This window comes from Miscanthus floridulus, chromosome 3, assembly GCF_019320115.1.
Source record: "Miscanthus floridulus cultivar M001 chromosome 3, ASM1932011v1, whole genome shotgun sequence".
Taxonomy (NCBI): Eukaryota; Viridiplantae; Streptophyta; class Magnoliopsida; order Poales; family Poaceae; genus Miscanthus; species Miscanthus floridulus.
This window is the reverse complement of record NC_089582.1, coordinates 57,105,812-57,231,090: the sequence shown is the minus strand read 5'-3', so window position 1 is coordinate 57,231,090 and position 125,279 is coordinate 57,105,812. Positions and strand designations below refer to the sequence as shown.

The 125,279-nt window shown below is 42.3% G+C and overlaps 4 protein-coding genes and 1 pseudogene across 15 annotated transcripts; all 5 read right to left on the bottom strand.

Annotated features, from left to right (window-relative positions):
* Positions 1-16,891: 16,891 nt before the first annotated feature.
* On the bottom strand, positions 16,892-18,007 carry LOC136545795 (membrane protein PM19L-like). The gene is made up of 2 exons (XM_066537769.1): positions 17,796-18,007; positions 16,892-17,703 (listed from the first exon to the last, which is right to left on the bottom strand). Exons 1-2 carry the CDS (start codon positions 17,920-17,922, stop codon positions 17,315-17,317), a joined length of 516 nt encoding a protein of 171 aa, XP_066393866.1. The 5' UTR covers positions 17,923-18,007; the 3' UTR covers positions 16,892-17,314.
* A 5,285-nt stretch (positions 18,008-23,292) lies between these two features.
* On the bottom strand, positions 23,293-40,138 carry LOC136541692 (protein REDUCED CHLOROPLAST COVERAGE 1-like). The gene is made up of 26 exons (XM_066533711.1): positions 39,718-40,138; positions 38,123-38,229; positions 37,962-38,023; positions 37,601-37,693; positions 37,298-37,370; positions 35,726-36,097; positions 35,545-35,612; positions 35,302-35,433; positions 34,415-34,456; positions 33,079-33,603; positions 32,839-32,996; positions 32,167-32,701; positions 31,950-32,012; positions 31,691-31,792; positions 31,282-31,599; positions 31,101-31,193; positions 30,796-30,897; positions 30,607-30,711; positions 30,107-30,240; positions 29,268-29,451; positions 28,894-29,025; positions 27,393-27,505; positions 27,140-27,230; positions 24,740-27,063; positions 24,589-24,654; positions 23,293-23,641 (listed from the first exon to the last, which is right to left on the bottom strand). The coding sequence occupies exons 2-24, from the start codon at positions 38,181-38,183 to the stop codon at positions 24,868-24,870; spliced, it is 5,754 nt and encodes a 1,917-aa protein (XP_066389808.1). The 5' UTR covers positions 38,184-38,229; positions 39,718-40,138; the 3' UTR covers positions 23,293-23,641; positions 24,589-24,654; positions 24,740-24,867.
* A 3,509-nt stretch (positions 40,139-43,647) lies between these two features.
* Positions 43,648-70,235, bottom strand: LOC136543772 (uncharacterized; annotated as a pseudogene).
* On the bottom strand, positions 66,203-75,552 carry LOC136541690 (3-ketoacyl-CoA thiolase 2, peroxisomal-like). 12 transcript variants are annotated; one of them, XM_066533704.1, is made up of 17 exons: positions 75,477-75,548; positions 73,911-74,076; positions 73,680-73,828; positions 73,487-73,517; positions 73,297-73,392; positions 73,066-73,182; positions 72,178-72,298; positions 71,959-72,073; positions 71,359-71,455; positions 71,106-71,229; positions 70,914-71,022; positions 70,626-70,792; positions 70,134-70,316; positions 67,741-67,872; positions 67,191-67,228; positions 66,687-66,803; positions 66,203-66,341 (listed from the first exon to the last, which is right to left on the bottom strand). In XM_066533704.1, the coding sequence occupies exons 7-12, from the start codon at positions 72,208-72,210 to the stop codon at positions 70,719-70,721; spliced, it is 552 nt and encodes a 183-aa protein (XP_066389801.1). In that variant the 5' UTR covers positions 72,211-72,298; positions 73,066-73,182; positions 73,297-73,392; positions 73,487-73,517; positions 73,680-73,828; positions 73,911-74,076; positions 75,477-75,548; the 3' UTR covers positions 66,203-66,341; positions 66,687-66,803; positions 67,191-67,228; positions 67,741-67,872; positions 70,134-70,316; positions 70,626-70,718. The 12 variants fall into 12 exon arrangements, with proteins under 12 accessions (XP_066389801.1, XP_066389797.1, XP_066389795.1 ...); XM_066533700.1 differs by lacking the exon at positions 75,477-75,548 and adding exons at positions 74,957-75,064; positions 75,153-75,446 and having other exon boundaries at positions 73,388-73,517; XM_066533698.1 differs by having other exon boundaries at positions 73,388-73,517.
* Positions 75,553-85,745: 10,193 nt separating this feature from the next.
* On the bottom strand, positions 85,746-103,481 carry LOC136541689 (uncharacterized). Its single transcript, XM_066533697.1, has 23 exons — positions 103,237-103,481; positions 102,854-103,124; positions 101,823-101,891; positions 101,237-101,374; positions 101,025-101,142; positions 100,444-100,526; positions 99,388-99,483; positions 98,967-99,135; positions 98,743-98,885; positions 98,570-98,656; positions 98,276-98,461; positions 97,603-97,770; positions 96,002-96,122; positions 95,699-95,768; positions 95,343-95,430; positions 95,144-95,264; positions 90,397-90,590; positions 90,212-90,320; positions 89,924-90,079; positions 89,558-89,660; positions 89,266-89,439; positions 86,252-86,397; positions 85,746-86,171 (listed from the first exon to the last, which is right to left on the bottom strand). The coding sequence occupies exons 1-23, from the start codon at positions 103,371-103,373 to the stop codon at positions 85,978-85,980; spliced, it is 3,141 nt and encodes a 1,046-aa protein (XP_066389794.1). The 5' UTR covers positions 103,374-103,481; the 3' UTR covers positions 85,746-85,977.
* Between the last annotated feature and the right edge of the window lie 21,798 nt (positions 103,482-125,279).

The following is a 125,279-nucleotide window of genomic DNA, read 5'->3' as shown; positions in this document are numbered from 1 at the left end:
TTCATTCTGTTTTTGCAATGAAAATGCTGAAATCCCACTGTGCTTATGGCAATTTAGTTTTTTCGTAGCCTGACTTAGATTGCGGGTTCTTCAAGTGGCATGATCCCCCATATGGAAAATTTCTGAGGACTTTGATTTTGGATTTACGAAATAAGATTTGGGAGCTGAAGGCGGAGGCCAATGTTACAACAAATGAAGAACATCTGCAGGAGGAGGAAGAGATTATGCCACAGATTAAAGAAATGGCTAGGGTTCCAACGAAGATGATGGAAGATTTCATACCTTTGATAAAGAAATGTGCTTCCTGTTCTTCTTTCACCTATTTTGTACTTACCTTAGTTCTTGACATGTTCATTGGTAAGTTCCTTAGTTAACCATAGTAGATTCAAGTACCAATTTATGATGTATCGGACTGAAATCTGTCACTTTTGTACAACTATTGTTAAACTAAATGCAAGGTGATTATCCAGGTGTTCAATTTATTGAAATGTAAATGCTAGTACATCCAAGTATCAATTGATGTGTCGGACTGAAATCTATCACTATCGTTGTCGACAGAATATGCTCGGCAGTCCACCGAGGGGTATCCCACGATGGTAGATTTGTCGTTGGGGGTGCACGTGATCAGGAACCGGATGGTGACACAAGACGCGTGATCAGGTTCGGGCCATCTGATCGACGTAATACCCTACGTCCTGTGTCTTTATTGTATTGTATTGAGTATGAGATGTATCGATCCATGTATCTTGTCCGCTAGGGGACCCCTGCCTCTCCTTATATAGTCTAGAGGGACAGGGTTACAAGTAAAGTATCATATTTGGTACTATACAATGTATTGCAGTGCACGCCGAGCAGCGCCGTGCACGCCTTGATCTTGTGGGCCGGGCCACGTCTGATGGTGCGGCCCATGTCTTGTCTTGAGGATACCAGGGGCCATACCCCCCACAGCTAGTCCCTGAGCCTAATAGTAGGTGACGTAGTCATGTGGTGCCAGGGTCAGAAAGTAGAAGACCAGCCGAGCAGGTAGCCAGTCCCCGAGTGTAGCCTCGAGATGAGAACAAGCACATTCACCGCAAGGTGAAGTGTGCCCACTTAGTCCTCGAGCCTGCTGGAAGATGAAGAATGAATCTTGTAGTAGGGTCAAAGAAGTCTGAAAGCTTGCCGACGTCGTCTGACATGCGCGTATCAAGACCCTAGATGTGCTGCCCAAGATCAGCACCCTGATCCGAACAGCATGGAGCAGCTTGATAGTACACTGACGAGACGTAGCAAGATCCGACCACCAAGGGAGCACCAAGGAGTCCCTAGCGTCGCGGGCGATGACCGAGCATCGAGGAGCGAGGAGTCCCCGACGTCGTTGGCAATGACCGAGCACCAAGGAGCAAGGAGTCCCCGGCGTCGCTGGCGATGTCCAAGCACCGAGGAGCGAGGAGTCCCTAGCATCGCTAGCGATGACCAAGCACCAAGGAGCGAAGAGTCCCCGGCATCGCTGGCGATGACTGAGCACCGAGGAGCAAGGAGTCCCTAGTGTCGCTGGCGATGTTCGAGCACCGAGGAGCGAGGAGTCCCCGGCGTCGCTGGTGATGACCGAGCACCAAGGAGCAAGGAGTCCTCGGCGTTGCTGGTGATGACCGAGCACCGAGGAGCGAGGAGTCCCCAGCGTCGCTGGCGATGACCGAGCATCGAGGAGCGAGGAGTCCCCAGTGTCGCTGGTGATGTCCGAGCACCGAGGAGCGAGGAGTCGCCAGCGTCGTGGGCGATGACCGAGCACCGAGGAGCGAGGAGTCCACGACGTCGCTAGCGATGTTCAAGCACCGAGGAGCGAGGAGTCCCCGGTGTCACTGGCAATGACCGAGCACCGAGGAGCGAGGAGTCCCCGGCGTCGCTGGCGATGACCGAGCACCGAGGAGCGAGGAGTCCCCGGCGTCGCTGGCGATGTCCGAGCACCGAGGAGCGAGTAGTCCCTGGCATCGCTGGTGATGACCGAGCACCGAGGAGTGAGGCATCCCTGGCGTCGCTGGCGATGACCGAGCACCGAGGAGCGAGGAGTCCCCGGCGTCGCTGGCGATGACCGAGCATCGAGGAGCGAGAAGTCCCTAGCGTCGCTGGCGATGACTGAGCACCGAGGAGGGAGGAGTCCCCGACGTCGCTAGTGATGACCGAGCACCAAGGAGCGAGGAGTCTCCGGCGATGATCGAGCACCGAGGAGCGAGGAGTCCCCAGCGTCGCTGGCGATGACTGAGCACCGAGGAGCGAGGAGTCGCCGGTGTCGCTGGCGATGATCGAGCACTAAGGAGCGAGGAGTCCCCAGCGTCACTGGCGATGACCGAGCATCGAGGAGCGAGGAGTCCTCGGCGTAGGCGGTGATGTCCAAGCACCGAGGAGCGAGGAGTCCCTGGCGTCGCTGGTGATGATCAAGCATCGAGGAGTGAGGAGTCCCCGGTGTAGGCGACGATGTCCGAGCATCGAGGAGCGGGGGGTCCCCACTGAGGAGCGGGGAGTCCCCGGCGTCGCTGGCGATGACCGAGCACCGAGGAGCGAGGAGACCCCGGCGTCGCTGGCGATGACTGAGCACCAAGGAGCGAGGAGTCCTCGACATCGCTGGCGATGACCGAGCACCGAGGAGCGAGGAGTCTCTGGCGATGACCAAGCACCAAGGAGCGAGGAGTCCTCGGTGTCGCTGGCGATGACCGAGCACCGAGGAGCATGGAGTCCCTGGTGTCACTGGCGATGACCGAGCACCGAGGAGCGAGGAGTCCCCGGCATCGCTGGCAATGACCGAGCACCAAGGAGCGAGGAGTCCCCGGCGTTGCTGGCGATGTCCGAGCACCAAGGAGTCCCTGGCATAGGCGACGATGTCCAAGCACTGAGGAGCGAGGAGTCCCCGGCGGCGTTGGTGATGACTGAGCACCGAAGAGCGAGGAGTCCTCAGCATTGTTGGCGATGACCGAGCACCAAGGAGCGAGGAGTCCCCGACGTCGTTGGCGATGTCCGAGCACCAAGCAGTCCTCGGCGTAGGTGACGATGTCCGAGCACCAAGGAGTCCCCGGCGTAGCTGGTGACATCCGTGCGGTGAAGTGTGCCCACTTACTCCATGAGCACGAAGAAACCGAGCGCTGAGGAGTCCTCGACGTAGCTGATGATGAAGCACGAGCGACGAACAGTCTAGTCAACTGGTCGACGGCAAAGTGAGCATTGAGTAGAAGCGACCGGCGAATAGTCCGATCAACTGGTCGGTGACGGAGTCCATGAACCAAGCGGTCAGACCAGTTGATCGGGGGAGAAGCCCGAGCACCAAGTGATCTGATCACCTGGACGACGATCCTGCAATACAAACATATAGAATGGGTAGTACATGATGTAAAAATATATGAACTTTGGAGAAAAAATAGCGTATGTAGCTTGGTGATCAGTTGGAGCAAAAATATATTTATGTTTAATATAAACCGCCCGAACAGTTAGTGTGTAGCTGAGTCTCCAGCCCTAGCTAGCCCATAGTCCATAACATCGAGCGCGGAGCCCGTGCACATGTAGGAGGAACAGGCGTGACCAAGGAGCTGTTGCCGACCACCCATAACGCAGAGGATAGACGCTCATGCACGTGTAGGGAGGAGCTGGAGACAGGGCCATCTCTGAAGGTGTCCGAGCATCAACATGACTGTTCGAGGGTTCGAAAAATCGTTTGGAGAGCAAATATGGAAAAAACAGCTCGGAGAAAACATCATGGCGATATACGGAGACTAGAGAATATTTAGAAGAATATTAAAGCATGACTTAGCTTTGGACGGAGCATCTGGTCGGCGGCGTATGGCGCTATCTGGTTGGCATTGACGGCGAGCACCTAGCGGGCGGTGAGTTGTTGGTGAAGACGACCTCGGAGGTGGTTTTGAGATCGGATCTGCTGTCGCGGGGGCTGGTGTAGCTAGCAATGAATCGTCGTCGTGGACCAGCATGAATCTCCATGAGATTAATGACGAGAACGCGCTGTTGATTTAAGGTCCATCTGGCTCACCATGGATCAAGTGCACACCCCTACCTAGTGCGCCAACTATCGACAGAATATGCTCGGTAGTCCACCGAGGGGTATCCCACGATGGTAGATTTGTCGGTGGGGGTGCGCGTGATCAGGAACCGGATGGTGACACAAGGCGCGGACACAGCGATTTAGACAGGTTCGGTTCGTCTGATCGACGTAATACCCTACGTCATGTGTCTTTATCGTATTATATTGAGTATAAGATGTATCGATCTATGTATCTTGTCCACTAGGGGACCCCTGCCTCTCCTTATATAGTTTGGAGGGACAGGGTTACAAGTAAAGTATCCTATTTGGTACTATACAATGTCTTGCGGTGCACGCCGAATAGCACCGTGCATGCCTTGATCTTGTGGGCTGGGCCACCTCTGATGGTGCGGCTCATGTCTTGTCTTGAGGATACCAGGGGCCATGCCCCCCACAATTGTACAACTATTGTTGAACTAAATGCAAGATGATTAATCAGGTGTTTAATTTATTAAACTGTAAATGATAGTAGATCCAAGTATCAATTGATGTGTTGGAGGTATCATACTTCCCTGGACACTAGGCCCTGGTATAGGGGTAACCAATTTATTGAATTGTATATATACTCCTACGGTCCTACCACACCTTTCTTCCATCCATTCCCCACTCTGCTCCCTTTCTCTGCTTCACCCTGCTAGCGTCGGACGAAAGGCAGCCTCTCGCGTGCTTACTACTCCTTCACCTCCAACCTCACCGACGCACAAATCTTCAGCGCGCCGTCCCTACTTCTCTGCTCCATCTGGATCTAAGGTAACTGCACTGGATCTGCTCCTCCTTCATCGGATTATATATTCCTTTGTATTGCTCTCTCATGCTCTCTTCTCTTTCACCTCTAACCTAGCTACAGTATTTTTGTTGGATCTACAGATGAAAATGCATCTTCTCATTCTGGAGTTTATGGCCTTGTATATCCGTGGAGTGTAGCTTGTGAGCCTTATTGTCCTCAGTATTGGTTCACCGAATCAGTGCTTTGTGAACAAAGTCGATGAGCTAAATAAAAATGTACCAATAGATGTGGACAGGGTTGTAGTGGTCAAGGCTCGGGATGACTTGGAGATTAACAACGATCCCGTGGAGGCCGACAATGATCTACAGGATATTATGGAGATTCACAATGATCCCATGGAGGTCGACTAGGATCTGCATAGAGAATGATTAATTATGCAGCCAATGATGTACATATTAAGGCCTTTTAACTTTTGCATAGTGTCAGCCTAATTAGTATCTGCATTTTAGCTTTCGGCATGCTTGTTAGCTTGGTAGTGTCCACCTACTTATTCGGTATGAATGTATGGAACTCAAGTTGGATTCCTTTCAATCCGAGAGTACTGGCATTGTGCTTTCCTTATGTTTTCTAAGTGCGTGTTTTGGCCTTCGCCTCAATATAAATCTGTGTGCCTTATTATTCACCATCGAACTCAAGTTGGCTTTCTTTCAATCTAAGTACTGGAATTGTGCTTTTCTTAGCTTTCTAAGTGCGGGATTATGTGCCTTAGTGTTCATCACCGTATCATATGGAGGTCTCCGGGTGATAATAGGACCTAGCCACCGGTGATGGTACTGTGCATTCACCGCCACTTAGTTGCCAAATTTCTAATCCTGCGTTTGAACCCTTCCGCGCAGAACTGATGAAAGTTCAATTCCCGCATGTCGTAAAGTTATGCAGAGAGCAAGCAACCTACTCCAACATCCCCCCTAACCCCCACACCCCACCCCACCGCCGCCCTCCCTCCCACCCATAGACATAGCTTTTCTTTTCCTCATTGCTGTTGTTCATCATCGCCGCTCCTGCTCATCAGCACTGCTCAGCCCTTGCTCCGTGCCGGTGCACATCGCCGGATTGCCCACATAGATCCACCAGTGAATCAGCTGCTGCTGTCATCGGCGTTGCCACTCGTGCTCACCGCCGCCAGATCCAAAGGCAAGTGTAATAAGGCCTTACTTGCATTGCCGTCCCTTCTCAAAACTCATCTCCTTACTAATGTTTATTGATGCAATTCCAAGGCAGGGCGGCCTCATCTCTTTGGCTGGTGGTGTCCTTCCTAATGAAGGAGGCCCGCAACATGAGGAATGCAGTGGACAACCTCTCAGACGATGTACTTGCTGACATCTTTAGCTACCTCCCTGCCCGGTCCTTGTGCTGCTGCAAGTGTGTCTGTCGCTCCTGGAGGCGCACCATCTTTGACTCCTATCAACATAAAAGCTTTCATAGACTATCGTCGGCTTCTTCTATGGTAGCTGGTGGAAGGGCAATCGCCACTTCACCAGCATCACCGGTGAACGGCCCTCCTTGTCCTTCTTGCCCTTCCCCTTAAAAAGTCCTAGTCTTAGATTGTTGCAGCGGCCTCGTCCTTTGCTGGTGTGCTAGGCCTAATGGATTACGTCGCTATGTTGTCTGCAATCCGGTGACTCACAAATAGCATATACTATCGCGTAGCATCCGTTCTGTTGGTCAGGCTCGCTTAGGTTTTGACCCAACGTCCTCGCACTTTCATGTGATTGAATTTGTTGAGGTGGAGGATGCGTGCGTAGGTGTGGAGATCTACTTATCTAAAACTACAGCATGGATATTTAAGGAATCTGAATGGGGCGAGGGTAGTATTGTTCTATGTTCAAAATCGAGAAGTGTTTTTCTTAATGGTTTTATGCACATGCTTGAGTACTATGCGATAGTTGTTGTGGATATGGAGGGAAAAATATGGAGGACAATTTGTAAACCAGGTGGTGCTGAAATATACATCCCTCAAGCTCAGGATGACCTGTGTGTGTGTTGTACTGATTTTCGCAATAGGTCTTGGCTTTTAGTGTGGATACTTGAAGCCTATGGTACTGATAACTGGAGTTTGAAGCATGTTATGGACATGGAGGAACTGTTTGGACGTATAAATATTAAAGTTGGTTCTGAGCTTTGTGATGAGGAGTACAGAGTGATTATAGTTCACCCAGAATGAAATTTCATTTTCCTTGTTGGGAAGGATAGAACATTGATTTCATATGACATGGACTGCAGAAAGGTTCATGTCATTCATGCTCGTGTCATCCGCTTTTGTAGATCAAGAGGGTGTTTTCATATGAACATGCCTTACTATCTTCCTTATGTCCCCTTGTTCATGGAGTCATTAGCAGAGCAATAAAGGTATATTTTCTGCATTTCGTCGTTACGACAGTCTTTGTTCAGGTAGGCAGTTGTTTTCATTCTATGTATGTATAGGCCAATTTTAGCTTGTTAACTAAAGGAATGATATGTTCAATATTATTAATTCTGCTGCTTTGTTCAGGTTGTGGATCAGAGATGAATAAGAGGGGTTCCATGGTGTATTGGCTACCTATCCAAAGGATGCACTAATTATATTCATTTTGCCTTGCAAGCAGGAGTGCCACATAGAAGAAGCATAGCTATGTCGTTTCGTTATGTAAGTCTTTATACAACAGTACCTTTAGTATGCTCTATGTACCGCTTGTGTTAGGACATCAGTTGAGAAAGATGTTATGGTAGCATCCATTGTTATTGTAAAAAGTACTCTTGTTTGTGAACATGATTTATGGATGTAATAATTATATATTTGTATGCTTTGTGTTCATGAAGCTACTAAGGGCCCAGCTGAATTAGTAACTATTGTGAAACCGGATAAAATTCTATCACCGTCGTTATATGTATGATGCGGTAGGGATCAAAAGTATATCACCGCCGAATCCTTTAGTAACCCAACACCGTCTAAAAGATCATCAAAGGCGGATCGTGGTGCAAGGCGACAATGAAGCGATGGTGGTGTTAACCTCTACACATGCGTCTCGGTCATCGAACCGACATTGAACCCGCACCGCTGATAGTCGGGTCGAAGTACAAGGCGACGGTGCTAGTGACCACTACACAGGCGGTTGATGAGCCCATATGATGGTTTTGATAGCCTCTACACAGTCGGATCATTTGCCAATGTGGCGATGTTAGTGTACATCTACAGCCAGGTCGTGCTCCAATGCGACTGAAGTAAGGACCTAATCATGGATGGATCATAAGCCAATCAGCGGTGTTAGTGTACACCGCAGTCGGTCCCAGATGCTGACGGTGAAGGCTATGACCATCACTGTCGACAGCTTACTGCCGAGGCCGAAATTGGACTACGATGTGAGTTACGACGCGGCTATGAAAGGTGTGAGTGTAGTACTGTGTGTAAGCCTGGCTAGACACAGGTTTGTTTGGTTGGTTGGCTTTCTTTGCATCCGCTCCGAGGTGACCTACGTGTCCACCAAATGTCGTGTGCCCACCACCACCTGCTCCAACGCTGCGATCACCTCCTTCAGCTCACCACGGCGGCAGTCTAGCTCCGCCTCACGGCGATGCCACCCGGGGAGCACACCACCACGGCCACCTCGCTCCTCCACATGGCTGTCGCGGTGCACCAGTCACCTGCCTCTAACGCCCCTTACTCCCTCGCTCCTCCCCCTAATTTTTCACCACCGCTAGGGGCGGTACCTGCACAAGACCGTATCGGCACCATGCGAGACCGCCGCCGCAAAGGACCTTGCCGCGCAAGCCGATCTCCACACGAGACCGTCGCCGTGAGCCGAGGACACGGACGGGGAGGTGGTGCCAGACAAAGGGACGATAGAGAGGCGGTGGCAGCTGTCAACCGGAAGGTGAGGCGAGTGTGCACGAGGGCCATGGAACCAGTCGCTCAATCCGTTTCTAGCTAGCCTGGCTAAGTGGGTGTCTTCACTTAGCCTGGCTAAGGGGGCGTTCAGGCACCAAACCATTCATAGTTACCTTCCTGGAGCCTGGGCAATGGATAGGCACCAAAACCAAAGAGCCCCATATAGGCTATCGGGGGCCTGGCTACCTCAAGCCACAGCCACCCAGGCTGGGCTGAGAAGGCAACCAAATGCCCCCACATATCTCTGTAAAACTGTCGTACTAGGGATAAACATATCTTTTTCTTACCGTATCAACTTCTCGATACCTCTTCCTTTTCGGTGGTCACCATATAGGCTCCCTTTGGCGGAGCTCCCAAAACTGATTCTCTGTTGAATCCAGCGGGAGCTCTGCCAAATAGTTTTTTAGATTGAACTGATTCTCTGTTGATTCTGTGAAGTGATTCTCTAAAATGAACTAAGAGGCCGAGAGCTGAAAAAATAACTTCTTCTGATTTGTGAAGTGATTCTCCATTATGATTTTGAGAGTTTATACTAAAGAATTTAAGAGAATTACTTTTAACTATGGAATCACTTCTCTTAGATATCAACTTCCATAGAGAATCAAAATCAGATGGAGCCCTACCAAACTGGCTTTTATGCAACATTAGCTTGAGTAATGAGTATGGCATGTCCTCTTTTATGTTTGTTGGATTCATTCAGGCAAACAAAAGCAATGGGCGATGCAGAGAAGGATTATGACGAGCTGAACTTCACGGTCATGGGAGCAAACACTCGAGCTCGGTGCCTTCTTGGGAGAAAAAAACAAAACATATATTCTTGTCTCCTGGATGGTCCTGTTAGGAATTTAGACATTTTTATATTTAATTTAATTCAGAAAAATAGTAGTAAATTCATGACAACAAATATATGCACGTGTGAACTACTAGTGGCAACTATGATGAACATACTAATCATGTTTAAGAGCACAAAAACCTTACTGAACATAGAGATAGTAAGATCAGAAGCATACCCAGCGGAGGGACCCATGCTCAAGGCACCGGTGGCTCCACGCGCACAAGTTGACATAGTGCGTTGCTTGATGTTGCGGACCACAGTCGATCCAGGACGAGGTTCGTAATGCAGTCTCTTGAACGTCCACCGGAAAGTACACGATTCGAGGAAGTAGAAGAACACCAGGAAGAAGCGAGTAGTCGCGGAGACACTCCCCAAAAACCTGATCGCCCGCACACCCGAGCAGGTGTCGCTATGCGAAAGACGGTTTCGGAGGCCTGCTCTCCCAACACTCCGTGCGCGCAGAGGATTGGAATGGGAAAACTCAGGAGCAACTCAACAGGGTGTTGGATGTGCTATGTCTCGTTTTCGCAGCTGAAGACAAGCGCTCCTTTTATAAGCACGGAAGGTAGAAGATGAAGCGTAGAGGATGAACCTAGACGTCATCAAGCGTCATCAAGCGTCTATCAATTACTAGTAACCTCTGGTATAAACATAGGGGTTACTGGTAACTACAACCATAACCATGGGAGTTACTAGTAACCGCAGTCATATCTATGACCGTTACAAGTTCAGCCATCAACTACATTTAGTCCACCATTTTAGTGCACCTAGCATCTAATATGACCTTAGAATTTATTTGATTTAATTATTAAATAAAACATGGGTCATACCCACGTTAAATCTAACATGTCCATATCACATTATTAACTATATATATCAGGCATCAACTTTCTGATGATGTTGCGAATCGGATTTTGATCAGCATTGTTGCTGTGGACATGTCGGTGTGTATGGTATTAGACACATATTTTATATGTTTTGTTTCGTTTTCCATATTTTTTTCGCATTTTTAGCATTGCACGTGCTGATTTCAGCGGTTTTACTTGGAAAACCTTGTCTGATTAGAAACTTCTTTTCGGGTAAATAATGCTGATACATAGTGATTTGTTGCAGTATACTCTCCACGCCTTCAAGTACTTACATATGAGTAGAAACTTTGCCAGCGACTTACAAATGTAAACAGCATATACTAATAATTATATTAGATATATGTCGGTATGTTGTATAGGATCATGAATTTTTATTCATGTCTACGGCGATGGATTTACACAACATAATAAAAACACTAATAAACGATTGGAAGGCGGTCTTCTCATCACCTTGGATTGAATCTCAGTAAAACCTCTTTAGGTTACAATAATTCATGGCCAGATCCTTTTCTGCTCAGCAAAGACCGGGAACGGCATAACCGAACGGGCCCTAATAAGATACGGACGCGTGAGCTCCGAGCAAGCGAGATATTTTTAGAAATCGTATACGGACAATTGACTAAGTAGATGTTAATGAATTCTTCTATAAATTTGATTAAGACTACGTAAAGTTTGATTTAGGACAAAGTCAAAGTATTGGCTAAGTTTGAGTTAGGACCTTGGGTGCCAAGAGAAATAATAGTGAGTTGGGCCAGCAGGTTGAAGTGAAATTGTTGATGCGAGCCACTTGACCTCTTAAGCTTACGACCACAAGTGACAAACCCAATGACCAGAGCCCAACAGAACATATGTTATCGTCGCTAGAATCCTCCGAACGCGGCCAGGCGAGGCAAAGGGCCAACCACGACTCTACGAGCGCCTGTGTCCTACTGCGTGATGTGAATGTGAGTGAGAGGAGTGAGGTAGTGTATGACCAGGCTGGCACCGAGTCGAGCGCCGACCACCCACCCTAACCCCCACCAGTTCTACCCCACCTGGCCTCGGCGCCACCTGACACTTCGGCCGCCCTTCCTTTCTCCTGCTTCCCCCACCATCGTACCTCCGGCGGCTAGTGGCTCCTGCCGCCTTGCCGCGCCGCCCACCAACCGTTCCCCCTGTCGAACCCGCCCTCCACCAATCATTGGGCGACAGTTGACTAATCAAACCGCCCTGCCCCCGCCGCATACCCTGTCCAACCGCCATCTTCCGCCACCCCGCCCCACCCTGCCTCCACCACCGTCTTGATCGTCACCACCATCGTGTCTTGCCCGCCAAACCCTCCTTCTAAGGCCGCCAGGGAAAACCTAACCCCGCCGAAACCATACCGTCAGTGACCTCCTCCGTTGAAGCTCCACGGAAGGGGTTGCGTCGCGCGCGGGCCGCCGTCGCTTGTGGGCCGTGCAGCTGCACTCGTGTGGAATCTCTCAGTCGTGAAGGTCGGCGCGTGACCCCGGTCCGACCGGAAGATTGGTGGGGGGCGAGGGAGATGAACGGACCACAAACGGGCTAGGGTGTGCTGTGGGCCTGCCGCACGATGCGAGCGCGAGGCACCAAGAGGACGAGGGCCGCGAGGTTGGGCCGGGGCACGCTAGCTTGATACAGGTCTGCGGCCGGCTGACGAGGCCATGACCCATGTGGCCGCCCGCTTGTCCCTGCCCTGCGGGCAATGCAACAGCAACAGGCCCGCCGGCGGTCCGGCCGTTCCGGGGGCTGCGGGCAAGCCGGCAAGTGAGCTAGCAATTGTTAAGCTTGGAACGGGTATTTCTATGGTTAACACAATTCCATGCGGCAACTTCAATCATCTGAGTTCAATCTCTACTTATTTTTTTCTATATAAGTATATATGGTAAGTACTACTAGTTTACATTCAACTTGTCGAACGGCTACAGTAGCACAGAAGATACACATGCGGTCCCGTTGTTATGCCACGTCGACTTGTTTCGGATGCCATGCCACGTAAGTGACACGAGCCGAACATGCAGCCAACACATGTGCAGAGAGATGATGTGGCTGAACTAGTGCATTCTTATCCACCCTAACTAGAGAGCCGTATAATCTCTTATTATCAAAGCAGGAGACTTTGGCCATCAATCAGGCTATCCATGTCACCTGAAATCCTTTAGCCGTTCGATTCTGCGATCGACGCTCTAGATTCGCTCGGCCGATCGCTACAGCGCCGAGCCCCCTCCACGGAAACATCGCTGTGTCTCCCCTCCTTGTCCCACATCGCAAAAAAAGAAAGAAGCCTCCCTTCGTCTCCCTCTCTCGGTCTCTCCTGAGGCCGCGGCCCTTCCTCACACGAAACACGCCTCCGCCCCGTCGTCCCTTCCTCTCTCCCTCTCGATCTCGGCGGCGCCCGGCCGATTGGGCCACCAGGTCTCGCCCTCCCCATCCCCTTTCTCCGCTTCGCTTTTCCTCGTTGCCGCGTCTTCGTGCGCTCCATCCGTCCTCGTCGTTCGCCTCGCCGCCGAGCCTCTTCCTTCTCCCATTCAGTTTGCGTGGTAGGCTGCGGTCGTCTTCGCCTTCCTTCCCGTCTATGATTCCTTTTACTGTTGCTGGCCGATCCTTTCTTGGCCGCCGTGGTTTCGTCCTTCTCCATCCGTTGCTTGCTTTCTCGTTTCTATGGTTCCGTTTTGCCCTGCGCCTTCGTCCTCTCTTGAGTTCCCGCCGGTTCTTCGCGGTGCTCCTGCCTCTCCGCATCTATTTTGGCCTCCTAGGGTTCGTCGCTACAGTGCACGCCGCCGCTGCGCCGCCTTCGCCCGCCGTGTTTCCCCTACGTTTTTGCTGGGATTGCCCCTGTCTTGTTCGATGCTTTGTTTGCCTGATTCTTTGCGTTCCCTTTTTTTGCTTACGCATTTTCCCCTTCGTGCTCCACATGCGACGCCATGTTCACTGCTCTGTTGATGTTTGCCTTGATTGACAGGTTCAGTGCTGTCGGTTCAACGGCGCAGAGCGGTTATGTAGGTAATTTCTTGTGGCGCCGACATCATCCCCGAACGTCCCTCGGCATCAGGGTTCAGTTTCTTACTCCCTGTTGATGCCTTTGCTTGCAGCGTTTATGGCCACAGGTGTGCCGTCCACTGCGGTCGTCTGCCTATCACCGGCACGCCTCGTATCTGTTCCGCGTCTGTTGTACGGGTAATCGCAGTTCCCTACTCTTTACAAGAGACACGCTTAGCTATGGGTTTTGGTCTGTTTGTGCATGGCTGCACATGTTGCGTGCGTGCCCTGTGTGCTCACCTATGGTTGCCCTTTGCGCAAGGCCACAGGTGCTTCCCATTTGTTAAGGTGGTATCGTTAATTTGGTGGCCTTTAGCATTGTTTTCGATCCATAGGTTCTGCTTCCGTTCGTCTATATGCTAATGTCGTTCGATGTAGTTGTGTATTTGTTGGCGCCTTAGTGTGTACATCCACACCGTCTGTTCTCATGTGTTTGTTCCCCTTTTGATAACTATTCTCTTTCGTTACCCCTTGTCTGTCATAATATCGGCTTAGTGCTCTTCCTCCCGGTGGTAACGGTGCTGCTACTCATGTGAGGTTCATTTTGTTCATGCATTCTGATGCTCATAGAGTCAAAGAAATGTGTGCTGATGCTGCCATGAATGCACCCGTATCTTGATGTGTGCTTCAGACGTCTGTTCATATCATCTGCCGTCGTGTGTTGATCAGCCTTACTTCGAACCAATGTTTGCGGAATGTTATCAGCTGGTTTCTCTTTACGTTGTGCCACTGCCTTCTGATTTGTGAATTGATTGTATGAGCTGGATGCATACTATATGATTTGCATTTCATGGACCTGATTTTGAGCAACATGTGTAGTAGCTTTATTTAGGTTTCATTGCTTGACTGTAGTAGAGTTACAACTTCAAAATAGAAGATTGACACTATTATACAGTGGAACTGAATTGTAATCTACCTATTTGAAGTCACGGGCATCACATTATTTGGCTGTGCAGCCGGGTACCACCATGGAGAAGGTGTGTCGGGCAAGTCAGTTGCACGCCACCTTTTCTGGGTCTGGGTGGTCCTTCCTGTTGCTTCTTGCAGGGGCACATGCAGGCATCTTCAGCCACCTGTCACGTGGGGAGAGCAGGAGCAGCACATGGCCTGACTTGAGGAAGAAGATCCAAGGAGTATGTCATTCCCTGAATCTAAATCAATTGGTGCTCCTTTCTTGACAATTTCTACACCTTAGTATCCTTTCTGATCGACCTATGATCAAAAACACTATTACACTACCTTATTTTTCTCCTCCACTGAATTGCTATAGTTAATCCTTTAGCTTAACCTGGAGGCATGACGTAAAACAATCTTGATTCGCATAGTTCAGTCGTTGATTTATTATATATAGCAACATACATATTCATAATAGTTGCAGAGCTATTGATTATGCATGTTAATGTGTAACATGCCAATGGGTCATCTCAAATTAAGATGGGGAAAAAGTATGATAACTGCAGTAGGGGGATTTCAGGTGATAAATTTTTGTATAGGCAATCGAGAATGTTGCATCGCTTGTAGTTTTAGTCAGGTATGTTGTTTTCTTTTGAATTCACAGTGATCAGCATGAATCTACACACTCCCTCCATTTATTATAGTACACAATAAGAAATAATCTAATAGTTCTTTGTTGCCGTATAGTTTTGTTTTTTTCAAGGGAATGCCTAAATGACTTTTAAGGGCATATCTTTTATCATATTGTGTTACTATGCGCTTTCTTTTGGCAGAGAAACAATCTGCACTGCTGGGTTCCATTAATTTTCATTCCTGGACTCATATAATTTGGTCAAGGTGTTTACTGTTGTTCTATTTAAACAACTGATTAGTACATGAGGTCAAGTTTGCTGCAGGTCAACGTCATAAAGGACAAATGACAAGAAGTTGGATATCCAAGCACCACATCAACTTTTTGTTTTATTATATATGAGATGGCACAGAAATGAGATGTCGTTCCTGTCAAAGTCTCAGGATCCCTTATGACGATTCTTTCAGTTTTTTATGGCTCGGTATGTTTCCAAAATCCTGTTTTACATCCTGTTTCACCACCATATATGTACGCTCTTTTTTCGATATGTTACCGGTTTCAATTTTCCTCTGCGGAACTTTCAGGTGTACATGTGTACAACTATATCCTTTACTGGGTCTGCCCTTGTATCCATGACAGGATGACGACAAAGATAGTGTACTCCAGGGAGTTTCTCCTATCGTTTGGCGAGTTGGAACATTCCAAGAAGCTACCCCCTGACTTTGATACACCGCTTCTTAGGTCATTTCGCCTTGTTTTCTATTGCTTAGGCCTTTTTCCCAGCGGCTAGTGGGATTTCTATTTGACGATCTTTGTCTTTCAGTTTTTGTGCATGACATATCTACATTAAACTTCTAATATTGCTTTTATACAAAGATTAAACATGTTTTTTACCTGTGCCTTAACCGGCTGATTTACAATGTTTGGACGAATGGATGGATGTATTATATTGGCTCCATCGGTACGGTGGGGTTAACTGAATACTACCTCTCAGTCTGTAAACGGTAGTCGTCACGATTTACGTGTTAATAAATTTAACTCGATTTATAAAAAAATACGTGTAATATTTCTATCTCTAAATAAATTTATTAAAAAACTAGATTTAAATATCTATCCAATAATACTAATTATATATCATAAATATTAATATTTTTAATATATATTTAGTTAAAGTTGTTTTTCAAAAAACGAAAACAAAAACGAAGTACGTTTAGGGACGGAGTACTTGTCTTGTGCAATGCATCAAGTGACGGGCCGGGGATGAAATTCTGTAAAATAACGGTCAGATACATTTGAGCCAAGCCAATGTCAGATACATCTCATCAGAGCAAATATAATAGCAGGCTGTAAGCCGACTAAATGCTGAGGTGGAGGAGAGAAGGGAGGAGAGAGAGGAAAAACGGACTATAAACTTACAGCCGGCTTGGGCACAAGAACCAAGAAAGTCTGTAAGAGAGTGGGCCATGTATTAACTGTAAAGAGCTAACTACTATATGAGTGGGCTAAAAGAAGGCTGCAAGAAACCTTACAACCAACAAGCCGGCTGTATTATTAGCCTTGCTCTCAGTGTCACTGACCGGCTGAAACTGACAGTACATTCAACACGGGATACATGCATTTACAAACCAGAAGCGAGGAGACCTGACTTAGTTCCTCCGTCCCTAAATATTAATCGTCACGATTTACGTATCGATAACTTTGACTTAATTTATAAAAAATACGTACAATATTTCTATCTCTAAATAAATTTATTAAAAAACTAAATTCAAATATCTATCAATAATACTAATTATGTATCATAAATATTAATATTTTTTAATATATATTTAGTTAAAGTTGTTTCTTAAAACGGCAGATATTTAGGGGGTGTTTGGCATGGCTCTGGAGCTGAACTCCAGCAACTCCAGCTAATTTTCCAGCCAAACACCCCAACTCCAAAACTCCATGGAGCTGCCAACTCCATGGAGCTGTAGTGCAAATGGAGGTGGAGTTTTGGAGCACCTCTTTTGCAGCTCCGACTCCACCTAGAGCTGGCTCCACCTAGAGCTACGACTCCACCTAGAGCTGGCTCCACCTGGAGTTCTGGAGTGGAGCAGCTCCACCCAGAGTTGGAGCCATGCCAAACAGGGCCTTAGAAACGGGAGGATGCAGTAAAGATGATTGAGCAGACGGCGGACTAGCTAGGTACACACGTACGTACTGTACGTGGTACGTAAACACACGCACACACTTTATGTGGGTACTACTTATTACGTCATCACACTCTGATCGATGGAACTCTAGCTTCAGGTGATAGAGATAACTGATGATCGATCCATCAGAATCAAATCATCAGACCCTAGGTCCTTTGGGCTCGCCGGCGCCCGCTCCGCCGCCGACGCCGTAGTCGTGGTCCCGGTATCCACCGCTGCCGCCGAAGAGTCCCGCGTGGAGCATGAGCACGTAGAGGAGCTGCGTGAAGGCGAGGATGATGACGAAGGCCTCCAGCACGCGCAGGCGCCACCCGCGGTGGCCCCCGACGTTGATCTCCTTGCAGGCCAGCCCGAAGGCGAGCGCCGTGATGGCCCAGGCGATGAGCGACGACGCCGCGTTGGTGGCCAGGCTGTCGTGGCGCCACGCGCGGACGTGGTGCACCCCGGCCAGCTTCGATGCCGCGCCCACCACGCCCGCCAGGATCGCGAACACCAGGAAGTAGAACGTCGCGCCGTTGCCGGCCACGCCTGCATGTCGTCATGTGCAATGCATCATCAAGCTTACGAAGAACTAATAATAACTAAGCATGAATTAATTAGTACGTATTGGCCATACGTACCTGGGTAGTTGGTCTGCCCGTTGATGTAGTGGTTGAGGTTCCAGCTCGCGAAGCCGATGACGATGAGGTACATGATGAGGTTCAGCACCATCAGCGGCGCCACCATGTTCCTCCCAACCCCGGCCATTCTTCTCTTTCTTGATTCCTCCCACGCACTGCAGGGTGCACACTAGCTGCTACTTCTGTGCTAGCTAAGCTTTGAAGACACAGCAATGGCGAGCAGGCAGCTGCTGCGCAGTGGCACTCGAGCTACTAGCTTCAGTAGTTAGACCAGGAAGGCGAATGGACAGACTTGCATTGACGAAGCAGCAGATCCTGCCGCGTCCTGGTTTTAAAGACGCAGGGGGTATAGGGGACCAATCAATCGGCCAAGCCTGCCACGATGCTTATCTATCCGATCCGTTGCCGACGTGGGGGAGCTAGCTAGCGTGAGGCTGAAGCGGCGCATGCAGGCGCACACAGGGGCGCAGCAGAGAGCAGGTCGCGGCTTCGCCCTTCGGCTTTGCATGCGCGGAGGCGCGTGAGGCGCCGACGCGTGTGCGCGCACCGCCAGCGCAGCCCGCGCGCCCAAGCGTCGTCGTCGGCCGCGCGCACAGGTGGTGGGGTGCAGGTCACGTACGTGGCGTGCCCGGGAGTCCGCGCGCGCGCAGGCGTGCAGCTGCCCACCGCACGAGCTGGCCAATCCGGCACAGGAACTGATGCTTCTAGTTTGGTGGGTGTATAGTTGGGTGAAATTTGAGAATTTGGCTACTGTAGCACTTTTGTTTTTATTTGGCAATTAGTGTTCAATCATGGACTAATTAGGCTCAAAACGTTCGTCTCGCGATTTCCAACAAAACTGTGTAATTAGTTTTTTTTTCGTCTACATTTAATGCTCCATGCACGTATCGCAAGATTCGATGTAATGACTATTGTAGCACTTTTTGAGAAAAATTTTTGGAACTAAGGCCCAGTTTAGTTGCCAAAAATTTTGGCAAAACGACACTGTAGCATTTTCGTTGTTATTTGACAATTAGTGTCCCATCATAGTCTAATTAGACTTAAAAGATTCGTCTCGTGAATTTTGTCTAAACTGTGTAATTAGTTTTATTTTTTATTTATATTTAATGCTTCATGCATGCGTCCAAAGATTCGATGTGACTTGAAAATTTTGATGTTTTGGAGGGACCTAAACAACCCCTAAACATGGGCTTGGGCGCCACCGCCCACCGGATTCTGGGATTTGGAGTATTCTACTCGTGAGCGTGCAGTTCTCGAGGTGTCCGTCCAAGCTCCTGTGATCCCTATCCCCATGCTCACCAACTTGTATATTAGGTTTTCTAAAATTTTGCAAAATTTTGTAAGATTCTTCGTCACATCGAATCTTTGGATGCATGCATGAAGCATTAAATATAAATAAAAAATAAAACTAATTACACAATTTAGACGAAATTCACGAGACGAATCTTTTAAGCCTAATTAGACTATGATTGGACCCTAATTAGACTATGATTGGACACTAATTGTCAAATAACAACGAAAGTGCTACAGTACTATTTCTAAAAAAAAATCGCCAACTTAACGAGGCCTAGGTCAGTCTGACGTGTTAAAATGGGCAACTGGCCGCTTGGTTTATAGTAGATGCAAAGAAAACGGAATGTTCGTTTTGACTACGCTAATGTTAGTGCTGGTTTGATGTGAGAGAAAAATAAAGTTACTTCGCTGAAAAGTGCTGTTGAAGTAGTGTTGAAAAACAAGATGAACATGTGATGCACCAACTATAGTAGGAATTATCCTCCGACAAGTAGTAGATCAGCATTTTGTGCGTAGGGAATTAGAAGGATGGCACAAAAGACATACATTTATAATGGTTTAGGTACGAAATACCTTATGTTCAGTGGAGAATGCTCGTCTTGCTTCATATGCTTAGGTTTAGGGGCGAAGCCAGGAAGTTATTTTTTAATATTACGGGACCAGCAATGTTAAATTTTCAAAATTTATTTGAATTTCAAAAAATTCAGTGGAGATTACATTCATAGGGGGGGGGGGGGGGGGGGCTTGCCTGCCTCCCCTTGTCTCTGCCCATGCTCATGTTTACAGGGGCGTTGATGAGTATGCGCAGGATTCCTAGCTATGAGATATTGATCTATCAAATGGATCGCCACCCCTACCTCCTCTTATTTAGTTGGGGAGGAGGAGGTAGGGTTATCAATGGAATGACGAATGACTTGAATCTATGGTTTACTTAATTTGTTTATAAGGTAATCTCAACGGATCAAGCAGACTAACATGATTTACTTGGCTTCCAAGCAGTGGCGGAGCCAGAATTTCACGGCGGGGTATTCCAAGTATAAATTTTTTTCAATGCATATGCAATAGTAATAAGGGACAAAACCAGTACAAAATTGATCCTGGTGCACGGCTCAAGTAGTATATATATATTTTTCTTAAAATATATGCTAGATAAATTTATTTTTTTACCCTGGTAACAAGGCACCGGGCAAAGTGAACCTGGTGTCACTCCTGATAATAATCAAAGTATAAGTTCTTTCTCTACCTTACAAGAAAAACAATGCAACATTTCTTTCAAAAAAAAGAACACAATGCAACAAAAAAAAAGAAAACGGAACCTTCAATTCTTACTCTAAAGAATCAAGAATGGATCTGGGGTCTTTTGTGTTCGTCGTGCTGTTGCTTCAAGCCGCAGATGAGAGAGGTGCCGAGGGGAAGGGTCGGACACCTGGACGCCGGAGCCGAGGGAGAGCTTGCAAAGACCACTGACCGCCGCCGCCACCGCTGCTAGAGGAGCGCCGGGCGCAAGGCGCTGCCGCATTCCCGACTGCTAGAGGGCCGATGGGCGAGGGGCCGACCGGGCGAGGGCTGAAGGGCCGAGGGGGAGAGCCGACCTACCGTGCCGCCGCCCGTCGGTGCAGCCGCCGCCCTTCCAATCGATGCGAGCGACGGACGGGAGCAAGAGACAGGGACGGAAGTACGGTCGATGGGTTTCTATCTTTCTAAGTTCGTGGGCTGCTGCTACTAGTTGTTCTATTGGGCTTATGGGCTACATATTTGCAACATTCAACAAACTAACATGCTGTATCATTATATATGTATACATATATTTGTGTTTGTCACAAAAATCATGGATATTCCATGGAATACAGGGGCATACCCCCCCTGGCGCCGCCCATGCTTCCAAGGCTATCTAGTCAATATCTTGTCTTTCAAGTAGTAGATATAACTCATCCGACTTAGGCTTCTTCATCAGCAGGCTTGGCCCATCTGGTTCTAGCAAGGGTACCTAGGGTCCAATATACCAACACATTCGAATTCTAAAGCTCTAGGGCCTAAACCTCACAAAGATGAACAAGAGATTGACCCTATGACTTCGATTTGATCAATATGCACATGAGAGACCGGATAGAGTGTACAATGGCTTATATATTCTAGCTTCCAGCAGCATTTGGGCACTCCAATTACCTTAAGAAAGTGAATAGGAACCCATATATTTAGCTTATCCACCATAGCTAACCGTTAGCCAAAGTTTGAAAAAAGTAGCACTAGCCGGATAATCCGGTGAGGTAAAATTTTCCTTGGTCTGATAGTCCTACCCGTACTAGCCATTGAAGTAGTTGATGTAGATCTTGCTGATGTATTAGTTCAACAGTGACTTTGTTCACCTAGCCGGAATGTGCCCGACCTGTTCATTTGAGCAGTGCCACAACACTATGTGCTGGCTGGATAAAGTCCAACTATTCGATGTGTTGTATTTCTCTTTGGCTAAATCACTCGTCGGGCGTGTTTTGAACAGTGACCGTAGATAATTTCCAACGGCCTAGCTTTAGCCAATTGTCCAACATTGCTCGACTCCATCGCTGGATCGTCCGAAGCGTTGTAACGAACGGTACTACTGGTATAGCAAGTGACCAAACCTGAGCAGCCATGTCCCCGAAACGATTTGGTATAGCAAGTGACCAAACGCTTGGCTGAAAAACGCTGTTATGGCTGAATTGAATTGTAGTGAGAGAAAAATATTGTTCCAGCTGAAAAAAAAGTCAAATAAGTTAGATTATAAGGTAAGCCGAACGGGGCTAATAGGGGCGAGGAACGAGGAACATGGTATGACACTGGTATGGTACTTTTAGATGGTTTTGTACCGTGGGAAGAAAACTATTCTCGGAATGACATTTCTAGAATGAAAAATGTGGCTATGTTCCATGTGCATGGCTGCTAAGGGCCAAACCGGCCTAAGTTAAGGATCTTTTCTCATAGCTTACTACTGGCTTGTTTTATCATTCTACTTCACCGGATCTCTGATCAAATAGAATATGTTGCTACCATGATAAACTTCATGTGGGTCTCAAGTCCATCTCACTCGATGCACTATCACATTACGTGACAGTCCCTTAGTGAATTGATCTGCCAGAATTTTAGACGTATGGACATAGTCCAATGCTATCACTCCGAAGTTTCTTAATTTTCTGACAGATTTTAACCGCTTCTTTACATGCCTTGTTGACTTCATGTTATCCTTAGAACTGTTCATCTTGATTATCACAGTGTGATTATCACAGTTCATAAAAATAGTCGGTATACATTTTTCTACTACCGATAAATCCATAAGGAATTCACGAAGCCACTCGGCCTCAACAGTGGCGGTATCTAGTACTGCAAGTTCCCCTTCGTCTTGTCTAATTTCCTTACTTAGTCTTCCTTTGTTGATTTCTCCATTTGTTCTTCGTTTCTTCATGCCACTTGTCTAAGACAATACACATGTTATTCTTAATGTTTGTGTTATCATCCAAATCACCAAAACCATATATGATCACGCATATAGACACGTATAATCCTTAAAAACTGTATTCTTATTCGGTCTCTCTGTTTAAAAAGGCAATGCCTAACTCCATTTAGGGTTGCTGCACCACCTCATCTAGTCTATCTACTAGTGTTTTGTCTAGATTTTCTCCGCATGGAGATGCCTTTTTTTTTTTTTTTGAAAAATCATCATAGAATGCTTTTGATGTATGTATGGAAATGAAACAAATCAGAGATTGAGAAAGGTAAACTCCGGTATTATATATACTCATGAATGCATATAATGCCCATTTTTGTCTGTACAGAGACAGATGCACGTATGAAAATGGACCAAGTAGTGATGGACAAAGATAAATTGCGATTATATTACTTATGAATGCATATAATATCAAATTTTCATGATGTGCTGAATTTCCCTTTTTATTAGCATGGCATTACTCTAACTGTTAGAAACGGTTAGGCACGCTAAGCCTGTCGCTGGCCTGGCGCCAAGAAACACAGTCAGTCTACAAGATACAAAGTTGCCAAATCTAAAAAATGCCAACCAAATGGAAACATGTCGGTGTCGCATTGGATCAGTCTCTAAAATATGTAAGACAATATCTACGGCAGTTAGTCATGCGTTTTGCACTTCACAACAGACCTGACACTAAGCCCTCAAATTCAAAATATATGGATTAATCATATCAAATTGCCTCTTGTTTAGTGGGGGGGAAAATCGCATCCACAAACAAGCAGCTTTACTGAATAGACAGTATTATTGTTATATAAAAAAGAATAATGTTAGTTTCTCGAGAACAAAAAGGCAAGTCAATTATTAGATGCGGCAGCGCAACAAAAAGAAAACAAAATCTAAACGCTAGGTTTCAAAAACCCAAAAGTGAGCTCCAAAAATTGAAGAGGATTCCTTTCTCTTAATCTATCAAAATTTGAAGAAAAATCAGCCTGTCTAGACAGTCTAGTATTACTAGTAATACTTCCATCTCCTATTAGTTCTGGATCTCACAAAACTCTTTCCAAGTCTTCTGGACTCTACACAGGATTGTCGACACCTGTAATGTGGTGTAAATAGAGTGGTTAACAGTGTATAACAAATCACCAAAAAAACTTGGAGCATAATATAGATAATTCAAACTTTCAAAGGAGATTTACTGTATGCTATGTAGGTTCTATATTAGTTTTGTTCTATTAGTTTTTATGCTCCAGAATCAGTGGTCACCCGTGATATGTTTAAATGATCAAGATTGGCTACATAAACTATGTGACTAGATTTGTCTTTTGAAATGCTTTCAAACATGTCAATTTTGTTATAATTTATTAGTACTGAAGTGTAAAAAGTGTGGTCAAAGTTATCTCACGAAAATAGAAAAAAGTCAATAATGTAAAATAAGAAGGAACTGCATATGGTGCCTCCTAAGTCCTAACACTAAATTTAAGGTGAAGGCTGTCTATATATACAAAAATGGGTAAAATCACAGTTCTACAATTGAATCAGAAAATGAGACAATACTCAACAGGTGAAGATCTTGTTACTTTGCGGCATAACAATTTGAAATGATGTTCTTCGACTGTATTTACAAAATAAAATTTTCTCCTGTCCCTCTCGTTTCTACAGAGTTAATTAAGTCATATTATGTCCTCAAGTTTCACATGCTAATTGGAACTACTGTACCAATAATCCTGATGGATCAATGCTGCAAGGGCTTTCTGCTCCAAAGAACTCTATGATATGGTTGATTTTACAGCATAAAACATCGAAAACTAGTACACAAAGATGCTGTCAATGATAAACATCTCTCTTCAGAAGTTCCAAAGGCACTAAAACAATGCTCATATTTATGTATGCTGATTGGAAGAATATTTAACAATGCTCAGATTTATGTAAGCTGATTTGAAGAATATGGAAGTAGTTAGAACTGCAATAAAAACTGATCTAGCAAATAGAGACAGAGGAGTCAAACATGAAATAACCAAAGAAATTGTTGCAAAGATAACATACCGTATTTGAAATAAAAAAAAAACCATTTATCCTTTTTGAATAGTTTCGAGTGATGGGATTTCATATCTGCAAAAATATTGACAACTAGCATATCAATGAATGGAATATTATGGATAAACAGGGAAAGTTTATGAACCAAATTTCTCATTACCTGGAATATGGTATGAGAATAATGCTGCCTTCCAAATAAGTTCTTTTTAGTACATTTCAATTGGAGATCCATGACAATTTGCTCTTGGGTACTAATGCCAATATTAGATGCTTTAGAATTTGCATAGCCTAGTTGCCAGATGAAACAACTTCAGCAAATGACACACTCGAAGGCCTGAAGATGTCATTCTCTCTGACTACTTTGTTATAGACAAGCTTAAATGAGCGTGACCCATATGTCTTGTTAAGCAAACTTATTGGGATTCTCAGAGTTTGTTTCCGACGGCTTTTCCCCTTAACATATATCCTGAAACTACCTTCATCATGCCTGTTGTCTTCTTGCATGTCAGGACTCAGTTCAATTCTAATGGCATCCTTTAATTGTTTATCTTGATCATCATGTTTGTTGCTTATCAAATTGCCACTTACTACCACTGCAGGAGTCTCCATCTCCTCCTTGGCCACTGCAGCATTACTGTCCAGTGAAGGGCCTATACTAACAACAGCTGCATCAGATTGAATATGTTTATCTGCTAAAGATTGAGAAATAGGGTCAACAACATGTGGCGTGGGAATGAAGTCAACTGTATGGCTACTTGACCATGACGACATTGGCACAAATTCTGATGGCGCTGGGCCCATATAAGGTTGCCATCCATAATGGTTAGGCCGAAAAATGTTAGTGTTCATGGGAAATGTGGTGCTTGGAACCACCTGTGGTTGACTATATGGTGGATAAATAAATGGCACAGGATGCATGAGATTAGGAGATCGGGGAGCGGGAGGGTACAAATGATGAGGAGAAGTGCACAAAGGAGGACCACTTGGCACCATAGTTGAATGACCAGGATGCAGGGATACATTCACAGGCCAAGGTCCTACTCCTGGAATGGCACCTGGTGGTGGGAGACCAACATTGCCAGAAAGGGGGCTAAGTACAGATGGTGGAGATGGATTAAATGGTGGTGCAGAAGCAGATAGCTTCTTATTAGGCATCTCTCTCAAATCAATATTACTTAGCACTAAGTTAGGTTTGAACTTCTCACTTCCAACACCTTCAAGACTCCCTGCATTTGTTGTAGATGCTGAAACTGAAATATTTTCTATACTGCGGGGTAGAGCTTCAAAAAATTCCGTATCAGACTTCTCAGTCTGTTCAGTTTTTACAGATCCAGTGGACTCAGAAAACTCAATGGCTGCACCATCATTGTTACTACTTGATAGTTCTTGACTTGTGTTACTTAACACATTGGCATCTTTTGGACTATTTACAGGCTCACTTCCAATTCCAGATTCCTCAGCCTTTGGTATTGGCAAATCTTGTAACCTGTCTTTGCCCAGATTCTCAATCTCCAGTTCTCCTTCAGAGAATTTTGTTTCTTCTAATTTCTGGAGTTTTCCTAGCACATTGGTTTCTTCTTTGGAATTATTGGTATTTGCAGAGACAGGTCCCTGTTCCACTTTGAGTAAATCAACCAAAGAATCTTTCATTTCTTGTGCAATAATCTGACCAAGTGATGGTTGGTTCTGTGGTACATCATCTCTAGGTTTCTGTATTTGAGTCTTGGCAATTGTTCCAGGGCGTGCTAATGCAACATCTTTGTATGATGGAGCATTTCCACTACTAGCAACTAAAGTTCCATGTGACTCACTTTCTTTGTGATCTGTTGAGGTAGGATTGTGTGCTTGTGAGTATGTTACCTGGGATTCTGCTTTACCACTCATCTGCTCTGTACTCTTAAAAGTATCTAGCACCTCTGTGGTTGCAGTCCCTGGCTTAACCCGATAGGTCACAGCCTTGTAAATCTTGCGACCAAACCTGGCACCAGATGTCTGAACTTTCACATGCTGCTGAGGATCTGTGTACGTTGTAGGTACAACTGTTCTCTTCCTTAAGAAATAATACCGGTTATTTGAATAGGAATTCCTTGCCTTGTATTGTGAAGTATATGTTGGATCATGACTATCAGGTTCATACACCTTTCTGGTGGTTGGGCGATAATGCTTCATCTGTTTTCCTGGACCCCCAGCTGATTTAGGTCTTTGAACAGGCTGCCAACCATCTTCAGGTTCTGAATTTTCAACTTCAATAACTTCCTTAGGTGCATTAATGTTCACCTCAGCTATATCTAGTTGTAGCTCAGAAGGTGCTGGATGCTCAAATGATTCAGGAGTCTGTTTAACCTCAGCTTCAGAAATAATTTTAGTACTGTCATCTTTTGATGGCTCTGTAACTTGCTGTTCCTCATCTATAATGAGATTTGAATCTCTTGGAGATATCTCAGGGCTTGCTCCATTTGAACTTTCATTTGAATGAGATAAAATCTGACAGAATGAGTATGGGTGAATAAATTCTTAGACAGAAAACAAATTAAGGCAGAAAGAACTATAGGTAACCAACCTTTATGCTTGAGTATCTCCTTTTTCCAGATTCAGAATCTCTTCCCTTGCTCTCTTGGTCAGGATTTATGTAATCAAGAAGATCAGATACACTGGACCAAAGTAAAAGTCAATACAATATCTGAATATCTATCTAAAATGGGGCATCAAAATAGCAGTGAACAAGTTTTTTGTGTACTAGCCTAGTGCAGAACAGAAGTTTATCCAAGGATTTATTATATGCTTTGGTGAGAAATATCCAGTTAAGGTCTCACCTTAGGTGTCCTTTACTAGCTATTGATGCGTCAGGTTTCCGAGTTCCATTCCGTGCAGCCTCTTGTTGCTCAATTACTTTTGACTCAAAGTATTCAAGCCAAGCAGCAGCATCCTGCATTCAGAAAAGGCTAAAAGGTTATGAATGCCCCCGAGTCCTTGTCTAGGCAAATCTGGGTGCCTATTTCTCCTTAATATAAAGCCACCTAGTTCCTCCTAGGTGGTCAAACTTTTCGTTTTATATATCACAAAGGAGGGAATGTTTTCTTCACAAAATAAAGGAACTGGCACATTCTCGAAAAAAAAAACTACACGTGTCATCTTGGACAATGAAATGCTCTGTAATGTACATTTTGACTAATGACTATAAATCTGTATAGTAATATGCAACTCACCTCAGTTGCCTTTTGGTTAGACATTTGAAGCATCCCCATATATAATTAGTGGTGCAATTTTATTGAGCTTTTCATAATTTTCTTCTGCTTGTGGTTAGCTATAAATGATTCTACCACTCTCATGAACAAAAGCATCATTTCTAGTGGGAAACTTGGAATAATTGAAGGACAACCAAGTTGTCTACCTATATTCCTGTGGAGTATAAAGGACAGTTTAAGGGAGTAATTCCATTAGTGCAGAGTTTTTGGAGGTACTTCTGATGGCTATATAGTGACATTATTCTTATCTGACCAATTTCATTATTAAGTTAATACAAGTAGTGAAGCGTTGTTTCGACTACATGCATTTAAAAATGACCTCTAATTGTAGGCAGTACTTTTTGCACAGGAGGAGGGAGATGTGAGTTTGGAAGGTCAAGTAGTGCCTAAGAAGGACACCTTTCGTTATCTAGGATCGATGTTACAGAGAGATGGAGATATTGATGCTGACGTTAGCCATAGAATCAAAGCAGGGTGGATCAAGTGGCGACAAGCTTCTGGCATTCTTTGTGACAAGAGGGCACCACAAAAGCTAAAAGACAAGTTTTATAGAATGGCGATTAGACCCGCTATGTTGTATGGAGCAGAATGTTGACCTACAAAGATTCGTCATGTTCAACAACTGAGTGTTGCAGAAATGCGTATGTTGCGATGGGTTTGTGGTCACACAAGAATGGATCGAGTTAGGAACGATGATATACGTGACCGCCTAGGGGTAGCACCAATTGAAGAAAAGCTTGTCCAACATCGGTTGAGGTGGTTTGGCCATGTCCAAAAGAGACCTTCAGAGGCACCAGTGCATTGTGGAGCCCTAAGCCAAGCTAATAATGTGAGGAGAGGTAGAGGTAGACCGAAATTGACATGGGAGAGGCAATAAAAAGATATTTGAAAGTTTGGGATATACCTAGAGATCTATGTTTGAATAGGAGTGCTTGGAAAGCAGCTATTGATGTCCCTGAACCATGACTAGGGGCCCTTGGGGGGTTTCAACTCTAGCCTACCCCAACTTGCTTGGGACTGAAAGGCTTTGTTGTTGTTGTTGTAGCAATCATATTTCAAGAAAGCATACCTGAGTTCGTAGGTCATCTGGTCCAAGCTTTGCACGAAGGATTTGCAAGGTTGTTTGCTCATGCTGAACACTCAAGGAATATGCTTCCATCAATGAGAGAGCTATGGCTATAGCATGGTAGCTGGCAGCAGTCTACAGATAACAGAAAATAGATCAACTGAAAATTCTCTCAAAAAAAATAGTGAATCAATCAAAAACTATATGCCAAGTATATTAAGCATGGCCTTGCAAGAAGGAAACATCATATTCTATAATATATATATATATATATATATATATATATATATATATATATATATATATATATATATATATATATATATATATATATATATATATATATATATATATATATATATATATATAATTATTACCTGTATATGATCAGTCCCAAGCAATTTCTGGTTGCATTTTAAAGCTTTGTGCAAGTATCTTAGAGCTACATGCACATTGCCCAATCCTTCTTCCATCATAGCTACATTGATATATGTAGCAGCTGTATTTGGATGAGATGGCCCGCACGTAAGATGCAGCAGATATAGCGCACGCTTGACATACCTAATTTACACCAATTGTTAATATTGCAGATACTGTTGCAGTTAATTTAAACCATCAGAACTGTACATTCAACAAGGACTATCAAACAAACAAGTACAATCCACTTATGTTTTAAAAAATCCTTTCATTTTCAAATATTTGAGCTTTAGCAGAACATAAGATATAACCTGATAGACAAAGATCATAAAGAAAAACCAATGACCTAACTAAACAAAAAAATTGGTAGAATAAAAAAATGACACTTCTCTTTATCCTTTCCAACCTTTCCTAAAAAATGAAAAAAAAACAGATGTTTGTAGATTAACATATTTGTAAAGGAATCATCATCTGCGACATGAGAGAAATAACAAATTTTTTGAACATGTGACAATTTTTTGAACAAAAAATCTAGACTGAGTAACAGAAACAAATCAATGCATGCTTGACAGAAATAACAAATATGTTTCATTTTGTCTCTTGCCAAATATCATTAACACCATATGAATAAACTAGATAGAATATTAACGCCAATCTAGATCTTGAAGATAGTGAGAGATAAGGTATTAACTTAGCTAAGACCTAAAAGGACTATTGTTGTCCTTTAGGCTATTATTATGAAACTATAGATCATATTCATGAAACAGAAAATGAAAGAATGCTATAAATATGCCTTTACTTTAGGGCCAATTCTGTATGTTGCAGACGGTAGTAGAACACAGCAAGGTCTCCATAGCTCTTCATAGTATCAGGGTGGTCAAGTCCAAGTTCCCTCTCGTTGATGTCTAGGGCCTTTTGCTGATAAATAGTAGCCTGCAGTATTTTTTTTAACATGTCAAAAGCTAGAACAGACACTGTCACAAAGCTTATTATCTACAGGAACGTTGGCCTTAAAATCATCAATTGATTAGTCATCACATGCTCTCTGGTACTTTGTTTCACCATACACATGTAAGATGTAACACAATTTCTCCTTAAAAGATATCATATTTATTTTATTTTCCAGAAATGTATCATATGTCTTTTAGTGCTATGATTACTTTAATCCTTTAACATATTGTGTAAGCATATATAATCATTGTTTTGAACCATGTTTAGTTGTAGCCACCTAGAATTGTCTGAAAATGTTTAGCAATTTATCAAATGATCTGATTTATTTTCAGCTGCAACACAATATACCTGATTAAAATCACCAGTATGGTACAAAACAACAGCTAGCAGACTATAAGCTCCAGCTGTCATTCGGTGGTAGGGACCACATACAGTTATGAGCTTGGAAAGAGCCTGTATTATCGTAGAGAAAAATAGAAATCAATGAATATTATATGAAAAAAGATGTGATATCTACACGTGATTTTAGAAAGATACCTTGGTCCCATAATTGACAGCATCTTCAAGTTTACCCTTGTCAAGGGCAGTTTTAGAGGATTCTAGCAGTTGCCTACCATCTGCAGATGAGCATGCAACTTGCTGCATATTATGGAAAAATCAAGTTAGTTGCATTTTTATGTCATTTCCTGTTAAGGCTAACAAAATATTAATAAATATAAAAAGCTGTAAACTACTGGTGATCATGACTGATGTACATTTCATCACAGAAACCATATAACTGATTAGATATGATGAACCAAATTAATTTCAGAAGGATAATAACCCTATCTTGCAAACTTTACCTTATGTACAGGTACCAGGCTAATAATGTCCTGCTTATGGAATGGGAAAGAGCAATCCATAATGAAATCTCGGGGTGCCAACTCAATGCCCACCTAAAAGCAATGATTATCCTCAATTAGAGCACACCACATCAGGATGAAATTTTTATAATAAAAAAGATAAAAAAATATGAACTTTTACCTTATGGCATAGTCCTCTAAGGACAGCATATTTCCTCACATCATGGTAATGTTTCTCCATGAGCTCAAATTCATATCTCCTTTTCAAGAAGGTCACCAGCCATCTCCATACTAGGGGATGTACATTAGGAGAACTTCCAGAGACATCAGATTCAGGAACACCAAGCAGTAAGTTCAACGCTGCAGCTATTGTTAGTGCTAATTGTCGCATGTCTGAAATAGCAGAAATCACAGAGCGGACGATATGCTTGAAAGCACGCACTATCATCTCATGCACACATAAGGACTGAACATGTGAAAGCTTCTCTGAAAGCTTGACCTATACAGATAGTTATCTAGTCAGCATTTACAAAGAAATTGGAAAGAAAGGCATTCATTCTATCAAATGTAAACCAGAATTTGAAACTTACAACTCGTCCTAGAGAGCGCATCCGTAGGCCTCTGGTATGCATGAAATCAGTCAAGGTCCTACCGTCAACAGGTGAAAGTTCCAGAGAACCAAAATCAGCAACCTGAATATTTTCTTTGATTAGTTATTAGGCTTCTGACTCGGAAAAAAAATGCCACATGGAAATCTATCACTCATAATGCCATTAAAAACTTGACCACAGGAGAAGATGCTCCCCTGGGTTTGTCATAAAACTCATAATCTCAGATATCGATACATACCAGCTTAGGAAGTGCAACTTCATCGTAGTACTTCAGAGCCATCTCAATCAACTCAGGTGGTGACTGTACAACAAACAAGGTTACTCTACAGTCTTCATGGAGAATTATAATACAATGAGCATTTGTACAACAAAGACTGTTTTACCATTCATCAGTTAAACACAATACAAATAAAGCTAAGTTGACTTTTCAGTTGTATTGAAAAGAGATGCATCACCTTCTGGTGGAGCCCAGTTTCAGATTCTTTCAACCTTGTAAAAGCAGATTCTGGTAATAAATCCTTCAGCAGGTTTTCATTCTCAGAAGCACTAGACTCTCCTTGAGGCAATTCAACATCTGATGGCTTGTCTTTCTGGCTTTCTGCAGAGCTTTTGGGCCCCAATGAGGAACCCAGGTCAGCAGAATTAACATTTTTCACATTCTTAAGAGCTTTGAGAGGCTTCCCTAGCCCTTCAATCTTTGGTTCTTTAGATTTGTCCACTGTTTTCTTCTTATCCTTCTCACCACCTTGCTTTTTATCCTTATCAGAATTTTTCTGATCCTGCAAATGCTGAACCCAGCAGGCACCAAGTTCCCATCTCATAAATGACTCTTTTACATTTTCCTCTTCCTCAAGCTTTTGAAGACTTCCCTTCAATAATTTCTCAACAAAAGTTTGTGCCGCAATTAGTTCTTCCTGCCTATGATTTTGTAAAAGGTTTGATATCTTCTTCTCCCCAGTAGAAGTGGCTTCATTAAGGAGCATCCTCAAACTAAACAAATGAGCAGTTCATCAACAAAGAGCATCCTCAAACTAAACAAATGAGCAGTTCATCAACAAAAGACAGGATGAAGCACAAATAAAATCTAGAGAATAACATAGAAGCATTGCTGTACTCTTGTTATTAACCTGTTAATGTTCAATGCATGTGCACCCCCTTCAGGTTGATCTGCGATATTCATAGGCTTGATAGAAGAGTTTACTTTGGTTTTGTCGATATTGTCCACCTTTGCTACTGCAACATACCCACAATATCTAAGGTTGATAATGCCCAAACTGTCAACATCCTGCAACATTAGAGAGAAAAATAAGAAATTACTATAGTTTGTGCAGAATATGAACAAGGCAACCTTAATTTAGAACCCTTACATGGGCAGCTGTGTTTTCATCTGCAGTTATTCCTTTCAAAAGGTTCCTTTCCGCAAGATTCTTAGAGTCCATTCCTGTGGCTCTGTTTCCATCTATCTTAGTGTCCAACTTGCAGCTTGCATCTGAAGAATCTCTTGTGACAGTGATGCTAAAATTTCCCACTGCCTCAGAATACAAAACTTCATCTATCTTGGTTGATGCCGATAACTCTGTACTTTCCATTACATGCCTTACTGCTGCAATAGCCCGAAAGATAGCAACATCTACAAAGAGGCTGTGAAGTAGGAATGCTCTCCTGTCACGGAGTTCCCTCTCCTCAGCAGTTTTGCAAGGCATGGATTTGAGAGAGAGAAATTCATCTGCCCATGGCACCATGTCGCTCTTTCCATCCCTCCCCCAACCACCTCCACTGCCTCCCCATGTTTCATCCTCAGCAGGAAGAGGAGGAAATGTTGATGGTGACTGGGCAGCAATTGGAGGAACAAGCCATGTATTTGCACGAAACCCATAAGGAAAATTTCCAAACTGCAATGTAAGAGCGACACCAACTAGGTAAGGACATGACAATCGAATCGGAGAAAGGTTTATATCAAAAAAATGCCAAACTGCAATGTAAGAAAGACACCAACTAGGTTAAGGACATAACAATGGAATAAGAGAAAGATTTATCAAACAAAGATGCAGCATAGCTCAATGTACTCACTCCGGCCCAAATTATTGGTTGTTTTGGCTTTTCTAGAGATAAAGCTATGTCTAGATACATAGTAAAAATTATGTATCTAGAAAAGCCAAAACAACCTATAATTTGGAAAGAAGTACTTGGGTACCAGAAAACTGGACTTATCCATGAAGATTCAACACTTTTGCAATACATGAGTGCTGAATTAAGGTGCTTCAACAAAAGCAGAAAGCACTATATGCAACCAATATTGTTGAAACAGGTTATGAAGGTACATGAGCATATCTATACGAGTAGAAAAGGTATTCCCAGAAGAGAACACAACCAAAATTTTTATTTTCTACTTGAAGTACAAGTACATTAACATTTAACTAGTTCTGATTCAAATCAACCATACTATTATAATGCATGCCTGATCATATAACATAATTCTAATAGAACTAATGTGAATACTTTACAGGGGTGAAGGCCTACAGCAGCTTTGGCCTAGGGCTCTAGCCCTAGGCGTAGAACTAGAATGCTAAACCAAAATACTCTGAGAATCAATGGATTAGAGCGATAAAGGCTAAGACGGCACTACTAGCCCTATGCTTGGGATAATTCTAGCTCCACCCCTGATAATTTCCAACATCGAAAACGAATGAGGTAATAGCAAACCTTGTTTCGTTCCAAAAATGCCTTCATAAGATCTTCATAAGCCTAAAACATATCCAAACAACAAAAAGGATAGACATAAAGTTAGACATAATGAAAGAACTTAGCAACATGGAACATATTGGCAGTAGTATGAAACATCAAGTATGATGGAAAATCTTGCAACTTATAATTGCCGGTGATTAGATGACTCTGTTGCACTTTAGCAATTTGTGATTCCAATATTTCTCATGACACGATCATAAAAGAAACACGGATGTAGAATTTACTTTCTGCAACAGCATGTCCACATTACTATTAAAACAGCATTAGGCATAAACGAATTGCTTTTGATTTGCAATCCCACAAAAGGTTTTATCATGCTAAACCTAAAATTATGCCAGTTGAGTATATTTCGATACTGAGAAAGACACACACTCTTCACAAACAGATATCAGTCATTTTAATCAAAGTGAAGGAGATCCTGAAATCCTCCTTGGATTATGAATCAGTTTTGCTATGGTTCAGAAAATAGTAATAATTACAAGGTGGGCACTAAATAACAAGGTCAAATATCTTCAGCATTCAAGATACTATCTTATGAGAGACCTCAAAGACGAACACAGCCTTTGGTATCTGGCTGGCGCTAAGAAGCTGCAAGGCCTAGGCCTAACTGGTGTAATTTAAACAGCTAGGTCAAGTTTTGGTCATGTGCTTTTCTGTTTCATAGGCTAGTTTTTGTTCTGTTGAACTATCTCTCATATTTGGTCCCCGTATGAGAGAAGGGAGTTGTATGGGACCTTTTTCTCTCTCTAATGCAATGAAGCGCAGCTCTCCTGTGTTTTCTAAAAAAAAAAGATACTATTAACCAATTATGAAAAAAATCCAGAAGTTCAGGGAGATAGACTAACATTATCAAATGGTCTACTCAGATGCCTCAGAAGATCGACTAGGTTATGGCACAAGACTCGCTGCTTTCCTAAACTGAAGAATCCCTTTCGTCGAGCTTCAATAACAATGAATTTCCCACTACAAAGCTTTGCCTGAAAAGCACCAGATGATTCTCTAATTAAGGCCACCAGCCACAGAACAAAAAAACGAGGCATTCTAGCACAAATGAGCCAAAAGAAGATGCAACTTATTAGCCATTTTACCTCAAGAAAGAAGAGATGGTCATCCGAAGGCTGCTCCTCCTGTCGAGGCTGCAACACTCGCCTTGCAACTGAAATTAATCAAGAACTTTACGTAAATGCAACAAATCGTGGGTGCTAGACGTCTTCACTCCAATAACCCATGCGTGCTTCGGATTGCAGATAACGAGAGGCTGCCACTTACACTGGAGTGGCGGAGTGAGGTTGGCGAGTGAGAAGAACTCATAGAAGGCGCCGAGGCGGGGGCACGCGCCGCTCATCTCAGCCTCCAGCTCTGCCGCAGCCGCGGACTCCTTGGCTGCTGCCTCCTTTGCGGCTGACGACTCCTTCGCGGCGGCGGAGGGCGGCGGCGGCGAGGCCGTGCGGCGCCCGCCCGAGGAGGCGGATGCGGCGGCCTTGGTGGTGGCGCTGGAGCTGGAGGGCTCCTTGGCGCCATCGGCGTCCTTGGGGGACGGCGGCGGCGGAGGTGGCGGCGCGGGGCCGAAGGAGGTGGTGCAGGCGACGATGTCCAGCAGACGCCGGACGTGCTCAACCGCGCTCTCCTCGCTGTACTCCTCTGCATTTTTAAAATTATTAATTATTATTAGCACTATTATTTCGAGAATTCCTTTTGATGAAAGGGTATTTTTGAAAAATCGAAACTGGAAAAAGGTACTCCCTCCATTTCAACTTATGGGTTGTTTTGGCATTTCTACATATACAATTTTTATTATGTATCTTGATATATTGTATATTTAAGTGTATAACAAAAATTATATATCTAAAAAAGTCAAAACGATCTATAATTTGAAACAGACGATGGTCAGAGAGATTTTATTCTTTTTTCAGACAATGGTGCTTTTTGGCTATTTTTAAACATTTTATCATGGGAAAAACAAGGAACTACTCAAACTTTCTAAAAAATATCTAAATTAGTTTTAGTGTTTGGCATTTCCAACAGTTAAAACTTTTGACAGCTTCAAACTTTTTCATTTATTTTAATATGAATACTAGTTCAAGAAATCAAAACATAAAAAATGGCAGCATTTAATTCTAGATTTTTTATTTTTCAAACAAAGTGTCTGTGTCTATCAAAGAATGTAATTTTATCACAAAAAATAAGGTTATGTTTATACTTTTTAAAGAATTTTAAATGAGTAGAACCTATATTTTGTCATACATTGGATACTACGTATACATTTGTACATTTGTGATACTAGCGCACATTCAATATGTATTCCTAATATGCAACTCCTTATACATGTACTGCGATACATGAAATGTAGTTTTGTGATATAACTTCTTAAATGTATTTTTTTTTTAAAAAACTTGGACACACGTTTTGTAAAATTTACTTCTTGATATGATCAAATTTAGCCAATTTATAAAAAATAGTATTCACATTTATATCTTTAAAAATTTACTATATGTCCTCTTAGGCTTTGTTTGGATGCGCATGTATTCATTTCAATCCACGTGGGTTGAAGTGGATTGGAATGGAATTAAACAAAGTTTCATTCTAATCCACTCCAACACACGTGGATTGAAGTAGATACTAATGCATCCAAACAAAGCCTTAATGAAAAAGGGATTTTAAAACCTCGTTCGTGAAAAAAATAAGTTTATTATATAATTAATCTAATGGTACCAATTTGACATTATAAATTATATTTTTTAAAACAAATTTGGTCAAACATTAAATCATCAGATTTCTTGATAAATGATAATTGATTTTTAGACTAATGCAGTAGAATGGAGGGCATCTTGGTTTTTATACCTTCCACCAACGTGAGCGTGCACGGTTTCAGTGTAGCAATGTCAGCGGTATCCTTCAAGGCACCATCACGTATCTACAAGGAAGCAAAATAAGATGAATAGTAATCACTGTATATACATTTTGGAAATACCAGAAATACACAAATAACTGAAAGCAAAGATAATGTGACAGTAACACCACGTAGGTTGAAAAAAACAGAGTGTTCTAAATTTCTTGTGAAACTTTCTCATTTTTTCCTCCACCAACCCAAATTGACTTTGGCTGCTGCCAGCTGCCCCAGAACAACTTGTACTTGGCATTTACCTCATGTGTGAGAGAGTAGTTTGTGATGGCACACGTGGCGGTGTTGACGCAGAGCAGCCGCCTCACATCGATGATCCTGTCCGTTGAAATCCCCTGAACAAAGAAGCAGGCAAATATGGAGCAAAGCTATGCTATGAATACGACCAAGCTGGTTTTAGTGTAATGAAACTATAATTTGCAGTTTCAATATGTGATTTGCAATAGAAAACATAATTCGCTGCCTTGTTCGTGGGTGTACTTATGTAATACAATGAATGAGATCGAACTCTATTCTCACTGTGTATTTAAGGGGACAGACGAGGAAACTGCAATGAGGAGATTGAACAACTAGAATGGTGTGACAAGGACTCGGAAACCAAACCTTCAGAATGACATGAGACTGGTCCGGGAGGTTCACACTGATGTCAATGGCGACAGGGAGAACTGTAACAATCACAAGATGAAATAAAAAATGATAAGCTGGAAATTAAACAATGGCTAAGAGGAAACTAAGACTATATAGTGAAGATGAAAAGCACTCACCTTTCTCATCTTTCTTCTTCTTCTCGCCCTTGCCCTTCCCACGCTTGCTCTTGGGCGCCATGCACGCGCCCAACGGCGAGCGAGCAAGCTCAGCTCAAGCAGCCCAACTGCACAACAGCAACAAAACCGAAACATAATTAAAAAATTGCATGCTCTGAACTGAAGGTTTGCCACACAAACAATTAGATATAGAATGGCCGTCAAGCACTTGGATTTAAACAAGAGTAATACTAGTGCATGGGGCATGCAGCAAGATCTGATTCACTTTCACTAGATACACCTTGATTATTTAACACGCTTCTTCCAACCTTTCTATCTTCAATCAAATGCTGAGAAAAATATGGAACGACACACCGCCTTTCTGTCTTAGTATTTCAGAGCGGATTAATAATGCAACCTTTAGTCGCATGCTCATTGCTTAGCAACCATCATGGCCGCCAAACAACCGAAAAGAAAAGGCACTCGCTTTCCTTCCTTGTTATATCCTAGTTATTAGTACCATATGATGGCATCATAGTGATATGATGATGGTATGATTGTTAGCAAAAGGCGGTGCTATTAGAGTATTAGTAATGTATCTGCATGTAACACGCCGTGAGCCCATCACCACAGCACAAGGCACAGCAGGTACATGTTTTCACACGGCTATTCAGAAGGAACATGCGTGTGGCACATGTTCTGTAGGAAGAGAGCGAGCGTCAAGAAATGGTTACAGGGACGGAAAAGCACGGTGAGGACAAATTAGGGAGCTGTCCTTGACATGTGGGCATGGCATTTTCATGGTAAAAGTTAGCCGTGACAGAGAAACACTGGTCGTGTGTACATGTATCTGCCCGGCCCACGCCACGAATACTGACCAGAAAAAATACCGATAAATGGTGTAAGAAAGAAGAGTAAGCAACAGTTTTGGGACTCTACCCCCGGCCCCTACCACCACCGGATGAGAGATGACTGACTTAGCTTGTGCTGCACAAAAGTATAGATGTATGTAAACTGGAGCTGGAAGAAGTAATTCAGAAAGTTAGTTGTGTTAATGCCAATTGCCAACTAGAAAATGAAGGGATAAGGTTTTCATGGAGCAGCGCAGCCTGTGGACCAAGAGAAAACTAGCTCTGTTTGCCTTCGTTTTTCTGGTACCAAATTTCACACCAAGTGATAGCGCCTGCCGAGCAGAAACAGATATTGCGACGAACAGAACAGGGACGGGTTCGGGTTCCGGTTGGGCCTCCTCATGATAATTTTACGCCTACGCTAGGCATCGCTAGCAGAGGTGCTCATAATTCACCGTTCTCACACAAGCAGTAGCTAGCTTAGTATGCAACAACGGTAGTACTGAAACGTTCACTTGCTACCTATTAGAAAACAAGAGTTCTGAATGGCAGGCAGGCATGACAGGACACACCACACAGCATCAGATTGCAACAAGCAATTCGCTGAGAGAGAAGCAGCAGAGCAGTGCTCCATGTTTCAGTGTTTCAGTGCTCACAGTCATCATAGATAGCACAGAAGCAATACAGAGGAGAGCCAAATGCGTGCCGAGCATGAGCATGGATGCATGAGACGGCAAAGAAACAAGAGGAGGTCCAAGAATTTACCAGTGGGCTGGCGCCCAGCTGCTGCTGCTCCTCAGAACCCTGTGTGTGTTATCTGGACGACCTCGCTTAAGGCTGCGCAAAGTGTAGTTGCAGGAGAGAGCACCGACACCGAACAGCGGACGTGTTGTGTTGTGTAGAGCGGGCACAGCTAGACGGTGCTGCTGGAGGTTGCCATTATCGCCTTTGTCGGGATAAGCTAGAGAGAGAGAAGGTAATAGAGGGAACGAAAGAAAGAGAGCGAAAGGATAGAGCTGCAGGGAGCGAGGTGGGGGGGAGCCCTGGGAGGTGAGCAGAGCAGAGGCGGTGGAAAGGAAGAAGGGAAGAAGTGGCAAGGCAGAGGAGCGGAGGGAAGGAGAATGATAGCGAGCGAGGGGGGCCGAGGGCTGAGGCTGATAAGGGTGGATTGGTGGAGATTCAGATAGGGTCCTCATTGGCCGCTTCTGCACCTCATGCTATATCTCTATCGCGCGCCCGCTCGCGCGCGGATTCACTCACGGGCCCCCAAATCCCCCGGCCGGGCCCATGCAAAACCGTGAATGCAAAGCCGCCCCCTCTCTCCTCCGGCACTGCTCCAAGTCCATCCATGGACGACGGATGCGTCCAGCTGCTGCTCTTCTCTTCTTCTTCATCGTCGTCATCGTCATCTCCGCTTTCGCAGGCAGCTCGATCGATCTGTGAGCAGTGCGCTCTAGCATCACCTCGCTTTCCAAGTCTTCACGTTGTCGGCGAGTTCTGGGGCGTCTGATGAGTAACACTGTACATTAAAGTGCATGTGGGGGTTTCCTCTAGCTGGGTCGCTCAATCTAGGGAAGGGTGATGAACTGACGAGGTGGAACTTGTGCCCCTGCTGGCTCGTTTTGCTTCCTCCAAGCCCCACAGGTGTGGCCACAGTAAGTTCAAGATATTAAAGAACGAAAGAAAAAAAATTGAAGTTTGCAAAAACATGCCAATAAATGGGCAGTCATATGCATCTGCCTTTTGAACCCAGACATGCATCCTTTTCTGAACCACTTCCGTACACAACGTAACCCTCCTCGTTCTGGATTCCTGTTGGAATGGAATATATGAGCTTGGCCCAACAAGAGATTCTGAAATTTCGGGGAAAATCTTAAAGCCGTATTCACGTGAGCAAAGAGAGGGAGTGAAAAACCTTTAGTTCCACCTTGCTTGTGGAAGTGTAGGTAGCCATGATTAGTATGGAAGTCATTTCTACTTTCTCAAATCTAGTGTGAGGAGGGCAAAGTAAACCCATAAGAGCTTGCTCGCCTCACTGGAAGAGTGGGGCGAGGCGAAGGGCACGTGCAACACCTGCGTGAATGGTCCACCGAAATGGAATAGCAGGTCTCTGCACCACCATCCATCTAGGTAGCAGGTCTTGAGAACAATCGATGACTTCGTACCACCACCATCCATCTAGGTCAGGCGGCGCTACGTGCCATCGCGTTCGCCGTCAACTTGAAAGTACATCTAGCCCTTTAGTGAGTTTTGGATTTGGACAATTGAATGACAACGTGATTAAAGGTCTAACCTATTTGCTAAGTGTTGGACAGAAAAATTGGTTTATCTCACATGTGCTTGATTTGATTGTATAAAACCAAAATTGTGTGTTGTTGTATAAACAATCTAGTTCAAACACAAGACAACAATGCAAATGTATTTCATGCAAGGCTTACTTATTGTGGGATTTGTATGATTTATTATAAAGCAAGTACGTTGAGCACTAATTAATGAGACATGAGAGATTGCCTATGAAATAGTCTCATGTTTGAAGCTTGCTACAATAAAAGACAACTATACAAATGAAATGATGGATAATTTAACACAAGGTGTGACTTGATGGCTTGAGTTGGTGAAAATAGCAAGGAAAGGCTTCGAAGTACTAAGCAAGGGTGAAGGACAAGCGACGGCTTGGCGACCGAGGAACCTAGATAGGGTAAAGAAGAAAGTACTTGCATTTAGTTGAGGTACCAATCAAACTTTAATGGTCACATTGAAATGGAGGATCAAAATATAGTAAAGAAATTGTTGGAAGTGACTTGATACATTTAAAGTTAATTCTCATCTATTGAATGAAATCAAGTCACATGCTCAAGGAGAAAAATCAAAGTTGACATAATTGACACCCTCACTTGATGAAGATTGAGAGCTATGGCATTTGGTTTGAAGGAAATCAACTTAAGCGATTCGAACTCGTTTTTCATTTAATCTTGAGTTAATAGGTATGCCGTACTATTAAGAGGGATGCATTATGCTGATAGATGATTATTCATAGGTGCTCAAGCCAACCCATGAGAGGTTTGAATGAGAGAGTCACTAGTGCTAACTTAAGTTGTGGGTGAAAATACCAGACGTGTCCAGTATAGGGTTGGCCACAACAAACTTCTTCGGTGCTCTCCCATTGGTTCATCGGAAGTTCCGACACGAGTCAGGAGTTCTGGGAGTCAGAAGTCCCGGCAAGCATCGGGAGTTCCGACGTCTCACGCGCACTTCTAAACTTACTAACTTTGGCGTTGTGCTGGTGATACCGGACGTGTCCGTGGTATTCCAACGGCTAGAAAACAGCTAGTTTTTAAGTAGGGTCTATAAATACCCCCAAGCCTCCACCTTTAGAGGCTGCTGATTCTGCTAATACTCCCACACGTTTTTGAGCCTTGAGAATACTCTCCAACCCTGTCTTAGTGAGTGGTTGATCAAATTTGCAAAATCCATCTTGTGGGTTGAGTGAGATTCAAAATTGAGAGCAAGCCACCCTTGAGCACTTGTGCATATTTGTCTATCTCGCGATTTGCATTTGTTACTCTTGGACTCTTCAGTCCTAGACGGCTAGGCGTCACCACAGAGCACCCAAGAGATTGTTGTGTGCCTCGAAAAGTTTGTAACGGTCAATTCCACCGCCGTAAGGGAAGGAATCATCTAGTGGAAGGAGGAAAAGGAGTTGGAAAATACTCCGGCTAGAGTTGACCTTCGTGGGTCCTCTAGAGCTGACCTTCATTGGGTCGCTCGCAGCCCCCTCAACGGAGAGTAGGACTCGACGGAGTCTGAACTCCGGTAAAACAAATACCGTGCCTCAATTCACATTCCTTTGATATTTGTGATCTATTTGTGTTGCTTGAGCCTGTGATCAGGTTAGTAGTAGGTGCCTGCAACTTGGTGTGAAAGAAGAAATCAAAAGAGAGCAAGTTGGCAGCTGGACCGTAGCACCTGAGAATACCAAACGTGTCCGGTATTACCCTCCTGTGCTGAATTTATTCTTTCTCTGTTCTAACCTTTGTGGTGTAGGGTTTTAGCTCCTAGACATATTCTAGATCATTTATATACTTTGTGGTTAACTCTTGAGGGATTTAATTCTCTGATTTGAAATTTCCGATTCATTGGAAACTTCATACTAATCGTTTCCTCATTTGAAGGTGTTCTTTTTTAGAAACGACTATTCACCTTCCCCTCTAGACGACATCCTCGGTTCTTTCACCACCACTCATTAATAACTTCGTACCACCACAAGCAATGTCGTCTCCCTCTGCAGACGAAAGGCACATGCACCGCGATCCAATTTGTTATTGTCGTATGCCTACTGTTTTGATGATCAAGTTGTTGCTCATCACGCTGTTGTTCATGCTGACCAATCTAACTAGTATGCTAGGGCTTCAAATGCTAGTATATGAGATTGTCATGATCTATGTTCTGGTTTTGATTTCCAAATTGCCTACCTTTTCAACAATCCAAAAACATTATTGTAGGCCTTTTCCTAAATTAATTACGCCGAGGCTGATTTTTTTTTCCGGTGTGCATTTTAAGAGGTGGCTAGTCAAGGCCACCCTCTGATTTCAGGGCATGAAAGTGTTCTGGGTTAGTGCAGACATGCCCGAAGGAAATATCTCTGAAGAAAATTACATGAAGCCAACACTATCTTGTTGGAGCCAAGCCCTAAGGCTAAAGATGAGAATTAACTGGAGAGAAATATTAAGCGTCCAAGGTCGGTTCGTGGTAGGCAGTGAGTACCACAGATTTATTTATGCCCGTCGTGAACAGTATGATGCAGTGATCGCAGAGAAACCATGTTTTAGCAGACCCAACGTCGTCCAATAGGGCGACTGACACGACTCAAAAATACCATGAAAGATGTTTTGGTGCGCGACCGTTACACAAAGACAAACGCGTGCAAGTCTGAACTGAAGCAAGAAGCATCCTCCAAATTGGTATTTTAATTTCTGCTGTCCGGGCAGTGTTTAGCTTGTTTGCCGCACCTCATACTGGTGGCAAATCCTCAACGGCGTCTCGTTAGACACTGGTCTTTCCTCTCACCAGAGCTCCATGTTCACACCACCAGTTCCCCAGTGCACAAAGCATTTGCTGACCTCAGCTCAGCCTGACACACTTGTCCACTAGCATCCATTCACCTGTGAATTTGCCAAAAGTGAGTTAACAGAGATGGGCAAAGGTAAGGGTCTTCAAATTGTGCAGCACAGGGTAACTTACCGTTGGGTCTGAGGTCTCCCTCGAATGTTATTTCTCCTGCCTCCGGGGAGATCTCTTCCTTTGAACCATTGATGGCCGTGAAAGCAACCACTACCACAGTTGGGTGTAGCAGGGTGAATGTAGGATGAACTCGTAAACATACCAACCTTCACAGTAAAAACAGAATTCAGTGTTTCAAAATATATTCTTGAAAGAATCAATTGAACTGTTTGAAAAAAAAACTACTCATGCTTAATGTTCTGGCCCCGTCCGCTTCGCTGAAAAAACAAGCAAAAACACTATTCTGGCTGATTTGTTGTGAGAGAAAAACACTGTTCCGGCTAAAAAAATAAGCTGAAAAAGACGGATTATAAGAGAAGTGAACAAGGCCTCTGTTTGTGGTGTCATCTTTGTTCTGTAATTCCTCAAGTCCATAAACAACAGTAAGGAGCATAGGAAGAGGCAGAGACTGAGAGGAAGAAGCGCCCTCACCTTGAAAACCCACCAGAACCAACTCCTACACTTCTTGCCTGAATGCTAGAGTCGATCTGAACAATCTTTGGGTTGTCCTTCAAAATAGATATCTGGCGTTGGAGAACCAGACCACCACAATGTCTCCTTCCATACAAATAGATTCATCCTCTCCAGACTGTTCAAGATACCTCCTATAGTTTTTTTGAACTTAAAGTTACTTAGTGGACAAAACTGGAACTAGACAAGAAATATGCAATGTAACAGGCAACAAATAGCCACACAAGCAATTAGTCTGAAATGACTATTTCAGTTACCGGATGACTTTGTATTCTTCTGTGCAGCCAGCAGACATAATTTCAGTCCCACTGTATTCTTCATAACCATTTATCTCAATCCTGCTGTGAAGCCAATGGGAATCGGCAAATATCAATGATAAATTGTACCCAAGCTATGCTAGACAATAATTAACAAGTGATACTCAAAACTAATAATAAATTAACATGATCTATTCATAATGCATTTGCATGACGAAACGATGTACAAGTACAAAACCCTCGCAAAGAACATAGATGGATTTTAAAGTATGTCAGGAAAAGTACGTATCAGAAAAATGAACAAGTATGTCTCTATTGCTAAGATAAAAAAAATATTAGAATATATTACAATTTGCACAGGTGATTGTGAAACATACCAGAAGGAAGATGGGTCATCGAGATAATATGGCCTCCAATCCATGGAACAATCTTAAGGGACCAGCCTCTACTCTTCAAATCAACAGGTATTTTTGATAGCTCAGCACCTTCCTGTCCTGATGGCTCATCAATATCAGGTATAGGCTGAATCATCTCTGTACAACCGTCGTAATGTGGCAGTATGAGACAAGCTCAGACAATTAAAGCTGTGGTATCTCTTTTGAAACGTGTTTAAAAACTATGGAAATGACAAATCTTTGCTTCTATGTCTAAAACAGCATAAACATAAACAAGTGGTAGGACAATTACCCATTCGTTCGTTGTGCTCAAGTTTGCTAGTTGCAACTTGTTAGTTGATCTTCACCAATAGGCCCAGGGCCTTTGGATTTGCGCCCTGATCGGGGGCGCCCAACCCTAATATGGTTGGTGGGCCCCTGTCGCACAGCACTATATAAAGAGAGGTGGGGATCAAGGCTCGAACTATGAGATTAACCGGAGCCGCTGTAACCACCCACAGAGAAACCTAATCCGATCTAAAGTATGTGCTGCCAGCGATGGAAAGCCCCACCGACTCCGCCGTCACCTCTGCATCGCCCCTGTAGTGTCACCACCGGGCCACTGGACCTCGCCTTCTCACCACTACGGTGGAGCTGTCACGACACCGGCGTCCATGGACCGAATGGTGACCTAGACCAAGGTACATCAACTGTTTCCCCATCTAAGTAAGAAGCCTACCCATGATCTACGGTTTAGAGGCACGATTGTGTACAACATTGGTATCAGAGACATGTTGCCAGTGTGTAACCCTAACCCTAACCAGGTAAAAGCAAATTGAAAAGAGACCGGAGGTGGCGGACGTCACGGAACTCCCGGTCACCACCGCCACCGCGCAGGGAAAGGTGACGCACCGCCGTCCTCGCCGGCGCACGGCAAGAAAAGAATTGACCCAGTTTGGATCTGAGGAAACGAATAAGAAGAAGGACTCAGCTTCAAGAAGAACCCGAATCAGAGCTCAAACTCACGAAGAACTCGCTGGGAAAGAAGAATAGTGACTCCAGTGAGTCGAACCCTAACCCAAGAACAAATCCCCATTCCGTTCTCGAATCAAAACCGAGAGAAAAACCGAATCGGGTTCAACCGAACCCTAACCCTAACTCGCATGAAGAAGGGGAAAAAGATTGTTTCGGTATAAATAGAAAAGAAAAGAAATCAAATGAAAAGATGAACCGAATCGAACGAATCGAATCGGGAAAAGAAACCCTAACCCTAAATCCCCAAATCGGTTGAATCCGAGAAGAACAAACGAGAATCCAAATCCAAAAGATGGGGAAGGGGAAGAAGAAAGGGAAGGGCAGAGGCCTATCTCGCCGCTGCCGACACCGCCGTCGCGCGGGATGTACAGGCGCCACTGCCGCTAGGGCACGGCCCTCGCGGGCGCGATAGGGCACCGCCGCCAGGCCGCTCGATGACGGCGATCACACCCGTTGGGGAGCACGCGCGCCGGCGAGGGGGCCGGCGATGGCGCCATGGCCGTTTGATCTCTACGCTCGCTCTCTAGGGTGCGGGGGGAGCTGAAGCGAACCGGCAGTGGCACTGCTGCGTGCTCCATCTCTCCTCTGACTGCGCCGCTGAGGAGGAAAGCAAGGGAACGAAGCAAATGAACTAGGGTTTGGGGAGCCGGCTGCGGCTGGGGGTTTTTGTTCGCGCGAAAAAGTAGCTGAGCCATCGATCTTGATCGAGCGGTTGCAGGCGGCCGGGCCGGCTTTCGGCCCAGGCGGGCACGAGCGCTAGGCCACTTTCCCGGCCCAGGCCCAGGTTGCGGCGGCGGCGGAGCGTCGGCACCTAGGCGTGCTGGGCCTGGGCGGCGGCGGAGCTGTGCTGGGCCACGTGCAATGCTGATGATGTGCTGCCGGGCCAAAATAAATAGAAAAGCAATTTTTTGTTTTATTTAATTTCATAAGCTGATTTGAATGAATTTTGATGAATTTCAAAGGTTTAAAATTTCTGGTAAAAGTACACCAATGTGTTATTTTTTCCAGAAAGTAGATATGAACTAGAAAAGCTTCTGAAAAATAGACAATGAATTTTTTCATGTTTCCACTGCTAAAGAAATTGTTTATTCTCCAGTTATTTTGAACCAACGTGATATTTAATTGGAGAAAAAGAGATTTTGACTTGATTATGATATTGTTATTTTCTAACTAATGTTGTTAATAATAATATCATGATTTTAATGATTTATGCATTAATTCTATTTCTGCCCAACGGTGATATAGAATTAGTGTATAAGAACAGATGTAAATTTTAATGATTTATGCATTAATTCTATTTCTGCCCAACGGTGATATAGAATTAGTGTATAAGAACAGATATAAATTTTAATGATTTATGCATTAATTTTATTTCTGTCCAACAGTGATGTAGAATTAATGTATAAGAACAGTTGTATGTTTTGTTTTTGACCAACGTTGGAATCAAGGCATGCAAATGGTGTTATTTTTATGTTAAGAAAATATTTAACCTAGTTTTCATCTTGGCTAAGATGGACTGGGTAGTCACCTCATCGTGTCCCACTGATCCTGTGGCACCGGTGAGGGAGACAACGAGGCTGATGTCACTTAGGCAACTAAAGAGGGGTTTTGAATCCCAAAAGATGTCCTACAACCTTGTGCATAGAAAGTGGGTCACTGCTAACAAGAAATATTTGGCTGTGATAAAGAACACGATTGAGCCTGTAATTATGGGCTCAATACCAGAGTGTGACACGACCACCGAGTACCTCGATAAAATAAAGAGTCAGTTTACTGGCTCTTCAAAGACATATGCTACCCAGCCGATAAAACAGCTGGTGACAGAGAGTCACTCTGAAAATGGTGGCATAAGAGAGCTCACGATACGTCATCGAAATTATGGCACCATCATTTAGGCCATATTTTCGAGGGGGAGAATAGAAAGACTAGTTAATAATAATATTCTTTCTCCATTAGAGCTCTCAGATTTAGAACAATGCAGAGAATGCATAAAGAAAAGTATGTAAAGAAAATTAAGAAAGATGTCAAATGAAGCGCAGGAATTTTATAGATTATTCACACAGACATCTATGGTCAGTTTCCTGTAAAAAGTGTGGATGGTAATGATTCGTTCATAATATTCACAGATGATTACTCCTGTTATGTCTATATTTATCCAATCAAAGAAATAACAGAAGCATTGGATAAATATAGATATTTAAGGCAAAAGTTAAAAACCAACGCAATTTAAAGATTAAGATAGTCAGGTCCGACCATGGGGGGAGTACTACGGTCGACATACCCCATATGGCCAAGTTTCTGGACCTTTTGCAAGGTTCTTACAGGAGAACGGTAAAGTAGCCCAGTATTCTACACCGAGCAAACCTCAGCAGAGTAGAGTTGCTGAAAGACGCAATTGTACCCTGATGGATATGGTGTGCAGTATAATAAGTTACTCCACCTTATAGTTGAGCCTGTGGATGGAGGCGTTAAAATCCACCGTTCATATTCTCAATAGAGTACCAAGTAAGTCGGTGCCCAAAACACCGTATAAGTTGTGGTTAGGAAGAGTACCCTCACTAAACCACTTACGTGTGTGGGGGAGCCCTGCTGAGGCTAAAGTATTTAACCCAAATATTGGAAAGCTAGATCCCAAAATAGTAAGTTGCCATTTCATTGGCTACCCAGAAAAGTCAAAAGGTTTTCATTTCTACTGTCCAGATAGACATACAAAGTTTATAGAAACGAGACACGCAGTCTTCCTAGAGGATGAAATGATGAGGGGGAGCATGGTAGCTTGAAAAATTGATCTTAAAAAGAAGCGGGTGTATGTGCCCACTCTGATGATTCATGAGCCATTTTTCTCACTACTTGCTGTCGCTGCACCAACAGTGCAAGATACTGTGGTGCTAGCACCTGTTGTTATTCCGCCTGTGACAACAATGAATGATGATGAGGAACCTGGTCTTCAGGATCCTATAGAACCTATTGCCACAAATAAGGTGGAGCAACAACAGCCTCAAATAGAAGATGTGCCAAATGTGGAGGCCCCTAGAAGGTCTCAATGAGTTAGAAAATCAGCTATTCCTGCTGACTATGAAGTGTACAACACTAAGAAATTTCAAATGAAGGATGATCCCACCTTATTTGAAAAAGCCATGAGAAGTGATCATTCATCAAAGTGACTCGAGGCCATGGAAGATGAAATAAAATCTATGAATGCCAATAAAGTTTGGGACTTAGAAATAATTCCTAAAGGAGCCAAAAGAGTAGGCTGTAAATGGGTCTACAAAACAAAAGTTGACTCTCAAGGGAATATAGAGAGATATAAAGCGTGACTTGTGATAAAAGGCTTTATGCAAAGAGAAGGGATTGATTACAATGAGACCTTTTCTCCCGTCTCATTTAAGGATTCCTTCAGAATCATAATAGCATTAGTGGCACATTACAATTTAGAATTACATCAGATGGATGTAAAGATGTTATTTTTCAATAGCGACTTGGAGGAAAGTGTTTACATGGCACAACCGAAAGGTTTTGTCATAGAAGGAAAAGAACGAATGGGATACCGCCTAAAGAAATCCATTTATGGATTAAAACAAGCTTCAAGACAGTGGTACTTGAAGTTTGATCAGACAATAAGGAATTTTGGGTTTTAAAGAGAATGTAGAGGATAATTGTGTCTATGCAAAGTTTAAGAATGGGAAGTTTATCTTCCTTATCCTGTATGTGGATGATATCTTACTTGCTAGTAGTGATGTCAGTCTACTACTAGAGACAAAGAAGTTTTGTCCTCAAAATTTGATATGAAAGATCTTGGTGAAGCTTTGTTCGTTCTAGGGATCGAGATTCACCGAGATAGAAGTAAAGGGGTATAAGGACTGTCACAAAAGGCATACATAGAAAAGATCTTAAAGAAATTCTGTATGCACAAATATAGTCCCTCGCTTGCTCCTATAGTCAAGGACGATAGATATGGGGATTTTAAATGCCCTAGGAACCAATATGAGATCGATCAAATGAAAGTGGTTTCATATGCTTCAGCTATCGGAAGCTTGCAATATGCTCAAGCATGTATGCGCCTTGACTTGGCATTTGTTACCGGGTTACTTGGCAGATTCCAGAGCAATCTTGGAATAGAACACTGGAAATTAGAAAAGAAAGTCTTACGTTATTTGCAAGGAACGAAAGGCCTCATGATGACGTATAGAAGATCTGATTCACACCGTATAGTGGGATATTCAAATTCTGATTATGCGGGAGATGATAGAAAATCCACGTCTGGATATATATTCACTCTTGCAAGGGGAGCTATTTTATGAAAAAGCTCAAAATAAACCATCACTACATCGTCCACAATGTATGATGATTTGTAGCATGTTATGAGGCAACGGGGCAGGTGAACTGGCTAAAGAAGTTCATACCCGGTTTGAAGGTGGTTGACGACATCTATAGACCACTTAAGTAATACTACGATGATAATTCGGTAGTACAGTATGCTCACAACAATAAGTCAAGTGGTGCTGCCAAACACATTAACATAAAGTATTATGTTGTGAAAGATAAAATCTGGGATCATGTCATAAGTCTTGAGCATATAAGTATAGAAAAGATGCTCGTGGATCCACTTACAAAAGCTTGCCACCCAACGTGTTCAGAGAACATGTAGCTAGCATGGGTTTAAGGGAAAGCCTATAATTCCTAGACAAAAGAAGGTCCAAAGATAAGTATCTATTTCAAAACAGAGTGGTGTGTTGTAGCTGTTAAATCTATCGACAATGGACCATGACGATGAGACATGTTGTATGCGCTAATCTATAATGGAATGAATAAAAGTAAATGATATGAAAGTAAAAGATGGAAAGAGATCAAGGGGGAGAATGTTAGTTGATCTCCATCAATAGGTCCAATGGCCTATTGGGCCCTTGGATCTGCGCCCTGATCGGGGGCGCCCAACCCTAATATGGTTGGTGGGCCCCTGTTGCACAGCACTATATAAAGAGAGGTGGGGATCAAGGCTCGGACTATGAGATTAACCGGAGCCGCTGTAACCACCCATAGAGAAACCTAATCCGATCTAAAGTGTGTGCTGCCAGTGACGGGAAGCCCCATCGACTCACCTCTGCATCGCCCCTACAGTGTCACCACCGGGCCACTGGACCTCGCCTTCTCACCACTATGGTGGAGCTATCATGACACCGGCGTCCATGGACCGAATGGTGACCTAGACCAAGGTACATCAACTGTTTCCCCATCTAAGTAAGAAGCCTACCCATGATCTACGGTTTAGAGGCACGATTGTGTACAACACAACTAAGCTGGACACTTCAGATTCAGAAGGCATTGTAAGGTGTATTTCTTCACCATCAACACCATCTGTGCTTATCTGGATGAAAAAATTGTGTTACAGATAAGTTTGGTTCTTGAGTGAAAAAAAGAATGAAAGGAAATAGACATATACCATAGCACCTTCACCAAGCAATATATTTAATTTTAAATTTTGTTTTGGTCTCTTCCATGACCCTTCAGATTTGAAGACTTTGACAGTAACCACCGATGAGTGCAATTCAGCAATATAATATGTCAAAAGATAGTCTCCCTGTGTGAATCCATATCCATCTCCAGCATCTTCAAAGAGGACACCTCCAGCTTTACCTGTAAAACAAGCCAAAACATTGGCAGATATTATGCACACAGTTTTGAGACAACATAAAAAATCAATATCCTAAAAACACAAATAAAGGCTTAACTAAATAAAACATAAAAACAATATAACATGGAAACATAAATTAATGTGCTGATCGAATTTTGTTATCGTATCCATTCAATGACATATGACGTATTTGTAGGAGGAATATTGTGTGGAATTGTCGATTATATTGTTAAGGCTGGTGGCCGGATATATAGGAGTGCATTGTTTAGGGGACAAGAAACCTTCCTTAGACATAAGGGTTAGGCGATCCTAATCTACCTTCTATCATATCTAGAGATATCCCAATATACTCTGACATTCCTGCAGTCACAACGGGAGCGGCACAGATGGTTAGACTGGAGAAGAAGCTGAATGTTGTAAGCCATCTAGCTGACCTCCCCATGTAGTCATAATGCTCAATGCATAGTGGACGTTGTGGCTGGAGTGGAAGCTGATGAGATTTACTCAAGCTAGGCAGTAGCTCGTTGTGCCCTAGATAGCCAAGCATGAGGGCGGAGTAGCCGTGGTCGAGGATGTCATACTAGAGATAATCATAGTTAACATAGCAGTTGAGGTAGCTAATGTCGAGGAAGTAGCACATGGAGCTATGGACACAAAAGAGGCATCATGGTGATGATGGAGACACGTCCAGGCAGTCATCATGGAAGGGGACAATGCCGACTGTCAATGTTGTCGAGGACGTAGACAAAGATGGCGAAGCAATGGAGACAAATGGGATGGGAGGGTGAATGTTGAAGTCGATACAGTAATGGCACCAAGGCTAAGGCATGTGTCAAGTTTGCTAGACTCAGCTACGTGTCAGGGACGAAGGTATGCACCAATGTTTCTAATACCAAACATACTAGGGAGAGGGCCCTAACAAGGTACGCGTCGGGTTTGCTAGAGACAGCAACATTAGGGACAAGGTTGTGCTGGATGTAGAAGAAGCAGTGCATGCTCAAGCGAGCAACCTGGGTGGATGATCTTGCTCGGAGGTGAGCAGTCCTGACGCAAGGTAGGCAACGATAGTAGTGATCAATGTTAGTAACAAAGAACTCAAACAGCTTAATGAAAACCTAGTGAAGACAGGTGATGAGCAAGGGTCATAGAATGGTCGTCCATGCACAAGGGACAACGATGTAGATGCAGGCAGTGATAACGAACCACAAAGAAGATGTGTGAATAGGATGACTGAGAAGCAATGTAGGAAGGAGTTCCCTCGATGAGCGAGGGTACTGGCCCCTTTGGGTAGGTGAACTCTAGGATGCTGCCATTAGAGGCAGTTCCAAGAGTGTGTCCGTTGCGGGCTACATGTCCCAAATCTCTATGGCAGAGGTTTGGGTCGTAGCCACGGGCGGTCACGGGTGCTGGCCCTTTGATACTGGTGAACTCGTAGTTTCTGCGGTGGATGTGGCCATCATGGGCCATTCCACCAGCGAGTTCACCGGCAATGCGAGGAGCCATCGCTTCCTTCTCAATAGACAAGAGTGCGCGACTGTCCCCTACCTGGTGCATCAACTGTCAGTTTGTTGTAAACTGGACTAGTAAATTTATATGATTGTTGCGCTGCTCTAGGAAGACGATGGTAGCATCCAATAAACACGAGGATTTATACTGGTTCAGGCCAGAGCCCTATGTCTAGTCTCAGAGATGATCGAGTGCGTGTTCCTCACTTGAATGCTCTAAAGTTTTTACAATAGGGGTGCAAGAAAGGTGGAAGAGATGGAAGGACCTATGCAAGATGGAGGGCTTCCCAAAGAGAAGCTCTAGGAGCCCCTACTACAATGGTGAAGGAATAGAATGGTAGAGGATGCGAATCATCCCCAAGATGGGTGTAGTTGCCCTTATATAGAGTCTGGGGCTAGGGCTTATACAAAGAAGAGGTTCTCCCAACGGAAGGGTCAAGAGCCTGAGGGAGGGCCTAACTAACAAGGCTTGCAAGCTACACCATCTCCTAGTGCACATTCGGTCGTGGCTATCGTCATCGTCTTCTGGCCTCGTTGCGGTAGGATGTGACATGGCGCTATTGTGCCGGCCGTGGCGGCACTGTAGCCTCGATGGCGGTTCGTTAGCTGTCCTGTGCAATGCGGTGTCCGTCGTGGCCTTTGTCATCATCTACTAGTTCCTAGGGGTGTCGTATCCAAAGTAGGTAACCACCCTAGGTCATCGTTCGCCTAGTGGCTTTACTGGACATAGAGCCACGACCCCGATCGTCGGGGTTAGGGCACTCTACCGGTCTAGATGGCCTTTTCATCGAGTCCCTTGTCACGAATCCCATCTTGTAGTGGGTGGGATCGTAAAAGCGTGTACTCAGTCTGTATTTGGATGGTCGGTATCATACCCATTACCACCTCCGTGTGGTGTTGTCTCGTCGGTGCGACGTGGCATAGGGATGGTGTCTGACAGGGCCGAGGTGACTGCTGTCCCCTCGGTCCTTGCGGGGTCAGTGTGGCATGCTTGCTCTTGTTAGAGCGGGCGTGTTTGGTTAGGCTCGACCTCTCCTCGTCCCTCCCAGGGGTCGGTACGGTGGAAAGGTCGTGCGCCCATCGAGTGACGTGTGACTAAGGCAAAAGGGAGGGGTCGTGGTCGACCCCGACCTTGACTTCTAGCCTAGTTTGCTTGGCCTAGCTAGGCCTCAGTCGTTTGGGCCTTCACTAGCTAATGTCTTGCAGGCCGCTTGGCTTGCTCACTAATCGGTGCCTTGAGACACCCCGGGGTTACAATCCCGACAGTGGCCGACCTATAAATCAGTGATACAATACTAAACTACGGGTGCACAACTCCTCCTTGGTGTTGCAATACGGAAGCGTAGATGTTGTGGCTCAAGAACACAACACCATCTCTATACCATGTAAGAATATGAAATGATCTATATTGAGTCATGTATATTGTTTATATAGAGTACATGGTGGCTTGGATCTCAAGCAATCTTTTATATAGTAGAGATGGAAGCTAATCCTATCTTGCCATAACAACCGAATACTTTGGGATCCATGCCATATACTCTAATAATATTGACACTTGGTGTTTGGATATAACTTGGGTTTGATATAGGGAAATGTGGCGGGGCATGCTGCAGGATTGGGTTAAGGATATGAGGACTTATCCTTTTTCCAATGTTTGGTATGAACTGGTTTAGGATAGAGATACAACTTTTTATGACCAAAATACCCCCTCATTGGAACAAAGCTAAAATAATGTCTATTTTGCTAGATAAACTGATATAACCATAAATCTTTTTGCATGCTAAGAATCTCTCTATCTCCATCCATGCTCTCTAGTCAAGCAAGATAGCACAACAATGTGTAGAAAAGAAACAAATGAGGAAGCAACAACAACAACCAAAGATCTAGCCAAATAAAGATTAGCTGACCAGGTCATTATGGCTTCCTTGGGTGGATTCAGAAGACAGCGATGGCCCAAGCGCCGCCTCATGAGCATCTGTGAGCTACTCACAATTGACTGAACAAAGAGGGCTCAAGAAGATTGGTTGATGGCTAGACAGGGGCAAAGGGCCACTCTGATGGGGGGTGGGACAGGGCAAATCATATCCGGTCCCCATTTCACAATCGGCCCATCTCCCTTACTTGGTTTTGTTGAGTGGGATAAGACCCCTTTGCAACCCATTCTCAAACCCTTCTATTTTCCCTTTCCATAAAAGCAAACATGGTCTCAAATATTTCCCAACCCACATATCCTCATCGCACCCCTCATTTCCCTTTATCCAAATGTTGCCTTAAAGGAAATCACCAACATTGATAATTCAGAGAATGAGAAGTTGCATACCATTTTCATCCAATGCAATAATTAGTGACAGATCATCCTCCAAGCTTGTCTCCCCAACATGCTGAATAGGAAGACCTACAGGGAGAATCGCTCCACCTTGTAAATACAGCACTAGCAAATCCTGCACAATTGCCCATTCGTAAATAAGTATTGGAATAGAATTGATGTCCATGGACCAGGAGTTTAAAAACCAACTTACAGGGTGTGAATCCACAAAATCAAAAGGCAGCCATATGCCCTTTGGTGGTTTATGTGCACATTCATGAGCTCCTTTATTAGGTACAGTGCTGCAAATTAAAGACCAGAAAGATTAAAGATACCAAAGCATAGAGAAAGATTCAAAAGAATAACACTGGATTTTTGGCATCTTTTCATCTATATATTTGATGAAAGATAATTGAGCAATTTCCAATTGATGGTGCAAAATCATTTCTAACACAAAAACATCAGCTGAAGAACTGGCACATATATAGCTACATTAAAGCGAATGAACACCAATACAAAGAAGATCATGGGTTTCAAGAAGAAAGGTTAAGAAAAAACTTTGTCGAGTCATTGATGTGAAGATTTTACCTTGCACAGACTAAGAGTGGCCCGAGAAGAAAGGAAGTCTCAACTTTCCTTACATCAATGTCTTGTGGGTCTACAAAAAAAAGGAATGCGGCATAATATTTGTAGTAAACTGCATCTGGGAAGAACATATGTTATTTAACCCATCAAACGCAGTCTCCAGCTAAGAAGGATGTAAATATATTTTATAAAGGTCAGATAGCAAAAGAAATGAGGCAACAGCTTGCCACACACCTTCATTCTTCCTTCAAACTACAAGCATTGAAACCAACTTAAAATTGGACGATATAAAGTGACAGAAATAATTACCAGCAAAGAAAACTAGAGTAGCAACGGGAATACCCTTTGTATGTGAATGGTAAAAGAGAGTGTAGATATGTGGTAGTAGCCGGTACCGTCTTAGTAGCGCAAGGCGACAAACTTCCTCACACTGCAATACATACAAAGTTTTTCAATTAGCCAATGCTATCTTGATAAAAGAAAAAGATGAATACTAGATAGCCTTCTTTGTATAACATTATTCCACCCCTTCAAGTCCTCGAGTTTTGGTGTAGGCTGTGTATCAACAACACTAGCGTTTAAAATAGCTACAAGCAGCAAGGAACGGTTTAGCAACTGAACATGTTCCATCATGATTTGGCTCTGATACTAAATGATATGAATTTGATTGGTAGCGGGTTAGCCACTCTCCTCTAGAGGCACTCACTACTTTTAGAGTTCTTGCCTGATGTAACTAATATACACAGTTATCTCTTTTTATAGAGATGATTTACTTGACCCCTACTGCCATAAAAAAATATCATTCGTTAGGAATAAAAATACGAAAAATAGTTTCTATCATGTTGAGAACATATATACTACTTTAGGATATAATGAAGAGGAATGGAAATACAATAATAGCTTGGTTAATGCAGGCAAAAGAGGGTATATATGCTATATTAAGTTATATTGAAAATGTATTAATATATTCCCACTTTCTAGTGGAAGACATTGAATTGCACATAACATTATTCTCTTCATTTTTGTTTCATGAGAAGTCCATTTAGTCACTTGAATTATTTTGTTTGTCCACCAACACCATTTATCGCCCCCAACCCACCCTACCCCTCAAACACACAAAAAAGTGTTAATACAAAGTAATGCTTCACACTTAATTCCCTAGTTAATACAAAGTAATGCTTCACACTTAATTCGCCTGGGTGTTTTGCCTACGAAGATGTAGTCATGACCTGCATTTATTGGCATGGTTAATTGTGATTTGCATTATTTATTGAGATGGTTTTGACTAAGTAGTCTTAGCGAATCTGCCCATTAAAAACAAGGGTATGGTTCTAAGAGTCTTGATTCTAGTTTGAGGGCTAAGTGTGAAAAACATATAGGGGTTACAACTAAATGATTGATGGAATAGTTTGAGTGTGATAAAATAGTTGTTTGTGTTAGTGTTTATGTGCATGCTTGTGCTGTTGTGTGAGTGGCACCATAGGGAGCATAAAGCTATACCTCTTTGCCGAAGGACCATGGCTCATGGTCATTACTTCCGGTTATCGTATGGCCACGCGAAAATGGAAACAATGCACCCGTACCCATCCATCTTCCAAAAAGTTTTGGAGTGGCATTTCTAGCGAAACCACCAATATTAGGACCTGAGAACGGTTGACCGCTGAGATCCTGAATGGCTAACCATGTTGTTAGGTTCTTACAAGCTTGATCAGTTCTCATATCACACCCATTAATAACAATGATTTTATCACTGCAATATGATTCAACTTTATATGTAAAATATACAATGAAGGGTATGCATAAAACTTCAAAGAATGAAAATTGAGAACAATATAATTGTACTGGAGAAAATTAATGGAGGAACCAAATTTTGTGAACAGTACAGAAGGGAATATAATGGTTCTTAGTACTATAACAAACTATGTGTCACTTTCATGTCACAGCTTTTTTCATAATTTTAGGATACTTGTGATAAGTATATGTTTTACTTTAACAGGTGTAAGTGCATCTAGCCTCTAAGTTGGTTTTGGTGGATTGAATGACAACATGATTAGGGGACTAATATGTTTCTTGAGACTTGCAGGCTTTCACAGGTATTTAGTCCCAAGTGTGTTGTATTGAATTTAGGCTCAAATATAAGCACATGACACACAAATGAGAAATGAGTCCGAGGCATATTATCAAAATGATTTGACAAGCTTGCCATGTATCTATTATATATGAGACATAGAGGCTTGTATATGGAATGGTCTCACTCTTGGAGCTTGATCGATCTATATGATGAATAGATTAATACAAAAGAATATATTATGAGCGTAATGGTTGATTCAAAACAAGATGTGACTTGATGGCTTAAGATAGTGAAGATAGCAAGGAAAGGTTTCGAGGTACTAAGCAAAGGTGAAGGGCAAGTGATGGCTTAGCGACCGAAGAACCTAGCTAAGGTGAAGAAGAAAGTACTTGCATTCAGTCGAAGTACTAATCAAGCTTTAAAGATCATGTTGATATGAAGGATCAAATAATTGGGAAGAGTGACTTTGGTTGATATACGGATTTCTAATCAAATGGTTTGATCAACACAAAGTCACAGCTCAAGGAAACTCAACTCAAAACATGCATGGTGTTGGAAACCCTCAAATGACCGAGTTGATAAATTAGCATTATTTGAAGAATGACAAGCTCAAGTGGAATTAATTGTGAATTTATATTTCTTGAGTTTAGGCTTGTCGTACTATCAAGAGGGACGCAACACATTATACTAGTGTGACCTAAAAGTGCTTAAAACCAACCCCAAGTGAGAAATCCATAAGAAAGCACTTGAGAGAAGTTTTTGGAGTTGTGCTGGCTAGCCCAGCCGGCTGAGCTGACTTGGTCTGCATCTCCAACGGTGAAAGCTCTAGTTTGGTTTTGGTGAATTGATGAAACCCTAAGTGCTAACCTAGTTTATCAAAGTGATTATGAGATAGCTAGCACTACTCCAAGTGGCGAAGCAAATGAAGATCGTGACATGATGATGGTGATGCCATGGTGATGATCAAGTGCTTGAACTTGGAAAAGAAGAATGAGAAAAACAAAAAGCTCAAGGCAAAGGTGAAATTGATAGGAGCTTTTTGGTTTAAGTGATCGAGACACTTAGCGAGCGTGATCACATTTAAGATCGATAGTCGTACCATTAAGATGAGTGAAACTCATATCAAAATGCGGTTATCAAAGTGCCACTAGATGCTCTAACCCGCCACTAGATGCTCTAACCCATTGCATATGCATTTAGGATCTAGTGGAGTGCTAACACCCTTGAAAACATTTGTGAAAATATGCTAACACATGTGCACAAGGTGATACTCTTGGTGGTTGGCACATTTGAGCAATGGTAAAGAAGATAGAGTTAAAAAGGAGTTAGTCGCACTGGTCACGGGGTGACCGGACGCGTCCGGTACTATCTCAGCGACAATGTTCCAAACGTGACCGGACGTGTCCGATATCGATACCAGATGCGTCTGGTATTCTGGCCAGGTGTGGGCAGAGTTGCCGAGGTGATCGGACTCCGGCTCAGTGGAGTGACCAAACGCTGACGAGTTACTGTTCAGCGTCAGGTCAAAGTGATATATCCTGAAGCAGGATTGCAGACAGCGATCGGACGCATTCGGTCGCCACACCGGACACGTCTGGTGTGAACCTACAAGTCTCGGGGTTTCAGCACAATAATTGATCGGACTCTGGGAGCGTTCGGTCTAGTGTGACCGGACACGTCCGGTTAGGCCAGAGCAGCTCTGGGAGCTCTCTAGACTCGACCAGACGCTGCATCTCCTGCGTCCGGTCTGGTGTGACCGGATGCATCCGATCGGCCCAGAGCGGCTCTAGGAGCTCTCTAGACTCGACTAGACGTTGCGTCTCCCGCGTCCAGTCGTTTTCTAACAGCGCGTCTGATCATGTAGTATTAGCTGTTGGGCATGAATGATTAAACAATTTGAAAGGGACATGTGGTGGTCAGGCTGCAACCGGACACGTCCGGTGCACACGACCGACATGTTCGGTCGTCCCGCAGTCAGCCCAATAATTGAGCCAACGGCTCTATTATTTGGGGGTGTCTATAAATATCGTTTGCTAGCTCTAGCTCACTCTCTTGGCCATTTGCATTGATATAGCAATCTCGTGAGCTTAGCCAAAGCCCTCCCACTCATCTCCATTATTGATTCATCATCTTTGTGAGATTGGGAGTGAAACCAAGTGCATTGCTTGAGTGTTTGCATCTAGGGGCACTTGGTGTTCGTGTTTCGCTACGAGATTCGCTTGTTACTCTTGGTGGTTGCCGCCACCTAGATGGCTTGGAGTAGCGAGAATCGTCGAGCGGAGGTTGGTTATTGTCTCAGACTCCGATCGTGGTGATTGTGAGGGGTTCTTGACCTTTCCCCGATGGAGAGCCAAAAGGTACTATAGTAAATTGCTCGTGGCTTGTGTGATCCTCATCTTGTGTTGGTTGTGCAGCACCCTATTGAGGGTTTGGCGTGTGATGCCAATTAGCGCGTGGACCTCCAAGTGAGTGAATCGCCACAACGAGGACTAGCTTGCCGGCAAGCAAGTGAACCTTGGTAAACAATCATTATGTCATCATTTGATTTCGAGGTGATTGGTCTTCATTGGTATTCATTCTTGTGATTGATTGGTTCATTCCTCGACTCGACGGTATAACCATCTTGCTCTCTCTCTCTTTACATTACCGCAAACTAGTTGTCAAGCTCTTTAGTGTAGCTAGTCGTGAGAGCTTATTAGTTTGGTTAGTGTGGCTCTTTAGTTAGCCTTTGAGAGTACACTAACTCAGTGTAGTGACATAGCCATTGTGTGAATAGAGACTATAGAAACTAGAATTATGGTAGGTGGCTTGCATTTTTAGTAGGCTAGCGCAACACTTGCTTCGCCTCATATTTGTCTAACCGGTTTGCTAAGTGTTGTTGTAGAAATTTTAATAGGTTATTCACCCCCCCTTTAGCCATTAGGACCTTTCAAATGGTCACCTGCCACCCAGTCGCTTAAGCCGACTGGTCAAGTCGACTACGACTCTGGCTGGCCTAGGAGCCCAATAGCTACTTTTTGAACCTATTCTATTTATACCTCCTCCCACAGCCTTGCTCGGTTCCTAAAGCTTTTCTACGCTCATATATACCAGCAAAGCCTAAAGAGAGCTCCCAATTCACTCTTTGTGGGATTGGTGTCCATCTAGCCATATCCTTTGAATTGGAGAGCAAATTTAAGCTTGTGTGAGATTGTGTGTGAGCAAAATCTGAATTGAACCACCCTTGAGCACTTTGTGGTGACATTAAGTTCATGTGAAGCATTTGTTACTCTTGGAGCTTTCCTCCTAGATGGCCTTAGTGGTCATCGGTGAGTCACCGCAGTGTGGTGCACGACTGGAAGTTTGTAAGGGCTAGTCTTCTTGCTGAAAAAGGAAACAAGACCCCTTAGTGGAAAAGTCGGAAAGAGGCCGCTTTGGGCCTAGCCACGAGTTGACCTTTGTTGGGTCCTCCTCAGCTTCCACAACGGAGACGTACGGCTCACCTTGGTGAGGCCCGAACTTCGGTCAAACACATCGCTGCGTCTTCTCTGTTCGGTTTGGCTCACATTTACTTTTCATTTCATTACTTTCATGTTTGTGAGCCTCCAATTGTGTCTACTCGGGTATATGTGTTTGTGGGTGTAGGAGCATCTTGAGCAAGATACATTTGCACTATATACATCCCATATCACCTTGGATCGATGAGGGAAAGAGAGAAGATCAAAACAAGCATTTGGGGACCCTGCACCTGACCTGGCCGAAGGAGTCGGCTAAGCCAAGTAGTGGGATCGGCTAAGCCGACCCATATACTATGCAATAGAGAGCCTATCGGCTAAGCCGACGAGGCAAGTCGGCTAATTAAACCGACAGACCTGTTCAATGCTATTTGATCTTCGTTTTTGCAGGTTTAAATTTATAAAACGCCTATTCACCCCCCTCTAGGCATCGTTTAGGTCCTTTCATTAGGGTATGGAGAATCTCCCTAAGATGAATTGGCTAGTGGGGGTGGAGGATGTCACACAGCCAACCAGGGTTTGATTCTCACCTTCTACCTATTAGTAAAATGCTAGGGTGGATGTCTCTCCCCTTAGTCGAGGTACTTTATCAGGGTATGCATTATTGAAGTGAGTTAAAGCTTGTTGTCAAAAACAAGAATGCTTAGGCCCTCAGAATGTTTTAAGGTGGAACTTTTGGATACATGGAACAAATATTTCACTTACCAATTGAAGAATCATTGACAGACTCATGTGTAAATGCTCCCAAGTTGACATGTTATTACCCGTCCATGTTGCGGCATACCGCTGGCTTCCTATAAAACCAGCTCGTGTAAGAACAAATGGTCGTTTAGAAGCATTAGCCAACACCATTCCTTCATAAGTAGATCTTGCCATTAGCATTCCATAGACCTAAAGATTAAAAATCACGAAAGCATTAAATTTATATGAAATAGAAAATTATGTGAAAATATTTCATTATTGACAATGGCAGCTAATCCTCGGCAGGGGAACAACATATACATTGTGATAGTATGGATGGTTCTGGGTGCCACCGATATCAGCATCTTCACTATGGATATTGCTTTCAGGCATTGTCTTGGTAGTAGTCTGCATATTAAATTCATACGATCACTTTCAGTTGCTAAGGAAACAAACCAAACAAGACATAAGATAAACGTACAGATAATGAAAATCATTTACATCGGCAACAGCAGGCTCGTTCATGTCATTCCATATTCCGTCAACACCATTGGAGATGAAGTCCCTTACCAAACTAGCCCACCAGGCACGTGCTTTTTTCGAGGTAAAATCAGGGAAAACACAATCACCAGGCCATACTTTCCCTGAGTTTAGAACATGCATAAAGAGTACATGAAGATATCCTACTAAGTTTAAGAAAAAAAAATGAAGGGAAAACATTTAAGGTTTGCAAACATACCAATAAATGGGCTGCCATCTGCCTTTTGAACCCAAACATCCATTTCTGAACCACTTTCGCACACAAAGTAACCCTCCTCATTCTTGATTCCTGGGTCAAGCATCCAGATTGCTTTGCATCCCATGGAATGGAGATCATCAACCATTGATTTTGGACTGTAGAAGCGGTTCTGCAGTATATATATCAGATAGCATTAGCAAAATGCTCAAACAGGACCTAACGGGACCAATGACAATCCAACTACACTTTTGTACATAATGATAGGAGAAAAACAATTACATGAACTATTCAAAATTTTGAAGAAATATAATTTTGTAAACATGTACTCCATCTCTTCCAAAAAAAGTGTCGCTATGGGGTTCGTGTTGGTCCAACTTTCTTAAGTTTGACTAAATTATAGAAAATATTAGCGATATTTATATCTCCAAATAAGTTTAGATTCATCTAATGATACTAATTATGCACCATAAATATTAATAATTATATATATTTGATCAAAGTAGAAAGTGTTTGACTTCTCGGGAAGCGAGAAATGACACTCTTTGTGGGACGAAGGGAGTAGAGGATAAACGAAGCGTAGATGTTCAAACAAAGAATCTTTGATAGAACAAGTACTTACGCTATCAAACGTGAAGCACCTAAAACCATCCATATAGTCAACATCCATCCAGATAACGTCACAGGGAATGCCTTTCTCTCTAAATGTTATAACAACCTGTTAAACAATCATTATTAAGATGTATTCATGCCTTAAAATAAAGAAGAGAGAGCAGAGGTGTCAGGTTACAAAGGAAATTTATCAATAATTGAAACAGTATGACCCACAAACAATTACATGAACAGAGGTGGTGTGTGCGTGCGCGTGCATGGGTGTGTGCATGTGTGTGTGCGTGTGTGTTGTGTAAGGGCTCTTACCCCTTTTTCTTCTTAATAAAATGATACATAACTCTCCTGTGTGTTTGAGAAAAAAAAGATCCACAAAAAAAAGATTGGAGCTATAGAAATAGAAGGTTTGCATGCTGCAATAGGCCCATGAAGAAGACTAAAGTTTTTTTTTCTAATAATGGAATCACTTTGAAGCTTACAACACCAAGAACAAAAATTTTAACAATAATAAAAATTCTTTACTACATACAGCTTAGGGAAATTATCACCATGTATCGATCACAAGTACATAGTATTTTTCATATACTCCTATTGTAACTAAATATAAGTTTGCATATTTATTTCTTAAGTCTAAGATGCCACACTTCATTGGATCATACTTGTGGTAACAGTAAACATATAAAATAATAAATGTATATATGACACCATTTTGACCTAGCTCTAGCAAGAAAATACCTTCAGCACTTTCTCAGAAGACATGTAGCTATAACGACATTGATGATAGTCAAGTGACCACTTCGGAGGCATGGACACAGTTCCTACATTGGAAAATTCTCCCATCTTAATTGACAAGGTAGCAAATAGCAAGTGATGTAACATAAAACAATTAATTTTGAATGTGTGTGTTCAACTGTGGCCTTTCACATAGTGAAAAGCGCAGTGATGCATCTTAGGTAGTCCCTCTTTTCCAAAATGTAGGCCGCACATTTTCAAAATGAGTCTATCTACTCAACAACCACGTGTTTCAACAAAATGTAGCACATGATTGTTTGCTAGCTGCAAAACACATAATTTTTAACAGAGGAAAAACCATGTGTTTTAGCATAAGCTAGCACATGGTTGTTGGTTGTTTGCATAACACATGATTTCCAAGAGAGAAGAAACCATGTGTTTTAGCACAAGGTAGCACACGTTTTTAAAGAGCTACAAGGTTCATTCGCTGCTCCCTCTGTGCTTGACGCTTCAGTCGCACCTCTAGTCTGGCCCTCTTGAGCATCCACAGGCCGATCAGAGGTTTCAGGCTCATGGGATGCACTATCCTCTTCTGTACACAAAATTTTCTCACTAATCATGGTAGCATCACTGTCGTTAGCAACTTCTGCTAGTTCCTTGGCCTCCTCAACAGGACCATTTCCAAGGGATGCACTTTCCAGCAGTGACTCGGTGCCAGTGGTTTTACCGGTTAGCACTTCATCAGTTTCCTCCGCGTTCAAGGAAATCTCTTCAGAATTGGGGGATGATGAAGGAACAGAGGCAGCTAGGCGATCATTGATTCCTCTATCACCATCAAATGTAAACCAGTTTGAATTGGTGAAGAGGGAACTGCTGCAGAATGCGCACACTATAAGCCATCTTACTTCTTGTAAGATTTAGGTCACTGAAAAATATTAATTACCTGTCCTGATCATCCCCTAAACGCAATGAAGATATTACTACTTCAGCTGACTCATCATCAAAGTAGACATCCTGAAATACATGGGCAGGAATAAGCTCATAGATAATCCATGTTTGTTATAGCATGATACAATATGTTTTTAATTATCAAATCAAAAGTATTGACCATTTACCAATCTTACATTGACTGTATTGAAGTAAAACAATAGAAATATTTACATAAGTAGTACCGTAAGCATACCTCATCATCTCGTTCGTGGGATCCTTGTGCCTGCAATAATCAAACATGAAATACGTTATAATGTTAGCAATGAAGGTAATATTAGTATATTACAGTTATCTGGGAGAATCCCAAGGTTTTAGTTTTACATGGTTGAAATGTTTAGTTGTAAAATAGCAACAGTGAAGATATTATAACAGATTCAGAAATTGAACACAACTTTTTTTCTAAATACCACTCTACAAAATTATAGCATGCTACAAAAGAACATGATGTTCAAAACTCAAGAAAATCTTGCTAAAAACTGATGAAAATCACCTCTTCAATGTCATCATTGCTGTATATCCCATATTGAAATGCCTGACTTAGATTATTAGCAAGTGCTGCCACATCATAGTCTCTGTCTCGGAAGTCGTCATCATCGCTATCCCTCCCACGATATTGTAGAGAAGTTGGACGGCTGCAGCATAAAACATTAGCCAACGGTCAGGAAGAAATATACAAGTTACAGTGCACTTTAGGATAGTCCTGTTTGATCAAGGAAACATAGATATATAAGCCCTTTACTAGAAATATATCCAAAAAACATATGAATTCTACTGAGACAACAAACCAACCTCCATAACCACTGCAAGTACAACATAATAATGACATTTTTTCACGAAAACCATTATTATTAAGAAGAAAATACAGGACAAGAACCCAAACACCCACACACTCTACACACAAAAGCTTAATAATGACATGGTTTAGTGCCAACAAATGTCGTATAGCACTATGTTACTGAGTGATCAAGTGTACTTACTGATGAGCTAAATTTATCCACAATCATTTCCAGTACATCTGTGTTCTCTAACCAATGCAATGTATCCACGAAATTCGAGTATATGGTTTCATCAGCGCCAATCAATCTCATCAACACCTGTTTTACAATCAATTTGATGACCAACACCAACCAAAGGCACTCACCAAACTAGACGGGGAATGAGTTCAAAAACAAATGACACCATCTTTCCAGCATAGCATCCAAAGAACATGAAAAAATGATTAAGTGTAATGCATTATATTGATGAAATTACTATGAAACAAAATATTTACTCACACATAATGAGATGTTCTCGGTGAAAAAAATGCACAATGATTATGATCTTCAAAAATTACAAAACAAGAACATGAAAATTGCATGTTTCAAATAGTGCAAATACTACATGTTGTTAATGCAATTATACTATATATGTATATGAATACAGAACTGCATGATGAACTAGCAGAACTAGCAAACCACCACATTATTGCAGTTGTTCCTCACCTTTTACTAGTCCTAGCAGAACTGCCTCAAGACGCTGCCTGCATGATAAATTCACTACGGCATCAGGAACAAATCACAATAAACAGAAATGAAATATGTTGGCACAAATCACAAATAACAATTTTTTCTATGGAAGGACAAGGACAAAAAATATTGTTCGCGCTAGCACAAATCACAAATCATAATAAACAGAAATGAAAGTGTTGGCACAAATCACAAATAATAATTTTTTTCTATGGAAAGACAAGGACAATGTCTGTGCTGGCACAAATCACAAACCACAATAAACAGAAATAAAATGTGTTGGCACAAATCACAGATAACAATTAAAAGAGTTAGACAGATAACCTGGAGACACCATGAAAAAGTATGGGAAAACTTAGCTACCGCAACATTAAAAGAGTTAGACATAGCAATTTTCCATTTATCTTAAGAGAGTACTGACTTCCTGATTCATGCATATCAAGAATTTCTACTACAATGTGAAACTATCAACAATCAGTGGAGAAACTGACAAAACAAGAGAAAAACTAAAAGCAACTTAACTCACCTCCTGCGTGTGTCTGCTGTTAGTAACTGGTTTGTTTTCATTATACTCAAGAATGATGTGCTTCAACAAGCTATTAGGAATGTCCTTCATAATGTGCCACTTGATAGGAAACCAACCAGTCCACTTGTCCTGCTGCAAGTATTCAACTGTCTTGTTAAAATAAACTCGACCCACCATCTCAGTCAGACCAATAAACTATCCGCTGGTGTTAACCTAAAAAATCAAGGAAGACAAATAGATACCTTTCGCTTACTATCAGTTTTCTAAAGCAAATAGGGTTCACAGGAAAGATGCAGTGTGGTCCTAAGAACCTAGTGAGGCAGTGAAACCAAAGCTACATTCATCATCAGCACCTACTGCTACTAGGAAATGAAGCAGACATGCACAACACTGGTAAAGCCAGCAAAGATGACTTGTTTATCAGTATTAACAAAGATAGATGACAAACTAGGACGCAACCACAAAATCATGATAAATATAAAATGCAATTTAGTAACAAATATAAAATTTAGTAGCTTTTGCAATTAGAGCACCCAACTATTTCAGATCCTGTTAGCTTTTGCAGAATCTTAGATGCAAATTAAGTGTAATGCATTATATTGCTGAAATTACAAAACACAAATATGAAAATTGCACATTCCAAATAGTGCAAATAGTATGTGTTCTTAATGCAATTAAACTGTAAATGTATATCAATACATATACAGTATGGTGGAGCTCATGAATGTGTAAATAGAGAGAATGACAAACTGTTCAACAGCCACACAAGCAATCTTTCCTCCTTGTTGAACAGCACAAACTAAAGCGGCATTCCCATAATCTCATTTGGGATTAGATCGAATAAATGGAAACAACATGGGTAAATTATAAAAAATCAAAGCTTGATTCACAAAATAATACAAACAGAATTCAATCAACCCCTAGACCAAGCTGTTTTACTGAACAACTGCCAAAACAGAAGAAGAGAAGAAGAACGGTATTGATCAGACAAGAAAATGAGGGACAAAAGTTAGTTTACTAAACCTGCAGCTTACTAAATTACAGAAATGCAGTCATGACAGCACAAAAGACAGATGTGTGCTCACAAAAATCACAATAATATATGGTTTGTGCTAGCACAAATCACAAGAAAGTAAAGGGCTGATACTTGCAATTTACATTATAGCAGATAGGATATCAGCTAGCAGAAAAAACACAAAAAAACAAGGGAAACGGTTCAACAACAGCATATTGCATATTCTCAGAACCACAATTGCAGTGCTAGACACTTGCAATTTACATTATAGCAGACTGCAATTATGTAACTGAATCTTTAAGTTGTTTGGTTTACATATGCTCAGAAATAGTTCTTTGGTACCACTAAAGTGTTAGGGAAAAGAACAAAAAACAGATGGAATGAATGTGAGATTCAAAAGTCATACCTCATTTATCAAAAAATAAGTGGGCACTAACAAAAGGGGCAAGGCCAACACAAGCTTATAGCTCTTAAAGAATACACGAAAGTGGATAAAACACTACCAAATTTGAATCTACCAAAATTACAAGGTATCAGTAGGATCCACGCAGCTCAATTTTGCTCCATATTAAGTTATTAACATATTCACAAATCACAATTTTGTAAAATTCATAATATGTCATCAAGCAGGTCCTAGCAATTAACTCTTTCCAAGTTCTAGAATAGACATCAGTTTGGAGTTCTGGCAAACTCTTTCAGCTTATAAGAGTTAAGCATATTTAGTGTGGCTTGTGAACTATTCACAGAGACACAACTACAAATTAACATTTAAAAATTACATTACTAGTTAAAATTTAGTGTCTACCTGAAATATAGTGTAAAAACATCATACTCTGATCAAAGACTAAATCCGAGTGTTTCATCTCCTTTGACAACTAAAACTTCGGGACCAGGCAAAAACCTTTTGAAGTATATGTTATGTACAGGCACGGTTCAGAGCAGCAACAGCATTACAAGCGATGACTAGTCCAATAAACATATGAACGAATTGACGGACAAGATACAGAAGAGGTAAAATTTGCATGGGTCTGTGCCGACAATACAGAAAATACCCAGCCAGCAACATTACTATTATCTTTTTCCCCTATAGTATAAGCGGATTTAATGAACAAACGGCATCTATATCTATCTGCAATTGTTGTATCTATCAAGCTACCATACTCAGGAAGCAGAAGTATTAAAAAACCCACTTCTGGTGGCGACGCTTTGAGCACCATGAAAGCACTATTTCCTATATATAAAAAACAGCACTGTGTAGCAAAAAAGAACTGGGTCTGCATCAGGACCCTGCCACACCATTTCTGTTTTCAGCAGATGGGGCGTTTGAAGTAGCATCATCCATTGTCAAATTCGATATGCTGTCAGACAGCGAGTTCACCTCTTCCGACTCAGATGGTGCTGTTGTTGAAGCACCATCCTCCGAGGCAATGTCAGAGGCTGCATCTGAAATCATGCTAGATGGTTCTGATTGTTCTGGCATTTCAGATTGTGACTGAGGCTATTTCTATAGGCTCCAATACATAACGCTAGCAGTAAGTGTTAGGATCATCTTCTGATTCACCTGTTGAACCAGTAAGAACGTAAGAATGTGAAGCCACATAATGTAATGGCATGGCTAAGTAACAATTCACAAGTAAGAACCAGAATCATTGTTTACTAAGTAATGCTACATATTGGGAATTTATGTTTGATGGCAGCACTACAAGGAATTTGATATTTACTAGCAATAGCTATTTTACCTCCAGAACAAGATGGTGGCAGCAGAAAAGAAAAAGAAGAAAACAAATGACACAAAAAATGAAAATAAAAAAACAAAATTCACAAGATTCAGAGGTCTCATTGCTGCAAAAGGTGTGTAATCAGTGCAAACCTTGTTCAGTGCTTCAAGCAATTGAGTCTTGGCATCCTCAAAGCTTCCTAAGTGCATACAGCAGACTGCCTTCCTATTTCAGAACTATCCCTATCATTGGGTACTTTTCAGTGAAGTCTTCGAATATGAGTTAAGCTTCACGGATCTTAGAGCCACACACCGGGAACCTGAACCATACAACGAATCACCAATTTAGACGACTTTGCTTAGAAAGATGTGGCAATAGGTACCAACAGCAATGGTAGAGCAGTTCCCTGATAATATCACATTAAAGTAGATGTCCATTACCTGTTGCAACCAGAGGGTGTCCAAGGGCAATCGTGTCTCCATTTACATTTACTTTGGAACGGTCTAGCCCCAACTTGTTGCAGCAATAAACAAACTGAGAGGCAAAGGCCTACGCATGGATGATTCAGTAATTAGATATTACATATATAAAGGTGAGACAAGAGGGTGTAGATCAAGGCAATTAACACATACCACATTCAGTTCAAACATATCAATGTCTCCAATCTCAAGACCAGCAGACTTCACTGCAGCAGGAATGGCCACAGCAGGACCGACGCCCATAACAGCTGGACCTACTCCAACAGCGATAAAGCTCCTAATAGATGGTGTCAAGCAACAGTTGAATGCAACAATGAATTGAGCAAAATATGTCTAAAAACAAAGACAAACACAACATGACCTAATCAAAATTTTGCGTGCATATATGGGAAGGTAGATTAAGCACCTAAAAACACTAAGAATAGGAAGCCCTTTCTTCTGAGCCACAGAACTTTTCATGACAAGAACAGCTCCAGCAGCATCACTCACTTGACTAGAATTGCCTACAATGTTTGATTGATTTATCAGATAATACTTCAGTAGTGAGCGAAGTAAATCTAGCTGCAAAGTTATTATTCAGACACCCCTGCCAAAGGGCGCCTAGCTCAAACGGTTAGGTGACCCAGCGGCACTCCTCAGGTCCTGGGTTCGACTCCCCGTGGGAGCGGATTTCAGGCTAAGGTTAAAAAAATCCCCTCGCCCGTCCCCAGGTGCCAAAGCGTAGTAGAAGGTCATGGCCCGGTTCTCACAGGGTAACGGTACCTCCTGCGTCAGGATGGGGGCGGGGGTTCGGGGGTTTTCTTGATCTGTGTGAGAAGATCTTCTTCTTAAAGGGAAACCCAGGGGTCGTCATAACCCCCCGCAGGTCAAGTTTTTTTTTATTCAGACACCCCTAAGCAGAAAACAATTTCAAGATTAAGAATATTTAGATGAAGAGAAAAGAACACAAAATTACATTCCTAGCAGAAAACAAATTCAAGATCTTGAAGCTGCTACTCATCCTCACCACCATCATCTTCTGCTCGTGTACCTAGAGCATATTTTCCAAGCACAATGAACAGGCAAGCTCTGTTATCGACAAGCTCTGCCCATAGGCCACCAGCTCCTCCATGGTTGATCTCCTACAGTGGGTCATGTAGCATATTTGGATTATTCTTTCTGATTATATGTGGCAAAACATAAGAAGCCGACAGAACTAGCATCTACCAATGAACTACTTCCACACCTCAAAAAATATCACAAATAGTGTTTCACGCATCTTCCGGGCATCTGCAGCCCACGCAGAATAGAAGCAGCAGGCAGAAGATTATAGCAGAGAAGGCTTGGTTGAGATCCATAGGCTTCCACTATGGACAAAAACATGGACAAGAACATGGACACATCATGTCTAAAAAAGAAAAAAAAAGTACAAAGGGAGATGGGAGGAGAAGAAGCAAACCAAAAACCAACAACAATGACTATAAGGCACGAGAAGCTGAGTTTATGGGGTCAGTCTTGACACAAATCACAATAAGAGGAAAGGACAAGGACAAATAAGAGGTGTGGGCAGGTACAAATCATAATTAACAAAGTTCAAGATATGTTAGCACAAATCACAAGAGACAATTTTTTCTATGAAAGGACAAGGACAAAAAAGAGGTGTGTGTTGGCACAAATCACAACTTACAACGTTCAAGATGTGTTAGCAGAAAACACAAGAGACAATTTTTTATTCTATGAAAGGACAAGGATAAAAACTTGTTGTGGGCAGCCACAAATCAAAACAAGTGATGACCTCTGAAGCATACTCAAAGCTTTAGTGTATCTTTGTAAAGGCAGAAGACTACATAACTGGTAAACACCCAGGGTATATAACAGACCAAAATTGAGTGAAAGTCCACTCTGGGTTGCACGAAAACTAGAATGAAACCCTCTATAGCCCACTACACCACCACACAGGCCAACAAAGTTGGAAGGATTATTGTGGAAGAATGATTGCTTTACTAATAGGCAACCCCTGCATGCAAAAAGGGACACAATTAAAGACAGAGAATGGCTACACTACAAGAACCATCAATAATAACAACAATATTTGTAATATATGCCCTCTGAATTGCATTAATCAATTACTTACTGCTTAGCTGAGTGCTTAGACGATCTTTTGCTTCTGATCAGTCAATCAAATAACTAAAATCTATAAATCACATGCTCCCGTTGACTTGTTCAAAACAATAGTGAAGATCCAAACAACCTACAAGGCCACAAGAAGAGTACAATATAAAGTCTAACATGATAGTGGACAGGTGGAAAAAAAGCATAGGACTGCAAGCTTGAAGAAGGGTGGCATTAAGCAATGAGGATGTACATGAATCATTCCATGATTCTTCATGTATGCAAGATGATAGCTACAAAACTAATGCCCAGTAAGCATCAACTGCATACATGAGAGGAGGTACCTAAACTGATTTCACATAAAGTAAAACAGGAGAGGTCATCTGACAGAAAAGAAATTAACAATGGGGCTTCTTCAACAACTACATGATTATCCTTTGTACCTCCATTTCCAGTATGATCCAGCACACTTGCCTAAAATTCACAAATACATTATTCAGGAAAATAATTTTAAACTAAAATCACTATTCAAAACACAGTAACATAATCAACAAAAGAAAATTTTGAATGCACATGATCCATCAATTTAAAAAATACAAAACTGAAGGAAAATGAATAAGATGTAGGAACATTGACCTCAACATCATCATCTTTTCTGCAACTGAGAGGGGATTTGCCAAGACGTTGAGATAGTCCACGTCGAGTCCTAGAAGCTACACTATTAGGATTGGAAGTTTGTGATGCATTGTTTTTCCTCTTCCTCTCCCTTCTACCTGAATCTGCACCTGAAAAATATTCATAAGAGTATGAACAAGAGATACAAAGTTAAATCAATGTTGAAACAATGTTACAGAACACTTCATGTACCTTGAGCTGATGAGTTATTGGAAGAAATAATTACAGTTGCCTAAAAAACGCCACAATTCTCACTACCATATGCCCTTTTTCACTCGTGGTTCACAAAGCCCTTAAGCATTCATCCAGCAGGCTTCATATCCTCAGCAACTAAACTAAGCGTCCTAAATAAACAAACCTGTAATCACATTTTTCCTTTAAATGTTGTTGCCAAATAGCTGATCCCATATAGCACATATAGAAAACTAAATAGAGAAAATAGAGTGCTCATGGGGAACAAACACAACAGCATCATCATGTGGAATTTGTCCCAGGCTCCAATATAGGCTTACAGCTGCAAAACTTGTCTACACTATTGACCTTGCTGGCAATAAGTGTCATCGAAATACATTTTTGAGAAAGATAGTAACCGGATGCTCGTTCAATAACTTGACAATTTAAAAATCGATGGACACAAATAATATCTGGCTCGATCATAAACAGCTTGAAGTTGGTACAGGGCTTCAAAGAAATAAATAATCATAGCATACAACTAAATAGCAAGAATGACATCTCTGCCTTTATCAAATTCAAAAAGAAATAGATCAGAGATACAATAGAGTTATCGACTTGTGCAGAACAATACAGTTACCGTTACAGAGCAGCATGCATGAGACTAAGCCGAGCTAAAAAAAATGAACTCATCGCCAAACAAAACGCACGGACAACAAATGCTGAAACTGAAAGTAGCAGCCATTCTAGATCACTGTTTGCTCAGCTCAGCTCTTGCTAACAAGTACTAATACCAGTCTACCAAGCAGACACCACCGCTGACACATTCACACAAACATACTACTTAGCACTACTATTTCCTACAACGTCAATGCTCCATCAGTAGCTAAGCTACATCAGTACGCCCAGAACCTGAATTAGACGTTCAGGGACCTTCCACTTCAAGCTACGCTCGTGCAATGCGCCCAGAGTATATCCATCAGAAAGCAGCTGGGCAAGCACCAATGCCTGATGCACCCACTTCAGACATTGAACAAAGATCAACCAAGTGCCCCCAGCCACCATACCTGCCATCCGAGCAAGGAACCATGGCCGCGGACGATCATCTGCCTACTGCGAACAAAGCCCATGCGCCCCCGCACCCCCAGCCGCAACCAAATCAACAGCCACAACCCCTGCGACGACCATATCACAACTAAACAAGGGGCCATTGGCACCGGATCCATGGATGACTTCACGTATGACTTCGAATCACAAAGGTACCTAGAGCACCAGATGCGGATCCATCGGCGTCGGATTTACCAACTACAGAAGCCAGGGCAGGGGCGGGGCGGTGGTACAGGAAACAGCGCGGGGGGTGGCGGCGTGACGTGGGAGGCGAAGGCGGAGGCGAGCCGTGGGGACTTGAACGGGCGGGCCGGCTGCAGCACCTCGCCACGGTGGTCGTCGTCGCTGGCGACGCAACAGACACGGGAGGACGACTCGGCGGCAGCGAAATCGACGGTGGCCCAGCGGAATGCGAATCCAGCAAACCCAAACAACGAAGATTCCATGGAATCGAAGGAAAAAAAAGCAGAAGCAACGAACCTGGGAAGAATCGCCTCTCCGACCATGGACAACGTTGCAGGGAGGATGACGATGGGGAAATGAGGCAGCCAGACTGACGTGACTCCCAATTTAAAACAGTACCGAAGGTGGGCCATCAGAGAAAGAAACGGACAGACGCAAGGACACACACGATACCCATCGAACGGCAAAAAAAAAAAAAAAAAAAAAACGTGTGCCAACAAACAACAAAACACATGTGTGCCATATAGCATTCCTGTTTCTATTAGGCCGTGCCCAACGCGACACGGTGGCTCGATCTGGATGCTCTAGCTTCCACGTCCGCATAGAGCATCCACGTAGTACTAGATCGAGGTTCTGCATGGTGTCACAGAAGCCTGCAGAGGAGACGGCTGCTTCAACTGACAAAAGGCGTAGGCTACCATGCAATCGTGCGTTGGGGAAAGAAAGTAAAGCCACTTTTGACACGGCTCATTCAAAACGACTTTACCGGTGAAGTCAAAGCCGGTGAAGCCAGAAAAACTGACTTTTCTCGGCTTCTAGTTCATTTTAACCATGACTTACAAAACGGCTTCACGCTACAGTGCCTTGATTTATACAAAATAGATGAAGCCGAAGTCGACATAAGCCATGCCAAAGAGGCCCTAAGGCTCCGTCACAGGCTTTTTCAATTTTTCCGGGACCATGGTCAGAAATAAACTGAGAAAAAATGACGTGGGCGTTGGGGAGAGCAGTGGCTTCCAACCGTATTTTCGACATGTATGTTAACTTTTTCCTGAGGCTAACAATCTTGTATGCCTGCGTTGGCCTTGCTCTTGGTTTGTAGCTTCTTCACCAAGATCAGTGATGCACATAGTTAAACATAAAACTTGAGTACTTGACCTCAGGTCCTTAGAGCATCATCAACCTAGCCCTCATCTGGCCCCCTATCCATCTTTTGAGGGTCCAAATTGTAAAACAGCTCTCCGATTGATCCCTCATCCAACTCACACCAAATGAGAGACCCTCATCCATCGCCTCCCACCCCCTCATCACAGGTAGGGGCTCGCATGGAATCCCTCATCCACATAGGGGAGCAACCTCTGGCGAGCCCGTGTGTGCTCAAACATTCTCCACTCGAGTCTACTCCTGCATCAAAATATATATATATATATATATATATATATATATATATATATATATATATATATAGGTATAACAAACCTTTTAAAACTCTTTATGATAATACTTTCACCGATATGAATATATTGATCCATAAAATCTATCGGTACTCCATAACTTATCATCATGAATGCCACAATAACTTTCTGCAAACATGATAACCCAAGTCATCACATCTATCTCCTTTTTGCACAAAATAATTGTCATGTTATTCTATAGGTTGTACTATGCGAAGAAACAGAGGACAAGCCATTCTAAAACTGAGCAAAGAAATGAGAATAAGGAAACATATTATGCATAGAAAGAGAATGGAAAAAGAGGACAAACTAATTGACCGAGCTATTTGCAAACCTGTGTCGAAATATAAATTCCCCATAGGTTGGATGTATTGAGAAATAGTCATTGTACAATCTAAAATGACCACTTTCTCTTTCTCGATGAATATATTGCCAGCCAAGTATAGAACATTCCCAACATGGACTATTCAGACATATATTGAGTGTGGGCTTGGTGTAATGCGGTAAGGATGAGCTTGGGCTCATCATCATCCGAAGATGAGGATGAATCTAAGAGAGAGACGACTCATTTTCGGTGGAGAATGAACAACAAAGTAGAGAGGGAGCAACAAAACAAATGAGATGGTGTATGAACCAGGTGAGTGTGCAAGTGGAAGCATATATAAAGCTAACCTCAGGAGCCGTTGGAATATAGACGTTTGAAATAGATCCATTTGAATATAGTAGGAGCAACAAAGTCGTTGGAATATGGCCTTTTGAAAGAGCTGTTGCAAAAATAGTTGTTGAAAAAAACCATTGGAATATAGACATTGAAAATATAACCGTTAAAAATATAGCCGTTGCAAACGGTTGATTTGTTAGTTAGAAGATATGAATAAAATAGAGGTGAGTGAAAGTAGGGAGACAAATATAAGGGACCAGTTGGAGTTCACAGATAAGTAGAAGTTGGAATCCGAACGAGGGAGCCCTACTTTGAGAGATAGGGGGTCAAATTTTGAGGGTTCCATTGGAGATGCTCTTATATAGCTATATATATGACACCTCTTGTAGCAATCCACGATTGATGAGGGAGATATAATAATGGAAAATTGTATATTGAGTGATGAGCTTTACTAGTATTACCTATCTTGTGTGCATTAATAATTGTGTGAAGGTTAAGGTAGATTTTCTTAGTATATCTCTAGTTAGTAGTTTTCTCACATGTTTAGTGTAATGGGCTAATGGCCCTAAAGACTTTTTAGTGTGCTTTTATAGAATCTCTAGGGCTAGTTCTTACTTAAGGGAGGAATAGTTTTAATAGGCTAAAGTTATTGCTTTAATTTTTAAACCCCCTTTCTTGAGGCTATTCAATCCTTACGTACAAGCACACAGGGGCAGCCGTGATGTAACTAGCTATAAGCGAGACGATATAGGGGCAGCCGTGATGCAAAAAAAGAAGACAAAACACTGTAGCGACTGATTGTGTGAGAGAGAAATACTGTAGCGGCTGAAAAAGATGTACTGTAGTATGTGAGGAGAAGCAGCCGGACCAGCCGGCTGGTCTGAAATTTTCAGACCAGCCGAACGCGCGATGATTGTTTTGATAGATCAGTCAAAGTATAAGAGCGTCACAAATTGACAGTTGGTGAGATGAACTGAGGAATAGCATGGAGTTGACGAAGACAAGGAAGAAGAAGGGTGGTGGTGAATCTCGCATGGGTGAAACGCTTGAGCGTACTATTTCATAAGGCAAGGCTTGGTAGGCGGTAAGGCTCTACCCAGCGCCTAAGTGAGCCTACGCTTGACTAGGGATTTGTATTTTTAGTGACATGTTAAACAGTGAGAATTGGCATATTGAAAATAACGAATTTGAGATTATCATTTGTACTCCCTCTATTTTAAATTATAAGACATTTTGGCTTTTCTAAATACATTGTTTTTGCTATGCACTTTTTTTAATAGTTTTGCTTTGCATTTAGATACACTATATCTAGATACATAGTAAAAATAATATATCTAGAAAAGTCAAAGCGGCTTGTAATTTGAAAAGAGAAAGTACTATTCTGGTAAATACGTTATGAGGGAGTTTAGTTACCACCAAAACACGTAACTACTCAGGTCAAACTTTCTCAACTTTAACTAGGTTTGTAGAAAATGCATATAAAATTTATATCTCCAAATAAGTTTATTATGAAAGTATATTCAACTACTAATTATGTATTATAAACATTAATATTCTTTTATATATAATTGGTTAAAGTTAAAAAAAGTTAACTTCTTAGAAAATAAGTCTTCTATTTTGGAACCGAGGGAGTAAATGATAATTGAACGTCATGAATCAACATATGACCACGCCACGCTTCGTCGTCCACTTGAATTCTTTTTGGAAAAAGTCTACTTAACCCCCCCACATTTCATACTTGGTCTACTTCACCCCAACTATGAAACCGTCTGTTTTACCCCCTAAACTTTCTAAAACCGTCTATTTTACCCCCTGGGCGGTTTTTCAGTGGCGGATTGATACACTAACCGCGGGTTTGCTACAGTAACGGTGGTTGCTACAGTAATGGTGGTTCGGATTTTCTTTTTTTTATTTGTTTTCGGTGAATTTTTGAAAAATCATAGTAAATCATAGAAAAATCATAAAATAAAAAATCTAATTTTATTAGACTCCACATGAGTAGATCTACACAGTGAATATATAATACGGTATGCTTTAGTACAATTTTTTTATACCTTTATATTAATTGGAAAATCCAATTTTGTCTGTAATTAATTAGAATTTATCTATAACTAAGTTATACATAGTCCAATGAGTACGAAATTTTTACTATAGTTTAAGCATACAATAATTAGCGTACCATAAAAATTTTACCACAATTGGACCATAGAAGCTGCAGCTATGAATTATTCCAATTAATTACAGACAAAATTAGATTTTTCAATTAATCTAAGGCTACAGTAAAAAAATTTGTACTAAAGCATACCGTATTATATATTCACTATGTAGATCTACTCATGTGGAGTCCAACAAAATTAGATTTTTTATTTTATGATTTTTCTATGATTTACTGTGATTTTTCAAAGATTCACCGAAAATTAAAAAAAGGAAATTCAAACCCACCATGACTGTATACTGTAGCAGGCCTGCTTTTACTGTAGCAACCCGCCGCTGAAAACCGCCCGGGGGATAAAATAGACGGTTTTAGAAAGTTCAGGGGGTAAAACAGACGGTTTCATAGTTAGGGGTGATGTAGACCAAGTATGAAAGGTGGGGGGTTTAAGTAGACTTTTTCCAATTCTTTTTTATAGCTAGTAGCTAGTCTTATTAATTCCGATGTGGATCGACTCGCGCCTGGTCATGCGAGTCACCGTTTTTTTACCCCCCACAACTTTAGCTTTTCTATACATTTCTAGCTTCCGCGAGTCCGCACCCGATCAGTGGTGGACGTAGTTAAACATGAAAATTTTTGACCTTAGCTATATATAAGTGCCTCCCTGGGCTTCGTGCCTGGCCGACGACCCAGGCACGGCTCTCTAGGCCGCTTTTCATGCCGTGCCGGCCTAAGAAGCACGGGTAAAGCTAGCAGGCCGGGCCGGCCCATGGCCCGTTTCAGCAGGGGAAGGGGAACAGAGGACGTCGTCGGGAGCGCGACCGCGTGGAGGAGGTGGCGACCACCACTCGAAGCCGGCTGCGTGCTCGACGGGAGGTTGGGAGGAGGCCGTCGCCGCACGAGATCGGGAGGAGCCCTCGGAGCCGAGGAAGGAGGCACGGAGAGATGGGCGTCGGGTCGCTGGGGCGCAGTTGCCGGCTCGCCGCTGATCCGCCCAAGCAAGCCGCCGCCGCAGACGTCGCCAAGGCAGGAGGGGAGCCGCGCGCCGAGCCTGCTCCCACACGAGGCAGAAGCTGTGCTGGGGTAGGAGGGGAGCGCCGCAGACATCGCCGAGGCAGGCGCAGTGCTAGGGGCGTGCGACGCGAGCGAGCAGGAGGAGGCGAGGAGCCAAGTGCGACGGCGTCGAGTGAGAGGGGCCAGGAAGTTAGGGTTAAGGGAGGAGACGCGGTGGGCTTTTGTGGGAGCAGGCCGCGATGCGTGCTGGACTGCTGGGCTGTTAGCCTACTGCAGCTGGGGCTTTCTCACCGGGCCGGGTCATGCCACCCGGCGCGTTTGGGAAGCGGCTCAGGCACGGCCTGCTCCCTCGGGCTGTGTCAGCTCGGGTCCGCTGGCCACCTGGCCAGGCCATGCTTGGGCCGGACCAAAAAAACGGGCTTTGTGCCGGGCTCGGGCTGCATGCCCACACGCGCGCGCGCCCACACACACATATATATATATATATATATATATATATATATATATATATATATATATATATATATATATATATATATATAAAACCCCTCTCATAGCAATCCACGATTGCCGAGGGAAATATAATAATCAAGAATTATATTCAGCGATGAGCTTTACTGTCGTGCTTATCTTGTTTACATTAATCATTGTGTGAAGCCTCGCCAAACGTGCACATGTGAAACAGCTTGTGAAGTCAAAACCAAGCTAAAAACAGTAAAGCCAAAGCCATTTTCACCTGGAAGTCAAAGTGTCACACCCCAGAATTTCTGATTTTAGGTTGTGCATAGAAAACACAAAATAAAATGAATTATTTTAATATTTGGATAAAATTTACCAAGTTTAGTTTGAGCTAGCGCAAATTTAGTTATAGGAAAAATAAGAATTTTCAAAGTTTTCTATTTTGACGGGCGTTTGGATGATGTGATGTTTGCTTGTTGCTTGACTTGGTGCTATGAGTGGGTACAATTTTTAAAATGCGTTTAGTAAGTCGTTTATCTGTCTTTGGCTCATCTCTGTCTTTTCCTATAATAATCAAATTCTTGCTTTCTCGACCTTAATCTTTTCGTTTGGAGTTTCCCAAGATCATTTTCTTCCGCAGGAAATCACTCATTTGTGTTCAGCGTCCATCAACATATCTCTACAAACTTCTCGTGAATTTTTCTGACTTTTTCTGGGGTTTTTTATACAAGAAATTATTGCGGAAATAATTAATTCTAATCCTAAACTATCTAATCTCAAAATCCTTTGGCTCTTTCTCAAATCGGTCTCCTGCTGATACTGGAGTCCTCGCACCTTTTGCTTTGACGTGGTGGCACAATCTGAAGATGCAAGCAACTAGGCCATATCCTTTATTCTTATAGCAGATAGACGTCAGCCTGATGCTAGCTTTGGTTCTGTTGCTACCAAAGAGGAACCGAACTATATTTCCTCCTAAACTATACACCGCACGCGCAAAGGACTCCTGGACTCAATATCCAATAAATAGCAGACTCAACCTATCGTATCCTTTTCCAAACCTATGGAAGCAAACCAATCCATCACAATGCACGACCGCCGCCGCCGACTCCGCGCCGCCCACGCCTCCTCTCTTGACTTGCGCTTCTGGCCATAAATATCGGGTGCCCGCAGCCGTGCCTTCCCATCCCAAGCTTCGAAGCAGCCCCGCAAGCACGCCGAGCCGAGCGCCGTCGAAGCCGATCCTGGAGGCCTAGATCATCGTCGGACGTGGAAATTATGGCTTGTTTAGCTAGGTGAAGTTTGAGATTTTGGCTACTGTGGCACTTTCGTTTTTATTTGGCAATTAGTATTCAATCATGGACTAATTAGGCTCAAAACGTTCGTCTCGCGATTTCCAACAAAACTGTGCAATTAGTTTTTTTCGTCTACATTTAATGCTCTATGCACGTATCGCAAGATTCGATGTGATGGCTACTGTAGCACTTTCTGGGAAAAAGTTTTTGAAACTAAGCCCTTATTTAGTTCTTCAAAAGTGTACTATACAAAAAGAAGATTCCCCGTCACATCAAACTTGCGGTACGTGTATGGAGTACTAAATGTAGACGAAATAAAAAACTAATTGCACAGTTTGCTTTAACTTTGCGAGACGAATCTTTTAAGCCTAATTAGTCAATGTTTGGACAATAATTCATAAATACAAATGAAATGCTACAGTGTGGATTCGTGCACTATACAAAGTTTGTCGAACACAAAGTTTGCCGAACTGAACGCGCCCTAAACAAGGCCTTAAATGAACCAAAGCACCTGGAGCCGCTCTGCTCTTCTCCGTCAGACCGTCACCGGTGAGATCCTCTGCATGCTCCCCTCTCCTGAACGCTTTTACATGCTGTCATTGAAGCATCGTCGGTATCGGTAGCTTTTTATTTGCCAACTGCCCCGTCGTCTTCCCGTGCCTGCACTAACACGCGGCTTCGATCTCTTGCTGGGCATGCTTTTGCTACTGTGTCCAGATTTCCAAGCCATCTATCACCCGCGTGCAAGCGAAGATAGAACCATCATCGTGTATGCTTGTGCAGCATGTGCAAACGCACTAGTGTAGTCTTGCCGAGCGAGCAGAGCAGTTATGCGTGCTCAGTTCTGCTCTTGCTAGCTTGATGACGTCACCATCACGTCACCCACACATTATGGCCGTTTTCTTATAGAAAAATAAATTCAACAATACTATAGAAATACACCGCTTACATTCAACAATGGATCCCCACCGTTTCTTCATTCTAACTCCGATTTGATCTGTTCAACTTGCGTTAGGTTCGTAATTTCATAACCTACATGTTCATACTACTGTTAAATATGTTTTCAACTTTTAAAATTCGTGATTAGATTTAATTTATTATTTTATTAAAGAAAATCATGTTTAATTCATATCTTCTACGTTTTAACTCTGTTTTGATCCATTCAAGTTACGTTAAATTTATAGCGACAAGATCTACGCGTTAGCAACAGTGGTTACCATGTCACTATTTATGGAATTTCATGGTTTAAACTATAATTTGAATAATAATTATACAACTGGGTTTTATAAAATAAAATATGATTTGTTTTACTTTGGTATTCTATTTCAAACTTAAATTTAACTTAATTTATATTACCTATAAAATATCTTATATATGTTTTTATATAATTAAAACACATGAAGCTAATAGTTTTATGAGTAGATCTCTCAGTAGTTGTATCTTTTTAACCGTAGCTCTGACTAATGTGCTTTTTCGCGTCTGTGTGTTCGTAGCGATGCGTAGAATCGTGTTTCAAATCTTTTCACTTATTCTTCTATGATTGGTGTATTGTTCTAATTTAGATCTATTGTTTGCTTCGTGTATGATTGTATGGATGCTTGTGTGGTGTTTTATGATTTCATCCGATCGGTGAGATATACATGTTGATCAAGAAGAAGAAGAAGAACGTTGAAGATTAAAGCTTACCGAAGGATCGGTGTTTAAGGCAAGTATAGCATGGGATCTTTCTTGTTGTCATATACACATTTAATCATTTAATTCATACTGCATGTGTCTACCTTGACTGCCACTAAGGATTTCCTAGTACCTTGTTACCCTGTACCTTGATACCTATGTGGTACTGCATTGGGTAGTATGATACTAGCGCTCAATTAAAGACCATGATCTTGTAACTTGACTAATGTAATATGCAATAAACACTAAAAGATATTTTTTAGCAATATGGAATAAGGGGCTAGAGCATTGGGCTATTTTATGGTGCTCTAGATTTCTCTCCCTAAGGACTTATCTGTAAGTGATCATCCGGGACTTACAGTACAGCTGTGAGGGCTACATGGCTTTGGCTTTAGCTCAGTATGAGGACCTTTTCTAGCTTGTTAGTGGTTACCTTTATTGGCGTAAGAATGACTTGACGAATCGGGTATAGTGCGACATCTGTTCCCTTATGTATAGGCTACGTGTCATTGTGCCATCGGGAAGGGGGGCTCTACATCTGTTTACCGAGTGAATCTAATGGCCCTAACTTGTTAGACGAACCTTTGAAATGTTTCATAGTGAACCCTACCGACCTTCATTGGTAGTGGGTCAAGAGGCTCACCTCGGGCGAAAGGGTAAATCACGACTCACAGTAAAAGTGTACAACCTCTGCAGAGTGTAAACCTGGTATATCAGCCGTGCTCACGGTCACGAGTGGCCGAACCCTTACGGAATAGATGATCACTAATGGTTAATGATGATGAATACAGATGATACTGATGATGAACATGCTCATTAATGATTACTGTTTATGCTATTCATTATTCATGCTTACCTGATCATGTGTTTATGGGCTTGTGATAAACTTGTTGCTACTCAATTGCTAAAAGATGACTCATTAAAAGCTAATCGCAGTAAACCAATGTCAGCTTTTTGAGCCTCATGAACCCCATGTTATATTTATTGAGTACGACATGTACTTACGCTTGCTTTATTTTTAATTATTTGGATAAAAATCCTGGATGGGTATCAGATTGCTAGAGTCTGAAGGAATTAGGCTTGTGATCAACCAGTCAGTTGTCGCTATGAAATTGGAGTCTTCACCTGAGAATCGGAGTTGTCTTTCCGCCGTTTATACTCTAAAGGTTATAATCTTTATACTAGTATGCTAGGTATTTTAAGCATTGTCTTTTGATATTACCCTTATTTATAGTTATATGTGAGATTTGACTTTATGGACTCACATATGGCATGTATCTGATTTTGTTCTTAAAACCGGGTGCTACACGAAGCAACAGAAATATGGCTTTTTTCTATCAAGAGGGCCTTAGTATATTTCTGTAATTAAGATGTGTTTTGAATCCCATAGGCTAACCGGTACTAGGTAACGTTATCTGAAACCTAGACGAGCCATTGAGGTTTAATGTTGTCGAAATCTCAGATTTTAAATCACATAGACGGTTTCTAGTCTAGGAAAAAACGCAGTCATAAGACCTCAACACAAACATAACTTTACTGATTAGAATCATAAAACCAGGTCCCTTAATTAATTAAGACTGTATAAAGACCTAATTATAATATGGTGGAGACAAAAAATCATACGACAAAATCATGATTTTGACAACAGTTATAATAAACCGCAAAGGGGTCAATCGCCATAGCTGCCACCACGCAAATTTGCATCATAATAGCGCTCCAAATTGCTACCGAAACTGGAGCGCATGTACGTCTGGTGTCGGAGCACAAACTCTGGTCATTATCGTATAAACCAAGCAATTGCTGTTAAACATCCTGGGAATCGTGATTTTCAATCAGAAATTTACTAACTGGAACAAATAATGGAGATTGCAACAGTCACAGCTTTATTAATGCCAGTCGTGAACAGTAGCAGAGATAGCAGAGCAACCATGTTTTTAGCAGACCCAACGTCCTCCAATAGGGTAATGACTAACGACCCGACTCCAAAATACCATGGAAGACAACCGTCAATACAAAGACCGTAAAACAAGTGCAAGGCTGAACTGAGGCATCCTCCAAATTGGTATTTTTATTTCTGCTGTCCGGGTAGTGTTTAGCTTGTTTGCCGCACCTCATACTGGTGGCAAATCCTCAATGGCGTCTCGCTGGACACTGGTCTTTCCTCTGACCAGAGCTCCATATTCACATCACCAGTTCCCCAGTGCACAAAGCATTTGCTAACCTCCCTGGGATTAAACCGATTCACCAAGCTCAGCCCGACACACTTGTCCACTAGCATCCATTCCCCTGAGAATTTGCCAAAAGTAAATGAGCTAACAGAGACGGGCGGCGGTGGAAGGGTCTTCAAATTGTACAGAGTAAGTTACCGTTGGGTCTGAGGTCTCCCTCGAATGTTATTTCTCCTGCCTCCGGGGAGATCTCTTGCTTTGAACCATTGATGGCCGTGAAAGCAACCACTACCTCAGTTGGGTGCAGCAGGGTGAATGTAGGATGAACTCGTAAACAGACCAACCTTCACAGTGAAAACATAATTCAATGTTTCAAAATATATTCTTGAAAGAATCAATTGGACGGTTAAGAAACATTACAAATAACCTCACGCAACAAATCCATGCAATACAAAAGAGTGTCATTTTGAGTTGCATAGATCGCCTCCTGTTCAACTCCTCCACCACGGTCACCATAGGCAATGGACACAAAGCCCAGTTCTGGCACCACGCCTGGCTAGAAGGTGAAGCACCCAGGTATCTAGCGCGACCTTTTCAAGCTGGTGCGCAGAAAAAATAGGACGGTACACCAGGAACTACTCAGTGGGAACTGGATTAGATCATTGCGGGCACGATTACTTAATGTGCAGCTGCAGGATGATGTGCAAGACTCAATCATTTGGAAGTGGACGGCTGATGGTATTTACTCCACTCGCTCGGTATATAGAATACAATTCCGAGGCTCACATCAAACATTTCAGCATGATCTCATCTGGAAGGCACAGGCAGAAAATAAATGCAAGGTACACGCCTGGATCCTCATGCATGGCAAAATTCTAACAGCTGACAATTTACAGAAGAGAGGGTGGCCGCATCAGGAACACTGCGTCTTGTGTAATGGGCCGCTGGAGACAGGAGTTCATCTATCTTTGCTCTGTCCTTTCGCAAGAGCTGTTTGGGACCAGGTTCTGTCCTGGGAGAATTTCAGGGTGCATCTCCCACAACAGGACCCAACAGGCATGGCTAAATGGTGGGAGGAGGCAAGCAAGGTGCCCAAACAGGAACGCAAGTGGTTCAATGGAATACTCATTTACATTGTGTGGAACCTATGGAAAGAGAGGAATAGGAGGATCTTCGAAAACACCCACATGACGGCGCAGCAGGTGGCCTCGTTAGCAAAAGAGGATATAATGCAAAGACGTAGGGCGATGACATTTGCTGGGTGAATCCTTTTAGTAGGAGGATTTGATCTCTCCTACTTGGGTCCTAGGACCATTGTGTATTGCGCCAGGGGCGCCATTTGTGGATAAAACTCTAAACTCTTTCTCTTACTTAATTGAGTGGCAGAGCTCCTGCCTTTTATTTCAAAAAAGAAGAAGAAGAGTTGCATACACTCCACACATTAAAACTTTGACAACCAATTCCTGTTGAATACTTTTGTTGGAAGTTTTGAAATGGATTAACTAGATTTGTGTTGAAATCTACTTCCAAAATATTCAAATTTGCTATATTTTGCATACATTTCACAATGGTAATATGCGATCAAAGTAGAGCACTAGTGATTGTATAGATGTACAAAATGACACTTTTTTAATGAGTGAAATAGCTAATTTTTTTCTATAAATAATTGAGCCAAGCATATTAGATGCAAGCTCCAAAGCAAAGAAACATAGACATGATCAAGGATAAGGTCAGCTGATGCCTGGAACCAAACGAGCATAATGTTCTGTTTCTGGTGTCATCTTTGTTCTGTAATGTGTCTAGTCCATAAACAGCAGTAAGTAGCACCTATATTTCAGCAACATAGGAGAGGAAAGAGTCCAGGAGGGCAGTGCTAACGTGGGCATAATCATAACGTCATGCAGTCAGTTGTCATAGAATAGCTTCACAGCAGTTTAGGCATGGGCTACGAACATGCAGGCTAACCATTGCCCCTCTTTCTTTCTTTCTTTGTTTTTTTGCTTGCTCAATTGCTCTTAAAAAATCATTTCTTCTAGACTAAGCTATAAATTGTATAAAATATTTTTTCTGCTCAAGCTCTTACTTTGAATTCCAGCAAGATCTACTAGAAAAATTATGAAGGGGTTGACCTTCAATCCTTCATTTTGTCACACTTGAGTTCAAATCATAAGCAGAGAGAGAGAAATCAAGAACGTATAATGACGGCAGAAGGGCACCTATGTTCCTGGGTTTTTATCTTTTCTTCGTTTGGTTGTTCAGGTCAATCAATATGGTTTCCCTGGTCTTCTTCAAGCAACAGAGACTATCAGTGATGTCATGGAATTGTTTGCTAGTGGTGGGCAAAGGAAAGATGGAACGGTGGCAAGCAGTGGCCACCAGTGATTCAGGCCCAGACATGCCAGTAGCCCAGTACCAGAGTTCGAGGTAGGGTTAGTGGGAGAACAAAAGGAATATATTTTCCCCTTTTTCCCATTCACTGGCCTATAGGGCTCACAATGTGGCCGATGGCATGCCAGCGAGGTTACAATGTGGTGGATTATTTTTGCAAAACATAATCCAATTTATGGACCACCTAGAATATGTTTTGCACTAATTTGAACTATTGAAGGACCTGAAGTACACTGCTGGAGTTGAGAACAGAATCTCCACAAAATTGCTTTCCGTGCATAAGGTGTTGTACGCAATCATTTTGGAGACTTTATATCTGCTTCTTGCCAAAAGAGGCACGTTCTTGCTGATCCTGAGTTAGCAGAAGCAATAGCAGTCCGCCTTGCTGTGGTTTATGCGAAGAATTTGAACCTTCAGCATGCTATAATTGCTTCGGATTGCTTGAGTGTTGTCAACAAGATTAAATCTCCCATACTTGACAGATCCATTGTAGGTCCCGTTGTCCAGGATATTAAAAACTTAGTTAAGGGGACTCCTTTCACTTTCATCCATATTCCTAGAGGATGTAATGAGGCAGCTCATGTAATTGCTAGGTTAGCTAATCAGTGTGCCGGATCAACTTGGTGTAATGTGGCTCCGGAATCTATCCGGGCTATCCTTTGTAACGATCAGTTAAATTAATATAAAGCTGCCTTTCAGTTTCAAAAAAATAAAGAGCATTCTGGTGGTGTGCTTTGTGGTTGAAATTATGTTGGTTGCAGAGTTGCACAGAAACTCATCAAGGATTTATCAGAGTAATTTCATGGGAGAAGAAGGGCCCTCACCTTGAAAACCCACCAGAACCAGCTCCTACACTTCTTGCCTGAATGCTGGAGTCGACCTGAACAATCTTTGGGTTGTCCTTCAAAATAGATATCTGGCGCTGGAGAACCAGACCACCACCAATGTCTCCTTCCATACAAATAGATTCCTCCTCTCCAGATTGTTCAAGATACCTCCTACAGTTTTTTTGAACTTAAAGTTATTTAGTGGACAAAACTGGAACTAGACAAGAAATATGTAACAGGAAACAAATAGCCACATGGACACTTAGTCTGAAATGATTACTTCAGTTACCTGATGACTTTGTACTCTTCTGTGCAACCAGCAGACCTATATTCAGTCCCACTGTATTCTTCATAACCATTTATCTCAATCCTGCTGTGAAGCCATTGGGAATCTGCAAATATCAATTATAAATTATACTCAAGCTATGCTGGATAATAATTAACAAGTGATACTCAAAGCTAATGATAAATTAACATGATCTATTCATAATGCATTTGCATGACGAAAGGATATACAAGTATAAAACCTTCACAAAGAACATAGATGGATTTTGAAGTATGTCAGGAAAAGTACGCATCAGAAAATAAACAAGGATATCTCTATTACTAAGATAAAAAATCATTAACACATTGCACATGTGATTGTGAAGCATACCAGAAGGAAGATGGGCCATTGAGATAATACGGCCTCCAATCCATGGAACAATCTTAAGGAACCAGTCTCCACTTTTCAAATCAACAGGTATTTTTGATAGCTCAGCACCTTCCTGCCCCGATGGCTCCTCTATATCAGGTATAGGCTGAATCATCTCTGTACAACCATTGCAATGTGCCAGTATAAGACAAGCGGAGACAATTACATGTGTTAAAATTTATGGAAATGACAAATCTTTCCTTCCAGATCTTAAACAGTATAACCATAAATAAGTGGTACGAAAAATACCCATTCGTTTCTTGTGCTCAAATTCGCTAGTTGCGACTAAGCTTGACACTTCAGATTCAGGAGGCATTGTAAGGTGTATTTCTTCACCATCAACACCATCTGTACTTATCTGGATGAAAAAATGTTGTGTTAAAGATAAGTTCGTTTCTTGAGTGAAAAAAAATAATGAAAGGCAATAGGCATACCATAGCACCTCCACCAAGCAATATATTTATTTTTAGATTTCGTTTTGGTCTCTTCCATGACCCTTCAGATTTTAAGACTTTGACAGTAACCACCGATGAGTGGAGTTCAGCAATATAATATGTCAAAAGATAGTCTCCTTGTGTGAATGCATATCCATCTCCAGCATCTTCAAAGAGGACACCTTCAGCTTTACCTGTAAAACAAGCCAAGCCATTGGCAGATATTATGCACACAGCTTTGAGACAACATTTTAAATCAATATCTTGAACACAAATAAAAGCTAACTAAAGCAAAAAAAAAAAAAATAGTTTACATTCTTTTTGAACCATAAATACAGCAGGGGAAGCCCCCATTGTAGAGCAGCAACAACAACAACAACAACAAAGCCTTTAAGTCCCAAACAAGTTGGGGTAGGCTAGAGTTGAAACCCAGCAGAAGCAATCAAGGTTCAGGCACGTGAATAGCTGTCTTCCAAGCACTCCTATCTAAGGCTAAGTCTTTGGGTATATTCCATCCTTTCAAGTCTCCTTTTATTGCCTCTACCCAAGTCAACTTCGGTCTTCCTCTGCCTCTCTTCACGTTACTATCCTGGCCTAGGATTCCACTACGCACCGGTGCCTCAGGAGGTCTCCATTGGACATGTCCAAACCATCTCAATCGGTGTTGGACAAGCTTCTCTTCAATTGGTGCTACCCCTAATCTATCATGTATATCATCGTTCCGAACTCGATCCCTTCTTGTATGACCGCAAATCCAACGCAACCTACGCATTTTCGCGACACTTATCTGTTGAACATGTCGTCTCTTCGTAGGCCAACATTCTGCACCATACAACATAGCAGGTCTAATCGCCGTCCTATAAAACTTGCCTTTTAGCTTCTGTGGTACCCTTTTGTCGCATAGGACACCAGATGCTTGCCGCCACTTCATCCACCCTACTTTGATTCTATGGCTAACATTTTCATCAATATCCTCGTCTCTCTGTAGCATTGATCCTAAATATCGAAATGTATCCTTCCTAAGCACTACTTCTTCCAAACTATTATCTTCCTCCTCCTGAGTAGTAGTGCCGAAGTCACATCTTATATACTCAGTTTTAGTTCTACTGAGTCTAAAACCTTTGGACTCCAAAGTCTCCCGCCATAACTCCAGTTTCTGATTCACTCCTATTCGGCTTTCATCAACTAGCACTACATCGTTCGCGAAAAGCATACACCAAGGGATGTTCCCTTGTATGTCCCTTGTGACCTCATCCATTACTAAGGCAAACAAATAAGGGCTCAAAGCTGACCCTTGATGTAGTCCTATCCTAATCGGGAAGTCATCCGTGTCTCCATCACTTGTTCAAACTCTAGTCACAACATTGTTGTATATGTCCTTAATGAGCCCGACGTATTTCGTTGGGACTTTATGTTTGTCCAAAGCCCACCACATAACATTCCTTGGTATTTTATCATAAGCCTTCTCCAAGTCAATAAAAACTATGTGTAGGTCCTTCTTCTCCCTATATTGCTCCATAACTTGTCTTATTAAGAAAATGGCTTCCATGGTTGACCTTCCGAGCATGAAACCAAATTGGTTCATAGAGACCCGCGTTATTGCTCTCAAGCGATGCTCGATAACTCTCTCCCATAGCTTCATAGTACGACTCATCAACTTAATTCCCCGGTAATTAGTACAACTTTGAATATCCCCTTTATTCTTGTAGATCGGTACCAATATACTTCTTCACTCATCAGGCATCTTGTTCGATCGAAAAATATGGTTGAATAGCTTGGTTAGCCATACTATAGCTATATCCCCGAGACATCTCCACACCTCGATTGGGATACCATCCGGTCCCATTGCCTTACCTCCTTTCATCCTTTTCAATGCCTCTCTGACCTCAGATTCTTGGATTCTTCGCACAAAGCGCCTATTGGTGTCATCAAAAGAGTCATCCAACTGAAAGGTTGTGTCCGTATTCTCACCATTGAACAATTTGTCAAAATACTCTTGCCTTCGATGTCGGATCTTATCCTCCTTCACCAAGAGATGCTCCCTTTCATCCTTAATGTACTTAACTTGGTTGAAGTCCCTTGTCTTTCTCTCACGAACTCTAGCCATCCTATAAATGTCCTTCCATCCTTCCTTCGTACTCAAACGTTGGTAAAGATCCTCGTACGCTCTACCCTTTGCCACACTTACAGCTCGCTTTGCAGTCTTCTTTGCCACCTTGTACTTCTCTATGTTGTCCACACTCCTGTCATGGTACAAGTGTCTATAACACTCTTTCTTCTCCTTAATAGCCCTTTGGACTTCCTCGTTCCACCACCAAGTATCTTTAGCCTCGCCTCCACTTCCTTTGGTTACTCCACACACCTCTGAGGCCATCTTTCGAATGTTGGTTGCCATCTTCTCCCACATGTTTATGTCTTCTTCTTCCTTCCAAGAGCCCTCTTTGATAACCATTTCCCTGAATACCTCTGACGTCTTCCCTTTCAGTTTCCAACATTTTGTTCTTTCAAGCTTAGCTTGTTTATCCTTACGGGCACGCACCTGAAAACGAAAGTCTGCCACCAAAAGCTTATGTTGAGAAACAACACACTCTCCTGGTATCACCTTGCAATCCAAGCATGCTCGTTTGTCATTTCTTCTTGTGAGGACAAAGTCAATCTAGCTAGAGTGTTATCCGCTACTGAAGGTCACTAGATGAGATTCTCTCTTTCTAAAGAAAATGTTGGCTATCATCAGGTCAAAAGCTACCGCGAAGTCTAGAACTTCCTCCCCCTCCAGATTCCTACTACCATACCCAAAACCTCCATGAGTTGCCTTGAAACCTGCGCTTGTAGTACCTACATGTCCATTAAGATCTCCTCCTATAAAAAGCTTCTCACTACTGGGTACAGCTCTAATCAGGCCATCTAAGTCTTCCCAGAACTGTCTCTTAGCACTCTCGTCGAGGCCTACTTGGGGGGCATACGCACTAATTACGTTAAAGACCATATCACCAATGACAAGCTTGACTAAGATAATCCTATCTCCTTGCCTTCTCACTCCCACCACACTATTCTTGAGGCTCTTATCAATCAAAACTCCTACTCCATTTCTATTCGCAACTGTCCCTGTGTACCAAAGCTTTGAAACCTGTATTGTCCACCTCCTTTGCCTTCTGACCCTTCCATTTAGTCTCTTGAACGCATAATATATTTACACGCCTCCTAGTCGCGGTATCAACTAATTCTCTTAACTTACCTGTAAGCGACCCTACATTCCAACTGCCTAAACAGATCCTAGTTGGTTCGACTAGCTTCCTTACCCTTCGCACCCGTCGAATCAGATGTGAAGACCCTTGCTCATTTTTCACTACACCCGGGTGCTGATGTAGCGCGCCACTAAGGATGCGACGACCCGATCCTTGATCACTTGACACCGTGCCCAGATCGCGACACGACACCGTGCCCCCACTGTAGAGATTTATATTAAAATAAAATAAACTGTACAGAGAATACGAAAGAAAGGGAAAAGACTACAAGGCTGTACAACTGTACAGAACACGGAGAAGGATAGGAGAGAACAACAGGGGGGGTCAGCCTTGGAGTTCTAAAGAGGACAGAAAGGTCACCCTTTTTGAAACATAGATTAATGTGCAGCAGATCAAAATTTTGTTTTCTTATCCATTCAACCACATGACATATTGACATTTAGGTAATGTTTGGTTCGGATGATGGTAACATGATTTTGATTTGATTACCGAGGGTAATAGATCCATTGCGTGGTGTTTGTTTTAGGCCTCCTGTAATCAGATCATGCTGTTATTGAATATGGGTCTTCCCTAAAGTAATGATGCTCCTACCAGGATGCTATCAAATACTTAGTTGTCATCTTCACAAAAGTGGACTCATCAATTTTGTGGGGTGGAGCAGAGGACGTAGAGCAATCTTTACCGGCGGGTGGCAGCTTGTTGTAGCGACAGTGGCCACGCAGAGTAGCACTTCGGCATCTCTCCTGGTTATGCACAGCATAGCAGCAGTGTGTGGTTTGCTCACTTCTTGTGTGTTTGCTAGGAGTGTGTGGTTTTCAGTGCTATCAATAGTCGGGTTGCAGCACTTAGCCCCAGGTTTAGAGAACTGCAATTTTACAGATTGGTGGTGTCATGCTTTACAGATGGTTCCCAATTTACCTCGCAAGGGCTTCAACTCCTTGGTTGTTTTGGTGGCATGGTGGATTTGTAAACATGGGAATCGGGAATGGCTGTATTTTTTGGGGGTTTTCTCCTAATATTACTGCCATCTTGAGGGATATTAGAGACGAGGCAACGTTATCGTGTATGGTGGGAGCCAAAGCGCTCCAAAGCATATGGACATAATTGTTTTCCTCAGTTGCTGGTTGTGGTTAAGGTTTGTTGGTGAATCCTTTTTGTAACTTCTTTGCCCTTATAGGGTTACGAGTCATCTAGACTCCTTTCTTCTTATAATATAATGATGGGCAGTTCTCATGCGTGTTCGAGAAGAAAAAAATGCAAAGCGCGGCAGTGTGAAGGGAAAAAGGATGGCAAGAAGCAGGCAAAGATCTACTCTGGTATGCTGTCACGAGCTACTGTTAACGTTACCAAGGCTAACCAGACAGATCAATTAATTGCTTATGATGTTGATGTTACTACTGTTTATCCAGTCCCTTTACGTTTGTGTTTCCTTATCCCAACCAAACACTACCTTAAATAAAGGATATGAACATCTGATCTTCAGAAAATGAGAAGGTATATACCATTTTCATTCAATGCGATAATTAGTGACAGATCATCCTCCAAACTTGCTTCACCAACATGCTTAATAGGAAGACCTACAGGAAGAATTGCTCCACCTTGTAGATACAGCACCGGCAGATCCTACACAATTATCCATTCAGAAATAATTCTTTGAATAGAATTGAAGTCAGCAAACTAAGAGTTTAGAAACCAACTTACAGGGTGTGAATCTGCAAAATCAAAAGGCAACCATATGCCCTTTGGTAACTTATGTGCACATTCATGAGCTCCTTTATTAGGTAAAGTGCTGCCAAAACAATTGGAAAGGTTAAAGATACCAAAGCATAGAGAAAGATGAAGAAAAATAACACTTTGCATTTTGGCATCTTTTCATCTATATATATTTGATGCCAGATAATTGAACAATTTACAATTTATGATGCAAAATCGTCTCTAACACACAAACATGCACTGAGGAACTGGGCACAGAGCTACATCAAAGCAAATGAACAGGGTCTCAAGAGAAAAGTTAAAAGGAAAGAGCTAATGTCAAATCACTGTTGTGAAGATATTACCTTGCACAGACTAAGAGTGGTCCGAGGAGAAAGGAAGTCTCAACTTTCCTCAGTTCGGGGTCTTGTGGATCTAAAAGAATTGAGGAATGTAACATAATATCTGTTAACAAACTGCAACTGGGGAATATCATCTATTATATAACCCACCAGACAGTCTCCTCTAAGGCTGTAAATATCTTATACAAAGTTTGGATCACAAGAGAAAGGAGGCAGCAACTTGCCACACATCTGTGTTCTTCCTACAAACTACCAGCATCTGAGCCAACTTAAAATTGGGTGATACAAAGTGAGAGAATTAATTACCAGCAAAGAAAACTGGAGCAGCAACTGGAATACCCTTTGTATGTGAGTGGTAAAAAAGAGTGTAGATATGTGGCAGTAGCCGGTACCGTCTTAGTAGCGCAAGGCGACAGACTTCCTCACACTGAAAGATCAAAGTTCTCCAATCAGCCAATGCTTTTTCCATCAAGAAATAATCAATACTAAATAGCCATTTGGAAGCATCATAACAATTGAGTCTTCAAGTTGGTTTTCCCTGATGTAAATGGAGTTGTAAGGGCTGTCGTAGAGGAAGGTGTGCTGTAGACTGTGGTGCGCTGCTGCTGCAAAGTGGCTCTTCGAGTTGGTCTCGGCCTTTGACTAGGTTCCGAGTTTGTTAATGTTGAGTCATTGTATTTTAAGTAGTTGGTGGCTAACTCGTTTTAATTGGTTGAGGGTGTGGTGTGGAGTAGGTTTTGTACTTGGTTATTTTTCGTCTTTAATGAAACAATACGCAGCTCTCCTGCATATTGAAAGGGGGGAAATACTAAATGGCATGGCCAGAAGGGGCTTTGATTCCCAAGAATATTACATAGAACTCAACCAAATTACCAAACAAAGACATGCTATCACAATATTTCGGACTTCAATTCTTCTTGTTCTTGTTAGTATATACAAACAGTTGTATCCAAAACAATCAGCTATAAGCACCAGTTCATTAAGAATTACAAGATAAAAACAGTGTCATCCTGGGAAAACATAGGTATTTGGGAAAAATGAAGTGGAGTAAGTAACGAAAATAACAGGGTTAGAGAGCAGTTAACACGTAAAATGGAACTTATATGTTTTAACCTAAGTTTATATTAACAAAATATTTACATATGCTATACTTCTTGCTGGATAAACTAAATTGCCTCAAAACATTGATCACTTGCTTGTTTCTTTGACGTCCTAAGATCCATTTCATCAAACTACTAAAAATTTGACCATCAATATGATTAAAATCATGTACAGAAACTGGTTATTTTTTGATAAAGGAATGTGGCTACAACTTGGACACTCAACCATGGAAAGTAAAGAAAATGATAAAAAATAAAAAAGAACAGAGCAGATTTGCTGCCATGGCAAGGTACATCTTGACTACAAAATTGTATCTCATAAGTTAAATCCGAGTGTACAGCATTAACAAGAAGAACACAAGATGACAAGAAATAAGGCTAAGCCCACAAGGTTAAGCTACCTATGAACATATCTAGCCTACACAGCAGCAGAAATTTCTAGCACAGCAATAACCCCTTGGAACCTTAACCCTTTTACCAGAACAGAAAGAGTGCAGGTTAAATCATGATGTACAGCATAAAGAGTTAACAACTGGCACAAAATGGAGGAAATACTCAACAGATGTATGGCAACCTCAAGAACAAGCTAGCCTACAGAAACGTGGCAAGTATACTGCACAAAAGGAGCATAATAAAGAAACTGAAATTAAACCATCAACCATGTATTGCATGCATAGATGAAATGCAGTGAAGCAGAAACATGCACAGTGAATCAATCTTCTTGGAGCTTCTTGGAGTGTAGCAAAAATTTCCTGTGTTCTTGAGTACACATGTTTGGATGGCAATCTGGGTAGCATGATGTAGTACCTCTTCACCAAAGGACCATGGCTCGTGGTCAATGCTTCCAGTTTCTGTATGGCCACGTGAAAATGGAAACAATGCACCCACACCCATCCATCTTCCAAAAAGTTTTGGAGTAGCATTTCCAGCAAAACCACCAATATCAGGACCTGACAATGGTTGACCACTGAGACCCTGATCAGATAACCATATTGTTAGATCATTAGGCCGCGTGAAAGTGCATGCTTAAATTTCACATCTTGTCAGATGAACCACAGTAAAAATAAAGTTTGGCCACTAACAATTTCAGTTTATAAACATCAACATCTCAAGAACAGCCTCCTTAAAACTTTCCGGAAGAACGGTAGAAATGTGACGGAGCACAACTAGTTGAGGAACCAAATTTAACTAATACAGAAGACGATGATTCTTAACCCTAGCACTTCTGCGTACTGAAAGACTTAGTTGCCTTCACATCACGAGACTGTACATACAGTGAAATCGAATATCACAATAAATTAAATGCTAAAATAACTAGTCACAAAAAATGTCATGAATAAGCATTTGCACCAACGATCAAAGAGCTAGAACAATTTTCTTTTAGGGACCACAGGGAACATATTTTCAGAAGTAGGAAAGACTAGACACTCCAAAAGTTTCAAGGAACAACTTTGGATATTAGAACAAATGTTTCAATTACCAACTGAAGAACCATTGGTAGACTCATGTGCAGATGCTCCCAATTTGAAAGATTATCACCAGTCCATGTTGCAGCATAACGCTGGCTTCCTATAAAACCAGCTCGTGTAAGAACAAATGGCCGTTTAGCTGCATTGCCCATTTCCATTCCTTTATAGGTAGATCTCGCCATTAGCATTCCGTAGACCTGAAAATTATATACACTAAAATATATGAACATAGAAGTAGAAAGAAAAATATGTGCCCTAATGCCACTGTCATTAGCCACTTTCATGGCAAGGGAACAAAAACATACATTGTGATAGTATGAATGATTTTGAACACCACCAATATCAGTATCTCCCCTATGGATATTGCTTTCAGGCATTGTCTTCGTGGTAGTCTACAAATTTAGACCAGCACATTAAGTTACATAGGAAAAATTGAACAATGCAATATTAATTATATGTGTCATGATAGATCGCGTACTTTGAAAACAGCAGGTTCATTCATATCATTCCATATTCCATCAACACCATTAGAGATGAAGTCCTTTACCAAACTAGCCCACCAAGCTCGTGTTTTTTCAGATGTATAATCAGGGAAAACACAATCACCAGGCCACACCTCCCCTGAATGTAGACTATATGAGGCATAACCTCCTAACGTTTAAGAAAATGACGATGAATCTTATTTAAGTCAGTGATACATACCAACAAAAGGGCTGCCATCTGCCTTTTGAATCCAAACATCGCTTTTTGAACCACTATCATAAACAAAGTAACCCTCCTCTTTCTTGATCCCTGGGTCAAGCATCCAGATTGCTTTGCAACCAATGGAATGGAGATTGTCCACCATTGATTTTGGATCAGGGAATCGGATCTGTAGCACATCGATAGCAAAGTGCTCAGACAGGATTCAAGAAAATCAATTATCATAGTAAATGATTTGCCTTCAAAAGAACACCATAAAGGTTAGCTAAAAAAGTGCATGATGATAGGAAAAAAAATAACTGGAGGCTCTAGTAAACATTCCGAAGCAGTATAAATATAAAGTTCTAAAACAAGAGAAGAGAAACACAAATCCGTGGTTAAAGTGCTCCTATGTAGCAAACACAACAGATCCAGTACTTACACTATCAAACGTGAAGCACCTAAAACCATCCATATAGTCAATATCCATCCAGACAATATCGCAAGGAATGCCTTTCTCCCTAAATGTTCTAACAATCTGTGGAAGCAAAAAATAACCAAGCAACACTAATTCAGTATAAAATATTATCAAAGTATTGTTATGTCCCAAAATGAACCATGTGACAAATATGTAAGGCACATGACAAATGGTTTGACTAACTTCAGATGGCCCATGAAAAGGAGCATAGTTCTTTCCAATAACATGGTTTATTTTCCAACTTACATAAGAAAAAAAAACTTCATCTCTAGTAATAAATGTTTTCTACTTCAACTTATGAAGATTATCACTGTGTTTGAAAAGCACACCATGCTTTCATGCATTTCCTTTGTCACTACATGTATGTTCAAACCTTTTTACTTTTCCAAGCCCTGAATGCAAGACTTTGACCATAGTTTATATATTACTTCTAAAAATAATAAGTATATATACCATGAAAATATATTACATTAAAAATAATAAGTACATATACTATGAAAATATATCCCATTAAAAATTTACTTGTGTAATTTGTATATAGTCACATATATATAGTTTTACATTTGTAGGAGAATATAGGTATAAGTGGTAAAAAGTTTCAAAACTTTGAAACGAGGATTCCAGGTGATACATATTTAGCAACAGTGGGGCTAATAGATGAATAAGGAAAACAAAAACAGGAAGCCTTGAACATTTGATGTTGAAGTACAGAAAAATTATTGAAATCATTAAAGGTGTAGCATATAGGCAGGAATTATATGGATCCCACAAATTCTCTGGCAGTGTGCACTGCTCATCAATTCTTACTTCATATAGGCACATGATTGTTGTTTGCATTTGGAACTAGAGTAAGTGAAGATACTAAAATGAACACTGCATCAACACTAACAGGACCACCCACACACTTTATCCATCATAATTAAAGATTAGGAGTAGCTGCCACTGAAACATTACATTAATACTTCCTTCAGAAAAGGAAATACACATAGATAAAGATAATGCACTCTGCTAAGAAAATACCTTGAGTACTTTCTCAGAAGAATCATAGCTCCAACGGCATTGATGATAGCCAAGTGACCATTTTGGTGGCATGGACACAGTACCTATAATGAAAAAAAAATTCTCACCTTATTCGACAAGGCAGCAAGTAAAATAACATAGAACATCTAAATTGCATGTTTGTGTTCTACTATGACCAATTAGATAGAGAGAGGGAATGATGCTATCTTATGTAGCTAATGCCTAGTTTGGTAAAAGATAAACTGGAGAGGGAATGACAATATAAGTGGCAAAGATAGAAACCCCAATTCTACTGTGACAGGTATGTCTAAATGGATAAACCAGTGCCAGTAATGTTAGATCGATCAACCAAACAACATTCTACTAATCAACACCTTGATTTTTTTTATCAAGATTTACAAAACGTACCAAATTGAATAAAATACTTCCTATTATTGCCTGCATTCATATTAGATCAGAGATATACAGCTTCATTGTTTATGAAAGGACTCAACAAAGCATTAACATGAGGGTATATCTGTCCACAGAAATATAGTTAAGAAGTGCTGGAAGATATATTTGTTAAATCAAGGTAGAAATACCAATTGCATGCGACAAAGATGTCATAACATCAGCTGGAGTATTAAATGGCCCAAAAGTGATGAGAGGGTAGGCAGATGAGGCAGAGAACTTTATAGTTGATTCTTGTCTCAAATCAATCTGTCACAGTAAAAAACACTCTGTTCAACATACAGATTAGTTAAAATATTAATGTCAACAAATAAAAAAACTTTAGAATGATTTACTAACATACCTCACAACGCCGAGTGGTATCAGCAAGGACACCCAATGCTTTTCCATCAGGGAGGACGGCCAAAACCCAAGGGTGTGACTGGTACAATGACGTGGTTCCTGGCCCGAAACCCCATGCATCTGTGTTCCATGTGAAAACCTGATGAAAAAATATCTATAAATCATGACAATATCTAAAGTCTGTTACGTGAGCAGGATGTGCAGAATCAGTTTAGCATAACTACTGCTATTTGTAACGAGGGCAGAGCCAGGGCCAGTGTTCGGGGTGCTGCAGCACTAGTCCTAGCCTGTTTGTCTTAGGTGAATCATATAATAGCTGGTCTAAAACCCTAGTATTTTTACTCATTTCAATTTAGTTTAGCACCTGCTCACTAGATAGCACATCCTTGAAGGGTTTTCTTGTCCTGCCCCTGAATTGTAAAGTTGTACAAGGAACTACGACCTCTGGTAATTATTTCACAAAACCAAAGTTGTTGCATTTTTGTGAAATGGTCAAGAATTCGACCTTTGTTATAATGTTAATGGTTGCAGTTTTGAGAAATCAACACAAATATATAATATATAGTTTCTTAAAGCAGATGCCATACTCGTTTCCCAGTCCGTTCAAGTGGGCCACTCGCTTCTCCAGTACCATAGAAAGATGTCCCAGGAGGAAGCTGCTTGATTAAAAGAAAACAAGTGAGCCTCCACACATCTGTTTTTGTGACATGTTATAGTCCCAGGTAGATAATATTACAGGAATGTACACATCAAGAATAAAACAAAATACAATTCATAGTTTAGCATTATCAGGGATAATAAAAACGTGTTGAAGGCAAAAACTGGAACAAAAATCCATCACTGTCCTGGGGTTCAGGCATCCCCTTTAGCCAAACAACTGTTACCAACATGTTGCAGTGTTTCAAGTCATCACAGAAATCATGTTTGTAGGACAGACGAAATTAAATAAACTAGCAAAGAGGTCCAGATTCAGTATGTGAATTATTAAACTGAAAATGGTAGCAACTCCAGTCTACAAAATGGTAAAAAAAAAAGGATAACAAATGGGCTGAGTGGAGTTGAATGCTTCAAATTGAAATGGTTGCATCACTGTGGTGAGCATGACAAGACAACGGCCTACTTTTTACACGATCAATTGCCCAAAGGACCAACCATGCAAATAGTTCGAGTTAGCTTAGCAATTTTGACTTGCATCAAAACTCAAAAGGTGGTCATATGCTTTCAGGGATGGTGGTAATAAAACGTCGACCCCTTCTGCGAACAATCTGAATATTTATGTGGATCTGCAGCATGTATAGTATCTTATCATGGATTCATGGTACCCCAATGCGTGCATCTGTTAAGCGTGCAACCTCGCAAGGAAAGGAAGGAGAAAGTCCTGCGTCAGATACATACCCATGTCTTAGAGGACCCATCGCAGCAGTGCTACGTCATCAAGGCCAAAACCAAACAGATAATGGAATCAATGGATCAACATTTCACGCGCTCTCCCGATCAGCAACAGGGAACCGTCCAAACGACCAACACCCAGCAGCACAACGATAGCGAGCGATCTAATAATCTACCACCCAGACTCCCAAACCAACGGCCAGTACACGCGTGCGTCGCCGTGGCGTACCTTTATCACGACCTTCTGGGCTCCCTCCGCCGCGACCTCGAACGCCGGGACCACGGCGGGCGTGTCCGCCCCGTTCCGCGGCGCCTCCCGCCGCCGCGGGTCCGCGAACGAGAGGCTGGGCCCCGCCGCGGCACGCGCCGCCTCCGACGCGTCGAACCGGAACACGCCATCCTCAAGCACCCGCGCCCACACCATGTCCCCCGCCGTCTCCGCGGCCATCCTGCCCTCCGCCGCCCCCGCAGCAGCAGCAGGCGCGGTCCCGCCGCAGCACCTGCAGTTAGAGGAATCAAGCAAGCAATGAGTGAGGGGTGAGGCACTGAGCCCGATCGTTCGGCCCCTCGTCGCGGGTCTCCAGTGGTAGTGGATCGGGGGCGGAGGAACACCTGAGAGTGGGTCGCCGTGGTCCGGCGCCGCCTCGTGACTCGTGCGCACGGTGGAAGCGGAAGCGCGAGTAGTGGGGGACGAGGCGGAGTGATGCGGTGTTGCAGTTGCAGGTGGTGCGCGTGGGCGTGGCGAGCATCTCCTCTTGTACAAGGGCCGCGCGGCCGGCCGTGCTTGCGTGGATTCTGGTTTTGTCTAATGCGAGGGGCCGGGGGTTGGTGGACTCTACTAGTAGACAGGAGCACGGGGACAGGGGCACAGGGGCACTGGGCGGGCGGGGTGGAGTCGGGAAGGGCCTCAGGGGAGTCGAGCCTCGAGAGGAATGGGAGAGGTTTGGGTGGATGCGATTGGGCCAGGTGTATGACGCTACCGGGCTTGTAGCTGCTGGTGGGTTCCGTGGGGCCACACGTCATACGGGAACAGGTGGAAAAGTGACGTCAGCTCACACGAAGTTCCCCAGCTGTAGTGCATGGTCCCCCCCCCCCCCCCCCCCCCCCCCCCAAGAACGCTTTGCACAACTTATCCATGTTTGTATTGCTGGATTGTAGGACTGGATCACTGGAATTGCACTGCACCGCATTCTTTTTCCAGAAAACGCCGTTTTAATTAAGCAAAATGCATTAATTTTAAAGCCTTGTTTGAATGCACGTGTATTCATTTTAATCTACATGTATTAGAGTGGGTTGAAATGGAATTTAGTTTAATTCTATTCCAATTCACTTCGACACACGTAGGTTAAGATGAATATATGCACATCTAAATAAGGCCTTAAGCAATATAATTACTCATTGCTTGCTTGACAAAAACAACGAATGCCCCTTTTTACATAGAACTGGATTACCACTTGGTGTGTGAACGAGTGCCTTTGAGTTGCTGGATATTTGATTGGTTTAGACCGTATAACAAATATGACTTGTACATTCAGTCGGTCTGCGTAGGCTAACAAACAATTAGCTAGCAAAAGAGCTACTCTACACTAACTACCTCTATAACAAGTACGTAAAGAAGTAATGCAAGAGAGGTAGAGAAAGTTATACCGCACATAAGATCAATCAATCAAAGAATACCGGGAGAATTCCAAGAGACAAATGATATACGATTTTTCTCCCGAGGTTTACGTGCTTATCGGCACGCTAGTCTCCGTTGTGTCGACACACACTTAATGATTTTGTGGCTAATAGGTGTTTCATAAACCTAGCCCAACCAATAGGCGCTACAAGAACCTACCCACAGGTGAGGGTAACTCAATGACACGAGCAATTTACTAAAGTATCTTTTGGCTCTTCGTTGGGAGAAGGTCAAGAACCCGCACAAATCACCGGGACATGGCCACGAACAATAACCGACTTGTGCCAATGCTCCTCTGCTGCTCCAAGCCATCTAGGTGGCAGCAACCACTAAGAGTAATAAGAAAACCACAGCTCAAATGATACCTAAGTGCCACTACATGCAATCACTCAAGCAAATGCACTTTGGATCACTCCTAACTCACTTAGATGCACAATCAAGCAAGAGATTGAGTGGGAGAGGTTTGGTTTAGCTCACAAGCAAGTATGGATGATCAAAATATTCAAGAGAGTGAGCTAGAGCCGGCCAACAACTATTTATAGAGCCCCCAAAAGAATAGAGCCATTATACCCCTTCAATGGGCTCACTGCGAGGTGACCGGACTTGCCATGTGTTTAGCGCGTTCAACGTCGTACGTCGGATTCCAACGATAACTAATGCGCGCGTGATCAGTTAAGTTTGGACTGAATGCGCACGTAGATCAACCGGACACGTGCTCACACAAAGTCCGGTCCACGTCCAGAGAGTTCCAAAACCGATTTTTCTTGACCGGATGCGTTTGGTCAGAGGTGACCAGACACGCCTAGCGTCCGGTCGCGCCCTCTCCGCGTTGCTAGCCGAGGAACAGTGCCAAGGGAGCGTTCGGTCACGCCCTCGCACCTAAGTCTGATCGCCGTCTCGCTACCGTGCCTTCTCTTTACACCACGACCGGATGCACCCACAAGGGTTCATTCGCTTACTAGAGCAGAGTCCGGTCCACCCGCGAGCCACCCCATAGACTAGGGTTGAGTATCGAACTCAACCCCCCAGAGTCCGGTCCACCTAGAGCCAGGGTTCGATCGTTGTCGATCTTCTCCTTTCCTTTTTCTGTCACTTCAAACTCTTCACCCTTGCTTCCAAGTTGCTAACCACAAAGTGTCTTACCATAGTGCACGTGTGTTAGCATTTTTTCAAACATTTTTCAAGGGTTAATTGTTAGCACAATAGGTCCTAATTATATACATGAATCACTTCACCTAGTGGCACTCAACAATCGTTTTTACCAAGGTTTTCCCCTCTTAATAGTACGGCTATCAATCCTAAATACACTCACACCCTCTATGGTGTCTTGAGTGCCAAAACAAAAACCTATTTGATACCTTTGCCTTGATCAACCTTGGTTTTTATTTTTCTCTTTCTTCTTTTCCAAGTAGGAGCTTGATCACCATCATCACATGTCCATTTTCACCTCAATGAACTTCATCATATTGCTCCATCACTTGGTATGTACCAACCTTGCTCACATTACCACTAATGACAAAGGTTAGTACTTAGGTTTCATCAATTAGCCAAAACCAAACTAGGGCTTTCAATCTTCCCCTTTTTAGTAATTGATGACAACCTTTTCACAAAGATATTCAATAAAATCCTTTTTGATTTATGTTGCTTGCCTAAGCATTTTACCATGTGTAAAGTATATGGACAAGTTTCATAAACCTAGATTGGTGGCATTAGCTCCCCCTACATATGTGCTAAGAGTTTGGATTTGAAAGCTTGCACATATGCATGGATTAGAGTTGTGGGAGAGTAATATCTACCAGATGATGCTAAGGTGTAAAGAATGGACCTTTGAAGCGTGATACTAATCGGAGTTGCCATTTGAACACCATCCTTAGCACCATGGTTAGCTAGATATCACATGGAAAGCAAAAAACACTAGATACCTCGTGAGGTCAACATTAGAAGCAAGGCTCTAGTACCACTTGTGAAAACATGACCAAGTTATCTAGCTACCATCCTATGCATACTAGTTTTTCAATTCATCAATCAATTCTATAACTAGCAAACATCATACAAGCGTGGATATTGAATTGGAAAGTTGTACCATGCAAGCAAACATATGTAAATGCACATTCAAATGCAACATACAAGTTTACGAGCTTGCTCCCCCTACTTGTGTGCTCAAATCAAATTTTAATTGGTCCCCTTAGATTGTCAAATCTTCCCCTTTGTCAATGTCAATCCTATCTTATCTTTGTGAATTACTTCTCTCCCTTGATCATTAAATACCATAAAAGGTGACCTCAAATTTTAGATAGGTTGGGGTGAAACCATGTTATGTGAAGATCATTTTCAAAAATTTGGTTCAATCTAGATCATTTACCAAAGAAATTTAACTCGGTTTGATCCAAGGACAAGCTTCTTCACGCAACTTTCATTGGTTATCTTGCCCATGTTGAATTAAACCCTTTAGCTCATTTTCTAAATTCAACACTAGGTTCACAAGGCCACAAATATGTCATATGCTACCACTAGATTATGTCAAACATAGCAGCAATAGTGCTACCATACAAGCATCAAATCCATTTGATTTTCATGAATGAGCCTAAGACATGTGAGGAATGACTAGATGCACTAAACAAGTCCTTACCAAAGGGTGTATGCCATACCAATCAAGTTTACCTTGCTTTGTTCGAAGGAGAGGCATGTCATATAAATGGAGGTGCATCAACACATATTTGAGAAGTCAAATATGTTCAATTCATTCCTTAGCTTACAAAAACTCTTCTCATCAAGTGGCTTGGTGAATATATCAGCAAGTTGATCTTCGGTGCCTACATTCTTAATTGCAATGTCCCATTTTGTTGATGATCTCTTATGAAATGGTGGCGGGCATCGATGTGCTTTGTTCTTGAATGTTGAACTGGATTGTTGGTTAGCTTCACGGCACTCTCATTGTCACATAGCAGGCACTTGTTTGAACTTGATTCTAAAATTATTCAAAGTAGCCTTCATCTAAAGTAATTGAGCACAACAACTACCCGTCGAAATGTACTTCGCTTCAGCGGTTGAAAATGCTACACTATTTTGCTTCTTTGATGACCAAGACACAAGTGATCTTCCCAATAATTAACATATGCCCGATGTGCTCTTTCTTTCAACTTTGCAGCCCATATAGTCGGAGTCCGAATATCCAATCAACTCAAAGTTTGCTCCCTTGGGATACCACAATACAACATTTTGTGTATGCTTTAAGGACCTCAATATTCTCTTGGTTGCCTTGATGCAGTCACATAGAGTGGGCTTCCAATCATAGACCGATATATCTTTGATCTACTATGTTTCCACTATCATCACTATCTAAGCTTCCATTTGTTCCCATAGGTATACTAATTGCTTTGGCCTTATCCATTCCAAACTTCTTGAGCATGTCTTTGATGTACTTGCCTTGACTCATAAATGTATCATTCTTTAATTGCTTGATTTGAAGACCAAGGAAGTAACTAAGCTCTCCAATCATGGACATCTCAAACTCATTAGCCATCATGTTTCTAAACTCCTCACAAAAATCTTGATTGGTTGATCCAAATATGATATCATCCACATAGATTTGCAACACAAACAAGTCCTTACCAATCTTTTTGGTGAAGACAGTGGTGTCAACTTTGCCCATCTTGAACCCTTTAGAGAGTAGGGAATCCCTCAACCTCTCATACCATGCTCTTGGTGCTTGCTTTAATCTATACAATGCCATTCTTAGACATGGTTGGGCTTCTTATCATCTTGAAAACCGGGTGGTAGCTCAACATATACCAACTCATTGATGTAGCAATTCAAGAATGCACTCTTCACATCTATTTGATAGAGCTTCATGTTGTGGGCACAAGCATAGTCTAACAAGATCCTAATTGCTTCCAATCTAGCAACTGCAGCATATGTTTCTCTAAAGTCAATACCTTCAACTTGTGTATAGCCTTGTGCTACCAATCTTGCTTTGTTCCTTATCATTATCCCATCTTGATCTTGCTTATTCCAAAAGACCCACTTGGTTCTAATCACATTTTGATCCTATCGACGCAGAATTTTCGTCCCATGCCAATGACACATGCAACAAGTCAAAAGGGTCTGCTCGATGGAGCTATAGATCTGCCTAGCTTCAGCGTAGGGATGGTCGATCCTGCGCACTCCTCCCGAGACGTGCCAGTCAATTTGACCCTATAATTGACAAGGAGAGAAAGCTTATCAGTAATTAAGGGCGGAACTTACCGGTGTTGTCAGACAGTCCTAAATGTGTGGCTCTGAGAGCCGATATGAAAGGAGATCGACTAAATAATCGATTCCAGCATATTCATGAGAATAAATTGGTTAAAGCTCATTGGGTTGTATAAGAAGAATCGGTTATCATTCAAGATAAATATCGTTATTTGAGCATATATTAATCAATGGTAATAAGATGTCAACAATGATTGATTTATGCTAAGCCAGTGATTACAAGCAACCGAACCCTTTTATATAAAGAAACAATTCAACACCATTTAACCGTTTAATAAAGATAAATCTAATGAACATGTTAGATCTCATCTATCGCTATGACCAGTGGGGCATGAGGCAGAATCATACAGGCCGTAGAAATAACAATAGACTCAATGATCCTAACTCATTACTAATATCAGTGGGGCATGAGGTAGAATCATGTAGACCATAATACAATAATAAGATCATGGGGCTAACACATCTTTCAACCTATCTCTACTTCAACGGTCTCATGATGCAATCTATTCATGAAAGCACTCGATATCAGCTAAAATAGACAATTTAGGCATAGCGCACAGTTAAAGTCATGCCTTATCAGGAATAGATCTACCGAATAACGATCCCCACTCCATGGTGCTAATAGTGGGGTGTGAGGCAGAATCACACAGGCCGTGATAACGGGACATGGAACGGTTTTCTCTAGCGAATAAATCTACTCAAGACGCAACATGCTCTAACCGCACGCTATGCATGATCAAGATTGATGTAAAACAACCGATAAAACGTAACTCATCGTTTAATACATAGATTAGATCAGTTTTAGATTAACAAATGATGGACTAAACAATATATAAGGCCGATCTAGATCAATCCCAATCGGGCAGAGTGATATTGTTGTAATTTAGATAAATAATGAAAGCAATAAGTAATATCAATAACTTAATGAATCTACCAAAGACTGCCATTCTAAGGTAGAGCCGATAACTTAACCTTGATCTAGTTCATGCAGTGGGGGTCGATCAGATCGATGCGGCTGTACTTGAACTAGGCAAGAATCGATAACTAACTTATACCAGAGTCGTAGTGGAGGTCGACCGAATCGATGCAGCCATATGAACAAAGGTATAAGCCATGACAGTACTTACAACAAGCAGTGGAGGTCGACTGGATCGATACAGCCGTACTTGCTGAAGAACTCGCCGAGATCAACTCTACTCCTACTCCTAAGGGGTGGCCGGAGCCAAAAAAGTAAATGACTTGTATATTGGATTGATTGTTGTTGATACAATAGCCGGGGTTTATATTTATACCCTGGGCTGATAAGAGTCCTAAACGAACACGACTAGATAACAAAAAGAAATATCAAGATACATGGACTCTATTTTCCCTTATGCAGAATCCTTGTTGATAAAGCTTCCTTATTTGATACGTATCCTTGTTTCTTTTATCCTGATATGCACCTGGACATCATGTCTCTATCAAATTTATTAAATAATATTTACTAGCCGGCTCACAAATATCCCTTAATTAGGAAACTTTCTTACTTTTGACATCATCGGTCGATCTCTTCCTTTCTAGGATAAGCTTACCAAATTTTGGTGCAAACATAGGCCCCTCTAGTTTCGAAGTATGAGTTTTCATGCTTCGAACTATTTTGATCCGATGGTCTTCTTTTCCCTAGCCTATGACATTTGATCGCAATCACTGAAAGCTGCATCGGCTCCATCTTCTTTTTGATCTTGATAACTTCAAAATTGATCTTTCTCTACATCTCCGCTCATCTGCTTTAGCCAATTAGGAGCTAGCCCTCCGAGTTCAATCATAGCAATGGTAGTACGGAAATATGATGCATAAAAGTTTAGGTATTCTAGCCGATAGTCTTCTTCCAAGGAGCCGAGGAATTTACTGGCAGCGATATTACTTTATTCCAAGCCTCACCTACACATGTGAACTTTGAAGTGTATACCATACCATCTTGGGTGGTTGAGGAATGGAACGGATTAGAATCCAGTCATCCTCGCTTCCCCTACTCAGAAAACTTGGGGTTTTGAAAGATTTTCAAATTAAAACATAGCTTTGCCCCTCAAATGATTCTCTCAGATTGCTCAATGTGTATAGTTCCTTGTCAACGCATTGTTTTGTCTCTTCTTATCCTACTTCTAAAAAGCTTATGTGGAGTTTTAGGTAGGGATAAAATATATAGCGTACTTACCTTGCATATATTGTAAGGTCAAATCCCGGATCCAAGGAGAGAAATGTCATACTCTTAGATCAAGATGTGCATGTGTATGGAATATTTGGTGGCTAACCTAATTCTACTATGCTCTTTGAAATATATTTCTCTCTTATGGAATATTTTTACGAGAACATGGGCTATCTTTTCTCATTTCTGTTCTTTTTCTCCTTTTTACTTTGGACCTCTTTTGTGTCCATCTTTTATATTTTGCATAACCCATGTCTCTTTTTACAACAAATTTTGAGAGAAATATTATCAAGAACTTGGAGCATTTATTCTGATAAAACCTAGCAAACATATTTTTTCCTTCTCCCAGTGTAGGAGCAGAACATTTTGAGGTGAATAAAAAACATGTTTTTGCGTACTTCCAGTATAGAAGCAGCACATATATGTGGCGTGTACGTGATTTTGATCTTAGGAGCACGATAAATCTCTCAACAAGGGTCAACATGACTTGACAAAACTCAACAAAGAGCAAGCAACTTATGTGAAAGATTTTTAATGAGACTAATATATGGCTCTGGTAGGAAATTCAACATCATTGAGGAGACAAGCTATTGATTTTGAATTTTTGTAAGGAGATTTCCCAAATACTTTGCAAAAAGAAGCAAGGTTTCTTTCATCATACCATATCTCGTTCATCAACTACTTAGATAGCATGCTTTCCCTATGATAGATTGTTCACAAGTGATAGGAAAAAGTAGGAAATAAAGAATATGTGTACCTCCGCTTTGAACCGATGAATGTCTTTGCTCGGACTTTCTCCCAGTATGCATATATCAATTAGACTTCGTCGGCCTTATGATCTCTGCGTTCCCAATCAAACATATGATATGGCATGACCACATATACTTCCAAGATCTGATTCATCCTTTTTATGCCCATGTACATCATGTATATATATGCATGGAAATCTGACTTGCATGCACTACATAGAGGGCTCTATCGGCTTGATGTCTTGATCCTCCAACTCTGAGCCGATTGCGAGCAATCTTTCATTTTACTGCTTCTGACTTTTAATAAGGCGGTTGTTAGTTTTAGAAGTACTACAATTAGATCAAGTTGAGAACACAGAAAGAGCACTGTGAAAAATTTGCTTGCTAAAGCCACAAACTGCAACAAAGGTTAGGGCTGGCCAAGAGGCTTCCTGCGTTGGCCGCTGAGCGTGCTGTAGGTACATCATGGTAGTGCAGACGCCCTTGTTGTTGTCATGATTGTCTTTATTTTTGTTTTTGCTCTATAGGCGATACGTATCGTATCGGTTTTTTCACATCTTCAGGCTTATTTTTAAATTAGAGGTGATACCCTTCTGGTACCGGCTACTAGAGCCGATGACTAAACGAATCGGCTATCAAGTGTTGATCAAATGTTAGGGTAATATTCCTTCAAATATGTTTCGTCGATTGCTATTGATAGGTTGCACCAGAACTTTTTAGACCGAAGGTTAAACGATCGATTGATCCAGGCCAAGCATCTCATTAAGCGAAACAAAGCTTCCTATAATAGATCTATCAACTCTGAATAGCACTTTTGATTTGACTTAGCGTTCACATATGTCAGCCTAAGCCTATCTCTAGGACCAATGCTTATTCTTCCTTAATCCAATGGTCAACGTGAAGCCATGACTATTTACTAAAACAAACTCTCAGAGCCGATTGTTTACATTGGCTATTGGCTTTCATTACTGATTTTAATGAAGCCTCCTTCCCATAACTTGCCAGAAAAGCATTCGAAGTCTGCTAGCTCCCAAAAGACTAGATCGGCTGTTGCGATGCTCATAGACTCATCAGCGCAAACCAGTTCGACATCATCTTCATGCCATTGAATCATATACTGATGCATGGTTGATGGTACACAACAGTTTGCATGAATCCAATCACGACCAAGGAGCAAACTATATGACCCTTTTCCATTGATGACGAAGAATGTGGTGAGCAGAGTCTTACTTTCGATTGTTAGTTCGATATTTATTGCCCCCCGGGTCTTATATGCATTACCTCCAAAATCCTTAAGCATCATGTCAGTCTCCATCAGATCTTTTGGTCCTTTACCAAGTTTACGAAAGTGGTGTAAGGCATAAGATTGACAGAAGCACCTCCGTCCACCAACATCTTGTTCATCAACTTCCCATCAACAAAACCTTTCATATATAAAGCCTTTAAGTGCCGATGCTTGACTGATTTGTCAAATATTACTTGTTGTACAATCATCAACTTGGCAACTATCTCCTCATACTCTGATTCATCGAAATTCAAATAAACTTCTTGATCTGCCGGAGCCTGGATGCCTGAGCCTGTTCCAACTCTTTATTTCTTAAGTGTTGCACCATTCTCTTCTAGCTTCTTGTCAAACATCCTGGACACCATTGGCCTTCCTGCCAAATATATTCTCTCTTGTTGCTTTCCCCTTCATAATCAGCCCAGTCTTGGTCAACAACTCTTTTTCCCAGCCGATTATAAACACTTCCATTTTTAAGCGCTGATCCTTGTTATCATGATGATATGCATCTTGAGTACGGATAGACTGGCGGTTGGTTTGAGATTGCCTAAACTCCCAATACTGATTACTACATTCTGGACAGTCATGTCTCTATTCTTTCAGTTGATGCTGGTATGCTTGATACTTTAACCAATGCTAATAATCCTTTTTCTTCTACCGCTGCCACTTATTCAACACAATTCAAGATGTAACCTACGGCTTTGTTATCTCTGCTTTTGATGTCTCCCGCTGCTCATATCGACTCTTTTGCTCGACATGACATCTTCTAATCTCTCTATATTCGTCAGCCGATATTTGCATCTTGGGATCGACTATTCCAGCTTTTTTTGATTTGGTTGATGTTAGGACCTTAATTTTTCCTTTGAATTGCCCAGCATCAACCATGTTTTGATCACCTGGGAAAGGATTATCATCAACTTTCATTTTTCGAGGCATATCAAATTTGAGCCTCCCCTGCTGAATAGCCCTCTGTATATGTTGCCGAAAAATTCTGCATTCATTGGTGGAATGAGAAGTAGCATTATGGAATTTGCAGAACTTCTTATTCTTTAATTGATCAGGGGATAACATGATATGACCATCGGGCAACTTGATCTGCCCTTTTTAAGCAAGAAATCGAAGAGCTTATCTGATTTGGTGACATCAAAGTCGTGGCCCTCCTCGACTCCTCTTCCCCAAGGATTTGGCACCATTATTATCCTCTTGCCCCAATTCTATTCAGCCATAGCAACCTCTTCTACTTCATCTTCATAGCCATCATTGACTGAGTATGGATCATAAGCTTTAGCTACTGTGGTACTCTTCTAGAACTAGGTATCTCTGCGCATACTCTGGAATTGGCTATTGAGCGTTGCCACTCGTTGAGCCAATTGTCCTAAGTTATCAAATTCTTGTCCCAGCAGCTTTTCTTTCCATATTGGCAGCATTCCTTGAATAGCTAAAACAACCAGTTGATCATCAGCCAAATTTAAGGAGAAGCACAAGTTCCTGGTTTCTCGGAATCTCTGAAGAAATTCAATGCCCGATTCATTAGTCTTCTATCTTATAGTTGTCAGATCGGTAATCTTCTTTTCTCTAGTCCTAGTGTAAAAATATGTATGAAACTTCTTCTCTAGGTCAGCCCAATTGGCAATGAAATTGACTGGTAGTGATGAAAACCAAGTGACGGCTGGCCCTAATAAGGACAAGGAGAAGAAACGAACTCGATGGGCATCCTCAACTGATGCTTCGTCCACCTGTATAAGATACCAACTAACATGTTCTATCATGCTTGTACTGTCTTGGCCAGTGAACTTAGCAAATTCTAGGAGCCTGTAATTTATGGGAAGGGCAACCAAATCATACCGTTATAGATATGGGCATTTGTACAAAAAGGTCAGCCCTTTTGGCTTCAGACTGAATTGATTCTTCATCATCTCAGTCACCCTCAACAATAATTCATTAGCTTGCGGATTTAGATTCCTCTGCACCTACTGACCTATCTGTGGATTGAAATCCTGTGTGCCTTGATACCCTGGATTTGGCATCATGTGAAGGGTGTTATAATCTATGCCATAGTGATACCCTTGTGGAATCTCGATCTGCTGGGTCCTTTGCTGACTCGCTGCTTGAAGTCTCTGATTGTAGACATAAGGATCCATATCTCTACGGATCCTTTGAATTGATGGTGCTATTTTTTGAGCCGACGACGATATATGGCCCGATGTGCAAAAATTGATCACCTGGTTCTGACTTTGCCCCGCCGACTGTTGCACATGCTATACTGACGGTCCATGATTGTACTATATCTGATTCATAGTAGTTCCTTGAGCCTGTTCAGATGAACCCTAAACTGTCTAGACATCATCATTACCAGCTGGTGCTACTTCTTGATAGCTGGTACCGACTTGATTAGTCCCTTGGGTTGATAGATCTAGAATGTTGTAATAAGCCGGTCCACCTTGACCAACTAGAAATCTATGAATCACCTCTCTCATGGTGTTGTGGAATATGTCCATGAAAGCTTCGTTATGGCTTGATATGGCATCACAAACAGATTTGTCTACAACTTCCTTAAAGAAACGCATGTCTTCATCTTTAGTTGTGTTTGTCTACCCGTGTAATAGAACTCTTGGTAGTGGAAATTTCTGAACAATCGTGTTGTCACGTGTTTTGGTGTAGGACAACAAACATTTGTTTTGAAACACTTCTATAGCTTTGCTAATGATACCCTTATCCCCATCAGGTAGATCTTCATAATGCAGCATAAGGATGTCGCTGTTGTTGTGAACCACCATGATGATTGTGGAGTCCCACCGGGCATGCCAGAAACATGTGTTGACACATAATTTTTGTCCCATGCCGAGGACACATGCAGCAAGCCAGAAGGGTCTGCTCGATGGAGCTATAGATCCGCCTAGCTTTAGCGTAGGGATGGTCGATACTGCACACTCCTCCCGAGACGTGCCAGTCAATTTGACCCTATAATTGATAAGAAGAGAAAGATTATTAGTAATTAAGGGCAGAACTTGCCGGTGTTGTTAGACAGTCCCGAATGTGTGGCTCTGAGAGCTGATATGAAAGGAGATCGACTAAATAGTCGATTCTATCATATTCATGAGAATAAATCGGTTAAAGCTTATTGGGTTGTATAAGAAGAATCAGTTATCATTCAAGATAAATGTCGTTATTTGAGCAGATATTAATCAATGGCAATAAGATATCAACAATAATTGGTTTATGTTGAGCCAATGATTACAAGCAACCAAACCCTTTTATATAAAGAAACAATTCAACACTATTTAACCATTTAATAAAGATAAATCTAATGAACATGTTAGATCTCATCTATCACTATGACCAGTGGGGCATGAGGCAGAATCATGCAGGCCGTAGAAATAACAATAGACTCAACGACCCTAACTCATTACTAATATCAGTGGAGTATAAGGCAAAATTATGCAAGCCATAATACAATAATAAGATCATGGGGCTAACACATCTTTCAAGCTATCTCTTCTTCAACGGTCTCGTGATGCGAACTGTTCGTGAAAACACTCGATATCGGCTAAAACAGCCGATTCAGGCATAGCGCACAGTTAAAGTCATGCCTTATCAGGAATAGATCTACTGAATAATGATCCCCACTCCACGATACTAACAGTGGGGTGTGAGGCAGAATCACATAGGCCGTGATAATAGGACATGGAACGGTTTTTGCTAGCCAATAATTCTACTCAAGACGCAACATGCTCTAACCGCACACTATGCACGATCAAGATTGATGTAAAACAGCTGATAAAACATAACTCATCATTTAATGCACATATTAGATTAGTTTTAGATTAACAAACGATGGGCTAAACAATATATAAGGCCGATCTAGATCAATCCCAATCGGGTAGAGTGATATTGCTATAATTTAGATAAACAATGAAAGCAATAAGCAATATCGATAACTTAATGAATCTACCAAAGACTGTCATTCTAAGGTAGAGCCGATAACTTGACCTTGATCTAGTTCATGCATTGGGGGTTGACCGGATAGATGTAGCCATACTTGAACTAGGCAAGAATCGATAACTAACTTATACTAGAGTCATAGTGGAGGTCGACCGGATCAATGCAGCCATACAAACAGAGGTATAAGCCATGATAATACTTACAACAAGCAGTGGCGGTCGACTAGAGAGATGCAGCCATACTTGCTGAAGTTCTCACCGAGATCTACTCTACTCCCACTCCTAAGGGGTGGCCAGAGCTGAAAAAGTAAATGACTTGTATATTGGATTGATTGTTATTGATACAATAGTCGGGGGTTTATATTTATACCTTGGGTGGATAAGAGTCTTAAACGAATACGACTAGATAACAAAAAGAAATATCAAGATACATGGACTCTAATTTCCCTTATGCAGAATCCTTGCTGATAAAGCTTCCTTATTTGATATGTGTCCTTGTTTCTTTTATCCTGATTTGCACCTGGACATCATGTCTCTATCAAATTTATTAAATAATATTTCCTTGCCGGCTCATAAATATCCCTTAATTAGGAAACTTTCTTGTTTTTGACATCATCGCCCGATCTCTTCCTTTTCAGGATAAGCTTACCAAATTTTGGTGCAAACAGATCCTTATGCCTTTCAACTAACTCCCATACTTGATTTCTTGTGAAGTTGTTTAGCTCTTCATGCATGGCATTGACCAAATCAACATCATTCAAAGCTTCTTCTATCTTCTTTGGTTCATGTGATGACATAAATGAGAAATGCCCACAAAATGAAGCCAATCTTGATCCAGTTTGCACACCACTTTGAATATCACCAACTATTTGATCCAATGGATGATCCCTTGCAATATTGGTTGGTTAGAGTATTTGAACTTGATTGCTTGCACTTGGTTGGACATTTGAATGATCCACTTGAGATGATGAACTAGCCACTTGTTGGTCTTGCACTTGAACACCACTTGTACTAGCTTGATTTTGATCATGATGTAATGACCCGAAACCCGTTACAACCTAGGTGGTCATTTTTGGATGTCAAGAGAAATCAACTACCAAACCTCCTAGGGAAATTCATGTTGTGTTACTCAAGAGGAAACATCAAGAATTCGTTAACACACCCAGCATAGAGAAAGAGAACCTCTACTTGGACTGGTGTTTGACCTATCAACATCATCAACACCAATTACATCTCAAGAACACATGTGGAAAGGATGCACTAGCCACTAGCATCCATGATTCAATGACTTGATCAATTCAGCATGAGACAGAGACTACCGAACGATCCACCAGGGTATTGAATCCTCCGATAGAAACTGACACAACACAGAGTTAAGTGGAAATAAGTGGTGTTTCCATTTGTGGCCCTAGACCCACATGTCAGCATGAATGGGGATCTTTGTCAGCTGAAGCCCACCCTCTCACTCACTCACCCATTCATTTGCTACTCTCCCTCTCTCTCCCTACACCCTAAGAACAAAGATGAACCCTAGAACTAGAGAGAGAAAGGAGTGGAAGGAAGATTGGAAAGGGAGAAGAAGAAGAAGGAAGGAAGGAAGCACCAGCACTACTTCATGGACACCATCAACATCTACAATCTTGTTCTTGGTGAGCTCAAGAGAAGAGTTCTATTTCTTGGATTGATCTTGATTCATCTTTTGGTGCCTTGCAAGGAGAAGCCTATGAGTAACCAATCTCTTAGATGAAGAAGTGGTAATGAGAGAAGTTTGGATCTTCAACCCTCCGGCCATGGGAGCTCTCAAATCTCAGAACTAAGGATATTCATCTCAATCTCAAGGTTTTCCTCTTTTCTCATGAGTATTCGGTTTGGATCCTAAAGCCTTAGCCACACTTAGTACAACTAGATCAAAACCTAGCTATCTTGAGCCTAGTAAGCCACCTAAACTATCTTAGGAATATTAGGCACGTGCAAGGTGCACAAACTCCACAAATCTAAGCTTGAAACTAGGATTTCCAAAGAGCATAGGTTCTATCGCCCAATTGATGGAGTGTCCGTTAAATCAACGGAGTGTGCACCAAACCTTCAAGAAGCTACTAGAAAGCCTTATTGGTAGTCAGCATGGACCACCGGAGTGTCTGCGGTATCTACGGAGTGTCCATTGAATTATAGAGCCTTATAGCCAGTGAACTCGAGAGTAACTAGTTCACATCGGAGCATCCGTCACTCATGATGGAGCACCCAATGAATTATAGAGGACAGTAACCCAACAACCTAAGAGAACCTAGTTCCTACCAGAGGGTATGTCAGTAGACCGGACCATCTGATGTCATCAGCGAACCCTAGAAATAACTAAGTCCCAAACCTATTGGAGTGTTCGTGATCTCCATGGAGTATCTGCCAACCTGAGTAGGACCAACCTGGAGGCAACTCACCTCGGTACCCAGCACAACAGAGTGTCTGTCAGTAGGATGGAGTGTCCGACAATACATAGAGGATGTGAGGTTGTTTAACAAGTCTACCCAAGAGGCTACCCATACTAGTCTATATCCTTTACCAAATAGTGTACAGTGGAGCCACAATTAGATGTCTCTTCCCAAGTTCCCAATGTTGACCTATACACCCATATCCTTTCTTGTTATCTCGATCATTGATGTATCTCCTCAGACGTCTCTCTTACTCTTTCAGGAATGTCTCGAGTAAGGATCGTGTAATTGTACAAGTCATCATCGTCAGCTACGAGAGTTAGGACGACAACAAATCAGGCAGGCACCCCACTACTATAAACCCTATTTTGGATACTTATGTAGTCTCATTATGAGTTATGCATCACATGTAGCTTTGGATAATAATCTTGTTCACCCTACACTTATAGTCACTTATCAATCTAGTAGAAGCCTTTCATCTAAACAATGGGAATGGAAACGCTTAATTGCTTATTGCTTAGTTACTTAGCATCGGTAGAAGTCAAGCATGAGAAGGGAACTCATTCTCGCACGTGTAGGATGTTACACTTGGATAATTAATCACTAAAATTAATGAGGGTACAACTTGACTTACTTCACTAATCTAGCTAAGGGCTAATGTCACTAAAAGTTATAAACTTAGATACCACTTTGGTAACTATCGCTCATGCGAGGGGTAGGTCGTTGTGAGTGTGGGATCTCAAACGACATAGCTCGTGGAGCAGCTAAGGACCGTTTATTGGAATACGTGAGTTCGAGTAACCACCCGTATTGACCACATGTCGCGGATGGGGTCGACAAGCCAAGTAACTAATTGTGACTAGTTTATCCGTGAAACTGGCAAGGGGGTGGCGTCAGTCGGGAATGTCCGAGACATTGACTGGGCACCAGTCAAACCTTTCATTGGACATTCAGGTCAGATTAGGGAAAGGTGAGGCAACCCTTACTCTTGTGCAAGGGTATGGTGGTTAGTCCCGTTCTTCCGTGTGGGTGCAGTTGTACACCTCTGCAGAGTTTGAAAAACTAAAGTCCCTTGGGATGGAACCATTCGGTTGTTCTTACTTTCTATACCCATGGTAGAGAAATGATAAAACATGATGATATTGTGGCATATATGTGTTAATCATTCTTTTGGATATCATATTTCTCTAATGAATAATTCCTTAAAATGGATCATGAGCATGTCATCTAAGAAACGCCATGAACTTTTCGCAAATGCACAAAAATCCATTAACTACCCTTTGCATCTACCAAATATTTATATGTTGGAATGAAGTCCTGTGAGTACAAAATGTACTCATGGCATTGTTGTTAAGTTGTTTTGCAGGTAGTTGAGGTTTTCCTCCGAGGCTAGCTCCAATGAATGCCACACTTAGTAGATCTTGGAAACCCTCCAAGATGAGCTACGTGTGACCCGATTAGTAGAAGAGTGAAATGAGGTGTAACCTAGACTGAAGGCAGTAAATAGGTAGAATGTTAGTGTTATTAGCAGTTTTGCCTCAAAACTTATTTCATCATCAAAGATGTTTTAGTTATGTGTTGAAGACTAGAGTATGCATGTAATTGAGTTGTCCGGTATGCCTTGTATCGGGTATGTGTGTGTAACTCAATTCAAAGATCCTGAAGAGGAGTTGCTACGTGCACTCCTGGGGGCCTCGCATCGGTAATATAGCGATGCCCCCACCACCACAGGATGGGCAGGTATCGGAGCAGTTGATTGACTTACACTTACAGTCCTCATACAAATTAATCGATCAACCTGGTTGATGTATACTTGAGCCTTCGACTCTAAAAATTTTGTTCTATGCTATAGGATAAAACCCTAAATTATCATAACCCTTTCTTCTAGGTTTGTCTAGCCTCTTTTCCCCAAACACTCTAATTTGAAAGAAGGGTCCACTGGTTTTGTTTCTTTTGAAGAAAATAGCAGGGAAGCTTGGTAGTGTTGTCATAGGGATTGGGCTAGTAGTCAGAGTCCTAGCTTACCTAAGTGAGGAGTACTAGATTCTAGTAAGGCGCCCTAAGTATTAGAATATGTCACGTTAGAAAGATCGATGAGAGCAGATCTAGTCCTTTCGTTAGCTCCTCCTAATCTTTTGAGCCCCTACCTCTCTTACCTTTGGAAGCACATCTCATCCATGCCTTCCAAGTTCTCTGGAAATCTAAGAGTAGCTCCTTATCCCCCATCTTGCCTTAGAAAGTTTTGGAGAACCTCCTTTGTAATCTAGCCTTATCTTCCAACTTCAGAGCTAGAGAGATATGAGCAGATCGGCACAGGACTACAACAGTACAAGGACGATGGATGAAACGCAACATAACGCCAAGTCAACTCAGTACATCCAATCAACCAGCTAGTTCAAGTATACCATCACCTACCTCGAAGTATAGGCCACATACAACCTAACTGTCTAGACTCTAGGACAACGACTACCACATGAGTTCAACATCTTTAGAATCAACCAATAAGTAGTTCTGAACCAAGACATGGTAACTGATGGAGGAGATCACCTAGGTCCATAGAACAGTAACTACTAGGAGGGTCAGCCCTGAGATCCATGGCGACGAGCGGCACCACGGCCATGGCCTTGACCCCGACCCTGACGAGTAGAAGGTCCTGACGAGGAAGTACCTGAAGGGGTTAAATGAGAAAGTGGAAATCAAGGAACTGTGGACTACTTCAAAGTTTGGATTTTGGAATTATGAAACATGACAAATAATATCAGCAAGAGATCATAAGAGACAGGAAGTAGAGCAAGAAATTTACCTACAACCTTAGAGCTAGAAGCAAAGTTGGGGTTATGATGCCCCCTCGGTCAAGGCGGCATGACCTCAATTGGCACTGGGCTGTCAGGAGGGACATTCTCCAATGGGATAGGCTCTGCATAATCAAAGAAAGGCGCGACTAAGAACTTCAAGGCTTTGTGGTAAGGCCCCAACTTGGATTCAGTAAGAGAAAGGAAGAGAAGTTCTAGAACGTGCCTAGAGAGTTTGGCTCATGAATCCTACAAAACATAGGAGATGGCTCCCACGCAAGGTAGGCCTCATTATCAATAAAGTGCCAATAGACTTGATGACCGACTTTGCAATTACCCTTGAAATTCTTGACGGTGCGGAGCACTAATGCCATGATGTACAACTGAAGAATTAGAGGAGTATTCACGTCCCGCTTGCACACCAACATCTGACTCACCATCTAGTCTAGCAAGTTGATTGGATCTCTAGACAGCATAGTATTGACAATCTCAAAAAAGGGCCAACCCACGGCATCCTCATCACCCCCAATCGAAGGAAACACAGTGCACCTTAGAATCTCAAAGATTACTTTGGGAAGCCTTCTCAAGCCTCCGTGTGGACCATAAGCAGATGTCTCTCTATAGCAGAAGCTAGACACCTCGTCTGTTCCTAGCACTGGAAGTTCAGTGACCAATTTGTCTCTCTTCATAGCATGGTAACTCAGCTTCATGGTAGCCGCTAGGTCTCTAAAGGTAGCCTTGAACCTATGTGTACTAGCCATCCAGATCAGTTTCTCCTCCTACACACGAACCTCCAGAGTGGCATAGAACTATCAGATGATAGCCTCGTTCCAAATCCTATTTGAACTCGAGAATCCTTCTCTAGCCCATAACTCCAAGGAAGTTGACTAAGCTGCTCATGTGCATGAAGGACTCCAGTTGAGACCAACTCAGCCACTGCTGCTCTGCATGCATCGGACTGACATTTATACCTCCTCGGTACAGCATGTATTGGCCCCTGGTGAAAAAGAAGGGAGTCGGAGAATCCCTAGCTTGTCCGAAGTGTTTGGATAGAGCCATCTTGCTGAACTCGGATCGGAACCCAATGGAAGCGTTCCTTAGGGATAGCTGACGTGTCCATTGGAGGAAAATCATTGCCGTCATCCTCATCCGAAGAGGATATTAGTACAACCTTTTTTGGCTGGCGACTAGGACCCGCATCAGACCTGCAACACCGCTAGGATGGCAGAGAATTAGCAATTTTTGGACATACGAGTAAAGCACATGAACTATGAGCGGTATGATGAAAGGTAACACAATAGTCATATAGGTTATACAAGCTATCGAGGTAAGCCCCACAAGAATTGGGTACAAAACAACGAGTGTCAGACATTGACGAAATATCTACCAAGCCCTCAGACCGTTCGATAAAATTATAGGTTGACGACACCTAAGCAGACCAAGGACATCGTACAACCATCGAAGCATCCCGCTAGAGGAACCGAAACATCCCATCAATACCAGTAGTTGCTCAGAGATGGAGCAGAGCATGCAAGATTGATTTTATGGAACGTCCATGACATTTTGCGAACTATCCATCGAGATCACCCGTCGTGCCAGTAAGGACAGATTTTTACAAACAACTGCAGATTCATCGGAATTTCCGCCCACCTAACGGATCATCCATGATTATCGAGGCCAGTACTAATGAGAACAGTAACCGCAAGAAACCTTGGAACCCTCAACTCTCCGTACTCACATCGTACTACTTCATCGTACCATGCCTAATGATAGTACCCAAGATGATCTATCGAATCCCTAAGATGGTCTACCCCAAGCCCTAACCAAACCACAGATTGGCGTAGCCCTAAGTGCAACACATGTGGTGGGGAATGAAGTAAAGCGAGAGAATCAGACATATCTTCTTGGCATGGTGGGGAGCATGTGGAAGCCCTGGACCATGAGGAGAGCCGCCTAGAGCACGTGCTTGACAAGGGAGATGGTGTAGGCGGCGACGACATGGGCGACACCAATGTGGTTGGGTGAAAAAGGAAAAGAAAGTGACCCCTACTTACCCTGTCGGCCTATTTATAGCTCAGGAAGTCCGATAGTGCCACGGACCGTCTGTCAAGTGGATTACCGAACCCTAAGTAACTGCTAAGACCCTCGAAGTACACTGGACTGGCCACCAAGTAGGTCAGACTATCCACCAGAAAACAAGGAGACCCCGAGTAACAAGAAATCATCATAACGGATCAGGAAGAACAACCCTCCTTCCCTTTGCGATCCTATAGAGGAAGAAGTCGTTGGAGCACAAAAAGGAATACACCCTACGGTGCATAAGTGGAACCCCAAACTTTCCCCAAATGCAGTATCCTATAGTACCTTGGGAAAGCTAGAGGACGAGCTTTTCCTAAGGAGGGGAGAGTTGTAACGACCCGAAACCCGTTACAACCTAGGCGGTCATTTTTGGATGTCAAGAGAAATCAACTACCGAACCTCCTAGGGAAATTCATGTCATGTTACTGAAGAGGAAGCATCGAGAATTCGTTAACACACCCAGCATAGAGAAAGAGAACCTCTATATGGACTGGTGTTGGTATATATTAATGCACACAGAATAATCCGCAAGCGCACAGATACTGATGTAGCACTTCACCAGAAAGTATTCTAGAATATCGAACTCGAGGAAACGTGTGTGAGAATAACTAAGTCTAACTTAACCCGGAGTAGCAATAAGACTTAAGATAACAGGAGCGTAGAGGAGATCACTAATGTCTTCTAATTCTAACTTTGATTAGCTATGTCTTCTATTGTTCAATTCTAGGGATATTACTAAGGAAAACACATGCAAAAGTATATTTCCTATAGTAACATGGTCCTGCTCGGCCTACAAACGAGAGGTGGACTACAAAGGATTCAACGAGGCTATAAGAGTCACCCTCGTGAGCTACCACCGATCCGGAATATAGGGTACATGCAAGTCTAAGCACCACACTTACACTATGAATACTACTTTAACCTAGGAGCGACAAGGATTGAAGTACTCAAAAGAGTCGCAAACTTAAAGAACAATATAAATAAAATGCTTAGTTGAATTAGAAGTTGATTACCAGAGAAATCTCAGAAGCAAGCCCAAGAAGAACTTGATTTCACTAGGGTATAAGCCGTAGAGAGAGCACCCATAGGCCAGAACTCCTCTAAACTCTTACCTCACACTCTATCTCTCTATTTCTAATACAAGACTAGATCCTAACTTGGAGGATTAATCTTCTCTTGATTGCTAGCTCTGATCCTAATGAAGAGGATATGAATTGTAGCTCTAGTTTCTAGGGTTTCATAATCTACCTAGAGGAGGGGGTACAGGTAGGT

Bases quoted from the DNA above. Each gene is read 5' to 3' on its own strand.
- LOC136545795 (XM_066537769.1), bottom strand. From the start codon at position 17,922: ATGGCCGGGGTTGGGAGGAACATGGTGGCGCCGCTGATGGTGCTGAAC. The intron at 17,704-17,795 runs GTACGTATGGCC...GACGACATGCAG, and splicing joins CGGGCAGACCAACTACCCAG to GCGTGGCCGGCAACGGCGCG.
- LOC136541690 (XM_066533703.1), bottom strand. From the start codon at position 72,210: ATGCGTGAAACACTATTTGTGATATTTTTTGAG. The intron at 72,074-72,177 runs GTGTGGAAGTAG...GACCCACTGTAG, and splicing joins TATTTGTGATATTTTTTGAG to GAGATCAACCATGGAGGAGC. The intron at 71,456-71,958 runs GTGAGGATGAGT...CAAACATTGTAG, and splicing joins ACGAGCAGAAGATGATGGTG to GCAATTCTAGTCAAGTGAGT.
- LOC136541689 (XM_066533697.1), bottom strand. From the start codon at position 103,373: ATGCTCGCCACGCCCACGCGCACCACCTGCAACTGCAACACCGCATCA. The intron at 98,657-98,742 runs GTACGCGATCTA...CTAAATTTGTAG, and splicing joins ATGAACCTGCTGTTTTCAAA to ACTACCACGAAGACAATGCC. The intron at 86,172-86,251 runs GTAACTTACTCT...GCAAATTCTCAG, and splicing joins GGGAGACCTCAGACCCAACG to GGGAATGGATGCTAGTGGAC.
- LOC136541692 (XM_066533711.1), bottom strand. From the start codon at position 38,183: ATGGCGCCCAAGAGCAAGCGTGGGAAGGGCAAGGGCGAGAAGAAGAAG. The intron at 31,793-31,949 runs GTATGTATCGAT...GAAAATATTCAG, and splicing joins AAGTTGCACTTCCTAAGCTG to GTTGCTGATTTTGGTTCTCT. The intron at 30,712-30,795 runs GTATCTTTCTAA...ACGATAATACAG, and splicing joins CTGTCAATTATGGGACCAAG to GCTCTTTCCAAGCTCATAAC.